Source organism: Channa argus, chromosome 1 (assembly GCF_033026475.1).
Source record: "Channa argus isolate prfri chromosome 1, Channa argus male v1.0, whole genome shotgun sequence".
In the NCBI taxonomy this organism is placed as follows: domain Eukaryota; kingdom Metazoa; phylum Chordata; class Actinopteri; order Anabantiformes; family Channidae; genus Channa; species Channa argus.
Window position 1 is genome coordinate 38,459,836 of NC_090197.1, and position 134,016 is coordinate 38,593,851.

The following is a 134,016-nucleotide window of genomic DNA, read 5'->3' on the forward strand; positions in this document are numbered from 1 at the left end:
ACAGAATCCATACCAACGTATATGAGGGTTTAAATCTGAGTAGAGACCAAATCTTCTCCGGTATTGTGACTTCGTGAATGTATCCATACACGCCAGCATTCAATCACACACTCATGGCTACTGTGTCTATTCCAGCAGGTGTTTTTCTGCATGGCAGCAACTTTCTGCATATTGCTGTCTAAATCTGCTTTCTCTAACATGGCTGCAGGTTGGAGGTGCCTCTAAATCTCACTATGCATCCTCCTTCTGGCTGCGAATGTGATTGGGAATGTAATTTGTAAACTAAACATTTCTCTATCAAATGTTAAAGGTGGCTGTCAAAGATGTTCTTTCCTCAAATGTTAGTTTTTTGTACATGTAGTAGGTGAAAGCAGATAGGTGTGGGTAAATCTTTAATAAAATAACTAAATGAGAAAGAAAAGCATGCATTTATTGCTCATATTTTTAGCATTACATCAACTCCCTTATGTCCATTATTGTTTTGTTGTTTGGTAGCTTCACTTTTGCAGCTCATCTATCACAGTTACCTATAGCCTGTGGGCTTTTCTAGGGCTAGACCACACTGAAATGCTGATGTAAAGTCATTTGACATGTTTTCATTCAGCTGTTTTACAGACAGCTTGCTGGATTTGTCCAGAGGGACATTTTGTCTGATGTTTGGTACTACAGCATGAAGAGAACCAGCCAAATCAGTGGCACCTCTGTCTCATCCTGTTTCTTCTATCAGTCTCTCTCATCCGAGTTAGAGTTGCATTTTTCAATTATGAGAGAAGGAGTGGAAATACGGTACAAATGAGGAAAATAATAAATTGTGAGTCAGTCTTTAGAGTACCGCGATGAAAACAACTAAACTATTCCTTTCCTGTTATTTAAACGTATTTAGAGATGTTTCAGCTTCAAAGTCATTGTCAAACATGATCATGTATCTTAATAACTGGACCTGCCTGCATACTGCTTCACCATATACAGTATGAATATTCTTCTGTAATTCATGCTGCTTTGCGTAATGCTTTTGATTATATGCATCAAAATACAACCACCCATCTGTATGAACAAACAACTATGGGAAACAAAAAAATCTATATTTTTAGTACAGTGTGTAACCCAGCCAAATTTGGAAGGGAATGGGTCTCCACTCCACACAAACTGCACTGCACAAAATTTCCCCTCTGTCCTATTGTGGTCAACCATCCAATATGTTGTGTCAAACAGGGATCTAGAAAGCAGCTGACTAAGAACCAAAATAATGGTGTATGTCATCCCAGTGCTTTCACAGGCCAGCCAGTTGTTTGTTTTTCTGTTTCTGCTTTGTCATCAACAGGGCTTTCCTAATCTTTCCCACAAAGGCAACAACACAATCTAGAAGGCCCCAGGCCCACAGCATGCATGCCCATAGCCAGAGGGAGGTTTGGGGGGTATTTTGCTGCCAGTCAGGCTGTACAGTGTTTAGTCTAGTATGAGACAACCAAGGGTGAGCACCCGACTTTTCACACAATAAAGGTGCTGTAGGGGACAAAGCTCTCCAGGTATACCACCAGCTCAAGGGGATCGAAGCATACCATCATGTTCAAGACCACCTACCTGCATGAGGTGCGCAAGGAAAAGTATGAACGCTCAGACATCTTTGATGATCCCGAAGAGTCTGAATCCTCTGCAAGCCTCTCAGCCATCCAGGGATGGGAGAGCCTTCAGGAGCTCAACAGTCGCTTTGCCAAGTACATCAACAGAGCAAGAGTCTTGGAGCAGCGCAATGCAGTGTTCCGCAAGCAGCTGGAGACCCTGCAGCGGATGGAAGAGGCAAGCAGCCTCGAGGAGACCTTTAGAGAGCAGATTGAAGTCAACAGGCAGCGCATCCGAGAGCTGTCATCCGACAATGCCAAGCTGGAGCGAGAGCTGAGGGATGCTTGCCGCATGCTGGATGACTTTACCAGCAAGTAAGAGAGTGGACAGGGTCTGGTTTTATCTGTGTGTCAAAGATCCAACTTCCTACTAAGTCATGGAAGTTCATGACATTTGTAGGAATTGGCCTGATTTGAGAGAAAGTGAAACATTTAAGGTCAAGTTGCTGGTTCTGAAAAGGTGACAATTACTTCTCAATGATTATAGGAAGATAAACAGATAATCAATGTCAAAATGCATTTAACTATTGTATGGTTTCGCTCTTGTAAGTTACTGTTGTACTGTTTTATAGATATACTCAGGTGAACACTGCTGGAATCCGAGTTCTTTTTTCAATACTGTAACTCATTTGTATTACTCCATCATTAGGCTTCATAAAGTGGTTTGTCAGGTAATAAATGATAATAGTAAATTAAAGATTTTGTGAAAAACAAAAAATCACTTTGGCTTAAATTAGGATGGCGGTGGAGGGCCGTCCCTGCTGAAAAGTTCAAAATTCAAATTTCGAGAGGTGCTACTGTAAGTATGTTACACTCAAATCAAATATGAAAGGAAGCTTTAGCAGATGGCCAACTCTGCTTTATGCTGATTGTGTCTGTAATGATTTATATATGTGCTAAAGCTACTGTAAGCTATCTACCTCCAGCTAAAAAAAAAACACACCTAAAAAGTACAAACTTTATAATAACTGAGACACCAAAATAACATATATTGTCATATAGACTCATTTATATTGACAGCAGCTCTATTAATCAGCGTCGGACTGTCTTTAGACATTTTTAGAAGCAACATTGATCTCCATAAATATGTGATGTTTTACAACAGATATTTTTTTGGTATAAAAGTGGTTTAAGTGAACACAATGATGTCTGTAAACTGTCTAGTGTAAAGAATTTAAATACCAAATCCACTACTTACAAAAGTCCATTTTTATTCATATTTATTTAATTAGGACAAATCAATCTCAGAGGCAAGCATCTCACAACTTGTCCATTAAAATCTAGATTGTCTGTTTCTGTTTTTTTTGGAAAGCAATAAACAGATATAAACAATGTTTATTGTAATTAAGATGATCAACTCTTTATTAGAAACTGGAACCACAATCGAATCTCCTCCATACAAGCTGCAGAGCCTCATTAAAGTATTGATGAATTGAGAAGAAAATTAATCGACTGGTTGAATCAGCTGGTGAAGAGTGCTGAATTACAGCTTGTGTCCTTTTTGATTTACAGCTCTATCACAACAAACACAGGTGTTGTGCTTTACGAACCAGCTTAATCTGTCCTATTTTATTGTGAACACAACACACAAATGTGTTTAGACTCAAATGATGTACAAGTTGTGTCAGCTACGTATTACTGGACCAATACTATAGCCTGATGATGTCATTTTATAATAACACCTAACCCAAATGTTTTATGTTGCAGATATAGAAATGAATGTGATTATCAAGAACAGCTACGTGGCACATTGGAACACTTAAACAAGGTACTGTAATTATTCACACAGTCTTACAAAGAGAAATAGGTATTTTACTACACTTTAACATTTTTGTTTTTCTGTCCTGGCTATATTAAGTGAAAATGTACAGCAGCCATAGCTAAATAATAGCCATTTGCAATTTAATGATGAAAATGACTGGACACATGGTCAGGTTGGAATTTTCCACATTATTGTGTTATTGTTTGCTTTTGCTGAACTCATTACATACTGTACTGTGCTTTTCACTTTGTTTTTCTTTCCTTTCTTTTCCTCTTTAAGGAGGCTGATAGCGCACTGCTCAGAAACCTGGAGTATCAGATCCAATCACAGTTCCTGCGGGATGACATCAACTCCACCAGAGACAGATATAAGAAGGTCAGTGAGACTCAACTAAAAAAAGGAAGTTAATTTATTAATTTATTATTATTACAAAATTGCCCTTAGTGACACAAGTGAGGAAAGGTTTGCAGAGAGAAAATGCAACATGCTCCTCACAGCCACTGGCATACGACAGAAAAGCAAAAGGAAAAGACAAAAACTGAAACATTACCCACAGTAAGAAAATAGAGAAATGGTTTGAAGAAAATGCTGAGATAAAAGAAATTTAGACTGTTACATAATGCATCAGACACACTTTCCATATACTTTCTTGCCTGTGCAATTCTTTTACTTTCACCTAATGCTGCTTTGATAATAACTGAATGTGTGACTCTGCAATATTGAGAGAGCATATCAAAGGGCACTGCTTTTACTATATTATGTGTGAAAGAATAGGGAGGCTCCTCACATGAAAATTGGGCTTGTGGTCCCAAACGTATCCCCCAAGAGAGATGAATTATATATGCTTTATAATAATTATATTTAATAAGAGACGCTTCTTGCCACAGCAAAATTCCATTTTTATTTATAAATAAAAAATTATTAATGCATTTTAATGGATACTTTACTGTGACACTATGATGGGTTTGAGATAGTGTCAGTCAAAATGCAACAGTTTAGAGATTTGTGCTCTGCAGTGATGAATATTTAATGTGTTCTTTTTTAAATTATTATCATTTTCTTCCAGAACCTTGCAGAGATCCAGACCTATGTAAACATTTTGCAGCAGATCAAACAGACACTTCCCCTTGTTCCCACTGTATCAGTGAGCATCTCTGAGGTGAGATCACTTAGGTTGTGTGTGTGTGTGTGTGTGTGTGTGTATACACTGCAGTCCCTGGGGGAGAAGAAGGTCCTTGCATGTGTGTCAGCACTGGCTATGTGACTGAGGTTGATGAGGTTAGTTGCGTTTCTGTCCAATTCATTGCCTGTGCCTGCATTTGTCTGTTTTTTTTTTTTTTGGTTTGTTTGTTTGTTTGTAAGTCTGTTTTTGAGTGTGCTTGAATGTGCAAAAAGCTCAGACGATTGTCTGTTGAAGACTGTTTGATTAAACAGTCTGATTAAACAGTCTTCTTAGCAACAATAGGTAGGTGTCCGAAATGTCACCCGACTGCTCACTATCATGTGAACTACTCGTGTGTATAGGGAGTAGGGAATGAGAGAACGGGGGGTAATTTCGGATACAGCTAATGTTTTCTTAAAATGTCATATTACTCTATGCTTCCAAAAATGCTTAAATAATATGACACAAAATATTTGAAATGCTGAGAACTATTCACAATGATCAACAATGACCAGCTCATTACTATTTATTCACTTCCTGGATAGGGACACCGCAAACACTTTACACAGAGGTTTATTTTTAAGTAGATGAGCAGAAAACTCACTGCTGTGAACAACACAGTTGCTGTAATGTCCTTAAATTCAAGACTCAATCAGTGAGCTTTTCATATAGTGAGACTTCAGAGAAAGACTTGGCAGCCAGCTGTGTGAATTTGCAGTGAAACTGTCATGCTATAAAGACACACTGCGTTTCTCTGCATGTTTTCATTGATTTGTGTTCAATCTGTGAAGGAGCAGGAGAAGCTGCTGGCCCAGAGGAAAGTGCCGGCGCTGCAAAGTCAGCTGGAAGAACATAAGAGCGCCCTCTACCAGCTGCAGGCCCAGAAACAACGCCTACAGACAGAGGTGGGTCACACAGTCACCATGACAACAACAGGTTTCATATTGATCCGATGGATTTTTAAATCACCAAACCAGTATTAATAAGAAAGGCATATTAAATATTATACCTCAAAGGAACTTTTCTTTAGCAGACAGCTGAGACCAGGGCGAACTCTCTCTTTTGTGACCATAGTCACATAGTAAATATTGTATATTTTATAGGGCTATAACAAATATTGTACTGTTTACTCTGTACGTTACGGTTTACTCTGTACATTACCATATTTACAGATTCTGTGAATACACACTATGTCTAAAATCTTGAGAAAAGTCCATTTGGTGTGCAGTATTTTTACTATAGATAAAATTACTAAAAAGTTAAAAGCAAAAAGTACAGTCACAAGTAAATACAACAACTGTATATGTATTTTTACCACATATTGAATTTTCTGTTGCAGCCCGTATAATACCGTGTCAATAGTATATCAGATGCTGCAAATGCACCACTGGGTGTCAGTCATGGCCACCTTATGAAAGCAGGGTGGTACAGAAGAATCTTTTTGCCGACAAACATGGCAGATTAACAACCTTAGCAGGAAGCAGAAATTGTCGATTTTAGCAGAGAAGGGATCTTGAGGTGTAGGAGTAGAGTTAGGCAATAAGGCTGAGTGATTAGGGGAGCAGCGAGAGCCACGGGTCCACAATAAGCTCACAAAACAATCGATAATAACAAACTTCTAGAAAAAGTTTTTAACATGTGGCTAAGGTTAAAAGGGCACCATCATGGTGGCCCCCTCTAATCTTTGTCTGCAGACAGGTCCTGTACCTTTGGGATAGTCACTGGTTTAATGAAGGCATTGTTTCATAGTACTAAATGAGCAACACAGGATTGCTTTCATTTACTGAAGCACCACGTAATCTAATTTAGTACCTGCATTAATTTCTAAACTTCTGCTTTGTGCTAACAGGTTTTGACTAAAGACATATCCCTGCTATCTGTGCAGTTGACTTACTTACTTACTTGCTTTAAAATCGCATTATGAACTAATTTTATTATCATCGCTAACTGTCACACTTTTGTAGCTTGTTGAGGCTTTGTAATTGCATAATTAGAATTTTTCGATGAAACCTTGCATCTGTCTTTTCTTTCAGACTTCCATGTTGGAGCAAGCCATCAAAAACACACAGGAAAGTTACGACGATGAAATCCAGGTATACAATGAGAAAATTGAATCTCTGCGGAAAGAGATAGAGGAAGCTGAGAGGTCCCTGGAGAAGTTTACCAGTGAATGTCGCCACTTGGCCATGTATCAGACGTCTCTCCAGAATGAGCTGGAGAGGTACAAGAGGATCATAGAGAATGAAGATAACAGGTATTCTGCCTCCACCTGGTTGCATATACCAGCAGGGCCACACTTACACAAACATTCAAGGCCCGACTCAAGATGTTAAGTGTTCCCTTCATTTACGTTAAGTGTAAAGACAAAGCCATGTCAATAAATGGAGCACCTTACTGAGGGCTGACATAATGTAGACTACCAGTAAATATAATATTATCTTTAAGTAAATCTTTAAGTAATACTTTAATTCTATAATAAATATGAATATACAACCACAATTCAAAAAAGTTGGGACGATGTGTAAAACATGAATAAAAACAGAATGCAATTATTTGCAAATCTTATCTACCCATATTTAACCCATACATTTTAACATGAGTGGTTTCACACAAATCCACACAAATTGTTTATTCCTTAAAAGATTTTCCTTAAAAGCATAGCAGGACCGTTTAGTCTATGGATGTTGTATGGGTGATATTTAATCTGTCTCTTTCCTGCAGGTTGAATTCAGCGATAATTGGCACTCCCATTACCCTGTTCACCACCACTTACCGCTACACTCACACACCCACTGCACCACACAGGGGGAGAGGTAAGGGCAACATAAACACATCACAGCTGGTTTACATTGTGAATCACTATTGAGTGCAATCAGCTGCCATTGTTAGAGGCATCTATATTTTATCTTAAAGGTTCAGTCTTACAAAGATAAAAAGCTAATGATCATGCAGAATGATCCATTTTTTATCTTTAGAGTACATGATGTTTAGGTCTGTTCCAAAATTTTTGTCTTCTTTTTCTTCATAGTTCTAGCAAGTTAACTTGTGACTTAATTGCTGTCCAGATATCACCCAGGCTATCCAAGACATCACTAGTTTCAAGACCCGCCAGAAGAACCAGGCCAAGAAGATCCAGAAGAAGAAAGAGCTGACTCCCAAAGATGTGATGGACAGTGGCCAGGAGGAAAGACATGGGGGGGCTACTGGTGAGCAAGAAACCAAAGGGATCCCACCTGAGGAAGTTGAGGACAAGAAGGTGAAGAGAAATGAAGAGAGACCTGTTGTTTCTGGAGTATCTCCACAGGATGTCCCAGATGGAGCTCAGATCAGCAAAGCCTTCGACACTCTTTGTAACATTGTCAGAGACAGAATGAGGAAGTACAAGAAGCCTGACCAAATTACACACTACCCTGAGTTCTACACCAAGGGTCGGTATGTTCTTGTCACCGGTGAAAGCAGTTACCTAGATCCCTGCTTCTACACCTCGACACCATCAGCTGGCCACATCTTTGTCACAATCAGAGATGAAATGATTTCTCCCTATCAGCCTTACGGGCCCAGGCCCTCTCCTCCACCTTCTCAGCCCAAGGTGGACCCCAGGCCTCTCAGTCCAACCCTGCCCCCTAAGCCAGGAGAAGGAAAGGAAGATGATAAGGGTGAAAGAGGTGACAAAATTGGAGACAAAGGTCAACGTAAAAAAGAAGAGCCCCACCCTCAGCCTACAGACCCAAGCCCAGTCCCCTCACCACCTTGTCCAATCTCTGACCCTAAAGGTCCCACCCCACCTGCGGATCAGAGCAAGAAAAAGAGGGATGATAATGACCCAAGTGGGCCTGCTCCCAAGCCTGCACCTCGTGCTGCTAGCACCAGCTCCAGCTCCAGTTCCAGCACCAGCTCTAGCAGCTTCACCCCAGAAGCAATGAGCTATGAAAAGCTAGAGGTGGTGGAGTCTGTGGAGAAGTTTTCCAATGGGCGCAAAGTTAAAGGTTATGAAGAGACTTCTGTGGTGGTGGAGACCCTGATTGAGAAGTCCAGGAAGAAAAAACATTGAAACCATGTCACCAGTTTCCTAGATGGACCAGGTCTTCTAACCAAAAGAAAATATTGACCTTGCTATCTGATGAGATGAATAGCACTGTTCTTCAAGCTGCAGTAATGAGACCAATGTTTTTCTCTCTGAGAGAACAACCATGGTTAAAAGACCAACTACACATTCCTGCTTTGATATTCAGCGCTCTTACATTTGCTTGCAGTCTCTGGTCTTGAGTCCAGATTACTTTTTGCTGGTTTCATGAGAACTGCTGTTGTTGTTCAACCTATAACCAATACTCATGGAATGAGTCCTTTACTTTGTGAAAACTTGGGACAAAGCCAAAGCCCCATGGGACAAAGCCCCATGCCACCAATAAAAACATCCTAAGAAGAATCCTAAGAAAGTTGTGCCACCCTTCTTTCCCCTTTGAAGTCATTTGTTTAATTGGATGCCACTGCCTGCCCTCAGCATAATTTTGCTGTGTATTAATTTGCTTTGATATACGGAAAAATAAAATAAGATTCAAACATTAATTAATACCTTGTTCTGTTTGCTTTAGATATGTGCCAATGCACAAAAATACACAAGTATTTCAAAAGCCTTGTATGCATGTGCATGTGTGTAGATACATTTTATTTGGATTATACAACCCAAATTCAAAAACTGTTGGGATGATGTGTAAAATGTCAATAAAAACGCAATGCAATCATTTCCATATCTCATCAACCCATATTCTATTCACAATAGAACATAAACAACATATCAGATACTGAAAATGAGATATTTTACCTTTTCATGGAAAATATTAGCTTATTTTGAATTTGATGGCTGCAACACATGTCAAAAAAGTTGAAACAGAAGGAACAAAATGCTGGAAAAGTAATTGCTGAAAAAAAATGAAGGAGCATTTGAAAACTAATTAGGTTAATTGGCAACAGGTCAGTAACATGACTGGGTATAAAAGTAGAATTTCAGAGAGGCACAGCCTCTCCAATGTAAAGATCATCAATCTGAGACAAACTGCATCTAAAAATTGTGTGACAATCTCAGAACAATGTTCCTCAATGTAAAACTGCCAAGACTTTGAAGATGCCACCATCTAAAGTAAAAAATATCATCAAAAGATTCACAGAATCAGGACTATCTCTGTTCACAAGGGACTAGGCTGAAGGTCAAAAATGTGTGTGACCTTCTGACCCTCAGGCAGCACTACATTAGAAACAGGCATCACTATCTACTGGACATCACTGCATGGGCTGAGGAACACTTTCAGAAATTACAGTCTTTGAACACTGTGCAATCCACAAATGTAAATTAAAGCTGTATCATGCAAAGAGGAAGCCATGTGTGAACACAATCCAGAAACACTGTCCTGTTCTCTGGGCCAAAGCTCATTTAAAAAGGTCTTAGGCAAAATGGAAAACTGTTCTGTGGTCAGATGAATCAAATTAGAAATTCTTTGTAGATGCTGTGTTCTGAGGACTAAAGAGGAGAGGGACCACCAGTATTTTTAGCAGGACAGTTCTAGAGCCTGCATCTCTGATGGTGTGGGGCTGCATTAGTGCCTATGGCGTGGCCAGCTTACACATCTGGAAAGGCTCCATCAATGCTGAAAAGTACAAAGAGGCAATACAGGTGCTGGTCAAATAATTACAATATCTTTACAAAGTTGATGTATTTCACTAATTCCATTCAAGAAGTGAAACTTGTATATTGTATACATTCATTCCACACAGACTGATATATTTTAAGTGTTTATTTCTTTTAATTTTGACCGAATAAAAAACCCTGAATAAAAAAGATGACCATTGACACCTTGCACAAGGAGGGCAACACACAAAAGGTCATTGCAAAAGAGCCTGGCTGTTCACAGAACTCTGTGTCCAAGCACATTAATAAAGAGGCGAAGGGAAGGAAAAGATGTGGTAATAAAAAGTGTACATGCAATAGGGATAACCGCACCCTGTAGAGAATTGTGAAATGAAACCCATTCAAAAATGGGGGGGGGGGGGGGATTCACCAAGAGTGGACTGCAGCTGAAGTCAGTGCTTCAAGAACCAATACACACAGACATGGGTTTCAGCTGTCGCATTCCTTGTGTCAAGCCACTCTTGAACAACAGACAGTGTCTGAAGCGTCTCGCCTGGGCTTAAGAAAAAAAAAAGGACTTGACTACTGCTGAGTGCTCCAAAGTTATGTTCTCTGATGAAAGTATGCTCCCATCCAGATGTCTCTTTCAGGGATATTTCGGCAAGACAATGCTAAACCACATACTGCATCCATCACAACAGAATGGCTTTGTAGGAGAAGAGTCGGGTGCTTAACTGGCCTGTCTGCAGTCCAGACCGTTCACCAATAGAAAACTTTTGGAACATCAAAAAACAAAAAAATCCGGCAAGCAAGGCCCAGGACTGCTGAGCAGCTAGAATCCTGCATCAGACAGGAATGGGACATCATTCCTCTCCTAAAACTCCAGCAACTCTCCTCGTTTCTCAGACGTTTACAGACAGAAGGGATGCTACACAATGGTCAACCCTGTGCCAACTTTTGTGAGATTTGTTGCTGCCATGAAATTCAGAATAAGCTAATGTTTTCCATGAAATGGTAAAATATATCAGTTTCAGCATCTGTTTATGTTCTATTGTGAATAAAAAATGGATCGATGATATTTGCAAATCATTCCATTCTGTTTTTATTGACATTTTACACATGGTCCAAACTTTTTTGAATTAGGGTTTTACAGGAGTAGCCATGAATTATTACCTGATTTGTTTAATTAATACCCAGTTAAGCTAGAGAAAGTATTTTAAGTCTAATGGGAAGAAAATGATGAATGAAAAGAATAGACTAAGAGAGAGAGAGCGATTAGAAGTCTACTCAAAAATGTAGAATGAGATTTTGTTTGTAGTTATTTGCCCATTCAGCAAAGTCTAAGATTCTATTTCAGTGTCACTTTTAACTCAACTTGAAGCAGAAGGTGTCTGATAGCTATAAAATATGTGGCAAAATGGTTAATTTCTCTTCAGCAGGTGCTCTGTAATTATTTTAATTTTTCAATCTTTTTTATTCTGGGAAGATTCATTGAACACTGGCCACCCCTTTTTTTCAGGAACATCCCGACCACGTTCACACCCAGATTGGAGCCAGTAAAAATACAGTCTTACCTTTGGCCATATAGCAGGTCCAGTGGAGTGGTCGGGGTTAAGGGCCTTGCTCAGGGACACTACAGTGGTGTTGTGAGGTAGAACAAGCACTTTTTCAGTTGTCCCAATTAATCCTGCTACTTCAGTGGATAGGAACTGGTGACTGGTGGTCACCAGTTCATTTCTGTAACCATTAGACCACTACTGCCTCTGTCTTATATTTGCTCCATGGAGTGGGGAGTATACGGTATGAAAGTAGTGACAGTGTACTGGGTAGTAAATTAGTTAGCTTGACAACCAAATCAGTTAGCTGGAAAATACTTATGTTCTCTAAGGGAACTGTAGATTTGCATGTTCATTTTACATACGTGATCAAGATAATTCTCCAGTGGGTATGATTTTGCAAGGCAGATTTTCTCGTTTGTTTCTCAAAGAATACATTTTGCCATAAAGTCCTTGTGCCTTTCTTCTTTAAAGAATTGTGCTAAATCCAAGCAGCAAGCAACAGACAATCTTAATATGCAGTGAGATCTCTTTGTATATTTTGAAGCATGTTTGTCAATGCATCAGTGAAGATAATATGAAATTGATTCTCAGTACCTTGGCTTATGTATCTCATGCTTCAATTTTCAGGGGGCATTTTTCTTTTATTCAGACAGCACATTACACAGTGAAAGAAACATGGGAAAATTAAATGTAGAAATGTTAACAGGTAGATTGCTCAGTCACCTAGATGCTGCTTATCCTTCGCTTTCAGAATAAATATCAGACAGAAATTTTAAGACACTGCCTGTCCGCTGTCTTAATCAAGGTTTTTGTTTGTTCATTGAAATGAGAATTGCACATTGCTTTTACCCAGTGTGTTTGGTAATATTTTGCAAATCACTCAAGTGCTTTAATAAACAGCTGAATAGATTTATTTAATATACATCAAAGATTATGAAATATGAACTTAGGACCACAGGCTGCAAAATGAATCACACATTCCTTTTCTTGTTTATATATAAACAATGCATGTCACAAAAATATAAACAAAAAGAAGTATCACTGCTCTGTTTGCAAGATATTAAACTTTAAGTAGAATGACACAGAAAATCCTTTACAGTCACAAACTGTACAACAGTTGGCAGAAGAGGTGCAGGGCAGTTAAAGCAAGAGCATGAAAGAGTCGATTATATTTGGTTTATGTACAGTTCTGTAAAAATGTATGTGGTATTGTTTGCTTTCTCTATGTGGAACAGATTATTGAAGGTTATAGTTTTATCATGATGGATTACATGAAACATTCATTGTAGGTTGAGGGACAAATTGAAACACTTAGAACAAAAAGCAGAATAAATATGGGAGAGGTAGGAAAGGGGGGATGATGAAAGAATTAGAACTTAGGAGATGCTTTGGGATTTAGAAGATAGCGCAAGATTGCAGATAGGGAGGAAGATAAGAGAAAGTGAAAGACGTGGAAACATGCAGAGGGAATTTTAGTTGGTTTTACTCATCAAGCTCTTCAGACTTCTGTCTATAGCCTCATCTAGCTCCTCCTCCAGCTCCTCCTTTTTGGACATGGCAAGTTTGGACTGATAATCACGCACTATCTGGTCTATATAGGGGGCACTTTGTGTTCCATGCAGCATGAGAGTCCATTCCTTCAGGACCCCGCGCTGTGGCTCTTCACCTTGAAAGCCCACCTCCAGAATCCAGGTCCCACGAGGGTCCTCACCCCAGGTATGGGTGGTCATAAAGGGCCACTTGTCAAAGCCCACTTTCGAGTCATCGTCACGGGGCCTTCGGCTGAGCAGGATCGACTTTGTGCCCATGGGCGAGGTCATGTTGATGTTGAGGTCACCGCGGCGGCTGGCGTTGACAGTGACTACTGCTTGTACATGCTCCAGGTAGCGGACAAAGTTGTCTTTCCCCTGGCAGGCGTCAGTGGTAATAGCCAGGACCAACTTGTTGCCAGATTGGATTTTACTACAAAAGGAGAAAGACATTGAACAAGCTTAGACTGTGAGGCAGAAACACAGAGAATAGTCAAATAATATTATAATAATAATAATTATATTATATTATTATTATAAAAATTACGAAAAACAAATAAAAAAACTAAGATTCAATAAAATAATTAATAGAAAATGTTACAATAAACAGGTGTATTTGGCTATTGCTGTAAAAAGCAGTCTTTTTTTTTACACTACATACAATCCTCCTCCTGTTCTTGCAGTGACTACAGTAGTTGACCCATTTTCTACGATAGAACGATTCAAGCCAGACAAGGCATCACGTTTCTTTTCAACCTGACACCTCAGCACACAACAGCAATGATGACTGTCATGTCTGCTTGCTTTACAGTGTAATTTATTTCTAGTGAAGTGAATAAAATGCTCTACTATTTAGTCTACAATACATGACTGGCTTGTGTCCTAGTTTCCAGCAGTTTGAAGCTGACAAACAACAGTTGAATTTGTGTCACCTAAATCTAAAGACATGAAAGACATTTCACTATAAGGTTTGTGCACTTTAACTGAATCTTGTGTTGGCAATGATGCAAATACGATGCTCAAGCAAAATAAGAGAAAAAGCTGGAAACACTGGAAACTCACTGGAAAACTCTATTGAAGAAGATCATGGGATATGATCAAAGGCCTGAGTGCAGTAATCAAATAGACCTTAAGGTGAGATGATTTTTTAGCTACAATTGCCAGTAATTACACATTACCTCTTTACTGCCATACTGCTCTGGTGAGAGCTACACAGTAACTAATTTCCAAAATGATTAAAATTTATAAAGCAGAACCGGGCGTTTGCATATTATTATAAATCTTTGTGCATGTTTCAGTCTCTGTGCGTACACACCATTTAATTCATGGATCAACAGTTTTATGCATCTGGACTGAGGCCTTTCCAGTAAACTATGTATAACATGCCAAATACTGAACCCCTGAATTCTAAAGGTTCACAAGTGCATGGAGACACACTGCTGTTCTCATCTCTTTTAGGTGATGGAAAGAAAGTGTGAGAAAACAGCAGGGCAGGTGTGGTGACCAAAGGCTATGAGGAGGATTACAGTAATATCAGTATTAGAGGCCAAGGCTGCATCAGAGGTAGTGGAAAATGGGGTGTGGGGGGTGGGGTGTAGAGAAGACTACAGAGACAAGACACAGAAACTGAGCGAGAGGGACGTGCGGAGCAGCACTCAGTTTGAGAAATGATTAATAGAGCACTATGCTGAGCACAGAGAGGTGAGTGCAGCGATGAGTGGCTAAGGGCTAATTAAGCGAATTACTATTCCCAGAAAAACAGAACAATTCACAGTGGGGTATTTCACAATAAGTTACACCCTACATGCATGAAATCTAACAAAACCAACTATGAGAGAGCTCCTTACTGTTTAAAAACATGACCGAAACAGACAACTTTAAAGTCATGTTGGAAAACTTGCATTTTTTGTCTCCATCCTTATTGTCATTATCTGTGTCAATGCTGTTCGTATATGATAATTTAATTAGATCATTGTGTAGATGTGTAGATTTCACTTTTGACACCAAAACAATTTTGTGCACAGCAGGTGCTCAGTTCCCATCAGATAACATGCAAGAATAATTACAGCAATCGGTCATCGAGCGGGGAGAGGGATGCCTCTGAAGGGCAGGGCCAGTGGAGATTAAAAACACCCCACTGCACTGTGGGGCACTGTGTGCCAGCTCCACTGACAATAATAAGTTCTCCTCCAGCTAAGCAAGCTGCAGCCAGGCAGAGCCGCTATCAGATCAGTTCTGAGCAGTGTTTTTGTGAGCATAGCTATGTTGGTGTTTATTGCTTTTCTCTGGCAATACATTATCATCAGAGGTGGGCTTGTTGTAATTATGTCTCCACCACAATAGGCACTGGAGAAGCCCTGCAGAGCTGCTGTGGAAACCGTGACCTGATGAAAAATCTCACACAGCTAGTGACATATAATTTACACACATCCTACAAATAGAGACCATATTTCTAACTCATAAACACTACTTCAGCAAGTACTTATTCATCATGATATTTAAGGTTTCTCCATGTCTGAGCAAAAAGCTGACACCACTTTATGCAATCAAACCCTGCATAATCAGGTGAAGTCTAAAGTCACATCCACTGCTGAGTTTTTTATCTGGCACCTCATTCAACAAAAGAAAAACACACAAAACACAAAACACTTTCACATCCTGTTGTCGTGACTGCATCATCTCTGGAGCACTGATTAATACGGACTAAAATAAGTAATTGGAGGTGTTGGTGGTGCGATAAGAAAATAATACACAGAAGCACCACATTAAGCCAATGTTTTTTTACCTTCACTTACAGTACTTAAGCTTGTGAAAATGTGTAGTTCAGGCACACATATCTACACATGTGTACACCTCAACTTAGAATTCTCTCCTGGTTGTCAGTCAGTCTAATTGACAGTGTTTCCAGGGCATTACATGCTGGGCCATTTGTGGTGCTCTTCTTAGAGTAAAAAAGAGGGCCAGCCACAGGAAACCACCAGGCATCACACAATGGAGGTCAAAGCCTCAAGATAAGATAGATGGATGGATAACAGGGTTAGGGTCAGGGCAAGGCAAAGAGAATGGAAAGGAAAGGATGACAGCGAGGGAGGTGGAGGCACAGTGGAGAAAGTATCACAAGTAGAGATTGGGTGGATATGGGAAGAATACTGTAAGACAGAGATGTAACTTAATTAGAATGTTGTTTTTCACCTGCAAAATGTGAGTAGTTCAAACCTTTATGTGATTTGTTCAGTGACTTTTATTTTTATTACTTCCTGTAAAACGGAAGTTTTACAGGAAATGACAGTGAAATGACAGACAACATACAGGAAAACACAGAACTTAACGGTAGAAGACCGTGGGCTGTTAGGGGTTCAGCTCTTGCCCAGAGACACTTCAACATATAGCTAACAAGGTTGGTTTAATAATTTGTAAAATTTTGTAATTTAAACTTCTGTGTTGACTAAGTTTACTAATTTATCTTGATGTTAGCTTAGCGTAAGTCTGCTATACGACGCATTTACGGTCCGATATGATGTTAATTTATAGTTTTGCCTAGGTTTCCTTTTGTAGCTCTTACGTTAGTTTGTGGACACGACAAGAAACATACCCTCAGACCCTCTGTGAAGGTTTAACATTTTTGGCTGGACGCTTTAAGCCGTATGCCTTAAATACTGAAGATCTTTTCAGGAGCAGAGGCCATAAGGCTGGATTGTTATCAACATGTCATTCCACCCAAAGCGCTGATAGATACAGCCAGTGTTACACCATGAGAGAAAAATCCGATCCCCCGTGTCACTGGGCAGGAGCCAGTGTACACTTGGTACAAGTTGCCAGTCTATCTGAGGGCTACACAGGCAGGCAACCATTTAAAGTCACATTCACACCAGTTAACACCACATTGCCAGTTAATCCAACTGCATGTCTGTGGACTGTGGGAGGAAACTACAGCACTAAACCACTGTGCTGCCCCATAGGTACAAAGAATAAATTCACATCTAATAGACAAGATGTAGATTGTTCTTACATCCACTCCTTCTCTATCAAGAAATGAAACATCTATATTAAAAATGTAACAATAAACTGAAGATGCTTCTAACTGTTTTTCTTTGTGACATTAACAAAAGAAAGACGACACTGGATTTTTTTCAATACACAGTATTTCCAACTGTTTGCATTCATACAGAAATCCAATTCAGATGGCAAACCTACAACCTACAAACAAGCATATCAGGCTCTGTCGTTACAAATCTATCTGAAGAGACTGTAAGACAATCTTTGTATTATAGGATTTTATAGTGGACACTCCCATCACTGATGATTGATGTTTGAATGATTAAATCATTCAATTAGAGTGTATTAGTATTACAAACAATGATATGGGTGTGTCTCATGTTTTCCTTTTGATATCTTTGTAGGGATTGTTCATTTTGTGCACAATATAAAGTAGGTATCTAAAAAAATTAATAAAAATGACCATTAACAGAGATATGACTCACTGGTTCTCCTGAATGGAACCAGCTACACAGTGGAATCGTTCAGGAACCATTTTCCATTCCTTGGCCATTTTCACCATGCCGCCAGCGTCCAGCACACCATAGCCAAACAGGTGGTTGAACTCGAGGCCCACACCGTTCCTCCTCCACTGATGGACCTCATCATGGAGCTGATTCCTCTTGGAGGTCAGGACTGACAGGTGCTGCATGTCTCTCCATGTCAGGTTAGGGCTGAGGTGCACAATTAACCAAAATACATAAAAGACAGACAGATACAGGTAGGGTAGAGTGATTGGGGAGAGACAATATAATATTAGAAAAAGAAAGGCAAAATCTGAAAGTAACACAGCAACATAACAAACAGGCAGTTCATGGCCTCAAAAGTAGCAACAGAAAATAATTAGCTAAAATAGCAATACGGCAATGTGACAGAAAGACAAAAAAGGACCAGGCTGCTAAGATAACACAGCATAGCATTAAATAGCAGGTTAGCTATTAACAACATACTTGTGCAGCAAAGCAGAATGTTATATATGGCAGCTACTACAAACACACATGCAGACCACAGGGGTTAGAAACCACACGGACCTGTGATCATTGATACTTTACAATAGATGTTGTAAAATTCGTGCAGGTTGGACTAAATTAATGTGTGTAGCTCTGCAATTCAGCCTGTAACGGGAACTTTGTACTCCCTGGCGGAGGATAAAAGCTGAAGCTCACTGTGTAGGATGTGAGTGGCGTCAGACACTAATTCTTGTGCTTGCTTGGTCAAGGATTGTGCTTACATGAGCTGAAGGGAAGGATGGTTCATGACACCAGTAATTTTCATGGCAGCTTTAATTAACTGACCAATTTCAGCCTGACTGCCAGCTTCTCATACCAAGCAGGAATCATGTACCATATCACTCTCAAAGACTGCCGTGTAGAGGAGTAGCATAGGCCTCTATTCCGTGCCATAAAACCAAGGAATATAGTCTTTATTTCACTTTTAAGGACAGTGCGTGTCAGTGTAGTCAGCTGACTATGCATAGTTACAGGCATGTTTTCTCCCAGAGAAGGTAAAGGTTCAAAGACCATCTCCTTTTTCTCTTTCACATTGATCAAACGGTTTGGCATCACACTGGTGCACAGGTTTGTCAGCCTCAGAGTGATAAGCTGATGGGCTGCAATAGAGCAAGGATAGCTGTATCAACTGAAGCTTTAATTGCATGGTTTCCAGGATACCTGCATGTGCATCATTAGCACATACTGTGAAGAGGACACGGGAGGAAACACATTCATGTGGGGCCCTTGTGATGCTCAATTTGGACACAGAGACTTTTTGTCTCTAACCTGTTGTGTGTTGTTTGAATAAATAATTCAAACAACACACAACAGAAACAATAATAGAAACTATTAATGGAAGGGTTAACCTGCATCTCCACCAGGTTCTTGATTAATATGTGGGGCTGCGTGGTGTTAAAAGCTAGCCAATAATCAATTAAAAAAATAGGTGTACAGTATGTAAACTTCCAGAATACCATTGTAATTCTTTTTGTTTAGCACTTTAAAGTGTTAACGTGGTTAAAGCAACAGTTTCGTGATCAGTATTGAGTCTGGGGCAAGGAGATTTAGGGAAAGGAATAATGACCCACGTTTTCCAGAGGACAGTAATGGAATGGGAGTTTGCTTATCTTTTAAAGACTCTGGACAATGAAGGTGGTAATTCCTCTGCACGTCTGGAGTAAGAAGGCAGATTTTCGATCATGTGAACCTCGTGGGGAACAGCTGTCAGATTACTGACCTAAAGCCTGAGTTTTAAACCAAAGGTTTGATTCTTTAGTGCACTGGGTTTATCCTGATCATTGAAAGTGTGTAGGCTTTTTCTTGCAGGGATCATGTTAGGTATGGCTTTTAAAATACCCCATAGTTGTTTATGGTTGTTTGTGGAGAGGGAGTTTCATAACTGCCTTTATTTATTTAATCTAAGCAGACACTTAATAGTTCCTTAAATGCAATTTCCTGTATCCTGTCTTGTTTATCCAGTTAATGCATTCATTGATTCCCTTCATTAGCTATAGATTTTTGTTAGGCTATATTGTTATTTCTATTTGGGGAATAACATTATCCACACAAAATGTAATATATCTAAAAAAAACTGTGTCTGTACCTCAAGGCAGATGGTTGTCTTTGTGTCTCCCTCCATTATCTTGGCTGTGTGTAGTGACAGCTTTGTTCTGGCTGACTCACTGACTCCACATGGTTCAAGTGTGTTTGGGCAGTAAAAAGGCCGTGCACTCGTCTTAACAGCCTCGTGGGTTATTTGCTGCTGGACAGGGTGAGTATCCGCTCCTCCCAAATGCAACATCATTACTGTGTGTGCGAAGCAAACAGTGTTTCTTTACTCAGCTCGACTAGCTTGTGTTAGGTAATGGAAGCTGAATCTTGTCATGCTTTAATGTGAGAAATGGAGCATCTGAGAGAAAGGAAAGCCTCTCCTCTGGGGTTTGAGAAGCACTTATTCTCCAGGTTTTATACTTGTAATACTCATCTAATTACGTGTGGGAGGGTTAACTTAAGTGGCATTTATTTTCAATTATTTTCTGATCCACGAAGAACAATGTGAAGGGAAAAATTAACTGCAACATCTATGACAGTGTTAATGTAACACGACTGATGTTGACTGAAGCGCTCTCCATTAGCCTATAGCTGTTTTCTTTATACATATAGGAAGGGTTAGGGACTATAAATAAAATAGGTGCAAAGCCCATCTTAATGGTACGGCATATAAAACTGAAGCTTTTTTTAGCCCTGCGCTGAGATTTAAAAATCACTGATGCAAGGCTGTGACAAACAGAAACATGTGCTTGTGCCAGATGTGTGTCTGTGGCACAAGCACATAGTGTACTGTATGTACTGTACTTTGTGGGCAAGCAATTTTTTAAAATGTACTTTTATGTGATAAATAAGCAATTCTGTAATTCATAGATATCAATGTGGTATGAAAGCTCAAGGTTGTACTTGAGCTTGGGGTTGTACCATCTTATTCAATAATCAGAATTATAACAGGTGTGTGGAAGGGTCAGTAGAGCACGCACTTTGCCTCAAGGGCCAGAGCAAAGACGCCAGCTGCCTCTGGAGCTGCTGCTGACGTTCCGGAGTGACGCAGTGTGCAGTTCCCATACAGGTCTGTGGTGGCCTGAAATAACAAAACCACAAGAAAGAAAAACTCTTATTAGCTAATATTATTTTGGGCCCTATGTCAATAATAGTTATAATTTATATGACAGTATAATTTACTCAACACACAACTCACACAACAGCAGTGGAAACACTTTGTAAAAGCAAAATAATGCACATTGACTGAACTGTTACATAAACATGTCAGCAGACAACTTGTGTTTATATTTATTCAGTAAGCATTTATTTATTTAATATGGTGCTTAATTAGAAGTGATAACAGATTGACGGCAATTAGACGGGAAACCCTAGGGAAGACCTCTGTCAACAGCCAAAGGTGATTTGCATAAACACAAACACTGCTGTCTTTGTACATGGGAAGTTCTTTTTCCACGCACAAGAATGATCAATTTTCTATATATATGAGCATACGTTGTCCTAATATTACCCATCAAGGTCAGGCATTTATCATCAGTAAAAGGAAGCAAGCATCATCTTTCATGCTTCAGTTCCCCTCTTTTCAAAGATGGAATACGTTCTCCGTCCTGATTGATTCTGGTGACTCAGCCTGTAGGCCCAGGTATAGCCCATTTGTGTATGCTAGCGTCACTCTCTAGATTCACTTTCATGTCTCACTTCTTTGCTTTGTTACTTTGCTTTCCACTCATGTAGAAAAACATATAGAGTGAAGCATAAATTCTTTTCAAATTTGTCATTAAAAAACCTAATAATAATAAAGAGAGACCATGGCCAATGAAAATGTTTTCCCATGTCTCATAATAACATATTCATAGGTTGTATCTGTGATTGAATGAGAAAACATATTTAGATATGAAGCAGAGAAACAAAAAATATGAAATGTCCACACCTGATAAACTTTACTACAACATTTTAGATTTATATATTTATTCTTTCAGTTTTGTCACTGCAAGTATTTTAATGAAAACACACTCACTACGCCAGCCTCTGGGTTCCTTTTGCGTCCATTGCTGAACGTGGATGCCAGGGTGGAGGAGCAGCTTTCATCGTACAAGGCAGTGCGTCCATCATTGATAGCTGAGTTGATGGAGATAGTCCACATGCTCGAGGCATAACCATCGCAGTTGCAGTCGTCATAGCTACCACCATCTCCTGATGCCCACACATAAATGCTGCCTTTGCCTCCACGACCCTACAACAACATCATCATGATCATCAAATATATATGACCGTTCTACTGGGACTTAAATTAGTGATATGCAAATTAAGAATCTGGTGATCTGACTTGTAACTATACAGTTAGTGCAATTTTAGTAAACTGACACAAAATCTCTAAAAGGCATAGTCTTATTGTGCTAGAGCTAAACAAAGAATGTCTGCTTTTAAAAAGCACTATGCTATGCATGTTTTTGTTATGCAAACCAGCCCGTTTTTTTGCTATAAGTAAAAATACATTGCTTCCATTTGTCTTCTCCAACAAAGTGTAGTCCCATTGATTTAGCAAGCGCAGCCATAAAATTCAAAATAACCCATCCTAATAATGATACTGCTAACATTAATAATTGCAACACCTACTGTAAGCAATCAGGACAAACAAATGAATGTGAAGGCCTGTCAGGCTGTGGTATCAGAACATTTTCAAAAGATTTGGTGATAGTGATTCTATTACGTCTTTTTAGTTACAGCACTTTTGTTACAGCGCTTTTTAGTTTCAGGGTTATCGTAATCAAGGCACACAATATTAAAAGCATCCTTTGTCCTTCCTGGTCTATTTTTTTGCAATGAAGCATAATACTGTCGGTAAATTCAAACAGAGTAAAATGTCATCTTTGTTTCTGATTCACAAAACAGCTGACTGCAGCTCCATGCAGAGAGCGTCCTCTTCACCAAATGCTGCACCTGTTACCACAAAAGACAGACCATTTTCCCACGGAACAAAGGATCAAGTGAGGGAGGAGTAGCACGTCCTTCCCTCCATGATGCTTATTTAGGTTTAAATATTTGAGCTGAACAGAAGAGAATTGACCATCGTTGAGCTCCAGGCCTTCCACCTTCTGTCTACTGCATAATCTAAGTGTGTTTTATTTATATTGTGATTTGCACAGCACACTGTGTCATTTATTGTCATTAAAGGTGGCAAAACCACACCGTTATGTTTAAGATGCAGACTTAAAGCTACTCTGCTTTTGATATGACTTAATTTTTACATCTCAAATATCCTACACATTAGCTTATATATACGTCCTAATTAATATCTGCGGTGCAGATGGCAGAGTGGCTGCCTGCATGGATGTATTTGCACAATGAGCTACAGTCAGCTTTGCTCCTACTTGGCTAGCTTTCCTGTGAAAGGGTCATTAACGAAAAAATCACACCTGCCAGCATGTGGTGCATGACGATTAATCAAGCAAGTAATTGGCAGCGGTGCTATTAGCATGGCAACTGTATGTGTGTGTCCAACAGGACTGCCCTTCAACCAGAGGGACTATGTTTGAGCCCCTGCTGGCAGGTCTTAGAGAACTTTCTGAAGTGTCCTTGAGCAGGACACCAAACAGAATTCATAATCAGCTCCAGAAGCCCTGAAACTTCAGTTTGACCTTTAGATGTACGCTTAATTAATAGATTTTGGGGATGTTATAATCATTGCTTCTGAGACGGCATTTTGCAAGTACCTTGTCATAAACCAAAGTATTGGAAATTAAAATTTAGATGTAACCTAATAGGGGCGAGAGATGAAACCAAAAAGATGAACTTCGTAGTGGCACTAGAATCAGGCTGACACCAAAGCCTTTTAAATTGTTGTTCTTGGTCCCACGAATACAATTCTGTGCAATGCATCTAATAACTGTGGAGATATTGTGGTCTGCACTAACATGGTGGAAAACCGTTCAAATTCAACATATTGCCATACAAAAATGTGAGGAAATGCTTTGTTAGGTCTCTCAACATGTCAGGAATTGTAATTAGACCACTGACCATGGGTGAGAGTATAAAGCAAATTGCTGCACAATGCCAGATCTTAAAACAAAGAGAAAAATATGAAAACACACCTGGATAAGCTAACAAAAAGGAGTTTGTACATTATTAGACATGCTGTCAAATATTGTGACATAGTTTTACAAAAGGAAAGATTTTAGCAGTGTGAACTAAGTGGTTAGCCTCCAAATTTGAGACAGTTGTGGGTCAGGGGAAATTATAGTCTCTACAGAGAAAAGAGATGTTATGGAACAAGTGAATTCACTAACAACAGATGGGTGGACTTTCCGTGCTAACCAGCCCAGTGTGAAGTGAAGGAAAACTGGAGATGGTAAACTAATATTGCACTGTGCTAAATCACCCTGTTTGATATAGAAGCATTTCTAAACTTTGCCCTAGTGTCACTGGGTGCTTTTTGAGGTCTCAGTCCGAGGGCACTGCAAACCCAGGCCTCAATAATGAGTAACAATATATGAGCTGCTGGCCCGACATTTTGAATGCATATTTGTTAACGTGGCTTTGTGAAAAAGTAGCTGGACTGGATCAATTTGGATGTAACAATGTGTCTGTAACTGACAAGTTCTTTACAGCGTTGTATTTTTTATAAAGATTTTTTTTCTTTAACCTAATTATTTTGCTATTTTTTTTTAAATAAATTATATATATTTATTATTTGTCCTTTGCTGCTCAGATGCTTGTTAGTTTAATATTAAATGAGAAAAGGAAAAAAGAGCAAAACGTATACACAAAAGTGTATAGAGAGAAAAGCAAATAGTCTCATGCCTTGGGGACCATGCCATTCATTGTTTCCAGCAGGCCTGGTTATTTATTTTTAACTTGAAACAAATGGCATGTATCATTTAAATTTAGACCACTGTCTATTTTCACATATTTTTTCTTGTTGCCGTCTTACCTTGTTGACGCCATCAGCCATAGCCTGCAGGGTGAGCTCTCGGGGTCCATCCACCGTCTTGCCATCATCGGTTGGTCCCCAGCTGGCGCTGTATATGTCAATGATCTGGGGCATGTGGCTGATGGATGATGCTTCAATGATGTCAGTCATGAAGGGCTGGTCGAGCATCCTGATCCCTGAAAGAGTAGCATCTCTTCATAAATCAGAGGCTGATGCTCCTGATTCTGCTGCTATAACCCTGTATTTTAGGCTGCTATAAAATGGGTGATTTGGTTGTGCTAGTGTCAAGGTAAATTTATAGCATCTGAACCCTTAACAATAGCACAAAGTAATTTCATCTTTGTAGCAGCACATAAATCATCTAGTCAATACTCATTTTCTTATTCCTACATTGTCACTCCTAAAGCAAATTTCAAGAAAAATCAATAAACAACAAAAACACTGAGGTGTCTGGATTAATGGTGTTGTCCTTTTGCTACGTAGACTGAATTGCAGTAATTCTCTCAGTAGAGGTTATACAATTTAAATATGCTTCAAAACCAAACAGTGTAACACTGTTCTTCCACAATTACTATTTTCTATATAAGGCATTTCAGTTTTGTCCAGTCCTTTTGCATTACACGCTGACACTAAAGGTACCCTTTTCTGTTGATAATACAATATTTGAGACCTAAAGCAATGACATATAATATTCATATTACTGTAAGGTGAAAGTCCTTATATGAAGGTGGTCAGGGGGCAGTACAACAAGACACAGCACTTTCTCATAAGAGACCTAGGTTTTACTTCCGTGCGAGATGCTGTGTGCTTCAATAATAAGCCTTGCAAAACATAACAACAACACATGGTTCTTATAGTAGGGAAGTGTATGTGTGTGTAACGCTATCACCATTATAGGCACAGTGTGTCATTTTTCTTTTTGTGCCTAACCCTAACCCAGTTGTGTGTCAGAAAGTCTTGTCCTATGTTTAAAATTGTGGACCAGCGCCGTCCATAAGAGACGCCAAAAGACCTAAAAAGAAGCAATGTTTGACGCCTTGGGCAGCGTCATTATGTAATGCTGTGGGATGAAAACTTGTTGCACCCCATCTTTTTAATCTTTCACAATACCATTATCCACACTGCTGTTTGCCAATATTGCCGTCTGCTCATTGTTATTCTTCTCACTGTCGAAACTGCAGCTTTAATATGACACACACCTGCCACCTTGGAGTTGTAGGCGACTCCCACACCGCAGATGTTGTTGTTGGCTGCCGCAGACACCTCTCCCGCACATCGTGTGCCATGACTGATGATGGCAAAAAGGAGAGGTTATATTTTAAAGGGTTTTGCATTTATTTACACTAGAAGATAGGATTCTCAGATTCTGTGTTTAAATGCAACTCTTGTTGTGTGTCTCTATTAAAAAAAATGCTTTTTCTGTAGCCATAAATCAATTAGAATTAGCATCAATAATCTGTAATTCTGTGACCTGGAGACAATTAGCACATGGAAAGGCAACCAGTTGTGTCTACCCACTTGTTCATCCTTCATCTGGGTCCAGCTGAATTTCTTTGCACATATTAGTGTTTTGTGTGCACCATGTGATGTGTGTCTATCTCTTTGCTCCCTACAGGGACACTGCAGAGAGTCAACCCCTCTCTCCCAGCATGCTTTGCTACAGACAGGCAGCTATTTATAACATCCAGCTGATTAGCTAGCAAGTTGTCCCCGACAGTCAGCAACTGCTACTCTGGCAACCCCCCCATCCCACACACACGTACACACAAGGAACAGGAGAGCCAGAGGAAGAATACATTTTTTTTTGTTCTTCTTCATGACATGTGTTCCAGTGGCAGTGGATCACCCAGTGGGACGAGGAGATTAGGAGGCAGATATGCCTTATCAGACAGCAGGTCATCACTGTGAACACTGTGGCCCTGAGAGGAGACTAGACTTGTGCTAGGCCCCCTTTTTCTACCTTATCTCCTCCGAGTGAGCCAGTAAAAATAGACATTATGTTTTCTATTTGTTGGGTTGGACAACAGCTCTGTTTATACTCCACCATTATGTCTTAATGGAACTATGTGGAGAGAAAATCAATAGAGGAGCATTGCCTGACTCCAGGGAGAGAACACACATGTGCACACAAAGGCACATAGAGTATCTGTATATATAAACAGGAGTTGGCTGGGTGAGCTTTACCTGTTGAACCAGTCGTCTGTGTAGCGTGGAAATGGGAAGGGGTCATTGCTGCTGAAGTCATAGCTGGCATCAGCATTCTGAAAGGACCAAATGGATGCATTAACAACAACAAAAAACAAAAGCAGCACTGAGGCTGAAAACAAAAGGAGAAAGGCCAGAGAGGATCACTTCATAGTGAACTGTGATGTGAGGAGAGCCATTGCTGTCATGTGGATGCACCAGGTGGAGTAGATTTTTTTTTTTTACTACACGTCTTGCTAGTGTAAAATATATATTGTTTATTAGCTGAATGAAGCTACACATACCACAATTAAATGAATTTTTATTACACTGGGGGAAATGGGCTTACTCACATCTCAATGAAGGCGTTACAGACTGAGCGTCCTCATTAAGAGAAGGAGGTATATGGTGTGTGCACCTGTGTTGTGAGGAGTGAATGTGGCGTGTGGAGAAGCATGTCAGCAGCTCTCAATGGCAGTCAGTGAAGTGCATGCTTCTAATGGTAAAAGTTACGGGAGTCAAGCCATGAAGTGTTTACTTAGCTCAGGGCAGAGCATATTGATAATAGGCTGTGTGTGGTGTCTAATGACAAAGGAGGAATAAAGCTCCTATTAGTGCAACTATCTTTCGAAGTGACAGATAAGTGACCAGATTAAAGCCTCTCGTATATCTGTACTGTAAAAGATGTAACAGCAGCTGATTGTAGTTTACCACAAAGACAAGATACAGGGAAACGCTTAGCCTAGCTCTGTCAAAGAAATCTGAATCTTCCTATAGCATGTGAATTTCATTTGTTAACTTCATACTACATCAATGCAAAAACATACATCCCCTTTCAAAATGAGCTAATATTTTCCATGAAATGGTAAAATGTCTCACTTTCAACATCTGATATGTTGTTATTGTAATGTTTTAATGTAAATCATTGCATTCTGTTTTTATTTACATTTTCACATCATCTCAACCTTTTTTGAATTGGGGTTGTAAAAAAAAAAAAATGTAGAGTTACAGTTAACTGCCAGATCAATTCTGGGATATTTCTGTTAAAACAACTGTTTAGATGTCAGTCTGCAAATTTTAGAGAGTCTTTTATAATCCCCTCTTTAAAAGATGCTTACCACCAGCTGGAGAAACAGCTGGGGAGGTGCCCCTGTTTCAAGTATTTCTGTTAAGCTAAGCTAACCAGCTGCTAGCTGTAGCTTCATATTTACCGCACAGACAAAAGAGTAATATCAACCCTCGTATGACTCAGTGAGACTGTACAGTGCATCCAGACAGTATAACCAGCGCTTAACTTTTTCCACATTTTTTTATGTTACAACCTTATTTCAAAATGGATTAAATTCATTATTTTCCTCAAACTTCTACAAACAATATCCCATAATGGCAATGTGAAAGAAGTTTCAATTAATAATAATCAAGTCTTCAAGTCTTTTTGAGTATGATGCTACAAGCTTGGCTCACTTATTTTTGGGGCAGTTTCTCCCATTCTTCTTTGCAGTACCTCTCAAGCTCCATTAGGTTGGATGGGGAGAGTCAGTGCACAGCCATTTTCAGATCTCTCCAGAGATGTTAAATACTCAAGGACTCAACTCAGGGACATTCACCCATAGCCACTCCTTTGTCATCTTGGTTGTGTGTGCTTTGGGTCATTGTCCTGTTGAAAGATGAACCTTCGCCACAGTCTGAGGTCCAGAGTGCTCTGGAACAGATTTTCATCAGGGAGGTCTCTGTACATAGCTGCATTCATCTTCCCCTCAGTCCTGACTAGTCTCCCAGTTCCTGTCGCTAAAAAGTTGGTGAGCAGTGCCTGGTTTCCTCCAGATATGACACTTGGCATTCTGGGCCAAAGAATTCAATCTTTGTTTCATCAAACCAGAGAGTTTTGTTTCTCTTCTTAAGAGCAGGTTCTTGATCATCTCCCTGACTAAGGCCCTTCTCCCTCGAATGCTCAGTTTGGCCGGCTGGTCCATTCTAGGAAGGTTCCTGGTGGATTCAAACTTCTTCCATTTATGGTTGATGCAGGCCACTGTGCTCATTGGGACCTTCAATGGTGCAGAAATGGTTCTGTACCCTTCCCCAGATCTGTGCCTCGATACAATCCTGTCTCAGAGGTCTACAGACAATTCCTTGGACTTCATGGCGTGGTTTGTGCTTTGATGTGGACTGTTAACTGTAGCACCTTATATAGACAGATGCATGCTTTTCCAAACAGGTGGACACAGTTGGACCCCAATTCAGTTGTAAAAACATCTCAAGGATCATCAGTCGAAACAGGATGCACCAGAGCTCAATTTTGAGTGTCATGGCAAAGGTCGAAAATACATGTTATTTTTTTCACGTGTCATTTTTTTTATTTTTAATAAATTTGAGATTTCAACCAAACGTCTTTCACATTGTCATAAGGGGTATTGCTTACAGAATTTTGAGGAAAATAATGAATTTGTTCCATTCATTAAAACAATTTCACTACAAGCTCCACTCAGTAACTTTTCAGTGGTCTTACCCATTTTTACTAGGAATCTGCTGGGGTACGATGATATGATGTTTGAGAGTCTCCCAGAATAACAAGATTCAGTTCAATGGCACTCTAATATAACCATTAACATTAAAACATCTCTACCACTGTTTCAACAATAACTAAAAAGCATTCATAATGGTTGTATTTCATGATTGTATTAGTTTTAGTTGTATATTTAATAAACTGGCAACTGAGTTTATGCACACTGATTTAAACACCTTAATACAAACCTTAACTACAAATCTTCTCTCCTTGGGGATACTGGCATAATGTGTGCTCACAGTGGGGATTTCAAGCTGGGAAAATAATGGCCAAATTGCTGCCATCATTTAATTCCACATGGCCAAAAGTAATAGAGTCAGAATGAACAGCAGTGGAAAGGCAGGAGAAATAAGGTGCAGAAACACATCTGCTAGGAAGGCATTTAGAGAGTCAACATAATTATCACAATGTCTGCACTACACTAAGATATACCAGACATCCTTGGGAGATCCTCAAGTATGCTATAAGCTCTCCTCTATCGTCACTCATTTCTTTAGGAGCGTCATCTATTTTATTCGGTGTAGCCCGTGGCAGGTGTTGTGTGGGGTCATGAGTATGGAGAAGCCACACCGGCGTTCATTAGTCATATACCCGAACACATCAGATCAATCTTGTGCGCTGGTTCCACGCTGGGGCCTAACAGCTCTGCTGGCTGGCATTTAGATAAGATGATTCAGAGATGACAGAGAAAAAGCAAAATGGCAAAAGTTTACTGACCCAATGGAGAAACACTGTAATTAGTACAGTTAACATAGGTAACCGGAGGTAAGTAGCAACTAGGGGGCAATGATGAGGTTGCCGTGTAGAGAGACCTCTGCGACTGTCATTTGTGATAATTAGATGTCATAATAAAAACAATAAATGCCATGTGTTTACTACCTCTCTCCTTCTTCTATTTGAGAGACATAGATGTCAAAGAAACAACTGTATGAAAAACTATTTTAACAGGCAGCCACTGAAGTTGGTTCGTCTAATTGTAAGAAATGGCTTAAAATCATTCAAAGCTGAGCATTTGTGAAGACAGATAACAATGTTCAGAGTTTTTTTTTTCATTAAATGAAGTAAAAAGGGCCCGGTAACAAATGACATACAGTAGGGGCATGTCCGTGAATCACTTGCTGCTTCTTCTTAAACTTGGTCTTCTTGTATCAATCAAATTCTGCTCTTTCTCTGGTGTCCTGTGAGCAACCAGGGTCATAATAATGAATTCTGCCCAACCTCAGTCACCTCACCTTTTCCTGGCAACCCCCATCTGTTCACCGTTCCTCAGAGCAAATTGTACTTGAAAGAACAATGACTCAATGCTGTTACAGTGAAAGCCAGTAGGCACTTTTCCTAGATTCAGATATAGCAAAATTAGACCATAGAAGGTTGAGGTTGATGTGATCGACTTGACAGTAGATGATAAAGTATAATTAAAACCAAAGAAGAAATATTTAGGTACATTAAAGTACAGTTGTTAAGTACACTTTTTCAGATTTATACTTGTATGTCTATTTATTTCTATTTTATAGTTCTCCTCTACAACACTTCAGAGGTAACTGTACTCCACTAGATATATTTGTCAGCTGGAAAGATTTATTTTTCACATTAAAGTAAAATGTAGCAAACGTAAGCAAAACAAAATTAAGCTGTATTTGTATTTTTTTTAGTACTGGTAGTTTTACATATCTGTATCTGTATGCGCCTTCCACCACTGAAAAGGCAAATGTTTTTTAAGTCCATTGTGAATCTGGTCACTGCCCTAAATGTGTTAGTTGTGTTCTATTGTTACTGAAGATGAAGATGAAGCACAGACAAAAGATCCTTATGTATCGCTCTCAGTGTCATTCATCATCCTAGCATGGCTGATTTTATTAGCCCATTGGGTGCTGATAACCTAATCTATAATCTTGGAGAGCTGATGTAGAATTTCTATGTAATGTGACCTTGCTTGAAAGTTCTTCGCGAGATGCTTTAAAGTATGGTAAAAGACATTATAACAAAAGTTCCTAGCCAAATCTGAAGATATAGTCATAGAGTGTCATGAGCCCCCAATTATATACATCACCTAAAATCTCTTTAGGGTAATTTTACAGACATTCTTGTGTTTTCTCACTTTAACTTCCTTTCTCCATCTCTCATACAAATTTAAACAAAGCAACATATTAGATGAATTTCATGGTAATATGACATCATAACACGTTGTCATGGTAACTTCCCTAGGTGTACAGTGGGAGAGTAACACTTGCAACAGGCATATTTCTCAAAAGGGACATAAAACTCAATAACACACCTCCACAATTCTCTTTGAGAAAGAAAAGAAAAAGGTCATCCAGTGATCGATTCCGCCATTACTCAGAAAACCTTCAAATACTGTGAGTAGCCAAACACAATACAAGGCATTGATTAGGTGCTGGCAAGCAAGCAACGAAGACAAAAAGGGTAACTGCCCGCACGCACACACACACACACACACACACAGACACTTCAGGAATTAGGTCAAACTCAACATCATAATTGCCTTTTTTTATATGTGGCATTCCCGCTGCCATCATCTGATATGAAATACTGTGATAAGGGCAGGAAATAAGCAAAACAGTACATCTACATTGATACTACTTATAAGTATACTAATAGATTGTATGTCTATCTATCTATGTATGTATTTATGTATTTATTTATTCAAGTCTCATTTAAAGTGCTATATCTACTGGCATTTGCAGGTAAATATCCTGTAAAATGTACCTGCTGAATTAGAAATTCTACATCTCAGGATACAAACAATCATACAAATTAATTCACCGTGTTAAAATGTATCTTATGAGCTGTTACAGCGTGATTATCGGACCAAATGGGAAATCTTGAAAAATAAGAGCCACATAATAGAACGGCATTTAGTTGTCCACAGCGGAAACACATAAACCTTCACAACCAAAATTTCAATTCAAATCTAAATGAGAAGTGTGATGATCCCAAATGCTACATCTTGTTCTGTTTTTGATATTTTTAATTTAAAATTTTATTTAGCTTATAGTGGTAGATTTTTGTTGGTCTGTGAAACACCATGGCAGCATTACTTATACCCAGTGTTTCACCCCCTCTCACGTGCACTCTAACTCACACAAATCCACACTTTAGATCTATGCACAGCGTGATCCATCAGTCCAGTGGAGCATGCTCCTGCATCACCCCAGCCGAGGCTGACTGTTATTTTTGGGCCAAGGCTCATCTCTGTTCACAGGCAGGAATCATACAAACGCAGGAAAACATGGCGGTAAAAACAGATTTGTGTACACAGAAAACACACACACACACACACACTTACATGAGACACTTTTAAGAGAAACACAACGTGTGCACATGGTTTTAGGATAAAGAGCCAGACAGAGAGAGCACTGTTGCAATATCCCCTTTATAACCTCCCCACTACTAAATGTTAAAAATAAAGTGAGATAATAGAGATACACAGATGTTCTTTCTAAATAATTCTTGTTGGGGCCAACAAAGTATCTTGACTCACTCTCACTACACCTCAGTATCTCTGAAAAAAGGTTTGTATCGTGTATCCTTGGATGCATCAACAGCACAATGCAGTCACACTGATGCCACTACAAACTTTATAGTCAATTCAAGCTAAAGCTTCTGCGTTTCCTTGTTCCATTTAGCAATCCCTCTTGTCCTTTAAGGTTTTATCAGTATTCTGGAGATAGAGCATCACATTATGCAGCGCCAACTACCCTGGCATTATCTCTGCTTGTGACAGATCGGCCTGCCATTGTGCCTGCCACAGTGCAGTGTGCATTAACATTAAACAGCTTGGCTGGCCGTCTGCCTGTCTCTGCGTCCTCCAGGAATACAAGGAGACTCGGCAGCCATGAAGGCAGCACCGAAAGCACCTGTCACTGCCAATGGCACACCACACGAAGCCTGTGAAATCCACCACCTGAACCCCTGCTTCACTTATTAACAACACTTCAAAGAAATGAAGGGAAGTATGAAATTAAATAACACTGAGGTACTCACATAATTTGATGCCAGATCTGGATGTAGATAGTCAATGCCTGAAATGGGATTTCGACATTAATCAGTGATGATCTTTGCTCATGACCTCAAGTGTCTTAATGCTATTCCACCACAGTTTTATATTTATTCACTTTTGTCCTAATAACACTGTGTTATCTATAAATGAACAAATTCTCTGAGAAACAATTAAAAAAGCGCAGAAAAAATCAATTGATAAATAAATTGATAGAAGAGGAATCAATGCCACATCAGGCTTTGTGTGGTTTGGCTACAGTTTATCATCAAGTGGCATTAAGATAAAGTGAAACATGCTGTATTGTGCTGTTATTTATTTTACATATACTTTACTATACTTAAACTTTCTATTGCAATATTTAGTTAGTGCATTCTCATCTACAATCTCATTTAATGTTCAACTACATTGCCAGTAACTTGGCACCAGTCACTGCTGTGAACATTGTATAATTTTGAAATAAAAATATCAAATATAAATATAATATATGTTATATTTTCAATATGTTTTTAGTGAGCATCCCTAAACAGAGAATAAATCAATGTGAATCAGCACACTTTCAACATAGCATTGGTCACCATACAGATGCTGGAAAGCAAACATTTTTGTTAGTTTTTATTGTGTAGGTAATTGAAACATGGCTATATACAGATGTAACTGACTGCATTCAGAGAGCGCTCTATAACACTTTATACTCACCATCGTCCATAATTGCAATGGTAACTCCTTTGCCTGTGTAGCCAAGTTGCCAAGCTTCAGCCACATTAAGATCCAGCCCAGGGGTCCCATCTGCCTGGCCTGTGTTTATCTAATCATTCAGACAATATGGAGAACATCCATGACTCATGGCACCCAGGTGAGCCACGCTTAATAAGCTAGTCAACATGGGGGATGTGCGTACATGCAAAGGGGAGGCTATGGATAAGAACTACTGGGAACGGGAGAGGAAGAGAGGAAGGGGAAGGAAATGTCAATGATACGCCACATTCATCTGACATTTATCAGATGAATGACGGCGAGCTAGCTGTGGCACAGTAAAAGTCACACTTGCCAGTTTGGGTGAACAAAACGGGAGGAAACTAAGCGGCATGAATGCAGTGATGAGATGGCATGGACAGAACTGGCCAGGCTAATTGAAGAATGAATAACAACGTGGATTCTGAAGGTAGTGGGGAATATGCTTGGCCTCCGAGTAATTAAGGTGGAAGAATGTGGGTTGGTGCTAAAGGTCAGGCGTCATGCAGACAGCTGCTTGGCTGATTACTCACCAGATACCACTGTTTGGTGAACAGCGGGTCACTCATGTTGACTTCTATATCATTTATATTTCTGTATCCTCGTTTCTGACGACTAAAGCCCTCTTGCGCAAAGATCTTCTTCACCTGAGGAGGAGGGCAAGATAAATACCAGGTCATGGTCAGCTTAAACTCAAAAATAATCTTACAAAACCCTTTTTTAAAAAAAGATCATAATAAAACAAAGGTGCACATCTGTATCTGTGAAGAAACATAATAACATAATGACACCAAGACAGGATTTTAGATTTATGACGGGTGCTGCTGTTGTGCAGAGCAAATCAGCAAATTCAGCTGTGCTCTACTGTAACATGAAGGTAGAACCTTGTGTAAATCAAAGGGGCTATTCTTTTCCTCCTAATCAGAGGGACTGCAGCTGCAGCCAAAGCTTCCAAACTCACGTGCCACAGAAGAAACTGAGCTTATTTTCACCCTCTCGGTACATTTTCAACAAAGACCCACACCAGTTACACTCACAAATGCGCTTGTGTTTCTTTGAATCATCACAGACACTTGGTGGACGAACAGCTGTGTTTTAGATTGCAGATGATTACTGAAAGCAGTAACAATACCTTTACCAAGGATGAGAAGATAGCAGAGGACAGAGCACATACAGTAAATAATAGGGAGAAATGCTTAAAATAAAACTAGGGGCCTGATTAGTCCAGAGATGTCATCATAATGTATATGTATTATCACTTCTGCTACATTTAGAAATCACACAGTATTTCACTTCCTTCATCTCTGTGAGCAGTTTTGATGACAACAGTCCACAATCATCAGTTCAGCCTTTCTAGTGTGAAAATACATCAACTTCTCTGTGGGTTTGAGTAATTTCATTAAATAACCACTTTTATACATTCAGAAAAGCAGAAGAGTTTAAGCAGCGGTAAAGGAAAGACAAGTCATTTAATCTGAGAGAGCCTGGCAATAGCTAAAGCAAGGCTGAAATGAAACTCTCAATTTGAAATGTATTAGCAGCAATCTGCTTATCACTAAAGTCTCAAAGTTCAGTCCTTTTTCTGTCTCTTTAAGTGTGCGTTGGTGTACTAGAAAGCCTGAAAAGAGGACATTCCTTGCAAAATAGTTGACACTACAAATAAAGTGTCTAATTGAATAAAATCCCTTAGATTATATTTTTATACCTAAATCACTGATGATTAAAAAAACCCTGAAATGTCTTTTTTACAGTTTCAAAGCTACATTTTTAAAATGGATTCCTGTAGCTAAATGTCTCATGCGTGTTTACCCAGCCATTGTCCAATGTGTTTACCACTACTGATAAGAGAGCAGAGCAGCACTTAAGATAGCCTTTTAAAATCGCCAAAGCCTATTCATCCAGCTCCTTCTTTTATGGCATACTCTAAGCAATCAGGGAGCCAACACATGCTGTAAATCCACCCGAGAGTAAGTCCTTTAAATCACAATTCAGCCCTAAAAGCAATCGCTATACATATTTGCATGTGTATATCTTGGGAGATTTTAAAATGGTTTGGAATTGGCCTCATGTTGCATTTGTTGTCAAAATTTAATTTCCATTCAGAGGAAAACTGCCAGCACTTTCTACATTATCTCTGCATTTTCCTCCCTTCTCTCCATCCATCATCAATTTATTCCATCACTTGGTAGGAGAGCTGGTATTTCCCTTGAGACAGCATGTCATACTGCCCACTCACAACATCAAACAGTGCCCATGCACCGCCATCACTCTCCGCCTTTGCCCACTGCTTGCTCACAATTCACAACGCTTCAGTTCTCTTCAAATCAAAGAGCTGTGCTGCCTCATTCCTTTCTCCTCGTCCTCATTTCTCCCCTGGCTTTCCCAGGTGTGTGTCTTCCAGGGTTAAGATGCTGCTCATTCACAAAGATTTATTCACTTTACTATTTCCATCTCTGTTTGTTCAATCCCACATCCTATAGTATGTTATAGTGTTTATTTCATGTAAAAACTATGGGAGGAAGCAACCCTGGCTGGACAGACGGACAGGATAGAGACACAAATATGCGGATGAATAGATATCTCATTTAAAATTGTTGTGGAACCAATTACAAGAGAGAACAAAGACAAGTAAACATGGAGAATTAAGCAGAGGAAATAGACAAGAAGAGAGTGAGCAAGTCAAAAGTGGGTCAATATGTTCCACTAGTGAATCCAACAAAAAACAAGGCTCTTGGGATCTGAGAAATCCATCCAGTACACACTACAGTACATTCAGTGCAGATTTCCCATTGGGCACAATTTTATGTATGTTAAAATAGTGTGGAACGACTTTTTTGACTTCATTTAACAGACGGAACACAGCACCAAACTCTATTTAGGGTTTACGCACAGATTTTTCTTGTTAAATCCTCCAATGCAACAAATTAGTTGTTTTTCCTTTATTTTTCTTCTTTTTGTAGAACTACAGAAGAACAAATAGGCAAGTCCATCATACTACCTTGAAAGATGGAAGGAAAATGCATTAGGCTGACAACTAGGCATTAATAAATCAGACTAGCTGTCTTCATCCATCCTAGAGATGCTCTGAAATCAATAACTGCAGCGTTGCATATGAGCATGTCAAGCATCTGATTCAAACCCAGTATCTGGAACGTAGACCTGCCCGTGTCCATGCTGTCTCATGCACATTTGCTGTATTAGCTCGGTGGACTGGTTTGCATTTATTTTCATTAGCACCTCTCACAACTGCAATTAGAGATGATGGTTGATTGTCTGCTGCTGGACCTCCACTTTCACCGCCAACAGTGGACAGAGCTTAGCACACACGGCTCAGCATGCAGCGAGCCTGTTTTACCTGGATTTGATGCTGCAGAGTTTTGCATTTTATAGGAAGAACTTAAATAATATGACAATTTGTCAGTTAATAGAACATACATCTATTTTCATAGTCAGTTAATGATTGAAGCCATTTTTTTCAATAAATGTCTCGCTTCCAGATCCCAGATGTTTTCAGAGTTTGTTGCTTTTTCCTGTATTACACTAAATGTTATGGGGTTTTTGACTCATGACCAAATTTAGACAAAAACATTTTTAATTTATTGAGAAAATACGGATTATCTGATGAGAAAACAAAACCATAGTTGCCTTATAATGAAGATAAATACAGATGAAGAAACAAAAATTGTTGTTCACGCATCGGGTGAAGCATTGGGGTAATGCCCGATTAGAAAAATGTTTGAGCTTGTGATTAATGTTCTGGTATGTGTCATGTTCATTTAAATGTTGTAACATGTGCCTTTCAGAAGAATATTCAGAGAAACCAAATCTCATTGTAAAATCTAATTTATTACCTAAAGGAGCAATTTAGTAAGTGATTTAGACTCGGATAATAAATTAGTAGCATTCCACTGAGTTTTCTCTAGCATGTCTGCATTGTGGTATAGAACCTAAATCTATCTTAGTAACGATGATCAACAACCACTGATGGTTAGTCATTTCTTCTTTCTTGCATTTCGCTACAACTCACATCGAGATTCACATGCAATAATAATGTTTCAGACATTTTTCTTACAAGGAAGCTCCAAACATTACATTTTGAATTGCTCAGTTAGGGGAAGTAAAGCATCATTTTATGACAACAAATACAGTATTGTTACTTAAAGCCCAGACACTAAGGAACGGTGCTCCTGACAACACACATATGCTAGAAACTGCTCACAATACAGAAAGTGCTCACACTGTTTCCATTCTATATCCTGAATAGAGTGTGCATCATCAGCCTGATAAAGCAATAGTCAGTGTTCTTTAAAGCATACTGGTAGATAGTTGCCTATAGTCCCAGATCATTTTGGTGACCTCGGAACAAAATAACACAAAATTATTAAGACTATCAAAGCCTCATCTAGGTGTGGAGCCCACAGTCCAAATAGATTTCCATCTTGCCTGGAGCTTTAGTGTGGACTAAATAAGGAACATAGTGTACCAGTTTCTTTCTGCAGGATGCATCCAACTTTCCAACTGAAAAGCCCCGATTTCCCACTGCACTTTTCCTGGACACTATCTTCAAAACAACCATGACCATGCAAAGTAAAGGGTAAGTCATGCTACTGTAGGCACAAACTGTACATGGGGGAAAAACACAGTGTGCATCTCTGTGGGTATGCTTACCCTGTGGTCTTTCTGGAGCTGCTGTCTGCTGTGGGCGCTGCGTTTGCTCCGCCTTTTTGAAGTTTCCTGAGGATACAAGTGAAAGAGTCCCTCTCCAAAGGAAAGCTGGGTGACAAAGAAAAATGCAACAGAAGAAGATTGATCGGGACCAGAAATAGAAGGATCTGAGATGAAAAGAAACAGGGGGGCTTCAATAAGTGTTTGAATGGCAAATCAAAACACAATAGATAAATGGAGGAGAAGAACAGCGGGTCATCCTCCAGGTGGGAACAAGGGCACTGATTCCCTGGCTTTCACGGAGTGTCTATTTTAAGGTACTGGAAAAGAGCCCTGGAATCAACCATAATAAATCACAAGGGCAGGAAAATGAGATGCATCATCCAGAGCTTTTCCTATGACACTGTGCACAGATTAAAGAGCCCCTTATGCTTTACTAACTACCAGGGCATAGGTCAATCCTCAAAATAAATGCTTTTAGATGTGCCCGTCAGATCTAATGTGAAAATGAAATGAGGATAATTCTTATCGTCCACTAGTCATTAATTATACGGTTGTTGCTAAAAAAATAAATGAAAGTCCATGTCTATGATACATTATTACATTTTAACTGAATGGACTGGAGACTGATTTGATCTGTCTCCCTCTCTGTCTTACCTTACTTGCTGGTGTTCACATTTGTATGTGTGACCAGGTTCTGTGTCCCAAGCTAGTTAATTAGGCAACAATAGAAGATAATTCAGACACAGACATTGTTTAATGATGCATATCCCATCAAGACAAATATAGCTGCTGATTACATAACCTGGGAGGCAGCGGATGGGGGGGTGATCTAGTGCCTACAAGAAAAGGAACTAGCAATCACTGAACTGCTGATGTTGAACGACCACTACATTACATCATGATATATATATATATATATTGTGCGTGTGGTATGTGTGTGTGTGTGGGGGGGGGTTCCTTTTGGCTTATCATGTGAGCTCAGGGTTACCACAACGCATGTTAATTTTGGCACAGTTTTTATGCTGGATGCCCTTCCTGACGCAACCCTCCCCAATTTCTACTAGGCTTGGGACCAGCTCTGTGCGGCTGGGGATGGGCTGTTGGGGGTTCTCAGTGTCTTGCGTATGTGTGTGTAGGTTAAAAAAAGAAAGAGAGCAAATCCTGATTCAGAGCAGCGCAGACTCCCTGATGTTCACTGCTACGCCTCACTGGCTAAGGCTCCAGCCAATTTCACCTACACGTTTATTTTTGACATGTGACAAGGTGCACACACTGTCAGGAAATTATAACCAGTGGTCTGCCATAAATGGCCTGTTACATCTCTAGACACGTTGTTGTGCCTGCTCTGCATTTGTCAGGTTTTTAATAACACGTTTGCGGGGAAGACCATGCATGTCACGATGTGTGTGGGATATATGTAAATGCAAATGTCATGTAGCAATGGATCACATGATATCCTTCATTATATGAAGGATTTTATTAAACAAGGTACAAAAAAGTAAGTTTACCAAAAATAAACATCAGCCTCCTTCTCCTCTAATGGAATTTAGAAGAGAAACATAAAATAATGAGATCCATCAAATTCCCTAGATTGCATCACACTGCAACTTGATGTTGTGAGTGAAAGCCTTGCTGATGTAATAGTTTGTTTGTTTGTTTGGTCTTGCGTCCTACCCCTAAGCTTTGAGTATTTTTGCCTTGTTGAACATTAAAATTAGATGTGTTTCATAAATAATTATGAATTTGTCTTGTGCACAGGTGAATCCCAAAGGGGCCATAAGCCAATGGGCAACCTGCTAAGCCCGTATTTTAGTGGAAATGACATCATTACATCAATTAAGAGAAAGTGTAATGAACTTAAAGAAGAAAACCTTGAGAAGCCTCTCAGTATTTCTTTTCTAGGGAGATTTATGTTGCTACATTTAGCAACGTTGGACAGAAAGGTTGCCAAACATGTTTATGTGGTTTACAACTGAAAGTGAATATTTTTGATATGCAATCATAAACCAGTTGGTAATGTTTGGTCTCCTCCAGACAGGCAAAAAAAAAAAAAAAAAAAGATTATATTGACAGTAATGCATGAGAATTTTATCCGAGCATCCCTACCTTTCGGGCACTCTGGAACCCATGTTGTGCTGCAAGTTGGTGCGCTTCATCCTGTGCGTCCTCTTGCAACTGAACCAGAAGATGGTCCGTTAAGACTCCTTCTGCAGCCCGCGTCGTAAGCAGCAGCGCGTTCAGCAGCACTATAAATCCCACGGCTATCCCATGTCGGGGAGATCCACACATCGTGTCTGGTTTGTGTCAATCCGCCTGTCTGCCCGTCGGAGTGAGATCAGTGTGCGGGATGCTCCTCGCTAGTGATGGGAAGAGGAGGAGGAGGAGGAAGAGGAGGAAGAGTAGGAGGATGTAAAGGGGTCGAGTCAAAGCTTTTGCGGACGCATCTCCTCGTTAGCAGCTGATGAGACCACTGGAAGTTGTATTTCACCGAGGGGTAGTCGCTCCTATTGTGTGGTTCGATAGTGGAGGTTGTGTGCTGTGGACCAAACCTGCATCCTCAGCTTTCTATCTCTCCTCCTCCTCCTCTCATCTGTAATTTATTTACCTTCCTCGCTCGGGTACTTTCTGCGCGTGACGTTGTACCAATGGGCTCCGGCGGGTGTGTCCCGTTGCTTCTTCCCCCGGATGAGCCCGGGGACCCTTATCAGCACCTTCGGGTAGGATTCTTATTGATTAGTATCTAAATCCAAACAGTGTCCCAAACACGTGCCACTTAGAGTTTATGGAAATCAATTTTATATTTAGATTTGTATATGTTTCATTTTCAATAGGCCTTTATTAGTCAGCCTACAGCTTTTTCTTAACATTTGACATACAGGCATATGGACTGTGACCACCATGACCCCTTTTGTGTAGTGGAATGTAAGAACAGGCTCATTGAAGTATAATTGGTCATTTGGATGTGAACAGCAGGGTTTTTACAAAGAACCCTGCCAAAGTGCTGCTCTTATGAAAGCTGCTCATTAAAGAACTCCAGCTTCCCTGCTGCTGTACGGTGCACGAAGGAGACAGGGGACAGATGTAGAAGTGATATCTATGTATGAGGAAGAAGTGAGCAAGAGGGAGAAATGTGTTCCTATGAGTGTGATGCTACTAATTTTCTTTATAGAGACAGGGAGCAGTGAAAAGGACCATGTGTGCTACAGCTGCACAGCTAGCAGTCATTACTACTGGGGTCTTTCATTTCACCTATAAGAGCTTGATAGCGGTCACTTAATGTGACAGGTTATTGCCCTGGCTTAAGTAAAGATAAAGTTGCCTCCTGAGCCCCCTTTTTTTTAGTGGCTCATTTAGGAAACAGTCGGTTTTCCAATTAACAGGACTCTGTAGGTGTTGTTGGGTATAAATATGTGAAGTGAGTGCCACAGGAGTTTCTGATTTTAAATAACACTGCTCTTTGTGTTAAAATAAAATTCACTTTGTCTATAAAATAGTTGGACCGTGTCATTGTGTATTGGTGTAGAACAAGAAGTAAATAAAGAAAAAGGAATTAATGGTCCTATAGTCTCATAGTCTGATTATTTTGGTATTGCATAGATCGATAGATTGCATAGACAGCTTCAAGCTGTCCGGTTTATTATTGTACTTGTTAATAAATAATATTAATAAGTGATTGGAAAAAAATACGAAAAGCGTTATAACATATCTATATATACATTTTGTGAGCCATGTTTTGAATTTAAATTCTTTGTTTTTGTAAAGTTAGTATTCACCTTTTTTTTAAAAAGGAATCTATACTGTCACATCCAAGGGTTACTATTGCATCATATTATCAGCAAGGTGTGGAGTTCAATAATGAATCAAATATAGGTGAATTTTCTACAAGTGGATCCACTTTACTAATCACTGTTTCCATGCTATCTGCAGAACTCCTGCCACACTGTTGTCATTATGCAGGCCAGAGATTTACGGTTTTGCCTGGGCATGCCAGCATCCTTCCCTTCTCCGTTACTTTACATTCAGCTAGTCTTCACTGCTGGGCCCTATAGTCTCGTACTGCATCCTTTTCTACAGTATACATCTGAAAAAAAAAAAAAAACTGTAAAGAAAAACTACAGCATCGTGTGGTTTTTACACACAGTGAGTGGTTTTCTGACAAATCACTTACAAGGTATGCCTATAATTTTATTACAAAAGCAGGTTCACCTAATAAGACAAGGTGGAAATCATGTCACTCAACTGTGGAGTACACAATCAAGTGAGTACTGTATATTATTGCATGCTTACAATAATAATATGGTGGATAAGTTATAACTGAAGTATATCCACTTGGGGCTAATTCAGGATTCCGGTGATAATGGACCCTCTTTTACAGCTTAAAAAAAGAATTTAACATCGTTTTAATATGTTAATAGTCCAGAAAATTTCATAATTTTGTTGAAATTGCTTTATTTCGAACTTTTTTATGAATCTGCTACATTCAGTGTCTCACTTACACAATTTATCACCAATAAACAACCAATTTATAGCTTCATATTAGCCAGGTTGGAATGAAATGTTTTCTTTGTAAATGTTTTGGTGTACAATTGTCACAGTTAAGTTATTACAGCTGATGTTTTTATTCAACACATCTGTCACATGCTAAGGTGTACAAAGACCCTACTTGATTTTTGAATAAATTGACTATATAAATTGACACATCACTCTTTTTTCAGGTTGTAGAGATTATAGCTGTTGAACGTAGTTCTAGAGCAAATGCAAAAATAACTTTAATATAATTTATTTACAACCTTTTGGTGTTAGCAGTCGTTTTCACTATACTGCCCAAATCCACAATTGTCTTTTCTTGAGTTTTAGGATAACTGTGGAGTACACAATCAAGTGAGTACTGTATATTATTGCATGCTTACAATAATAATATGGTGGATAAGTTATAACTGAAGTATATCCACTTGGGGCTAATTCAGGATTCCGGTGATAATGGACCCTCTTTTACAGCTTAAAAAAAGAATTTAACATCGTTTTAATATGTTAATAGTCCAGAAAATTTCATAATTTTGTTGAAATTGCTTTATTTCGAACTTTTTTATGAATCTGCTACATTCAGTGTCTCACTTACACAATTTATCACCAATAAACAACCAATTTATAGCTTCATATTAGCCAGGTTGGAATGAAATGTTTTCTTTGTAAATGTTTTGGTGTACAATTGTCACAGTTAAGTTATTACAGCTGATGTTTTTATTCAACACATCTGTCACATGCTAAGGTGTACAAAGACCCTACTTGATTTTTGAATAAATTGACTATATAAATTGACACATCACTCTTTTTTCAGGTTGTAGAGATTATAGCTGTTGAACGTAGTTCTAGAGCAAATGCAAAAATAACTTTAATATAATTTATTTACAACCTTTTGGTGTTAGCAGTCGTTTTCACTATACTGCCCAAATCCACAATTGTCTTTTCTTGAGTTTTAGGATAACTGTTAATGGAATAACTCTCCTTTTTATAAAGGACACTTGCTCAGGCTTTTCCAGTAAGTGTTTGATAAACATGATTATATTTTATTTGCTATGCATAACTCCATTAATACAGTATACACTGCATGTTTTTTTGTGTTAGCGCTACTTTATAATTTACATTTACATATACATTTAGTCATTTACCAGATGCTTTTATCCAAAGCGACTTACAAGTGAGGTACAAGGCAAGCAAAAATCTACGTCAAGGAGAAAACATCAAAGCAAACCTATCAGAAGTGTTTCGGTTTCATGAGATGCAAGTGCAAGAAAAAGCAGAAAGGATTTTTTTTTTTTTAAATAATAGATTTAAGTGCATAGGAAGGTGCGAAAGAGGTCTGTTTTCGGCAGTTTTTTGAATATAAGGAGTGACATTGCTGGGCCTGCAGTATTTGGTAGCTCATTCCACCATCGTGGGATCACTGAGGTGAAGAGTTTTGCTTGGTGTCATTTGTGCAGTGCTGGGACCACCAGATGTTGTTTGTTGGCAGAGCACAGTGGACGGGAGGGATTGTAGACATGTATGAGCAAGTTGAGCTAAGCAGGAACTGTTGAGGTGATCCCCCTGTAGGGAAGAGACAGAGTTGTGAACCTGATGGCAGCTACAGGAAGGTAGTGTAGAGATCTGAAGAGTGGTGTGACATGAGTCCTTTTTGGGTGATTAAAAATGAGGCATGCTGCCACATTTTGGATCATCTGCAAGGGTTTGATACCGGGAACCCCATTAACAGGGCATTGCGGTAATCAAGATGACATATGAACAGCACCTGCACAAAAGAGTTGGGTTGTGTATTCCGTAAGGTAGGGTCTTATCTTTTTAATGTTGTAGAGGGCAAATCTGCATGTCCTAGAGACTGAAGACATGTGGTCAGTAAATCCTAGTTGCTTAGTAAAGCTTCCGATAATTAAGACTGAAGCCAGGCTAGAGCTGATACAGAGATGCCCTAGCCAGTGAGGATCTGATAGTTTGCACTGTCAAAGACTGCAGATGTGTCCAGTAGGATGAAGACAGAAGACTGACTTGCGGTGTTTGGAGCCTGAAGACATTCCATGACCATCAGCAGTGCCGTTTTCATGGAGTGACCACCTTTGAAGCCAGACTAGTCGACATCAAGAAGGTTGTTATGGGAAACAAAGTTGGAGAGTTGATTGAAGGCCAGAAATGGAAGAAAAGAGACGGCTCTGTAAATCTCCACAAGGGAGAGGTCAAAAGAAGGCTTCTTAAGCAGTGGGGTATTCTGGGCCTGTTTAAAAGATGTCAGAAAAGTGCCTTTTGTGAGAGATGTGTTGATTTGTCTAATAGTTGTCATTAGTGTGGATACAACTGCTTGAAGGAGATCGGAAGGGATCAGATCCAGAGAGCAGCTTGTCGGATTGTTAGAGGGGAGGAGGGTGGATACGTCTTCCTCAGTCAGAGCTGAAAATGAGGAGAGCGATGCAGTGTTGGAAGAAGTTAGCAGGATGTCATAAACCGGAGGATACAACTGTAAGCTGATGGCTGCCTCTTTATTAGTAAAGAAGCAGACAAAGTCGTTGGCAATGAGAGAGGTATATGGAGGAGGTTGAGGTGAGCAGATGAGTCGTTTGAAAGTGGACAACAGCTTTCTGGTGTCCGTGGTGTTAGTGAGGTTGTCCTGGTAGTATTCAGTCTTTGCAATAGCGACACTGTGAGAAAAAGGCACAACTAGACCCTGATACTCAGCAAGAGCAGATGGAGTCTTGGATTTGCTCCAATTACTCTCGGCACTCCTGAGCATAGTGACTTGCTCACTTGCAGAAACATTCACTTTTATTTGATTATCAGACGATATTTGATCATACCAAGCTGCATTTGGAGTTTTTTCAGTGTCTGCAGTGATATTACAGCACATGTTCACTCGAACACAAAATGTGTAGTTTGGATTTTATATGGGAGAGTATTATACATTTGAAGAAAGACTGGAACATGATGTACCCTTTCAACTGTCTACGTAAGAAGGAAAAAAAGAAGAAATTAGCAAAAGGCACAGTAAATGTGTGTTCTGCTAATTTTTCCTAATGATGTGGAGAACTATTTTCTATCATTACGATTATCTTTGGAAGGTTCCACAGCACTATTCTCTGTAATAGTGTGTTGTGCTTTGGTGACTTCATCTGAAACAGAACAGTCTAAAAGGCTTTTAGCTTGTCCCTTCAGGGGTCGCCACAGTGGAATGTGTTCCACACGTACATTTGGCATGAGTTTTTTACTCCGGATTCTCTTCCTACCTCAACCCTTCCATTTCATCTAGGCTCAGGACTAGCACCAAGGCAGCCCTTGGTAGCTGGGCAGGGTCACATCTGGTGGGGGGTGGAATTCAATCCTGCGGCCTCCTAGGCCCCCTCTGAAACTGTCTAATGGTCATTATATTTTCTTATGGCTATAGTGTACTTACTGTTGTGGGAAATGATTTGTTTGTGTGTGACTTTAATAAATTGAGTACAGTAAATGTTATTTCATACTGTATAAGCAGGCGACCTCTACACAATGTTGATGCAACAACATAAATGGAGTTGTTAATATGCATGAATGTGTATCTGCAGCATTTTTGGAGGAGGAGCTGAAAAACATGGATCTTTAATTTTTCATACTGGCCTGAGGCTGGAGTGGATTCAGGCTGCCTTTCAATGTGTTTCTGCTATGAGTTTCAACGAGAGCAGCAGGAGAGATTAGACCAACAGCTACAAGCTGGTACTCAGCAGATAATCAAGCATGGACACACACATACTAAAACACACTGATCGCCAAACCATGACAAAGCCTCTGCAGCCCCCTGCCACCAACCTTTCAGCCACACTGCAATTTTTGTTAGCTCTCACAGGCAACAGTGGTGATATTTCACCCTTGCACTTTGTGTGTGTGTGTGTGTATATATATATATATATATATATATAGGTCTTATAGGTGTTCTCATTTAGATGCTGATGCATGTAGATGCATTTACATTGAGTGAGTGAGAAAAAAAGTGTCAACTTTCTTGGGAAACCTTAGATAAAGCAAACCGTGAGCCTGTTAACATATTGCAGTTTCCTTCTCTATTAGTGTCACGGGAATTAAGAGCAGTACAGAATGAGACTGATAAAAAGACAATAGCAAGTGACCTTTTTTATCCCTCCCTGTAGTTAAGCTGTCATTTCAGAGGCAGCTCTGTACTCTACTGCTCCGTCACTGCCAGCCAGAGTTGTAGGGCAGCATGTCTTTGAGTCAGTGGGGGGACTGTGGGTACTAGCCACACTGATTGCAGTGCGGATAGTGTCAGGAGCCACATTTCTGACGCTTTATGTCGCTCTCTCACTCTGTCTCTTCCTCTATGACTCTCTGCTCCACTGTCTCTATATCGTACAAAGCTACTGCCTGCCTCTGCCTGTTCTCTGAGATAAGATGCCGGCCTCGACAAGTCGACGGATATCAAACCCACAGACAACAGTGGTCTTCGTAATAGCAGAGAATGAAAAGTGATGGCACATTATTACTCCACTGTCTCTTTTTTTTAGACTATTCAGTTTAGCTTTAACTGTGCTTTTCTAGACATAAGCGCTGGTAGTAAAATCATCATTGGTTAATTCATAGATTTCAGGTCAGAAAAACCAATATATGATCAATATAGACTCCAAAAGTGACATATATCAAATGTAAGGTTTCTTCCGTGCGCACAGGACATCTTGAACTTGATATTCAATAATGTACCTATGAAGCTGCCATAATGGGCCATTTTGTAGGTAGACTTGAATTGCAGCTGCTCTGCAAGTAGATTGGACTGTGTTGCACAGATCTATCACATCCATCAGGCCAGCTGGAGAGGCAGATAGTAGAGAGCAAAGGGACAACATAAGGTCATGTTAGACTTGATGTGCTGTGAGGCGTGGCAGACAGCAAAGACGGCTCAGGTGGAAACAGCAACTCAATTTGTCACGGACCACACAATTCAGCAAGGAAGAAAATTAAACTGAACACACTACTCTCCTCCCTCATTCATTCCTATCTTTTATATGAGTCTGTACAATTTCCCTTTCTTAAATCAGTATAATTTAACGCTTCCTCTCCCCTCCATCTCCTAAAAGTGTGGCTATGTTGCCACGTAACTGCTGTTTACATTCCCCCTGCAGGTCTGATTCTGACATTTGACATTACCTTGACTAGCAGCTTTTATTTGTGAGGTCCAGCACTATGCTGCTGCAATGTTTTGATTTTTTTCTCTGTAGGGTGCTAACTAACCTGGATGCTACTGATATTTCTGCCTGTGAACCTGCTTAGCCTTGAGCTAGCCTTGAGCAAAATATAATTTGAAAAGTACTGTAATATGTCATAGCCACATGGTCTATTCATGAAGTAAACATGCACTGCAGGGTTTGGTGCAGTGAGTCATATACTTGACATGCTGGTACACCTTGACATAAAATGTTTGTAAATGGGGTAAAAAGCTGTTTTCTATAATGTATCATAAAATAAACATGTTTACTAGAGGTAAAATCTTCACACATGTCACAATTTAGTTGCAGTGGCAGTGTTACCTTTTAAATTGATAAGTTGCTTTTGCATAGAGTTGTCTATTCTGCAGCAAATACAGAGCTAAAGTTATATTTATTCAGTCTTTCTATACCCAGTGAATGTAAGGCTAATGTTTTTTTTGTGTGTGTGTCTGTGTGTGTGTGTCCAATAACTCCTGAAGGAGTAGCTGCTACATGCTGTAATGTCTAGTCACAAGCTGTTTAGTAAATGTTCAGTGGCCAGTTACAAACTATACCTGACTGAATGTCTGTGTCTGCAGAGTTTATGGATTTTTCTGGTGGAAACTGCTATAGGATCAGAGAATGGAAACAAAAGTTCAATGCAGAAAAAAGAAATTATGGGTTAAAAGATTCTAGATAAGCTCCTCTCGGGATGGTTTAATATCACCGATTGCTAATCAAAAAAACATTTATATGAACCATATAAGAATCTTATGGGGCCTATAGTGTATTTGAAAGTTAACACTTCTTTCAGCCTTAAACATTTTTAAATGAAATTTTCTGCATTTGCCAAGTATTGTGCTATCAGTATGTATGTCTGTATGTTTTTTTTTACCATATTTGTAACAATTTTGTATTATTTGCAATATTCAGTAGCATGGATGATCTATGGATTATTAACTTTTATACCGAGACGGGGTAACCACAAGGCAAAAAGTGCATTACTCTGGTAAAATTTACATGTAAGTATGATTTATGGCTATGATTTATTGGTTTATCTTCATATGCTCTGAAAAACTGTAAACAAACATTTCACCAATGACAATGTTTCACCAGCTGCGTTTTGTTTTATTCACCAACTGAAGATAAACTACACAATTGTTTTTCTTTTTATAATTTTAAAACATTTCTCCTCTCTACCCAGTTCCTTCTATAAATCCCCATACAAATGAAAGTCGCTGGGCTCATGCCAGAGCTCAAGCTCAATATGGAGAAAAAATGTGTTATATTATTAATGGTCTCTGGAGCAACAGTCTGCCATCACAGCCTTTAGCAGTGCAGTTGTTGCACAATTTCCCTCACAAACAGGAATGGAGGTGCAGCAAGAGCAATGGTACCACCTGCTTTGTTATTCAGAGCATATTTCGAATTTAAATTTAGTTTAATTGGAAAAGAAAAACAACTGTGCAGGCAAAGATTATGCATAATCACAATAATTATTTCCCTCTGTGTATTACTTGTTTTGAGGTGAATATTCTGTGCTGCAAATAAATGCACCACCTAGGAGGGAATAAAAGAACATGCAAATTAACATCAGAGATGAATCATGTTCATAGAAAGAAAGGGAGCATGAAAAATACAGTCTGGTTTGATTAATTAGAAAACTCATTTGACTTCTTTCATAATCCAGCAGAGACATTTTTGTGTTCAGATGATGTACTTTGTGCTCTGTGACACTGCAATTACTGGGACATCTAAACCTCATCCGCATTATTTCTCTGTCTGGACATACAGTAACAATATCATCTTTCAAGTTTTGGGCTGCTTTGCTGTTGTCCAAACAGTGATAGCACCGCCCTGCATTATTTTTGGTTGCTCTAACTGTAGGATTGTGGATACAAAAAGTGTTCTATATAGTGGAATGGGGGCCTGCTGGAATCATGTTTAGCACAGAGTTCTAAATAGATTTTGCCAGCAGCTAAAGCACAATAGGAAGATTTGTCAAAAGCACACATTCACAGTAAGTTTGTGAATAAGCAATTCTCATCTCTGGAGCAAGCATCCATACCCAGCATGTTTTCCAAAATTACTTTGACTTCAATGGTTTAATAGCTATTACAAGTGTATCATGCAGAGCACTCCTCAACATGCCAGAATCACACCTCAGACAAATTTACTGCCGATAATTTTCATTGGACACAATGAAAAACATTACCTCAAAGGTAATTTTTTTGGACCTAGGCCTCAGCCATTCGCTGCCAACTTTTCCATTTCCTTTCATACACTCAAAGTCATTAGTGAAGTCAGCCACCTTCAATCTGATGTCTGAGCAATTATCAGCTTCACTCAGGCTGTGATGTTTGCTGATGCAGTGTTTAAAATTGCATGCCAGTTTAGAGAGTCTGATGAGACAACCTGACCTTTGAGGCACAACAACAGGAAAAAGAAAACATAATGTAACGAAGGTCACTGTCACAAATCCAGTTCAACTCCGTGTCCTCACTGTGGACAAACATTTGCAAAGGAAAAAAACTGCTTAACTGACAAATTGTACTTTTAACAAGAGACTAATGTGCATTAACATTAGAAAACATCTGGTTAAACTAATATATGCATCCATAAAATTTAAAATCTCAATTTTTATTTATTTATTTAGTCAAAATTTAAATTTCAACATAGTAAATTGCATCATGACTGAACAACTTAAATGGCAAAATAAACAAGTTGGAAAAGGATGGTAAAACATTCAGCATCAGCTCATCAGCTTCAGAAATGTGCTTGTTTTGCTAAGGGGCTAATTGCTAATGTGTCTGTGACTATAGAGAAAGGGAACAGGCCAAGTGACCTTGGCAGGACATGATGACAATGGAACTGTATCATGCAAACAGAATAAACAGCACATACAGCAGTCTCTGTGTGTGGGCTCTGATGCTCTTTCCATTTTAAAAGGACATTAGGACTAATGGTAATGGTATCTCAGAGGTTTCCAAGCCTCTTTCCAGTACTGCCCTATATGCTGGCAGTCAAAGAACATAGTCCATTAAGAAAGCAAACAATGATTATTTTTCATAGGAAACAAAAGGCACTGGGTAAACAAGGCTGCATAGTATTTACTAGTACTCAAAGTTAATTACACTATGTTATTCTTAAACACAACCAGATAGGCAGGAAGGAATGAATGAAAGATGTGACTTCTAAAGAAAGGGGTGATAAGGTGTACACATTTCCAGGAATCTAGACACCAAGTCATTAACACAACCACTTGACATTTAGACATCAGTTACCATATGTTAGGAGTGATGCAGAGGAAACAAAAAAAAAAAGCATCTATGTGCAGGTGCATGTGGATGAGCATATTTTTCCATGTCGTTTAACTCATTATTTTCTTTTGTGCGTGTGAACGGTGCACAAATAAGCTATGGGAGGAAATCTCATGGAAACACACGAGTTTGACACCTTTTATCAGACTCTTAACACAGATGTGCGAACCTGCAACGTTTGATCTAGACTGGGATTACTGATGGCCACAGTTTCTTCATGGTTCAGTAACTGCACCTAGTTAAGCAATAAGCCTGCCATTCTGCCTACTGGCTGTGAAGTCAGCACTGTTAATTAGCTGTTCTGTCCTGTTCTGATTAATTTATTCAGTGTAGCCTCATTTATTTAATAGAGCCAAAGTAATTCATTTGCATTTAGTTTAATTGTTTTCACTCCACAACTTTACCAACTGTGGCCATGTTAGATATTATAAAAGCCTTTCACTTCATTATAACCTGTCAACTGTGCAGTAGATGAGGTGCAATGCTTCCTTCAACGCCTTTTTTACAGATCCATCATGCCATTGTAAAAACAGGCTGCGAGCAAAGAGTGTAAATAAACTCTGCACTGGACGCTCCAGGAGGGTCAATAAAACTACAAGATGAAATGCGTTTAGAGATCCTCAATGAGAATCTTATTGTTCATTCTACCCCTGTGATTTGCGAGGATACCCCAGCCAATCAATACAAGGACCATTAGGCTTAACAAACCTGGTTAGTCTATAAACTGCCCACAGGCTCTGAAAAGCAACATGTACTCTAGGACTGTCTACCTGTGATGGCTCAGAGTCAGGTGGTTTGTACAGAGCAGGATCTAATTTTATTCTGACTCATTTATCATTTAATACCAAGGACATTTGCAGTTGCAACTTAATATACAAGCAATGATGCAGATAACCCCAAACCACATGCAGTAACACGTCCAATGCATATGTGTGCATGTCCTATACCATGCTGTGATTTGACATTTAGCAAATGTGGCAAAACGCGCACGTTGAAACAATTGTCAGTCTTGACAATGTCTGGCAACAAGCTTTTGGTGGCTGCAAGTCTGAGATGCAGAACTTTAAGCAAACAGGAGGACATCCAACATTAACAATGAGAACTGTAATGTAAATTATAACTTCTGATCTAAACTTATTCAAGTACTAATTATTAAAAAATATTTATTCAACTATGAATTATTCTATTAAAATTTCTGTATAAATATTGTATAAATAGTATAAGAATTACATAAAAGTAATGAGTCAGTTAAGGCTAATGCTCCACTTGTTGTGCCTTACAACACCTATACTGTACATAGTTTCTTTTTAATTAAGCCACACTGCTGTATGATTGTGCTACCAAAAAAGTATTTAAAAAAAAGATAAAAACATACTACAGAAAGAAATCTGCACCTGCAATAAGCAGTATGGTTTTGAAAGATCAGGAAAGGTGACAAATATAGCACAACACAAATGCTCCTACTGCAAAACTCCACACCAGAACATTCTAGTATGTTCACACACGCATACCGTGTGAGCAGAAACACACTGAGAACTCGTGAACTGCACAATTTTGTTTCACCACTTAATTGCCTTATTTAGCCCAACTCCTTTTGTAATGGGTAATTGGTTGTCATGACAAACACTCGGTCTATTCATAGCTCAGAGGCTTGTGCAGCCCCCCCACCACCCGCAAAAACATTTGAAGACAGGCAGTACAAGATTTCTGATGGAAGCTTTGCACAACTCTAATAGATAGGAACAGATAAAATGATAGCCTGTTATTTTTCTTCTCGGCAAACAATCTGTCACGGAGACTCCTTGTGACAAAATGGACCCCACCTTTTGATTAGATACAAGGAAACCCTCATTCAGTATGACAAATAGCATATTTTCATGTTGATAGGAGTCTAAAGGATCGTGTCTCTGCTGAGAGACACGAGAGGGAAACGAGAGGGAAATAAAGACAAAAAAAGAAATACAGTGACTCTGATGTTTTCATAAGTGGGATGCTGATATAATGCAAACACAGTGACAAGCATGCCCCTACAGGGATTTGAAGTGTTTTCCTTTCTGGGGTGTAGATGATGTCATGACATGTACGCGTCAAGCGCAGCAGACCTCCAGCCATGTGTTACCTAAACACATGCATTATTTATATTCCAAGCAAGTGCACAGACAGGACTGTGTCACAGTCCTATAACTAAAGGGCTGAATAAAAGATGTCTTTTGTTGAATGGCCTCAGACAGCTTGTTCAACACGGTTGGTGAATATGTTTTGAAAAAGTTTCTTTCAAGGCTCTGAGAGACATTAACGTGATATCAAAATAATGCATTCATACTGTAAAACTCACGAGACTTCTTCCAAAAGCTCAGAATAACAGCTCTCTGTTGCAGCAGATTTTCATTGCTTTAAAGTTGCAAAATTGTAAAGCGCTTTGGATAAAAGTACTATATAAACAGGGCCTTCGAAGGTAAAGGCAGGGTTATTTGCAATTCTTCTTCATTTCTGAGGACTTCTGAAGCCAATCCCAGTAGACACTGGTGGAAAGGCTGGTTGCAAACAGAAATGTACAACTGTTTATGCTCTGTTTACATTCACGCACAGGTTAGAGTGGCTAACTAACCTATCCTGCATGTCTTTGTGGTTTGTGCACGTTGGGATAACATGCAAAATCTATGCGGAAAGGCTTCAGTTTGGTAACAGGTCCCCCCCAGCTTTGACATAACAGTGCTAACCACTGCAGCACCATGCTGCTCCACAACATAAGCACTAAGTAGCCATGTTTCTAGCCACCCATTGATTACAAGTCTCAGGCCTGTGCAAATAACCTTAAAACTTTTATGTGTCCTTGAAATTGCAAAAACTTTGGTACTCACTGAGATTTATAAAACAGGGTTTGATAAAATGACAACAGTTTGGATTTCTTTCTTTTTTTTTTTATCTCCCATTATTTATAGTATGTCCACAGATGGCGTTCAAAATGGGGTCCTGGTGGCTCAATGGGTAGAGACTCGGCTTGGGATGCAGAAAGCCGCAGGATGGAATCCCAGTCCCCCCGGTATGGCCCCGCCCAGCCATCAAGGGCTACCTTGGTGCTGGGTTGCAGCAAGAAGGGCATCTAGTGTAAAAAAAAGAAAGAACAAATAGCCAAAAAAATGTGAGGAACACATTCCGCTGTGGGACCCCTGAAAGGACAAACGGAAAGCTGTTTATCTTTAACACATACGTATGTTGTTGATTAACACCTAGACTTGAGGTTTTACATAATTCAGCATCATCATGGTCATGTCATCACAACTTTTAAGGATACTATTTGGTTACAACCTAAATAGTAAATGTAGTATTTGTTTCAATGTGAGTACATTGCACAAAGGCAAAAAAGTGGAATGAGTCTGATGGACAAGAACAATGTTAATCTCCTCACGTTTGGATTATTTCTTTCCACCTTGTGATGGCAATTTGTTGTTAGAACTTTAATAATGTACTTATTGTCTAATACATAGGTGACTAATTTGTCTGAAAGAATGAGGTTTCTTTATTTCTATAACTGACTATAATAACTATGTTGTAAATTTCATTTCCTTCCGATTCTCTTTCAGCTTTATGACCTTTGACCTATCTTCATTAGCTACTTAAAAAAAAAACTTTTTTTCTTGACAATTGAAACTGCTTAGCCACCCGCCCTAAAATACCCACTGTCACACACACATACACACACACACACTCACACACACACCCACACACACAGTAACCATTGTCTGATCTTTTTGGTAACCTTGGTGATGGGCAAAACAAAGGTAGATTGAAGGAAGTTTTCCTGGACGTGGGGAAGGTGAGGAAAAGGTTGTTTCAGACAAAGGGTTTATTCATGTGTGCCAGAAATCTAGGTGACAGTTGAAAGGAAGTGGACTGTAACAACCTGATAATCATCAATAACTCACACTCAATTATAGTCCAGAAAAAAATACTATTGTATAAGTCTTTCCATTTTCCCCTTTACCCCCACTGAGCTGATTCTATTTGTGCTTATACTTTTTAGAAGACATAAAAACTGATAAGACCATCAATTAAGTGAAAATCTGACTGTACAGTGAAGAACCATGTACTTAAAAGGCCTTTTTTCCCCCTACTAGAATAGAGCAGTAACCCTCAAGTGGTAGTTACAATACAGTCCAGCATGGTTAGGAGAGATGAAATAAAATCAATGGTTTCTTTGTGTGGTTGTGTGACAGAGAAAAAGGGTGGAATTACACTAGCCTGAGCAATTATATGAATCACAGATATAAAACAGACACACAGAGAAAGAGAGAGAGAACAATAGAGTAAGACAGTGATCAGTCAACACAGCATGGGCTCTCGATGTGGTCTGCACCTACACAGCATCATATGCAGCAAGCTGCAATGCATCGCATGTTTTGACATGCAAGATTTTTCCCAAGTTGAACCCAGTCGACCACAACATTTAAAACTGAGGTGGTATTAGCATTGTGGCTTTCCTTGGTTATTCTTAAAAGTCAGTTTATTCTCAAAACATTGCAGCCAGACACATGACAGTGCCTGTGGGAGTAGCTGACACATCACACAAAACTAGACTGACAAATACATTTGTAAATGAAGAGGATATTAATCAAGTAAGAAGGACACTGCTGATCCTTGGGCTTAATCAGTGATTGATTTATTCTGACTGATTGATTAAGTTCAAACAAGCACTGAGTTGGCATTTTCTGACACTGCTGATGAAAACTGGCACCGAAAGCCCCTGTCATTCAAGCACCTTTAAGACACTTCCGATTAAGTCAGTCAGGACAATGAAAAACAAAAGCTCTTGCCTCCAGTCATGGATGCATCAGGCCTTTTCACCTTAGAGGAGACCACATAAAGTAGTCTGTACCTACTTTCTGACCCATGTTTGGCCATCACAAACATTCACATTGAGTCATCCCATTTCTGGGTGCCAATATGTTAGCTCTTCAAATGTTCTTCGAACTTCAATATTCTTTTTTCTTTCTTTCTCCCAGCAGCTGAATTTTGATCTAGGATGAGTCTAGGGTTGAAAGAGAGAGAAGGCATTTTTTCTTCAAGTGTAGCATTGGAGTGTTTTGTTTAGTGAAATTGTCTTTTGCTGATCATATTTTCAGGAAGCTTGTGATGGAGTGGTTAGGGCAGCTGCCTAATAACTAGAAGGCCACAGGTTTACATCCCTGGCCAGCTGTGTTTTTTCTCCCCGTGCTTGCATACGGTAGGTTTCCTCCACGTACTCCAGTTTCTCCGACAGGCCAAATGCGAATATGTTAGATTAACTGGTGACTCTAAATTGCCCATAGGTGTAAATGTGAGACTCCATGGTTGTATGTCTGTGTTGTCCTTGAGATAGACTGCTGACCTGTCCCGGGTGTACATCGCATGACAGCTGGGACAGACTGCACCCCTACGACTCTAAACAGGATAAGTGATTAGAATGAATGATTGTATTATATTTTCTCTCCCTATTTTCATAATTGTGTTATCATTGAAAACGTAGAACTCACTACTACAGTTATTAGAATCAAGAAGTAATTTGACTGTTCTGATTAACAGTTGTTACACAACATTTTTCCACAAACCATTTTTCACAACACCTGAGACATGGATGCTGTGAACAATAAATACAAGAATCTTGTTTCCCCAGTCTAAAATGTCACGCTCAGATGCTATCCAGACCTGAAGCTGTTGATTTCTCAGATCTACAGGGTGCTGTGATTCCAGGTGTAGAGGGTGACAATGGATGAGAAAACAAATGCATCTACTGCGGCCTACTGTGGCAGCTGCTCCTTTACATAGGAAACACATACACACAAAACTACACAGAGAATCAATGTTTGTCATAGTAACCTTGTTTGTGTGACAAACATTGACTTAACAAGTGTAACTTGCTGCAATTTGTATATTTTGTGAACTTGTGCACATAAACAGTTAACATGAGTATTTTAACCCATTGACTTGTTGCACAGTTTATTGTGTTGTCAGTCTATTCTAAATGCACAGGCCTGTCATTTTCACATTCAGTACACCCATGATGACACACTAAAATGTTAAAACAACTGAGATCTCTCATTTACAAAAGCATTCATATCTTTTTCTGTAGCACTCCAAATTGTCCTCAGGTGCTTTTTTTCTATAATTATTTTGCAGATGCGTCTAGAAGCACCTGTGGCAAAGAGAACTCAACATGATTGAGTAAGACACGTGTAAAAAAATGTCCCACAATTCACAGGATATGTCAGGACAGAAGCTCACAAAGTCCAAGAAACTTTCTGTAGAAACACTCATAATAGTAAAACTTTAAGCTTTGGCTATTCCCAGGAGCATCGTGGGCTTAGTACTTGTGAAATGATAGAAGTTCCCTCAGTTGGTTGTTTGGCCAAACTTAAACCACTATCGTTGAGTGGAGCAACTAAAGCTCAACACTAAACCCCAGGTAACATTTGGGTAGAGATTGAAACATGGCATTTTCTGTCCAGTCTAAAAGAGGTTCAGAGGATCTGTCAGGAACAACTACAAGCTGGCTGGTGCAAAGCTTTTAGAAACTTACCCAGGAAAACTCAACGGTACAATTTCTGCGAAAGGGGAATTAGGGGTTAATAGTCTGTGAGATTTCAGTTTGTGATTTTTAATAAATTAGCAAAAATAGCAATTTAATCTATTTAAATATTAAATGTAAAGGAGAATAAAATGTTTTTAAAAAGTGAAAGGGTCTGAATACTTTGAAGCCAATGTACAAATGCAATCAGCTGAAAAGATGCAGATCCTTTTACCTCTTTAGGGCAATTTTTAGAAATTTCCATTGCATTCAGCTTTTAGTTTGAGTCATGTCCAGTATGACCTTGTACTGGGAGAAATGCTTTTTTTTCGCTGAACCGAAATAAGCAAAAGTACCCTTCTCTCGGCTTTAACAGACCCCTCAGGCATGCCCCAGGTATGTTTTTGCTAAATGTCATTTTGTAGTGGATGTCTAGATTTTAAACAGATTTGTATTGATCTGAGCTGAGAAGGGAAAGAAGATTGATCCAAACATGTAACACCCCTATTTCCTTTAACATGTAAGACTTCCTTTCTACGAATGCCTCCAGTCAGGAACACATAAAACAAAACCAAAATTACCTATTTGTGGTGGTTTAATAAATACATGCACACAAAAAAAAGAACATTACCTAAAGCACCGAGTCGTAACAAAATATAAAATAAAACAAAATAAAATAAAAATAATAAAGCTTCAGGTTTGATAATCCACCACTCTAAATGGGGAATATTTGATTAAGATATATTCAGCACTGGTGCTGTGACACATAAAGAGATTGTGTTGATGAGATTGTGGGCTCACATCCAGTCAAAAAGATCATCCTCTGGAAAGATTCTTAACTATGACAATTTGTCAGGTCTTGTTTAATCATGATAGGTTTTTGGAAGCTGCATGCGAACCTAAATTGGATGCACGAAGATGGAGACAGACTGGTAGACATATATATATGCCTTGCAAAAAACAAAAAGCAAACAAAATTATGAAGTACAACTTTATGGAAAATAACTTATGTATCTTCATCATAAAATTTTTTAGCCTCCAGGGTCACTCACTAAGTGGCAATAAGACATTGTGAGCATTCAAGCTCTGGCAAAAGTGCAGGTGCACTGGTCTAAATAAAAGCTGCATTAATTGTCATTTATCTTCTCAAACTGTACAGGACAAATATGCATCATTAGTGAATAAAAACACTAAACAGTATATAAGCCAGTTGTTTTATGGATTTTAAATTTATAGAATGGGTAGCAATAACTTATTGGTTTCTTTTAAAGTTCACATTTCTCTTGAACATTAGGGGGAAAAACACAGGACTTATTTTCCTATATTGCTTTAGATCGAGTATTGATTTGTTGTGTGCAATGTAAAATGCAGATTCAAGTTAGCGAACAGGAAAGCTAATTTTATCTTTTCAAATAAAAAACACCTTGGATTGACATGAAAATGTTTTATTAAGCAAAGTCTCCTGGTAATACAAAGAAAGACATAACATTCGCTAATTTAAGAGCAGGAGTGTCATACTATATGGATTATGAAGGGCTGAGGGGGGAAATCTTTTATTCCAACCCAACAACACACACTAGCTAATAAAAGCCTATGTTACTAAAAGCCGGACTTTCAGAGAAAAAGGCCTCGTGTCGTGCTTTAGTCACAGTAGAAATCCATGTCCTAAATGAAATAAATCACACAAGATAACACTTACAACCACATATTTATTTTTAAAAATAAAGTGTATCCACCTTAGATTTTTATTTATTTTATTTTTTTTGCATAGAGAGAAACATACTCACTGTTGTGGGAATTACAACTCTCTCTTCTCTAAACTTGTGTGTCTCCTTCACAACAGTTGCTGGGAAGTATCCAATGATGCCCATCTGGTCCACATTCCAATCACTGTAAACCTGCAATTAAAATAACCTCTGTAACAAATAAACACACTTCACAGCATTTACGCATTATGAATTTAATGTTAATTATACTTAACATAATTTAAATGCTTGCTCATTTCTTAATCAGTTACCAAAATGCCTTTCTTCACATTTTGATGTTATGAGATTGGCCAGAAAGTTTGCATGTGTTTGTCACAGCTGCTGCTTCTCCTCTGTGCATAACCGATTGCAGGTGTCCAATGCTGCACTGCTAAATGTTACAAAAATGCACATACACTTCCAGACCAGAAGACTCCGGCGCCCTCTTCTGGTACCAGTTTAGAATACACATAAACCATATGGTTCTTCTTTATGTTGATGAATCTGCAGTCAGGAGCTACAAAGTCATCCAAGGCAGTGGCCACGGAGAGAACATCTAATAAAGCACATGAATAAGAAAGGGGAATTTTATGAATTAATTAAGCACATGCATTTTCTTGCACAATTTTAACGTAACATGATTTTACACACTGCGTCATGCTTCTCCTAAACGGTCTTACTTACATGAGCATTCTGCATCTCCACAAAGCTTCTTGTCTGCTAGTTTGTCCATATGAAAGCCCCATGACGTCTGGTGCAGTAGTCCCACACAGAGCAGAATCACCAGTGGATACCACATGCTGACCAAAAGGGCAGAATCAAGCAAGAGTTGATATGACTGTGAATGTTTCAAGGAGGTCAAGACTATAAAAATCTCAAAACACTTTTCCCAGCCAGGGCTGACTGGGCTGGGCCCCTACCTCCCCGGCCAATCAGTGTTAAGTTTTAGAAATGCCATTCTCTGGAACTATTTATTTTCCACAGGGGAGTTGGCTGACCTGTTATTCTCACCAAATCCCAGGGTCTTTGCAGTAAAAATAATTCACGGTTTGTGTATATGCCTTATTGGGCAGACTAAATTTCAAAGACGTATATTTAAGATAATGTAATTGGATAATGGATCATATCTTGTAAAATTTCAACTGATCTGAAAAATCCTGAATTTAATAACTAAGTTTAACCAGTTATCAGTCTACAGTCAACTTACATTAATTTATGACCTCTTGTGTGACTCCTCAGATATAAACTCAAACAACAATATGTCAACAATTGTGACTGGCTTTACCTGTTATCCGTTTTTAACTTGCTGTGACTTAGTAAAATTCTGCTATAACTCTAAGTCCTATAAGTCCTCCAAAGTACCCATGAAGTATGGAGAAACAGAGAAGTCATTTTTTTCAACACTTGGTGGCACTCTTTTCTATAGCTGTGGTCAAGTACTCCACCCACTTCAAAGTGTCTGTTTATTTTAGTTTTTTTTTTTTTGCTTTACTTTGAAAAAAATTACAACGAATTGTAGCAATAGCAATAAGTATCTGACTTTAGTAGGAATTTGATGAGGTAATTTCCTTCTACCTTCCAATGTTGTATGATAATGCATAAAGTGGTTATATCTGTTTTTTGGTTATTTGTGAGTGTTGTGGAGTATTTGTGCTTCTAAATTGTTTATTATGTTTGAGTAGTTCCTAAATTCTTTCAAAAAAGCTTAATGAACCACAGGCTTTGGACCAATGGGCCCTTTGACCTCTCGAACCTCTGAGCCTTTTGCCCAATAGGACAGAAATCATATGTTAAAAATTTGCCTTCAGCCTTTAGCTGTGTAATGCTGAACAGAAAGTGAAAGAACTACAAAGAAAGTGACAAAATATGTGTGATCACAGTATAAAGAAACCCTGTGTACAGGAAATAATAAGTACGTCGTTGTCTTTGTTATGAGTTTGTCAGTCGTTAATATAAATTTAAAAACCCACATGAAGAGGAATATCCGTTAAAACATCGACCTAGTTCAAAATGTATTTAAGTATCAAAATTTCTGTTAGTGACACAGCTTTCGATCTTATTGCATCAGCTTCGTAAACAATAAGCTTTTAAAGTCTTTGTAGAGAGTGTAATTATTTCCTATTTTGGCTGACGCAAAGCGCTGCAAAGCTGTCTTTGTGTGTTCGCTGTTATAACCTCAGTAGCTAGACGGGCGGACTTTGACCTACACTTTGTAGTGCCAACCAGACAACAAAAAACAAACCGCTCGCTTGCGCGCTCCACTTGAAAATATCAAGCATACCCTTGACATTTTAGGGGCGTGACGCAGGCAATGTAAAGTCACAACGATAGCCGCGGAAGGTGCTGTTATTGTTCGGTTTGAAGGGTCAGGGGGTGGTCGGCGCTTTGTTTTTATTTTGGGAGACGTAAGCTTCCTCTAGCAGGATAATTACGCAATTACAAACATATGTATGCCTGATAAAAGCTATATTTCTTAATATAGCACGGCATATTCTTTTATCCTGGTAGTGGGAAGCTAACCAGTTAGGTGCCAAAGCAGCTGATGGATACGCGGGTATCGGAGTTATTTGGCACAGGAAATGGACACGGCTCTGAGTCTCAAGGTGTTGTGTCTAGCGTCAAGTCAGGAAATGGCTATGGGACAGCCCCCCAAAAAACTTGTAAGAACAAGAAGGCAAAGAGTCGATTCTCTCGCAACTACAAACCAAGCAATAACACCCCGTATCTACCTCCAGAGGTAAGGCTAAAGTGCCGTGGTGTGGACTGTTTAACGCTGGATATTCGGGGTTCGTCTTCTAGAAATTTGAAGGGCAAATAATCTCCCCCAGATTTATTGTGTATTACGGACAAAACTGTTTCTGATCATGCACAAGTGTTTTCTTTGCCCCACGATGAGAAAAAAATCATCTGGTAGTCTTCCGTTAAAATGTATCCAGGACAAACGTCGGCATGTCCAACGTTAAACTTACTATAACGTATAGTGGTTAAAATCATGCGCCCAGCTAACGTAACGCTAACATAGTCAACCTATTATTTAAGGGTTATGGATATTTATATTACAACATTGTTAATTTCATGCAAACTCGGTGTTAGTGCATCATGTTATGATGTGGAGCTCAACTGAAGGTAGAGGCTTCGGTTCACTTCCTGTTGTTTTCTTTAAATTTGCAGTGACACGTGGCTACTGTAGCTTTTCGGCAGCGTAACGGGTAATGAATGAGAGTGGGTGACATTCCCTCCAGTTTTTTAGTATTTATTTATTCATGTTATTGTTTATTTTATTTACTTTTTCATTTTAATCACCCAACTTAGAGTTCTCTTTCTTCCTGGTAGCAGAAGGGGGCAGCTGTATTTGTAAATATCTGGCAGGGGGCGGGAACACCTACTTACTCTTTTTACTCTTATTGTCACAGCCTCTGAACGTCCCTCAGCCAAGGACTGTGTTAATACCCAGTAACTAAAGAGTTACTTAGCTATTGTGTTTATAACGTTTACTAGTGAACTACAAAACTCAGTAGGGTCATAATTTTCTCAGACATTTGAAAGAAATTATTGTTGTTGGCCTCACAGTTACCTACAGCTCAATCTGACCTAACTTGGAGCCAAATGTTAGTTTAAGCTCAAGATTGGACTAGAAAAGGCATTTCCAAAAAGAAACTGTACTGTGAATAGTTAGAAGTTCTGAACGGATTTTCCAAGCAAAGCTAAAAAAAAAAAATTTTTTTGCTGAAATAGGTGAAACAAAATGTTGCTTCCTTATATACTGGTTAGGCCAGTAAACCTTAATAACTTCAAAGACAAAAACCTTCAGAGGCATATTGTGTGATATGTCATCGATGACATCACCGTTTTTGTATAAAAGAAGTCAAAAAGCCATATACAAGTCATAATGTCCTTTACAAGCTGAATGTTTTGAAGTTTGAACAGTGCTTCTAGCTGATAGTATGCCAAAATAGTTAGGCTTCAAATACTTACAAAAGACGAAAGTCTGAATAATAATACATAATAAAGTTTAGGAATGCTCCAGCAGATTAGATTTTGATATTAATATTTGTTATTGTTTCATTCATCCTATAATTGAATTTAAAGAGTAGCAGTTTTCTCTTAGTATCATAGTAATAAATGCTAAATGTCCTTTTATTTTATTGATTCCCCAGTATTTAGTCCCATCCAGTGCAGTGATCATAACTGTTAAAATGTAAATAAAATAAAATATAACACTCACCTCCTTTGTCTAATAATGCAGCAAGTAATGTGTATTAAGGCCTAGCTAAGCAGTTGCTTTAAATAGCTCCCAAACATTACCTATTCAGACTAGGGCGCTGACTGGTCATTCAGTCAGATTGCATCGCTTTGTGTCTTTTAACAAATCACCAGCATGATTGTCTCACTTCTCTCCATACAGCAGGTGTTCATGCTCTGTCTCATGTTGGTATCTCTGTTTTCTTCCCTGTCTCTCAGGCTGAAGAGGGAAATATAGAGTACAAGGTAAACAAATTAGTTATTTACAATCCCAATTCAACAGAGTTGGGACAATATGTAAAACGTAAATAAAACACAATGCAATGATTTCCATATGTCATCAACACATATTTTATTCACAATAGAACATAAACAACATATCAGATGTTGAAACTGAGATAGTTTACCATTTCATGGAAAATATTGGCTCATTTTGAATATGATGGCAGCAATATAATGACTCAAATCTTTCCCTTGTCCAAGCTGAAGCTGGTGAACCCCACACAATACCGCTTTGAGCACCTGGCGACACAAATGAAATGGCGACTGCAGGAGGGTCGAGGTGAAGCTGTCTATCAAATAGGTGTTGAGGACAATGGCATGCTGGTGGGATTATCAGAGGAAGATATGAGGGCGTCCCTGAAGACCCTCCATAGGCTGGCAGAGAAGTAAGTCCAGAAAGTGTTGTTTATTTTGTAGCCTTCTCCAGACAACTGTGGCTCAGGAGGTAGAGCAGTTGTCCAAGGATCCCAACAACCTGTTGTTGGTTTGTTTCCCGGCTCCTTTGGTCATATATCAAAAGGTCCTTGAGCAAGACATTGAACCCTCACTTAGTTGTTCCCGGTGTGTGATTTTGAGTGTGAATAGGTGAATGAGAAGGACTTCTAAAGTGTTTTGGCTACCAGTAAGGTAGAAAACCGCTATATAAGTGCAGACCATTTACCATTTATTTTTTCACACCTGTAAATTATCCTGACATTACTGTACTATTTGCCCATTGCTTATATCATGCCCTTACAGTAATGGAAATAATTGTAAATAGAAAGTTGCCAAAAAAAATTGTCCCAAATAATATGTTAAAAATGGAAATTTAGTCATTTTTAATTGAATTCCCAAAGGAAACATAAGTAAGTGGGATATGGCAAATCCAAGTGGATGGTTAACCGATAAATATGGCTAACAGAATAGAAATACTCGTTTGCAAATTGGCACACTAGCCTTCTTCAGGGTGTTTTGCCACATTTTAATCTTGTTGTTTTAATTTTAGAATTGGAGCTGACATCACTGTTCTCAGAGAGCAAAAGGTGGACTATGATTCTGACATACCTCGTAAGATAGCTGAAGTTCTCATTCGCAAAGTGCCAGATGACCAGCAGGTTAGTGAGGCTACTGGGAGGGTGTATTGTGTTTGTTGCGTGTCAAATATTCTCTGATGATCATTTCATTAACAAATTGTCTGGTTTCCAGTTATTTAATGTTTTTTGCTTCTGTGTTTTTCCTGCAGTTTTTAGACCTGCGAGTAGCCGTACTGGGTAATGTGGATTCAGGGAAGTCCACTCTGCTGGGTGTTTTGACACAGGGTGAGCTAGACAATGGACGGGGAAGAGCGAGGCTCAACCTCTTTAGACATCTTCATGAGATCCAGACTGGACGTACTTCAAGTATCAGCTTCGAGATCCTTGGCTTCAACAGTAAAGGGGAGGTATGACATAGATATAGACGTACATAGATAGAATAAATGAACTGCACAATAAAAGAATGTAAAATGGTTTGAAATTGTTACATTTAATAATAACTGTATTATTTTCAAATTGAAGTTTAGGGTATTTAATAATTTATACACTAAACTCTTACTGGTAAGATAAACTACAGTGAAAACAGACATTCAAACACAAACTCATGCACCAAAAGCAAGTACACCTGTAAGTACAGACTTTAAAGGGTGACTCTAGCAATTTGCTGAATAAATCATAGTGTCCACATTCGCTATACAGATGTTGAGGCCAACACTGAATCTTCTTTACTCTTCTTTACCTGTTTGGTTATTTGTCAGCCATAGACCTCTGTTGTCCAAAAACAACACATCAGCCAGACACACAGCTTCACTCGGTGATGTGTTATTTCATTCCAAAAACCAAGAACCTTCCAAATATTGTCCACACGCTTCAGAATCTCAGGGAATTCACCTTAAATATTGTCCATGCACTGGCCGCAGTACAAGGAAGTGGCAAATTGAAGCATCTGGTGTAACATTTGTTATAAACAAAAAGTTTTACAATTGAGCAATATGTCATCCATTGGAACTGGTGTGTCTGGCTGGCTGGTTTTTAATAGTTTTTGGAAAACAAGGATGGCTAATAACTAATATAATAATAACATATTTAGCCTGACCTGAATTTTTATATTAAGAACTAGGGACTATGATGGTGCCATTGTGTTTTATGGGATATAGATCATGACACATGATTACCTCTTCTTCCAGGTTGTAAATTACAGCGAGTCTCGAACAGCAGAGGAGATTTGTGAGAGTGCCTCTAAAATGATCACATTCATTGATCTAGCAGGTCACCACAAGTACCTGAAGACCACCATCTTTGGCCTCACCAGCTACTGTCCAGATTTCGCTATGCTGGTCGTCAGCGCAAATACTGGCATTGGTTAGTATCAATTTTTTTTTTATTAAAGCCATTTTTTGTAACAAGTAGTATGTCAGTTGTGTTCTTGCGTTTGTCTACGTGGACTTTACCCATGCATTTGACTATATAGATAAGCCGAGATGAAACTGGATCTGCCAGTGATGCAGGCTAGTAATAGATACTTGTGGGGCCGGTCTGACAGCAAGTCTATGTTTATGTCCAAGAGATCTCCACATACTGTAGCTGTGGACATTACCAGGTCTTTGCAAACATTTGATATCTAAGCTTATGTAACAGACCAACTTTTCCACCACTGCAACTACCCCCGCTCTTTTTTGTCCCTACTTGCCACTACTCATTCCAAAATACCTCAAATACTATCTGTTCATGCCCACATCCTCTGACACACCCAAAGTAGCTTTGTGCTTTATCTCTTTCGTTTTATGGCTTTACGAAACCTGACATCCACAAATGGAACAGAAAGCTACTGTGTGTCAGCATGGCTGACATTGCAGAAATTACTTTATGCTTGACAGTGACCAGATGTTATGGCCTAGATATAAATGCATGTGTTATTCTGTTATGTAGGAATATGCTTATCAGTATTTGTGATGACTTTCTTCCAATGTAGTGTATCATTTTAGATTTAATTACTTTTACTTTTATTATTTAATTTGAGGTATCAAAGATCCAGGAGTTGTTTTTATTTAAACCTAATAAATTTGCTTTAGTATAGTAAAGCATTTTCTCATAATAATGTCCTTCTATTTAAACAGCTTGCTCTCTTGGCAGATTCTGTATAAGTGGGTTAAGTGGCTTCACCATCCCAGACTTTTTATTGATAGCAGCAAGAGAGATTGAGTGCAGGAAGCACGTATGATACCCAGGTCCTGGAGGACCTTTGAAACATGATATGTTGAAATGCTGGGGAAGGCTAGGCTGTTCTTTAATTTATTTGTGAAGACACAACTGTTTTTTTTTTTTTAAATTTCATTATATTTTTCAAGTTGTCAAGTTGACAACTGGTCTAGGCAAATGCCAGTTGACAAGTGGACAACTGGCAATAGAAGACAAAAAATATATACATATATTGTCAGAAGTGGGATTCGAACCCACGCCTCCAGGGGAGACTGCGACCTGAACGCAGCGCCTTAGACCGCTCGGCCATCCTGACATATTGCCGTTGTCACTGTAAAGTCTGCATCAGGACTCGGGGGGTGGGGGACGGCCAGTGAGCGCAGATAAGAACCCACCATTGGAAACATGTGACACTCTATTAAGTTTATCTGTTTTTGTTGTGCTTTTGCAAGAAGTAGCAGTAAATAAAGCTTCGTCTTTCTCAACAAATATTTAGTTTTGCCTGGGGCATAGAGAATAATAATATAATGGAACCAGTACTTCAATACAAAGGAGTCAACTATGTATTTTATTTAGATAACTGAGAAAAGCACAACCTGCATTGCTACACATTTTTTAAACAATGAATTCAAATGTATTTATGCTTCCATGCTTGTACTGTATGTGTTGCTGTGCTTGTCTGAGTATCTGTTCTAAAATAGAGCATGCTATAGGGGGAAATGGGGTCAAGAATGAGGACCACTGTAGCTACCCAACAGACAGAAAGGGGATCTACTGTCTGCAACTAAAGAGCTACAGCTTGGATTATGAAACAGAGTAATGGATCTTTATAAGGCACATAGTTCAGTACGTTTTATCTGTGGCTAGGCAAAAAGGAAAATTGCTGGCGACCATTTTTGATCATTTTCTGATGCATTAGTAAACATTTCACTCTGCTTTCTTCATTTCTTTACATAGCATAAGGATAATTTTCTTATTTGCTGTTTGATGCTCTGAATATTGCACAAAACTATAAAAAAAATTGCTTAGATGAGAAAAGGGTAAGCATAGCACTGTGAACTCCTTCTATGAGGTTTCCTTGTTTAGATAAAAACAGGCATAACTCCAAACTGTGCTGCCTTTGCAAGGAATCAATTGCTTTAGTAAAGGTATTAATTGGCCTTAAAAGGCATTGTCGACAGTGATGCATTAGTAGAATACTTAGTTTATTAGGTTGAATATTCCTGTAATTGCATCATAATCATATGTCATGCTAAATACTATCTAGTCTCATCAACTTGTATAACAAATAGTCTCCTGACCCTTGAACTCTAACCGAGTTATCTATAAGCAACTTTATCTAGGTCAGAGCAGTCTTTAATTGCATGGGTTAATGTTTTAAACATTTCTAAAAGTCAGTTTTCTATCCAGAGCCAGGAGTATCATATGAAGCACTGTGAATTATGTTATTTCTGACATTGGAAACACATACGTTTGATTCAAGGCAGTATAAATGCAAGGGACTGACAACCTTTGTGCTTGTTCGTTGCAGATTGCTCTGGGTAAAAGCATCATGTTAAATACATCAAATAAAAATTGTCTTTGTGGGTCTACTTTCTCTCTCGCTTGCTCTTTTCCAGCTGGTACAACACGGGAGCATCTTGGGCTCGCCATGGCCTTGAAAGTGCCGATCTTTATTGTCATAAGTAAAGTGGACCTGTGTATGCGGGCCACAGTGGAGCGCACAGTGCGGCAGTTGGAGCGTGTCTTGAAACAGCCGGGCTGCAACAAGGTGCCCATGGTTGTAGAGAGTACGGACGACGCAGTCACAGCAGCACAACAGTTCGCCCAGTCACCCAGGTACAAAACACTTATTTGTACATTATTAAATCAGTACAAGTGTGGCCCCCTTATTCAGAACATTAGACAGTAGGAACTAATTTGAGACGTCTCTTCATGCTCATCATGTTTGTGCTCTTCCTTGCAGCATCACGCCCATTTTCACCGTGTCCAGTGTGTCTGGAGAGAGTCTAGACTTGCTCAAAGTTTTCTTTAACATCATCCCTCCTCTGAGTAATAGCAAGGAACAGGAGGAGCTTATGCAACAGCTAACTGAGTTTCAGGTAGGTGTGAGATGAACTTTAAAAATCCAGATGGAGTGTTCCAACAATACAGTACATGATCTGGTTTACAGCAGTGGGGCTTCATTACAGGTGGATGAGATCTACACAGTGCCAGAAGTGGGGACGGTGGTGGGAGGTACCCTATACAGGTCAGTGGGTTGAAATGCTTATTTCACATTTTACTATTCCGCTTGCATTTGTGTTTTGTTTAGCATGAACTCTCTCTGACCTGATGTTCTCTGTGATTGTACAGTGGTATTTGTCGTGAGGGAGATCAGCTTGTCGTAGGGCCCACGGACTTGGGCCAGTTCCACAAGCTGACCATCGGAAGCATTCAAAGAAACCGGTCGGCATGCAGGGTACTCAGGGCTGGCCAGGCTGCAACTCTAGCACTGGGCAACTTTGACCGGTCACTACTACGCAAGGTCAGACACCAAACTCTTACTTTTTCTCTTAAATGTCTGGCAGTATTTAGAGAGAGCGTATCATATTTGTGTTTTTTATTAAATTAATTTCTAATTTATTTGGAAAAATAAACAGTGTTATAGCATGAGTAGTTTGTCAGTGTGGCAGACAAAACCTCAAACTCGAAACACTGAAACTGAAACACATCATGTCACATTATCTGGGTGTATGTGTGTATACAATGTCCATGTGTTTTTGTACGTCCAGGGCATGGTAATGGTGAGTCCAGAAATGGATCCTACAATCTGCTGGATGTTTGAGGCTGAGATTGTGCTGCTCTTCCATGCAAAGACCTTCCACAAGGGCTTCCAGGTTACCGTGCACATTGGCAATGTGAGACAGACCGCCACAGTGGAAGCAGTGTATGGCAAGGTTAGTTCATCAAGTGAACTACAACTTCTAAAACCTGGCTTGTTATATCTGAATGCAGTATCTCAAGCAGATTTCTGCTTATTTACATTTGGTTTATTGTTTTTTTCTTCATATTCTTATACTACATCACTATACCACAGGAGGAGCTAAGGACAGGAGAGAAAGCAGTGGTGCTTTTCAAGTTCCTCAAACACCCGGAGTACCTGAAAGTGGGTGCCAAGGTGCTCTTCAGAGAGGGTGTTACTAAAGGTATTGGCCATGTCACCAAGTTGCAGCACATTGCCCAGGACCTGCCATCTCAAAATGAGGATGAAGAGGTCTAAAGTTTTTTGAAATACCAGAACAGACCTACAGACCGTCCTACTCCCCATAAGGATTCTTTATAAACAACCTCCTGCTTTCTCCAAAGGCCTTTCTACCCATTGTCCTACAGAGTAAATCCTTCTCACAAAATGTTTAATCACTATTTTCCAATGCCTTGTGTTCACCAGCTTCTTTATTTGCCCTCTTTAGCCTTTCAAATAACTGCTGGTGTTTTTGTCTACTTCTTAGTGTTTATTTAGAGTGTTGCTTTTCATGGCATAGACAGACAGAAGCTCCTCCGCAACCTCTATAACACATTTGCAGAACGACAAAGACACGAGGTGACACACACACACCACATAGTTGCAATGCACAGATCGGTAAATGTCAAATAGGCAAATTGCTTTTTCACCTATATTGTGAAGTGCAGTTTACACGGTTTACACCTAAATGCACTCCTAACAACTACTTTGAAAAATAGAACACACACACTTAACATAAGTGCCAGTGTTGATGTACATTGTGCAGAAAATTGTTTACAAACTCAGCAGTTTGTAAGATGTTTGATTATTAGAGTGACCTGGGTGACGAATGCTCCACAGCAACTTGTCTGTGTTGTCAGCATAGTGCCTAACTGACAAAGGACAAGCCTCTGATCTCACTGCATTTGAATGCATTTAAATCAAATTCTTAGTAAGTGCTAACGAGATATGTGTTATAATAGCACGAACAGCGAGATGCATTTGTAGTTCTCAGACACCGCTTGTCCACTTTGTATAAGCTAAAACATCTAACTTTAAGCTACATTGGCACTTTATTAAGGTAAAGGAGAAGTATGTAAAGTTTGAACTCGAGCCACTTTGTATGTCAGCCTGCCACAATGACTCACCATGGCAATCACCTCTTAACAGTAACATTTGTTTGTTAGAATAGTTTTTATTCACAAGTAATGCCTCACAATAGTGCGGTAAGATGGTAATGATCTTGCTGCCTATCTTTCAAGTGCTTTAGTTACTCAGGTCAAAGTAGATATTGTATTAGTCAGCATTCCACTCAGAACTACTCCAGTCGAGGCTTCTGTTGCAGTCTTGAGGAGAAGAAAGGACTAAGGTGTTTCTCCCAAAGAGATGTTTAATTATGCATTATATTGTATGTGAAGCTGTCCACTGATGCAGCTTTCTTTAAAAGCAATTTTTTTTGAGGTACTTGATGTCGTCTCTACACACAAGTTACTGATGTCACTGACATTAAACGGGGTTAACGCAGTGCCTAATGGAACTATTGTTGGGTCCATTACACCCCAAAGTTTTAAACCTTTGTAAAAAGAAAAAGTTGGTGCTACTAGCAGAAACAATTTTTAATAGAAGACGACTTTGAAAATGAACGTTAAAAGTACTTTTTTCGAGGCTGCTGTTAGCCTCTTCATCTGTCTTGTTACTGCATGTGTGATGTGATTTCCACAGGGATGGTTCTCCCAGTGACATCAGAGATAGAGGGCAGGTGAAATATGTGCCCTGTTTTGTTGCAGCCACATTGTTGTTATGCACAGTTTTTGTGCACATGAGATGCATTTCAACCAAAATGTTTTATAGGCTTTATAAAGAATTCAGATGTCAAGGTTTGTTTTAATGCATCTGAAAATGATTTTATAGTTTTCTAATAGATCCAGATTTTACAATTCACATTTTTCACTCTTCTCTGTCTTCTCAGTGACCTATGTTCACTTTTTTGAGATCATCTTTGGCATATTTTTCTTTTAATTGAAGCCGTTTTGATCATATTTGGGGTGAAATGCAATATTTATGTACAGATCCAATATGTGTATCATTGTGTACATGATTAAAACTTTTATTATGTCCTTAGCAGTTTTTTGTCCGAGATCTTTTAACCTCGTAATCATACACCCAGTGTTTTGTGTACTTGTTCATGTCACAGCCGTGACTTACTACAAAGTGTATTATTTTAAAAGGATTTATCATATCATTTCCTGGTGTAACTCTTCCTTATCTGCTCCCCAGCTGATGCAATACAATGAGACTACACATTACTCATTCTACTGTCTTTGCTCTGCAGCACAATCTGTTCACTGTTGTAAAAAGAGCAAACATAAATAGCACGATGCAGGTTTTAATGGTATAATTGCTCTCACAATCACATTAAAGGTCTACAAACCCTGGCTCCACTTAATGTAGGTCATTAAATTATAATGAACCAGGAATGCTTTACATAATGCTTACATAACATTGCTTTACATAACACTACTGGCCAAACATTCCCCTTTACTAGTAGTTGTCCATATGTTCTTCCCATGTGATTTCTGTGCTGTTTTTGTGATTCCTTTGTGCGTTTGTTTTAGAAGAACCTAAATCTGTACATCTTTTCAGAACTGGCATAGGTGCTCTCTTATAGATCACTAGACATGCTGTCCGACTACCATAAACCTAAACGTTAAAAAAAAACTAAATTAAAAAGTATCTCCAGTATGAACAATATTCCATATTACTACATTTCCTCTTGGCATTTATTTACCACAAGCTAGTTCATTATTCAACTCACTAGTGGCATCTTTTGGCACATCAGAATATTACAACACAACATATACTTTAAATAAAGAGTAAAACAAGTCTTTAATAAATTCTAGTTTACAAAATTGGTAAAATTGCTTTATATATTTACCTTTATGATAAAAATTTTCACAATTTGTACACATACAAAGCTCAATAATATATAAAAAGTGACTCATATCCTGTTTACCTGAGCCTTGCAAGTTTGTAATATACAATACATGTATTATCAGAATTATTTTTATTTGTAAAAAGGCAGTTCTACAGCAAATCTTCAGCTCCTTTTAAAGAAAGAATCTAGGGTGCCTTTACTTCCGCCATGAGTGCGATGCCTTTTAGGTTGGGGTCCTGAATGAACTCTGTTTTTTGTCTTGCCCCGGGAGGACTGGCCCGTATCTGCTGCTCCAACTCTGAGAGGAGATGCAGAGGATGAAGCGGAGGAGGTTGAGACAGCTGCTGATCCTGTTGATGAAGAGAGTGAATTTTGGAGATCCAGGGCAAAGTGATAATCATTGTGTTCAGGCATGTCCCACACTGATACCTCTCGGCCACAGCGTTCACAGTTTAACAGGTCTTCTCTTGCTACTCTGGAAGGATGGTGATTTACCTCTTGATCCATGTCAAGTTCTTCCCTCAACTCTTCACAGGGAGAGTGTTGAGGTGTAAACTTACAGCCAGCTACTGCCTGCAGGTCTGACATGCTGGCAACAGTATCTTCAGTATCTTCTTTACTGTCTAGCCTAATAGTGTGTTCTGTTTCAGTCTTATTAAATGTTGAGGCAAAGACCTGTAAGCTTCTTTCAACGCTCTTCTTGTGGAAGAATGATGAAATGCCAGCATGGGTGCTACATAAACCATTTTTAGAGTGAGAAGAATCTGCAAAGGAAGAAACAGAGCAACTAGTATCTGTCTCTAGCTTACAATCAGTTGCAGACATTTGATGAGAGGAGGAAGATGGGGGAATTCTATCTTTATTCTCTGTCTCCTCCCCTTTATCTTTTGTTGTTGTCACTTTCTGTTTTTGCTTCTCAGCTGCCTTTTGAAAGAAGGACTGAATATTGCCAGGCTGTTGGCTTGTTGTGTCATTTTTCAGTTCAGAAGGGGACCGGGTCGAGGACTGATTGGTGGAGGAAAGCCTCTGGGTTGAAGTGACATCGCTGGAAAGGAAACCAGCTATCCCTCCCACTGATGGAGCATCGCTGAATTTGCTAGCTGAGAGATGTAGCAGGGTAAGGGGTGGAGTCCTGGGGTCACAATGCAAAATATATTATAAATAAATCACATAAGATTTCTTTAGCCAATGACCAGCTATACATTTTTTAAATATTTTGTTATATCCTAATTACCATGTTGCTTGGTTGTTTCCTGCTGTGTTGAGACTCTTGATAATGGCAAAACTGTCACTAGATATTTTGGTTGCTTCGTAGCGCACTAAAGCACAACAGCGAGAGAAGCTGCTTGGCCTCTTATCCCCAAGCTGGCGCACACCAACTGTCAGCAATTTCGCCACGCGACCATTCTACAAGATGGTGAGAAATGGCTTCACTATACTGTATACACATGATCAATATTAGAACCAGAAGAGTAAAAATAACACAGCCACACAAATCATCTTCTCACCACTTCTCTGTCCTTGGTCAGCCTCTCCTCCAGTTCAAGGGCCAGCTGATAAAGCCAATACTGTACCTAAACCACAGTTATTAGTGATTCACATAAAAACAATAAAAAATCTTCTTTGAATGTTTAATCACTTCTAGGTTTATTCATTATGAGAGCAATACTTCTCAAACCCTGATATAATCCATAACAACAAGAAACCAGCAGTTTGTACCTGCTCTTTTGTAGCCAGAGATGTCTTCCCAGGGAAGTTTTTACTGCAGCCGATGGACTTAGGAAGCTGTCTGGGCTTCACTGCTTCAAACTCAATCCCTCGGCATAAGTCATATAGCCACTGGCTGGAAAGCAGAGAGATATAATGATATTGTAGTTGGTAATTGGATATAAACAAAATGCTCAGTCCAGTTTATTTCTAGAGAACTTTTATCAAAATAATTTGGCCTGTATCTTTTGTGTACAATAAATCAAGTAAAAGAATAACTTGAAAAATATAATTTAAGGCTACATAATGATTATGTTAGGAATCAGCAATACCGAAAAAAGCAAGAGTTAAATAAAGGAATCTCTGTCTGGTATTACCCTGTTTTTTCTCCAAAGTGCTGTCCCAGTTGGGCCTGAGAAAAGCGAGTCAGATCTCCCATTGTTTCTATTTCCAGAGTTTCGGTAATGGATGTACCCAGCTTACCCCCCAGGTTACGGCTGCATAGATAAAATATTAAATTCAAGATATCAGCACACTGTTATTTAACTTCTGTTGTTACTGTATCATAATAAGTCAGTAATTTGTGATGAATGAATTCCTCATGATAGATAGCATACTTTGAACTCACATCTTGCTAATAGGGAGAGAGTTAAAAAGTTCTGTTACAGAATCCAAAGGCAGAACAGTTTGCCGGTTAGGTTTGTTCAAACCACACGCTAGTTTGGCCAGTACCTGGAATAGTAGATCGTATATTATGAAGACTACAAAGACAATTAGTGCACTAGCATATTTATAGGATTAAAACAATAAAGGTATCAGGAGTTTGTTGTACCTTATTGTGGGATATGCCTGCTGAACAGCGGAAACCTGTGTGTTTCTCTACAGCTGCTCTCATTTCCTCAACAATGACTGCCCCCACAGTTAGCTGCACTTCTGCAGAGCCCTGCTCCCCCGGCAGGGGAACAGGTAGAGAAGCCAGCCACTCCTGGAGTCCTCTGGACCTCTGCTCCTCTAAGGACAAATAATACACTTTTAGGGCGATACCAGAGTGTCACTTTTTGCAGTGACCCTTTCCATCACCACTTCAGTGCTTTCCTGTTAATTAGATAATAGCCAAAGTATATAGTTTACTGTCTACCTTTTTTCAAGACAGCATCCTCTGCAGACATTTGCTCTTCATGTGAACCCTGTGGATACCCCTGGATATAGGTCGCCCTCAGGATGTCAGCTTCTATTTGTTTATCAGTCATGGTTTTCAGCCGCTGCTGGACTCCAGCAGTGAGATCCATGTAGGCCTCATCAATGCTGGCTCTCTCAATCACCGCAAACCGAGACATCACCTCAATCACCTCCACACTAGCCTCTCTGTAACTACACAGAGGTGAATAAGTTATTTACCATACAGTGGACACAGTGACATAACATACATTTACAATTCATCCCATCAATAAGAGCTGAGGATGTAGAGTTTGCAATAGCACTGCTGGAACTTACTGCGTCAGATCTGCCTTGCCATGAGACTCACGCACTCGTGCTACCTGGAGATCTGGGCACAGCTTTTTCGCATCGTCCACCCACATGTTCCTGGTGACACCATGGGCCCTGGCCTCATAGCTCACTGCTATGATGCTGACAGAAGAGCAGATTTAGTTAATAGCCATGTTTTCCAAGTCATCTTTACAAATTTTAAAAACACACCTGTGTTGGTATAACTTTCAAATAAGGGGGACTGAGGTGTTTTTGAGATACATTTTCCTGTTATGCTTTGATCCTAGTTCTATACCTAAGCTATTTAAGGACAAGTAAGACACTTCAATCTACCAAGAAAGACTTTGAGACATTTTAATATTGCGTAAAAGACGAGTAAGTGGACGTTTACTTAAAACGTTTCTGACAAACTCTGCAAACTGGACACAGGCACCAGGAAAAACCAGAATTCTTTCAGCTTTTGGGGAATTATCAGAAATCCTGACTCGACAGTCAACTGTCGCACTGTTAATAATAAACATACCCGCCTCCTTTCCACGTCTTGTACTGGGCCACTACACAAGGAGTGTTTCTTAGAGCTGGATTCAGCCTCTGTTCCACCTGGACGTAAAAACAGTCCATGTCGACTAATGCTACCACTCTTTCCTTTCCGTACTCCATCGGTGAGACGGAGAGCAGGTTAGCCAGCTAGCGAAACGCTTACGGAAGTTAAACCGAGCAGAATGCTTCTGTTCCTGTCACTTTGTATTGGCGCCATCCACGCGAAGCGGTACACAGAAAAACGTCATCAACAATCGACAAAGACAACAACTGGGCACGGCCATAGTGGTGAGGTCGCTGTGTTAATGAACAGCAACACGTAATAAAAACTCCCTAGTGAGTGGGAAAAATAGATCTGACGTTAATCACATTATTTTCCAAAAGTTGGTTAACCCATAATGACACATCAGCATTTATCAGTTCACTTCATAATTTTTAATATCTTGATTTTATATTAAAAATACCAAGCGACATTGGGACTCATTTCAGTTTAACAGTACAGTGAAACTCTTGAACTATTATTTCATTGTAAAGTTAGTAAATAACGCATGCTTCTGGAGCATCATCAATAGCCTACACAGTTTTAAAGCCATACAATCTCTGTGTTAAAATGAGGAACCAACCAAGCTGTAATTACTCACTGTGATATTTTCAGTATCTTATCAGAGTGAACACTAAAGTGTTCCCTCAGTCCCAACATTGATGCCAGAATGGCTTTTTCATATATTCTTCTTCTGATACTGACTGGGATCATGGGTAAGTCAGCCAAGCCTTTACAGGAAATGCTTAAATGAAAGGTTAAAATAAAACAATATTGTTCAACCTTGTTTATTTAAACAAAATAATATTTAAGTCTAATTTAAAGTGGCAAAAAGGCACTAGCCTTAATCATTAATATTGGGTTAAATACAGTAAGATGAAGTCATGAATAATAATAACTTGTATTGGATTTTTGAGCTGTTCACTGACTACCATAGTGATAAGCATGATGTATTTGAAGGTATCACTGTAAAATAAATATCCGGTAAATATCTTGTTTTGTCAGGAGTACACAATGTAATTGTTGTGAGCGATGTGTCAGTCAAGGCTGGAGGCTCCATTACCATCCCCTGTCTCTATCCTCTGCAATACAGAAACCATGTGAAATACTTATGTGAAGGAAAGTATTTTTTACCCTGCAAAATAGTAGTTAAGACAAATCAAGAAAAAAGTAGTTCAGAAAAGTTTTCAATCTACGATGATATGGACCAAAGTACCTTCACTGTAACTATTAAGGACCTGACAGATAAGGACACGCATTACTGGTGTGCTGTGGAGATTAAAAATAAACTGGATGTTCGACAATATTTTCAGCTGTCGGTGACCACAGGTATAGCCTTTTAAAGCATTTGAAATCTTTTTTGTAAACTATTTACTTGAAAGTACATATATCCAATATTCCATTACAAGTCTTAGATAATTAGGCAAAATGAAACTGTTTCATTTTATTGTTTCCTTGTTTTTAAGGTATGCCAAGTCTGTATGTGAACCAACAGGAAATGATGGCAATGGAAGGAGGAAGTGTGACTGTCTTATGCCACCAAAAATATCCAAAAGTAACAAAATGGTGCCGACTGGGGACTAGCTGTGTGGCAGATGAGAGTGGATCATTAGATGGAACACCTGTGTCTATCAATGCAAGTGTCCCCGATGTTTTCAGTGTCACAATGAGTGAATTGAGGCCAGAGAGCAGCGGTTGGTATTTGTGCTCCACGAAAGACTTTCAGATGCCAGTACATATAACTGTTCATGAATTTATCTCAGCTACTACACCTACAGTAAGCCCTGATACATTAGGTAAGACCGTAACCATTTTCTATTTTGAAATTAAAACAGAGAACGCTGCAAAGTTTACACCATAGTTTACACCAAAGTTTACTCATATTAATAAACCTACTAGGGACATTGTCGACAACGCTTCAACATTCCGACTTGGTCACGAGTAATGAGCAACATACAGCCAAACCAGTAAACTCCACTATAGTCAGCACAGGAGAAGACATCCTGCAAAATGAAGCAGGTTTGAACAGGTTTGTATCTTTACTTTACTGGTTTCAGGTCTAATGTCTGCATATACTCTCTGTCCTATTTTTGACTCTACAGTAGTAATATGTTCTTAGCACAGTCGCTTTAAAACCTTGAGCGTAAATAACTTTGTTGACTATATTGACGCTCATCATTTTCTTTCAAACTCTTTTTTTTAGTTTTGAAAAACACACAGAAACTAAAGACAATTGCAGATGCCAATGCAGATGCCAATGTCAGACATCATCATAAGATTATGTGAAATAACTTAATTTGCCTTCACATTTGTCTTTTAGTTCCCTTAAGGTGATAGGTCTTATTACAACCCTGCTCCTACTTTTGTTTGTTGGCCCTACTGCCTTTTATGGATGGAAGATAATAAGACGCAGTAAGTATTTTGTAAAACTTGCTGAAACAAACTTAAAATATTGATTGATTAAAACTATCTCCTTTAAAATGTGTGTGTTTTAGACCAAACAAAACACGAGGAGCCTGACATCACTGCGGTAAGAAATATGTAGCATGTATGTATATGGCCATCTATTAAGATTCTCAGTCTTTCAGGTTATGGTTACCCCAGAAGTGTTAATAGTTCTTATCTAAAAGGCTTCGTTCATCCTGACCAGCTGGCCAGCGAGGCAGGCCTTTAAGTTCTGTGGAGTTGTTAAGTTGTTGTCACCTCAAAAGGAAAAACCTACAGCTACCCAGCACATGCAAAACAGACGAGGAGACACATTTACATGGATTTAAGGGACCAGGTTACATTTGGCTTTCTCTGGAAAGCTGATGTCTACACTGTCATGTAAATAGGAAATCATGATGAGGGAAGGTATACGCAAACCAGGTTTCCACTCGGCTTTCTCTAACGGATTTCTCTGAGTATCCTGGTTATATAAGTGCATGTAAACACAGTCTGAACAACATTGTCATTCCATAGGTTGCTGGAGTATCAGAGAAATTCAGGAGAATCAAAAAACCTCATCCCTGTACATTTCAAACCCAGTATCACACTGAGACAGAAAGTGGTCCACCTCAAGGACAAAACACCCAGACATATGCAGTCCAAAGCAGCGAGGAATGTACTGTACAAATTTGTACATGGGTGAAATTGAACAACCACTTCACAAACACATGCCACAACACAGTAGAACCAGCAACTTAGGACAAGACTGACCGAGAAAAGACCAGACTGACCAGAAAAGATTGTCAAAGTGACAACAACCTTACATCTTTTATGCTGCTTTTAGGAAGATTGACATTCAGCTTTTGTTTTGAAATGTCATCAGATCAGAGTGTAAACATTCAGTTATTGTAAATTATTATGAATGTAAGACAATGTCCAAACGTCTTTACTATGATTTCAAAGTGTCCATTATAATTCATAAATACACTTACAAAATTACAAATGGCTTCAGGTAATTCAATTCAGTGAGAAAGTGCAAATAATTGTACCATAACTGAAACTTTTATCCATAACAGGGCTCACAAACTGGCAGTGCTTCTGAAGTGCCTTATGCCACTATTATCCATAATCAGCATGTAGCAGCTCAGAAGAAGGTAAACCAGACAAAAGTAAATCAAATTTGAACACAATACAAATGAAAACACACACATTTACATTAGTTCTTTCATTTTCAAGATAATTGTTTCACTTATAGTGTTAATCTCATCCAGCAGAATTTACCAGAAGAGAGTGTGACATACAGTACCATTGTAATGAAGGATCGTGTGCAACAAATAGTATGTGATCACGTTTAACTTTATATAGGGATCTTAGTACGTCAGCTATCTAATAACTCAAATTATTTACTTTTTTGTATTATAATTCATTCAAGAATATTTAGCATCTGTTCTTTTGATGTGTAACACAGCAGTAAAGGTTGAAGGAAGAGCCACATGGGTGCATGCCAGCCACTGTAAGAAAGCCCCAGAACCACACAAAAGATGGTGTGAGCCAAGCACAGCCTTCACTTGCAACAGTGAAATTCACATACCAGAGTGACTTCAGGTCACCAGCGTTGGGCCCCGATGTAACGCAGATCTTTCACATACCCAGGGATTTGTGGGTTGAGGGGAATGTTGTGTTTTTTCATATTGTTTGCTGTGATGCTGTGAGGCCTTGCCTCTGTGACCTGTGGTGTTAAATGCACCATGATTTCACAGGCATTCTAATTTTTGTAGAGATAAAATTGATAACATTGATAAACATGATTCGGCTGAGTGGATTTCTCCCTTTGATGACGAGCATATTGTGTAATTAAATATTTATATTTGCCCTTATGTTAGGATGTCTATGTACAGAGAAACAGCAACTGCTTTCCACCATATGACTGCTGAACATTTGTTTTATATTTAACAAATTGGATGTTTAATACGTGTTGTATATAATATGTTGTATTTGTATTTGTTTTATCATAATATGATCTTTGTTCATTATGCTGAACCCCTCACATTACCCAATTTTCTTGCAGAAAACAGGCAAATCCAGGAACACTCTAAAGTTTTATCTGTAGAGAACAGTACGAATGATAAATGTTTGACATATTTTATAAGCACTCTTCTACTTCTAGGGCCATATTCTTTTAAACATAAATGATGTTGGACTTTTTTAAATGACTAAATTAAATAGTTTCACAAGTTTCATGAAACAGTCATGTGATCAGCCAGCTAATGTAATACCATGATCATGCAAGAGGAAGAAAGATTGCAATTTCAAGTTAAGAACAATTTGTAAGAAGAAGTTGAAAATCTATATTTGGTTCATTTTGTTTGGACTACGTTTACTCAACGACATGGCTGTACATTTCAGCTTTCTTCTCATCTTCACGGGGCTAACAGGTCAGTCAGGGCTCATATTTAAATTGTTCTTGTGCTCCTTATATAGGATGGTGTTATATGCAGTTTTATAATCCTATCTTATAATCAGTGTATATATCATTACTTGTTATAATATGCAAACCTAGTATTAATATCTACAAAGGAATAACTCTGTTTGTGAAATAGACCATTGAAATGCTGCATTTGTTATTTTTATTTCTCAGTTAACAGAAGTAAGACCACATAAAGCACCTTCTAGGACATTTCAAATTATTTGTAAAATTATAAATAACAATTAAATATGTTGCTATGAAAACTGATAGTTATTAGAATTTGCCTTCTTTTAATGTACCATAACCATAATCTCATTGTCCCACAATATCAGTCACTGAATTGGTTTTTAGAGACAAAGAACTTAGAGCAGTTTAGTGTGAACAACCCATGTCAGTATTTTATTAGAATACAGTATTAGGAAACCGCCTTAAAGGAGAAAGGGAAGGAGAAACATTTTAAATGCTGCAAATTAATTTGTAGGAAAATTAAGGGAAATAGGACACTATTCTGTGCATCAGGTCATATTCATTTCATCTGTTCACTCATCTCAAGTTGCTTCTCTCTTCACTCGACTCTCGGGTCAGTCATAAGTGTCAAATTATGTAATCTACTCTTCAGTCTGGAGCTGCAATGCATAAGTAAAGAAATAAACACTGTAGTAATACACCAGCATTTTAAAATGAATAAAACCTGCAGACAGTTCCAGGTAATTTAACCCATGAATTATCCGTGAATAATGAATTTACACCAGAAAGATAAAATGAATAAACGTTATGGTATATATTATTTGTGCATTAAAACATATATATTTCTTGTTGTTGCAGGAGTTCACTGCATCACTACAGTCAAAAAAGTTTCAGTGGCAGTTGGAGATTCAATCACTATCCCATGTCTCTATCACTCCAAATACATAAATCATGTGAAATACTTGTGTAAAGGATATAATTGGCTTTCCTGTACATGTGTAACGACAACAAACCAGCCAAATTATTCAGAAAAGTTTTCTATCTCTGATGACAAAGCCAACAGCATCTTTACTGTGACTATAAAGAATATTACAGATGAAGACACTGATTATTGGTGTGTTGTGGAGATTAACCGTGCGGCAGATGATGGACAGTATTTTCACCTGTCAGTCAACACAGGTAGGAGCTCTTAAATTACTTTAAAACACATCAAATGTTTTGTGAAATTTGAACAATTTGAAGTAAAAGTGAGCTTGTTTTTTTTTACTATATTGTCATAAACATTATCACAATTTTCTACTGAAATATTCGTTTTCTATTAAGGTAAATCAAGTCTGTATGTGGATCATCAGGAGATTACAGCTTTTAATGGAGACAATAAAACCATCAATTTTCACAGTCATAACTTAGGAGAAATGAAATGGTGCAGACTGGGTGGGTCCTGTGGGTCACCACGATCAACAGTGACGATCGATGTGAAGGCCAACATGGTTTTTACTGTCACAATGAGCGGACTGACGACAGAGAGCAGCGGCTGGTATTTGTGTGTTCAAGGAGACTTAGAGATGCCAGTGCATCTGACTGTTACTGAGATAGCCAGAACTGGTAAGTACTACATTAAAAAATATGAACATATATAAATATTTCATAAGCCATATGCTGCAGCTCAGTTGGTAAGGCAGTCGTCCATAGACCACATTGTCCGGCTATGTGTCGAAGTGTCTCAGCGCAAGACACTGAACCCCTAACAGCCCATTCCCATCTTCAGCTGTGCAGTGCCGGTCCAAGCCCGGTAGAAATTAGAGAGGGTTGTGTCAGGAAGGGCATCAGGCATAAAAACTGTGCCAAATCAACATGCTGACAATGATCCGTTGTGGCGACCCTGAACTCACGGGATAAGCCAAAAGGATAAAAAATAAATTCAAAATATGCAATGTTGTTTTCAAATGGCAAATAAATATGTGATTCATTAGTATCATAGTATTGATTGGCATGCAGAGTCATTTGTAGATTTTCTGTGGTGTTGTAACATATATTAGTCATTGTCATATAATCTACTCTAAGTATTGTCCTTTTTGCAAATTATAGCCATATTTGCCAGTTTACCGCCTAACCCTGACAACACATCTATTAGCGGAGAGGTCATGTCAAAGAGGTCAGTCTTTTCTTTTTACATGCAGCTTTTAGGGAACTGTGGACATATGTTTTCCAAATCATACAGTCACTGTAAAATAATCTCTCCATACATGAGGTCTAAATATAAGATTAATAGACTTCTCAATGGACTTTGCTTAAACATTTTTTTATCTTAACAAATGTGCATTGTTCCTTAAAATCTTCTCTGCAGAGTTGGCCTCCTCCTACTCCCTTTGGGTTTGCTGATTTTCATTGTCATCGTGACCTTGTTCATCTGGTTTAGGTTCAAAACCCCCAGTGAGTCTATTCTAAATTCTATTAAACCCAGTTAATTCAAAATATGATTCTATTTCTTAGATATTTTTTCTTCAATGTTGGATTACTGTGCATTATCATTGAATGAGTAAGTAACTTGTTTAATTTGGTTTCTAATTGTTTAATTTTAGAACAAAGCAGAGACGAATCATCAGTCACAATGCAGGTAAGATGAGCCACACTGATGATCCTTCAACCTTTCACTGTGTAATATGGCCACGTGAAGCATTTGATGTAAAAAAAAAAAGGAATTTCCCAGAAGTGTTAGTACATGTGAATTGTACTGAATATTGTAGCACACAAAAACACAAACTGCAAAAAGATAAAATCATTACAGCATAACTATTAATGATATTATTATTAAGAGTTATGAACAACAGTAAAAATAACATAAAAAGCCTTAGTTTAAAAGACAATACATTTAAAATGCACTAAATACTACTTTTAGAGCCACTGGTATTTTTGTCTTATTTAAATTAAAATACAGTAACATTCTAAAACTAAAAACAATCAGTTTTTAGAGATAATTAATATGCAGTTGTGTTCATGATGACTAGATCAGCTCTGAAGTTGCTTGTTCTCTTCTGACATTTGCATTCCTCTTTCTGCAAAAGGCTCAATCAATGTGTTGACAGTGTTTTAACATATATTGTTATGAATTTTCATTAACTGTAGTTGTAACTGAAGTATTTTGTGTGTGTAAATGTGTATTTAGAGTTCAAAGTTCTTTCCTTCAACACAGGCTGAAGGGGAAGTAACATACTGTGATGTTAAATACAAGAAAGAAAACAAAGAACAGGTAACTCATGACTACAGTATCAATTGAAAATTGAAAATTTCAGGCGACTATAATTTTTTCTATTGGATAATTCACATTTTTGTATGCTTCTGTTGTTGTGGATTTTATATCAATAGAACGCAGTAACCATTATAAAGTCCATTTAGCATATACAGTATGTATGTACAAATTATGCACCATTATGCTTGTGGTTATTTTGCACATCGTGTCATGTTCACCTTAAAAGGAAGTTTGTTCCACCAATACAGGATGTAATATACTCCAATGCTGGGAACATGAGAGGAACCTTAGGCCAGGTGACCATAACACACTGAAATTAAAATGTTTTATTGTATATTACAAATACAGTACATGTTCAGTTTCCGCATTTTATCTCTGTCCTTCTTCACCCAGATGCCATATACTGAATCAGACGTGGACGTTACATATAGTTCTGTGGCCATCACAAAAAAAACAGTAAAAAGGGTAAATATTAAAATAGTTCAAATCAATTCTTGCTAATGTTTTGTGATTCTGCTCTTTAACATAATTATGTTGATAGGCTCCCCTTTATGGGGGCCACTTAATTAGTTTATCTTAGCTCTACCTGCCTAAGTATCACATTTGTCACTTTTCTCTAACAGGAACACAAAACACAACACATCAGCAACAACATTCAGCACAGTGACTCAGCACTGCCACCGAACTGAAATGTTTATCTCCTACTTTCTTTATCTGTCTGCATATTTTGATTGTTGCTTTTACACATTTGCCGGCTGTTTTTGGACATTTTGTCATCTATTCAACTTAAAGCTACTGTTGATGATTTCTATCTAATCTAATATATAATTTATAAATCATCAGAGTACAACTGCAGTATATGTAGTTAGGATGGTGAATAGTAATGATGACAATAACTGGACTTTTGGAAAAGGCTGATTTGTTTATCTAGATTTATTTTCATTGTTTGTTTTACACATTTTAAGAGTTTCGGCATCACTCTGAAGTTGCTGATTTTTATTTCACAAGCATTTGTAAATAAGATGCTGACTAGACTTTAGACACTTCAATGACTCAAACTCTGAGTTTGTTCATTGGGCGTATGTTTAAAAGACACAGTAATAGTAATAGTTCAATAAATCTAATGAATGTAAGTTTCTTTTTACTGTTTCACATTGAGAACACAAGCACAGCAACTTCAGCAGAGATGTGCTAAGCCATTTCTCTCTTTGATTGTTGGCTGTATAATAAAAAAAAAACTTATTGTCATACATGAAATGCATCATGTTCCTTTTTTAAATTTTAATTAAAAAAGGTTTGTCTTTTTGGTGTATCCTGTGAGTTCAGGGTCACCACAGAGGATTATTTGCATGTTCACACATCATGTTCACCCATGATCACATTTGCATGTGATTTGGCACAGTTTTTTTTTTTTTTTTTGGACATATGATGCAACCATCCCCAGAAATGCATCATGTTCATAATAGTACTGTATTCTAAATAATGTTCTTTCAGGACAGGACCTCACACAGAGAACAACATTAACACTGGTGATCTTAATAATGTGATGGTGGTCAAGGGTTAGCATAGCCACTCTGAGCAGTCTGCAGCTAAACCGCCCCATAGACAGCAAAATGCGATACACTGTGTGCACAGGTGGCAGAAGTAAACAAACCCAATACTTAATTCAAAGTGCAGGTACTGCCTTAAAAAAATCTCCACTGCAAGTACTACTTTGAGTCTTTTACTTAAATACAAGTAGAGGGCAAAGTATCTACATTTTACTTACCGAAAAAAAGGGAAAGTACTGCACTAAGCAGGAGCAGATTTTAACGGCTTTACGTGGTGACACAATGATACATCAGCATTTATTTGTTCCTATTTTTTTATTTTTATATTGGAACTGTCAACTATGACATGTTGCTCATTCATATTTGATATCTTTATCACAGTCCCTTGATTTATTGTTTAGTATCAAATTATAGCCTAACAAAGATTTTCCCAGTTTGCAAAATGTCTTTGTGTTTTCATTTTTGTTCAAATAAGGCTGGCAAGGCTGGTTCTACTGCAGGAGATAGTGTTGCAGATACACCTAAGCCTCCACTTTATAACTTTTTATTTTACTAAACATCTACCTGGCAGAGGATCCTGAAACTTTCACACAGGCATACATAGCTTAGAGCTGTTTCCATTGTTTGTTCTGCATGTTGTCACCCAACATATGCCCAATTGAGTTATATGTATAGGGGGTTTATGGTTTGAAAAATATCCTACTGGTTTCTATTTCTGTTTATAAACACAATCAATACTACCTGGCCTAAAAGTTAAATCCCTAGTTAAATAAATACTTCATATTATGGTATGTGATGAAACAGTGGAAGATACTTTAAAACTGTGTTTGATAAAGGGGATTCAAATAATTGCTAGTTTAAAGCTAAATTTGTCAGGCGGCCCAAAATGACAAATTTTGCAATAAAAAAACTTTATTATGATATGTAACAAAAAATGTGGAACTGAACAATCATGTACAGTGTACAACTGAGAATGTAATTGGCGGTATATTAACATATACCGGAGAATAACATGTATTGATTGAAGAGGAAAAGGGTAAAATACAAATACAATAAAATAAAAAAATATAAAAAATAAAATGGGGTGGGGTGCCAGAGGTTATGTGTCATTTAAAATGTTAACGTTTTAAACATCTTCATACCGTTTTCCTTATCCATATAACTCAAAGAGGGAAGGAAGTAATTTTCTAGGTCCCTTAGGAAAACTGCGAAGAGCTTATGGATTTCGCGAAATCTTTTCTTTAAAAATGTTATGTATGTTGCCATATTTTCCTAATGTTTTGAATTGCGAAGCTGCACAGAATTAAAGGGTGATCGTTTTAATTGAATGTCGCGACTTCCTGGAGGGACTGTCTGAGACCTAAAATTACTTCTGCTCAGGCACTAACGGGGCACTTCCCGGGTCCTGAGCTGGATGTGATAGGTCTGGATTTCAGTGCGGAGCAGTCTCCTTCAGTTCGCCCTCCAACCAGTGACGCCTTCCCTGGTCGTGTGGTGTGAGAAACATCTTAAATTAAGTAACTTTAGTTTACTGCTAGATCACTCTTCCACTGGTAAGAGACCCCTTTGTTCTGTGCGACACACTTACTTTACATTAAAGCCAACAGGACCCAGTGTTCAGACATGCATGACACACGCCGGCACTCTGCAGGCTAGCAGCTCTAGCTAAGCTAGCAGCTAGCTCCATGTACCGCGTCTGGCACATGTCAAGTAAAAACCAGGCAGCTTTGCTTTTATGACTAGATTAATTTACCACGATGCAATAGCGTGTATTTTATAAGAAAGTTGAAATAATATATTTACAACTTACGTCGTTATGTAATCACTATTTTGTTAAACTCCCTTTGGCCTAGTTGGCTAAAGGGTAACTTGCTTGTGAGCTGGATGATTAACACGCTCCGCTAATTGGTACCGACATGCGCCTTACCACGCCCAGCTGTACCTGCCAGTTCATACTGAGGACTAGTTTAATAAGAGCCATGACTAACCGGTCACACCAGTGGGGCAAAATGGCACCTGTTTCTCTCAGTAACGTTGTCCATCCAGTGTCCGATACTTTCACTCCTGCGACAGCCACAGCTTACTGAGTTAAATGCAAAGAGAAACTAGCGTAGTGATTGCTGTAGTTAAGGTTTTAAAGTGTGTGTGTGTCTGTGTGTTAGTCGCCACATAAACCGTCAATTTAACAAAAAAATATGCTAGAGAAATGTAGCAAGCTATTGTTGAACAGTGCTGCAACTGTCCTCATTGTTATATGGCTCGTTTGCTTTTTTAATGAGAATTTTGAATAATCCTGAGGTAAGTCTTGTTTGCAACTTAACAGATTGACCTGAGAGTTCTTGTTTTTGCAGCTACATCACTGTTCACGATGTAGCCGAAATAGAAGATTAGGAAGTTTAAGTCCACGACATTTGTACAGCGTTTCAATATAAGCGGGGACACACTAGTGAAAATCAAGTAGAGCTCTGATGACTATTTTGAGAATGAAAAGTTGTTTCTTTCAACAGATACAATGGCTGTGCCTCCTTCATATGCTGACCTGGGCAAGTCTGCCAAAGACATCTTTAACAAAGGCTATGGTATGATTAGTCAAAACAGTGCTGGGATATTTTCTGCTGCCATGTCAAGGAGATACTGTGGACAGACTTTAAAATAACTTTCAACAATTCTTGGTTTTTAGGATTCGGCTTGGTGAAGCTTGATGTTAAGACAAAGTCAGCCAGTGGAGTGGTAAGGTCAATCCTTTGTTTGAAGAATGGAATACTAGAGCCTAGTTATACTCTAACATGAACTATTAAGTTGATATAGATAAAAGTTAAGTTCACAGCAGTTTATGCCACTCCTTGCTGTGCAAGGCTTTATCAGACACAGCTATCCACCACCCAGAGCAGTGAAGTCCAGAGTCTAAATATTGCAGTCTTATTCTCAAAACGACTTACTAAGATGATGTAACTTAGAGCAGTTAGAAACATTTTATTTTAAACCTTTTATTTATTCCAGCCCATGAATTGACAATTGCAAGACCTCAGACAAAACTAAAACCAAAGGTGCAGTGTCAAAACCGACATTATTTTAATTGTGCCAGAAATATTGTCTACAGAAATTATCAACCTGGAAAGAAACATGGGGTGAAAGTGATGTTGATATGTTTAAAGTATTTTATAGTTTAATCCAGAGTTACTTGCCTTTAACATTTTCCTGTGGTTGCTATTTCTCTAAACTTGTCTCTTGCAGGAATTCAAAACATCTGGTTCCTCCAACACTGATACCAGCAAAGTTGCAGGCAGCCTGGAAACTAAATACAAGAGGTCAGAATATGGTCTGACCTTCACCGAGAAGTGGAACACTGACAACACATTGGGAACAGAAATTACGATTGAAGATCAGGTTAGTAAAGGTTAAAAAATAATAAAAATGTAATTGTCTCTGAAACTGTTATATTTGTCTATGCATAAAACAGGACAAAACAACCTTACTTTTTTTTTGTTGTTGTTAAATGAGAATTGTTTTTTCACAGATTGCCAAGGGGCTGAAGTTGACGTTTGATACAACTTTCTCACCAAACACTGGGTAAGATTAATGTTTTAACAAGTAATTCAAAAATATAAAATTACCCTAGTGGCTTATGGGGGGGCTGGGTTGGGGTTGAGGGACAGCTCTGATTGTTGCCTCTTCACATGAGTAAGTTTGGCAACCTGATATGTACAAGTTTCAATATGGGACTTTTGCCGTGTGTTAAAACTAATGCTCACCCTGACTATTTCCTTCACTGTCACTGATTAATGTTATTCCAATGATTAAAATTAATGCAAGGCCAAAATTAAATGTGCTGGATCTCTGGCATTGCAGTGGAAGCAGTTTGACACTAGTATGTATCTGAAATTCTTTTAGAGGTACCAGGCATCAGTAAAACTAAGTATACTGTTAATGTGCTTATGTGTACACAAGAAAATCTTTAACACAAACATGTCTTTGAGAGTGAAATAAAGTTGATCAGGCTGCACATTGTGATCAGGCTGTCACTCAGAACTCTCAACTTACAGATTTTGAGTGTTGATCATGATTTAACTGGTAAAAGTCAACCTAAGACTAAAATAACTCTGGTTTAATACACACGTAAAATAATTATTCAGGTTGGGTTAATAATTTCATGTCTAATTTTGTCATTTACAGACATTGGTACCCTAAAAAAATCTCTCCTTCGAGCAATGCTCTTGTTTTACCAACTTCTTCTCTCAATAACTTGCTTTGTCTTTGGCTATGCTAGAATTTTGTTCTATTTTAAAAGGCGCATTGCAGTTGCACATAGCTTCTTTTAATTTTTGGGCAAGATACATTGGTGTCACCTTTTTTGGAATCTCTCCAGTTTTTACCTCTGCATAGTTTAAATAGTTTTAGAGCATTGACCATGCTATATAAGCCATCTCGCACTGACGATTGCATTGAGGCCATTTAACTGTATTATCCTAAAAATGTTTAAATGACAAGATTTAATTGGGATTTCAGTTTTAGGCTGACCAAAAATGTTTTGTTTATTTGAAACAGAAAGAAGAGCGGCAAAGTTAAGACTGCCTACAAGCGTGAGTATGTTAACTTGGGCTGTGATGTGGACTTTGACTTTGCTGGTCCCACCATCCATGGAGCTGCGGTTGTCGGCTACGAGGGGTGGCTTGCTGGCTACCAGATGAGCTTTGACACTGCCAAATCCAAGATGACCCAGAACAACTTTGCCATTGGTTATAAGACAGGAGACTTCCAGCTGCATACCAATGTGTAAGTAGAAGAAATGTTGGATTTTAATAATGCTTTTTGTCTTTACTAACAGGATAAAAACTTAGGTATTACACCACTGAATAACAGAAGATTGCAAGTCTGTATTTCTAATCTACCAGCATGACTATGGATTTTAGTTTTTATTTTTATTTTTAAAGTGTATGCTAATGAAGCAGAAAGGCATGTAAAGAATCTTAACATCTCTTAAACCCAAATCCACATACTATCTGTTGCTGTTGTGACACGAAAAGCCCCTAACCATAATGTTTTTGGGGTTTTGACAGCCTGAAGAATATTTGCAACAGAGGAACATCTCATAGTAACCCAGCAAGTAACCAAGTAAAATTTTCTTTCACTGTGATACAAGTGAGAAAAGACAACAGTTTTATACACCTTGATAAAAGAAACTATTTTATCCCCTCACCAAACCCATGGAGGTGGTGTGGCAATGAAAATGTGACGTCAGTTTGATCCCTCTAAGTAAGACACAGTGGACACATTTCTTTAGCAGTTATACATGAATTTACCTGCAGTCACAATAAAGTTGTCTATGGATGATAGAATAAAATTTTTTAAGCCTTCCTGTCTAATGTAACTGATAATAATTTGGAATAGGAAAATGAAAAGCAAGACAAGAGTTTAACTATTATTAAACCATTAGCAGCCCTTTTAGTCTGAAATTCCAAATTGTGTTTCCTCTAGCATGAGATCATTCTTCTGCTTATGATCTTTAAAGCAATGATGGAGCTGAGTTTGGAGGCTCCATCTACCAGAAGGTGAGCGACAAACTGGAGACTGCAGTCAACCTGGCCTGGACCGCTGGCAGCAACAGCACACGCTTCGGTATTGCAGCCAAATACCAGCTGGACAAGGATGCTTCCATCAGTGTAAGTAGTTCAGCAGAGGATGGTGGACTTGTGTTGATAATCCAAAAGAAAAATGTGACTAAAACCTGTAGCATTATTTGCCAGCGACTAATTTTGTTACTAATATAATATTTTATTTTATTTTTTTGCTCCCCACACACCATCCCACAGGCTAAAGTGAACAACAATAGCCTCGTTGGTGTTGGGTACACCCAGACCCTCAGACCAGGTAAGTTAGTTTTTTGCAGGCAACAACAAACACCAAATGCCTTTCATTTCTAATGGTGCTTCCTCTTGCCCCTGCAGGTGTTAAACTCACCCTGTCTGGCCTGGTCGATGGAAAGAGCATCAATGCAGGAGGCCACAAGTTGGGTCTGGGCTTGGAACTTGAAGCTTAAGTTTTCCTCATGCTGCAAGGGACTAGGGATTATCAGAAGAATCTGGCCTTAAATGTATGTCCAACTCAAACCAGCAGTGGGATAAGTTTGGAGAGATTGGTTCATAGGCAAAGAAGACAAACTCTCGTTGAGCACCACTTCAAGTTGGTGCTTCTGTCATTGGTATATTTTACCTTTGTTGCTTTTTATTTTGATGGCGTATTATTTATGAATTATGTCATTGTTCCTGTCCAGCACTGCCATAATTGTGAAAATCAATACAATCCCTTTGTCTAACATCAACTCTGTGTGGCTTCATTGTAAAAATCCCAGACAGTCCATTTTTTGTGAGGAAGATTTTCACACTTTAGTGTGGTGTCATACCTTCTCTCTGATTTTAGTCATGGCCATCTGATATTCCTTTGTCACTGAAACTGTCCTTTTAAAAGTAAGTACACTAGGCTTTTTCTGCAATTATTTAATCACTTTTTCACCCATCCTTTTAATGCACACAATGGACAAACTAAGTTCTGTAATGTTTTATTTTATGTCAGCCACTAGGTTTCGTGATGTTGTCAAAGCTGCACTTGTGATCTTCCCTTAAACTGGACAGTCTTTGGGTTGCTTAAAGTTGAGTTTGAGAGAAACCTGTACACATTGCTGACCATGCAGATTTAGTTTTTGTTCATTGTGTGCTAACAGACAACTAAGGGAAACTATGTTCACTTGCCAGACCCGTTCTTGAAAAGAGAGAAAACAGTGGAAGATGCTCATGTGCACCCTTGAAAAGTGCTTTTCTGTTTTGGCCTGAAATGAAGCTCACAGGAAGTATTTTAAGTCATTATGTGTATGTATACATTTTAAATAAAGTCTTTGAACCCTACCAATATGTCACATTGGCCCTGGTTTATACTAATACATACTTAAACTACAGGGAAGGGCTGATTTCTGTATCACCAGACTTAAAGTGGGACATTAAAACAATTATTTTCCAGCACTGTAAATGTGGCTCAAGGTAGTTTGCCACTTGTGTTTGAGTTTGAATGGCGATATTTTGCATAATTTCACTGCTTGGTGCACTTTGCTTTTGTTGTTTGACAGGTATGGTGACTTCTCAGGCTTATTTCCAGAAAGAAAACTAATGAAACGGAAACAAATGGGATACCTCCTGAAATCTTTTCCTAAAAACAAATTGTAAATACTGTATTTTATAATACAGCTGAAAAACAAAACAAAACTGTAAATTAAAATGGACTTTCAGGAGTCAAGACAATGAACATCCCTTCAGGAGACAATGGTGCAAAGAAAACGGAAAAAGATTGTTATAATTCACAGCACCCCTTTCTTTACATTTATACACTTTGAGGACCCCTTTTTTATACAATGACATGGGGGAACTGTAGACAATTTCTGGGGAATATTGTTTAAAGCCACCTAACAGGTGTAGTTTTTTACTAACAACAAATGTAATGTTTAGAGGAGATGTAATAAAGATGTTTGTTGTTAGTGTTACTATCTGCATGTGCAAACAAATTTTAAGCGTTTTCTATGAGTCTTGCACTATGCAGAGAAAAAATATCTGTAGCCTTATTCCACAGTATATTAAGTTATCACTCATGTTTTTTGATTGGTTGTGTTTGATCCATGTGTGAAGTCAACTTTACTGTGTTCAATTCAGTGTTGTAGTGTAGGACCAGACTCTAAGATTTTGTTTTGACACAGTGACCAGAGTAGAGACTACATGTCACATTGAGGTAAATCAAAATGACAGTAAGTCTGGCCTATTTCAAGCGAATTGACTGCAACCATTCAGGAGGAGTACGGGCAAGTTATCAGCAAACGGAGATAAAGAGTAAGATAGTCGCAGTGAACGCCAGAGTCATGGGATTATTTTTGTATATTGTATTTATTTATCAGCACATACCAAAGCAGATAAAGATGAATGCAAATTCATAGTTCATGTTGCATCATGTACATTCATAATTGTATTAGTTGTGTGGTGACTTAAAGATTTGATACATAAGTTGATTTTAAGTTCCAAGGCAAAGCTGCTGCAGACAGGAGATTCATGCTTTCTGCCGGTAAAGTGGTCATTCAGAAGAGAAATTATATCTTTGAAGTCTCATTGCTTTGTTTGGCTCGGTTTTATTCCTTGGATTTTTATATGTAAAAGTTAAAGCTGTTCTCACTTTTCTGCTTCACCATACCTGATATTTGCCTTGCTTCATTTAAGGTGGAAATGCCTGGCATCCTTGCGTCTCCAGCATCTTAACTTATTTCTCTGCCTCACTACTCTCTACCTTTAAAGCGTTATCCTGAGGCTCATTTATTTTCTCGGAGCCTTCGGTTGGCTCTGTCTGATGTGCCTGGCTGTTTTCTGGTGTCTCCTGCAACTGTGTGACGTCTGCGCTGCCCCCTGTCTTTTCCTTTGGCGCCACAGTTGGGGCTGTTTCAGTTTTATCCCCACCGTCTGGTGTCGGATCCACCACTTCAGAAAGTCTTTTCTCATTGGATGTCAGAGATTCTTGTTCTGGGCTTTTACTGTTGTCCTGTTCGGTGCATATTGCTACTTTCTCCTCACCTTTTGCAGCTTGTGATTTACTAATTACCTCTGCATCACTCTGTTCCTGTTTCTCAATCTCGCTTACTGTAGTTGATGTCACTTTAGCCTTTTCTGCCTCTACAGGCAAAATGCTCTTTGTCTCTGCCGTACATTCTGACGGTTTTTCGGCTGCTACTGCACCTGACATATCAAGCTCACCTTCAGCTTGCACAGTACTGCTTGGCCTCTGAGTTTTGCCTGATTCTTGGGCTGAAACCTCGTGAACTGCGTTCTTCTCTTCAGCAGAGATAAAACTAATGTCTACTCCTTTTTTGTCATTCACAGATATTTTTGGACATTCAACTTCTGCAAGGACTTGTGTTTTGAAGTCATGTGGTTTTGAAGCGATATCTTTCTCAGTTGTTACATCCGTCCCCACAGCTTCTTTGTCTTCTTTTGTGTTTTCAGCTATTGTTTGATCCTTTTCTTTGTCATCAGTGCTCTCACTTAAAAAAATATTGTTTTGAGTATTTTTATCTATACCACTGTCCCCTTCACTGTGAACTGCTTCAGTCGTTTCCAACTCGTCTTTACTTTTTTGCCCTTCATCACTGTTATCCACCTCACCAGGTCCCTCTCCGTCTTTCCCAGCAGCTTCATTTACTGCATTTTCCGCGGACTCTACTTGATTCTGCTGACTATCAGATATCTGCTCACCTTGTTCCTCTTGACCATCTTTATTATCCTTCTCTTCCTCACTGCCCCCTCTAAAGCTTTTGGCACCCTCCTGCTCATCCTTTCCTGTTTCTGTCTCCTCTGATCCTGTCTCCTCAATTTCACACATCTCAATTTCTCTGGTGGTTTCTGTTATAATCTCCTCTACAAACTTGTACTGGGGCTCTACTCGTCTGTTTGGACCACCTGGCCGGCTGAGGGAGGGGAGGGTGTAAACAGGGGACTGGTGGTAGATGTAGGGCAAGGAGATGTGGGTGTCTGACACTGTGGACAGCCGAGCCTCCTCGCCACAGAGAAGTTTCCTGCAAGGAAACGGAGACAGATTTCTATATGCAATACAGAAAAAAACTACTACCATGAGTAATTACCTCAAATATAATTAAATATGCATTGTGTCTCTGTATTCCAGTCTTATAAACTGTGATAATAATAATATGAATGATCCATTACTTTATGCAGCAGATGTTAAAAGCAGAAGATAAAACTGGTTTAAACTAAGCTTCCCAATAAATTTGCAGTCCAAAAATATTCACCTACAGTAGGTGATAACAACTTTTTGAACTTTTTTATGTGACATGATTTGGATGTAGCACGTTGTACCTGTAAGACAGTATCTCCACATCTAAAGCCATCTTTACGTTTAACAGGTCCTGGTACTCCCGCAGGTATCCAGACATGTCAAATTTGCAATTGATGAGCTCATTTTCAAGTTCTTTGATTGCGTTCTGGAGAAAGACAGGAGAAAACATCTGAGCACGTGAACAATTGCTTAACAAGCTTTTATCCATCTACTGTAACTACTGTCTTACCTGGTAATGGATAACTTCTTCCTTGTGTCGATCCTCGATGTCGTGGAGTTGTTTCTCCAGAGCTTCCCTGGTGCCTTTGGCACAGTCCAGTTCGACGGTTTTAGCCTGCAGGCGCTTCCTGTACTCTTGGATCTCCTGCTGGGTCGCTTTCAAAGCCTCTCGCTTGGTTTCAGCACTCTCTGTTAATCTGGCGAACTGAGATCGGAAAGTTTCTCCCAACTGCTGGATATCGGTCGCGGTGTGACCTTCCAGCTGTGCCCTGATGTCCCGGAGTGCCGCAGTGATGCCAGGGTTGCCAAATTCGTGCGCCTTGGCAGTTATCTGCGCTTTCTGGATTTGGTCAAACATCTCTGACACCTCAGCCTCGTGGTTTCTGTTCAGGAAGTGGATTTCATCAACAAGCGCCTGCGCTTTTTTCTCTAGCTGTAGTTTAGCCTGATATGCGTCATCGATGTCCTTCTTGAGAATCTTGATATCGCTCTCGGCGTCTGATCTGGTGCGAGCCTCCTGCTCGTGTTGTTTCTTTAACTTTGACAGATCATCCTCTAAATTCTGATGCTCGATTTCAATCTGATGCTTCTGGTGAGTGATATCCTGAACCAGCTGCCTCAGATTCCTCAGCTCGGGTCCATACTCCTCCTCAAAACAAGATGCGGGCTTCGCTTTCCCTCTGATCTCCTCGATTTCTTTCTCCAGCAGATGATTCTGGTGCTCCAGCCAATGCACCTTCTCTATGAATCCTGCAAGACGATCGTTCAGGCCACGCATCTGTTCCCTCTCGTTAAACTTCGCAGAATTCATACCCGTGAACGTCACACTGCCATCTAATCCCGAAGGTCTTGCTTTGCGTTGTAAATACTTGGTATCCATGCTGTGACTCGTGTTGTGGCTGTGTATCTCCGGTGCAGACACGCTCCATGCGGGCTTTTACATCCGCCTCCATCTGCTCCGTCTGCAGAATGGAGCTGTCCGCGGTGCTGAAAAGGTGTAGAATCAGCTGATGCTTTAATGAGAGGCTGCACTGCGTTTTATCGCTGACAGCAGTGACGTGATGAATTGACTGGCATTACCCAAACAACTGTTATTATTGTTGTTGTTGTTAAACCCCTTTATTGATACCGGGCCAAAGTGTTTCACTATTAACATGCTGCTCTAAGAATAAATACCATTTCATCTACACCCAAATGAAAAGTCTGAAAATAAAAAGCTGGGTCGCTTCCAACAGTGCAGGGTTCACTTGTTCATATTTCACCCTTCCTGCTTTACTCTAAGCTACTTAGTTACAATCCTTATATATATTTAGGCTTATATAACACGTTAGACTACTTTTTAGCAGTAGCTGAATAATTATTTACTGAAGATTTACTTAAGATATTGAACTTAAGTAAAAGTCCTGCATTCCGAATTTTGCTTGATAAAACAAATACTTGAATGTTTGTAAGCATCATTTGCATAAAACATGGAATATGTATACAGACAAATGCTAAAACCTCACTAATACATAACATAAATACAATCCAGTCAGAATCTCCTCCTCCACATGAAAAGATCACTGGATGAAATCAATCAACGGCTGAGTCAAAAAGAGCATCTATGCCATGATAACATAAAGGATAAAATAAATCTTTGTGTATTCTTGAAGTTTTAATTATTCCTAACTAATTTCGGTGACTCCTCAGGGTCAATAAAATCCTTACTTATTTTTACTCGTAACAAAACATGTTTAATTCATTTGTATTTGTTTATCAGTTAGTAACTAAAGTTATCAAATAAATGCAGTGTAAATGTAGTGATGTAAAAGAACTTCAATATTTGTATTCTAGTGGAGCTGAAGAGATTGACAGAAATATTCAGAAAGCAGTGTACATCACATAGTATGTTCTATACTTAGATTCAATAATTAAATAATGTACCATCATAAACATTGTGTAACTGTTTAAATAATCATTTTAGCGTTTAATGGCAAGTGTCAGCCCATCGCCCACAGTGAGCATGCTCAGATCGATTCTCTCGTCCTTTTGCAGCTTCTTGTTGAGAGCATCCAGACCCCGGGAGACGGGGTCATTGGGAGCAGGATTCACCACTTTTCCGCTCCACAGCACCTGTAAAAAAGTGAACAGCAGAAGCTGCCTCATTGTGTTCACACTGTAAGCGTGCTGGTTCCCCTTGCATAAGTGTACTTACATTGTCAATTGCAATAATTCCCCCTTTTCTTATGAGCTGGAGGGACTTCTCATAGTATCTGTCATAGTTCAATTTATCAGCATCAATGAACACAAAATCATATGTTCCAGTTTCTCCTGCTGCTGTTAGGTTATCTGTTGAAACAGAGATGAAAATTTAAATGCAATATGTTTATATTGCACTCAAATTATGACTGAGGGTTATAAAACACTTACTCAGTGTCCTCATGGCTATTTCGTGTTTTACATCTATCTTATTTTCCACTCCAGCCTATGGAAAAGGTTGAATACTATGAGAGATGTGCAGGCATTTTTTTCCTCCTGTAATTGTTTCATGAACACGTTGCTAAGACAGCTTGAACAGGAATCGATTTGACTGCTTGACTTTGCAACTTTCCGTGACGCTGTTCCCTGAGCAGACACCTTTTTGCTCTGTAGCGTGCAGCATTTTGTGAAGACATACTGACAGAAGGTAGATATACAGTACAGTGAGCTGTTCGCTGCACAATTCTTCTCTGAGTGAAGCAATGTTTCCAAATGTGCAAAATGCCAAATTTAAATCCTGTACAAGTGCGAGGAACTGGACCTTATGCGTTGCTGTAGTAGTATGAGATTAAGATTTAAGGATTTGTGAAAAAATCTTCATTTTAATATTATTATATTTAATTTTAATTTTCTTACCTCTTTAAAAAATGGCCTGGCAATGTCCACATATGTGTCATTTTTTTCACAAGCTACCACACGTCCACTTTCTGGCATGGCCAGAGCCATGCTCAGTGCATTGTATCCTGTGTACATCCCTGCAGGATAAGTAAAGTTTTACCTGAGTCACATTGGAACTGAATACATTATAGTGAAATTTAATCAGAGTTAAAATTGAATACTTGATGTTGAGATTTCAATGCCATGAAGTTACAGCACTGAATCATTTAATTTGTGTGACATTTGCAGTAGGCAGCATTATATTTATGCTGCTCATATCAAACTTGTTACTTTTGAATCTAAAATTTCAATTTAAATCAAAAGAACAAGTCACTCGATAATGATCCATAACATTTGCCACTAAATTTCAAGATGAAAATTTCCAATTTAAAAGGCTCCTGGTATGGTGAGTGCAATCAGTGAGATGCCTGTGCTATCAGGTTATTGTCAAACATATCAGCTTCAGCAGTACTGTGCAAAAATATTCGAGTATTGTATAGTATTTGCTTCCACATATTTCAGAGTTTCATTCTCACCAATTTCAATGGCTTTAGTTCCATTGATCAGTTTAATGAGATTTGCCATAAACTGAGCTTGTTCACTGGCAACCATCATGGTACTCAATGGATCCTCAAGGGTTCTCTGAAATAAAAAACGTAAATCCATTATATATGTATCATTATATTATGTGAGTCATTACACTAGAAAACAAATGGAGACGTCTTCATAGTGGACAGCAGGTACTGCTGTCTGGTGTTCTCTTTAGTGGTCACAATTTGTACTGCTTACATCCTGCAGTCTCGTATTCTTGGCAAGTTTTCGGTACTTCTACAAACTTCGTTCCCAGAAAAGTTGGGAAAATGTGTAAAATCTAAACAAAATGTAATGACATAAAATTTGTTTGAAAGCAATAATAATTAATGAAAAGATACCAAATGTGTAAAAACAGATGATTTTGGTATAATCGTTGCTTGTTCGATCCTCGAGATAATGTTACTCAACACACACTATTCACAAAATGTTAGCGATATTCAAATTTAGGGTAAAATTTCAGAGTGGATCTAAAATGCACAATAACCTTTTCAAGTGAACTTAAGTTGACCTCTAAACATTTGAGTGCACATGTCTAACTGTACAAGGTTTCAGAATTTATTGCATAACATGCTGTTCTGTAACAAGACGATTAACCGCAAAAAGCAGAACGTGATCCACAAATTGACCACTACATTGTCTGGTTCTATGACAATTTGTTCGAAACAGTCGTCTCCCATCATGCTGTTCACATTTTGACATTGTGAGACCAAACGACACCTAACAATTGACAAGTCATTGAGACGTTGCCTTTTTTTATTGTGCTATACCCAACACTGTTGTTAGCTTTTGTTTTAATAAATAGTTTGAGAAGAAGAAATTACCATTGCATGCTTCTACTTAAATGCCCTACTTTCATGATATATCAATGTAACATAAACTTTTTACAATTTCCATAAATTTCACCCGAAAGTCGAATATCCCTAACTTTTTGTGAGTAGTGTAAATATTTTTTTGTTTTTTTGGTTTCATGTTGTCATCACATGAAGTCGTTAAATGATTCAGATAATCCGGAGAAAATTCTATATCCAATCAGACGAGTACTGATTGGCTGTGAGCTTCAGATACGATTTTGTAGTGGCATTGACAGCATGGCCTCAAAAACACCTCTGAAAATCATTCTCAGTAAACACACTTCTTCCACAAATGCAAGTTCAAACTCTACCATGCAAAAAAACAACCATATGTAAACACCACTACCTTCTGTGAGCCCCAACTCATTTAAATGTGGACAGTTGGAAACTGTCCTTTGGTCCTACCATTTTGACACCTCTCTTTTATTTTCATTTTACCCAGCATCCAAACTGCTCTGGAAATGAGGTTTGTATATAATGTAAAGAAACTTTTTTGCAGTTGACACCAAAAAAACTAACATAGAACAAAACTGACCAAAGTCTGAGCAGGTATCTCTGAAAAGTATCCAGCATCTAGAAAGAGTTACAAAGTTTAGGCCACAGCCTAATAGGTGAGGTCTTTTTTTAGTTTTAAGCCTGGAGGCCCAAAAGAACAACCAGCCTCAGCCTGACCTAAATAATCTGCTCGTGGCTTCAGCATGTACATTAACGTTAGATGAATGGGTTTGGATGAAGTGAGGTTTAGCAGTATAGCACTGAAATAGTTGACGGGGAGGATTTGCAAAGACATTAACAGTCAGGATCTAAGGTAATGATTCACTTATTTTCCTAATGTCGAGAGAGGAGCCACTGGTTCTCTGGAGTTCTTACCAGTTTGAGTTTGGTGAGGACGGGATGCTCCCTCAGTGAGTTGTTAACTACATACTGCAGCACAGGGTCATACTTTCCTTCACTGTGGCTCTTCCCAACAAAGGCAGACTTTCCTACACCTGAGCAACAAGAAACAGAACCGCAGCCACTGTTATTACTAACAACAACAAAAAAAAAATCTGCATCACTTACCAGATCCTCAGTCACGTCATACCTGTTAGTATGACAGCGAGAAAAGCACAGAAGAGCATTTTAATGTCTGCAGCCATTATACCCTGGGATTTGTTAAGGAGTTAAGTGTTGGGTTGGAATCCACTGCAAAACTTTGCTCCAGTCTCTTTTCTAGCATGCAAGCTCTCAGTGTTTGTTTTGTTTGTCAACCTTTGAAAGGGAGGCCCAGCTTATTGATTTTTGTTTGAATTGGGAAAGTAGAGACATTTTTGTACAGTTTATTCATTTTAGAGGAAACATGCTTAACCAATTTATTAAAACAATCATTATTTTTTAGAAGCAGGGAAGCTAGTTCTAATATACCACTTTTTAAATGATGGTGATGACACAATTACCTTTCATGACTAAAGTCTTATAAAGCTGCTAACACTAACCCAGCATTCGCCTAATGTATCAGTCTTTCAGAGGAGTTTATGTACAATCAATGTGCTGTCAGTTTTTCCTAACTGTTAAAGAGAATATAAAAAAAGGCTTTTTTTAGGCAGACAACTTTTTTCTTTCTCCATCTTGTGAACTCTAACTGTTGTTAGTAGGTCCGCCCTCTTTATTTGCTGAAACAGTGACAGCAGTTGTGTTGCAATCCCAAAAAAAGCAAATGAAAAAAAAAAACACTTTAAACTGTTGTATCTGTTGTGATGGGAAATATAGATAGCTTCATGAAATTATGAACAGTTCCACGACAAACTCTTGCTTTTAGCAACTGTCCAAGTGTTTCCCATATTCTCCAAAAGAAAGAAGCAAAGGAAATATTTCACATATTTCCAATGTGTTTATTTATTTAAAATCAATGGACATGGTCATTTTTCCCCTTTTCTAGAAAATGTAAAAAAAAATCTGTTTTCTAACCCTGGGCATTTGGACTATTTCTATTGCAGAAGTGCTCCTATTCCCTCCTGTAAACTCTCACAACTGTTGGTAAATCTACCACCTTTATTTGCAGAAACCCCAGATTTCAAAATATTACAGAGCCTGGGAGGGATGTTGCAATCTAAAGAAAAAAAAAAAAAAAAACCCACTTTGAACTGTTTTATCTGTGTACTTTCTAAATTTAAGGTTTTTTTTTTTATATTTCAAAAGACAACTATGTCCTAATTGTGTGAATTACATCACATTAGGCAAATAACGAGTGTATCAAGCTGCAGTTTGTTTCAAAGAGGTTTCAACAATTTACCCTGCACATGTTACAGGTTCATTAAGCTTTAAAGAGTATCCAAAAAGTATTTGTGACTACGTACATAATGATAAAATCCATTACAAATGTGTATGGGACCAAAACAGAATTGCAAATAAAGACATAAATAAAATAAAATAAAACTTGGTACAATTACAATTTTTTTTTAATTTTACAGAATGCACTTTACAACACTGCCTCCTTGTGTTGGAATGAAGGATTGATTTTATTTTGAGTGCATTCCACTGAATGGCTCTAAAGAATAATTATTGCATGTAAAACATTACATTTCTATAGCAGAGCAGAGAGGCATTTAACAGTATGGAAATAAAAATGACTTCAGTCTAGAAATCTGTGATTCCTGTGCTGACAGACATGATTGTTATTGTTTGTGAACATGCAAATTCAGTGAGAAACAACAGAAACTTTTATTTTGCTCAGATGTAAACTCCAGGGTTGCTCCATAAACAATACCAAGCATTGACGCAATACAGAGCTGAGTACTCTTTTAACACTAAGGTAATGCTCTCAGTCAGTACCTCAGCTGATGCCATATGGACTAGAAGCAGCATCATTATAAGAGCAACAAACTAAAGATAATGCAGGCTGAGGACTCACATGAATTGGACTGAAGTACTTTTAAATGCAAAATTAGCATTTAACTTTAATCAGAGATTATGTGAAAGCAGTTTTAAAAATGAAATGTTGCTCCCAAGTGTTAATTCACACCCTCATTCAACTCAGTGCATGCAAGTTTGTGCATAGACATGGTTAAATGAGTTGACTGGGCCAAACAACCCATGTCTCTGACAGGAACACAGGGCCTGCATGTAAATCCTACACAATTTAAATGCACTTTAAACTTACAGAAACAACAGCTAGAGAGAAGAGGTTAATGTGGAAGTGTTATGTCAGAGCCTGAGACGTGCTGTATTGTATCATGAGCTCAGACCAGTTCTCATTTAACTCAGCATGTGATCGTGCAGATTGCAAATCTTACAAACAGGGAGATGACAACAATAGCGGTGATGACTGAAGCAAATAATGTTTTTACCCTGTGGGAAATCAACCCTTAGGGCTGATAATGGTCCCCAGTCTTCAGCAAGCACAGCTTGTGCAGTTGTAAAGTTTCTCAGAACTTTGGTTGTGGACCAAAAACTCCAACAGGCAGCAGGGAGAGTTCAATATTCACTTTTAATAGTAGCCTTTGGCAACCATTATAAAAGCAGTGAGGCAGGATCAGGGTCTCAAGCAGGCAAAGGTTGGCAACAGAAAGGCAATAAGGCTGAGCAAAGCTAACAGAAACCGCTGACAAAAACTCCACCGGACAAACGCGGTCAAGAAACCCAGTTTGGCAAACACAAGAGAAAACTAGAAAGTGAAGCCAGTAGAGCACATTAGACAATATGGCAAAAATGGCAGAGGTGAGTGAGGACACAAAGTATATACACAGGAAAATCCACACTTGGCAAGAAACAGAAATGGGTGACAATTGTTATAGAACTGTACACGAGAAGCCTTCTGCAAAAATGTTGCGATTATTTGCATATTTATGTTAATGGTGACTGACGCCTGACATCACAGACAGGCCACATTACAATGCAGCAATTGTGATAATTTAGCATTGGTTCCAACATTCCCTTATAACGTATACCAGCTTATCTGGATTGTCCAGATGCTCAACAACCACCAAAGTAGAGTCCAATTTTTAGAACAAAATTTCATGTAGATGTGTGAGCAGTTGTGAGGTGTTTTGGGATGAATCTAGTCTGCACGATCCACCTATGCTTTGTTTCCATTTAACATTGAAATCCTCATCAGCAGATGCTCCAAAGTTTCTTTTCTCTTTTTAACACACTCAATTTTCATTTCATCTCCTGCATCTGTTTGCTCTTAGTTAGTTTTTTCTAGTATTACTCTACACGGTAAAGGACTTGAAAAAGTATTTTCTAGGTTGATTCAGTACAATTGTCCTACGGCCCAAAAACTCAGTGAGTGTCAAATCCTATTGATTCAAGACTGAGAGTTTTATATAATTTCAAACTTAATTTTTGCCTATTTAGTCAAAAATTGGTGATTTTATAAAGCGCATCTAGACAAGGTACTTATTCCAGGGCCTAAAACTGTCCCTGCACCCTCTGCTGATTACCTGGATTGTGCTTGTTAAGTATATCGGGCTGGAGACTCCACTCCCCCCTCATTTATGATGGCATCTTACAGTTTATGACTGACTGAACACACCTGATCCTGGTAATCCCTGGTGGGTACAAGCAGGACAGTGGCTCTCGAGGACCTGGAACGAGCCCTGGTTATGATGAAATATTTTTTAATTTTTTTATTATGTTCCTGTTTCAAAGTTGTGGTTTTATGTTTCCGGGCTGAGCTGTAGAGAAGGAAAAGTAAGATAAATACCACAAAAAATATCACTTCCCAACCAAAAGTAAAAGTGAGCAATAACTTCCAGCTGCAAATACAAATGTTTCATAAGTGGTTTGTTACATTTTTTAGCTTTTTTTTTTTTTTGAGCTTCTGCTTTTGTACAACAGGTAAAGTTTAATTAGCAAAGTGTGTATTCGTGATCCACAATTCAGATCATTTCATCTTTCCGCTTGCAAATGGGAACAGGGAAGATGGTAGCCAGGAATGTTCAAAAAGGAAATTTGTGGATGAGTGGGATGTGAGGTCTCTCCAAGGACACGGAGCTTCCTCTGTCTTTTCCCTAATTAAGAATTCATAGATATAAACAAAAACACGGCACTGACAAAGCACATCAGTGAAATTAGCCATGACATGAACTGTCTCTAAAAAATGTTTGATTTGTGACGAGGAAAGGAGGGGAATGTCTCAGAGTGTGCACACAGCTCTGCAAAGGTCCTCTCTGTGAAAATGAGATACCGTGTTTTTCCACCATCCGCTCCGTCTCTCTCCCACTGCTTCGGGCCTCTGCTTATGTGACGCTAATTGTTTCTGCTACTCGTGCCAAGTACCTACTCTTCCCCAGCACATTCTACAGACAGGCCCGAGTCCCTCAGCTGCTTTTTGTGTCTGTTTAAGGAATGAAAAAATGTGTGCTGCCATCTGCAGCGAGCACACCACTGTTCCTCCTCCCGGCCGTGACTGTCAGAGTGCCACAATGATACACATTCACACACTCTCTGAGAGGTAGAAAAAACTATGTGGTAGAGAAACAAGGAAGCAAAACTGACACATACAACTGCTAATATGAAACAAAATAATTCAAGAGGTTCCTGTTTTGATGCATTTAGCACGTGGGAGGGAAGACGCTGCACATTTGAAAAAGCTTTTAAATTTTGCAAACTAGGCAGAGAAGAAATGTAAGGATGTAGTAGACTTAAAACCAAGCCAGTCTCAATTTATGTGCTGGTGTCTGCCTGATTTTCAGGCATTAACTGGAAAAACAAATCTCCTGAAATAGGTTTGCAAAAGATATATGTGTGTTTGTGTTTAGGCCTTTCAGCACATGCGACTTCAATGTAGCTGAATTTGCCTGTTATTTTCCTGTTTAGTACCTGAATGTGACCAGTAAGTGGCAGTGTTGTTTAGCTAATCCAGTCTTTTTTTTTTTAATGCAAACCCAAGCTCACAGCACAAAGAGAGCCAGGCCTTCACTCACCAGTCTGGGAAGTAATATCACTTTCCTCTTGTTGAATTGACCTGTAACAGTTTCGCAGAGTACACAGGGCAGCAGATATTGACATGCTTGTAATGCCACATGGCTGTTACATCATCTGTGTGTTTATCACAGGGAGGTTGCGTGTGATGCGCTCTAATAACAGCAGTCAGTTTGGCACCATCTCAGCAGTCGGATAAGCACGCATGAATATTAAGTGATGCTAATCACAATGGAGAGAGGGACATCAAGACAACTGACAGACATTTCTTGGCATTCAATTGACATCCTCAGATTCGTCCTCTGTTTGACAGCAGCGTCTCCCATTATGACAAGTCTGTTTAAAGCTCCTAGAAGATGCTCGCACACGTGCGCGTGCACCAGTGCACATTATTACAGATGCACTGACACTGATTTTACTCAAACTGGGCCACTGTGTTGCTGTGCAAGACCAAACAGTGTGTTGCTCAGCACGTGCACATGCACACAAAGGGCACTGGTTTATGTAGGCCACTCGTAGGGTTTCAGAATGTAGATGAGGCTGCAACAAAATATGCATTAAAACTGCTTTTCAGTCGTGGAAATCTGGATTTATTGCTGCAGTATTAAATTGTATTTTGATGCATGGATGTCGAGGATAAGCCATTCAATTCATTATCATCCTCTCTTTGTGTACTCAAGCCATACAGAACAAAAAGCGGATCGGCTTTAGTGGGAAGAAAACTAAAATGAATGGCAGGTGTGGTTGTTTGACTTTCAAATCACCTAGGCATCTATTCTATTAACCTGCAGTGTAAATAAATACAGAATTCAATTTCCATAGAGTCACGCAAGAAGTTGACAGTCCTCAAAAAGATCAAACAGGCTGCTCCAGGGCATGTGAGCCATAGTAAAAAAAAAAAGGAAAACCCTCACTATGAGAGGTGTTGACACCTTGAGCAAGCCACAGAAAAGAGACAAATGTCATATGCTCAGAAACAATTAATGGGTGAGCCACTGGTTTATAAGCCACTAGTCTCCAAGCCAGATTATTCCATACACTGTACGATGTACAGGCTCCCACTACGCCTCAGTCAGTAGACTTTGTAGCTTTACTGAATATCCTGACTGCCCATTTCCCCTCTGCAGTACAATCCTTTCCTGTAACGTTCTGTGCACAATAAGTCACACTTGTATTTGCCCATCCCCACAAAGACACAATCAGCCTTTCCTTCCTGTCCAGAGTCACCATGTGTCTTGTCTTCCTATTTGTCTCACCCTTTGCTGTGTCCCATTGTGACTGCACTGGAGGCACTAATGATAATGTTATTACACAGACCAATTTGCTATGGTGATCAGACTCACTTAATCGAGTTGATTATAAGCCCTCTGTTTGAGATGACCCCTCTGGACTCAGAAAACAGAACAGAGGGAAGGAAGGTTTCTTCAGGCATTCCATCACTGTGCAGGAGACACATGGGATATGACTGTTTGGAGGCATGAGCAGAGGCATGTGTGTGTGTGTTTGTGTGTGCGTGTATCTGTGGCACTTCTTGGTTGTGTGTGGGGTGTTGGGAGAGCAGGCCTTCGGGGAGGTGTAAAGGAGGAGATGGGTGGGACAGTGGCGAGGGGAAGAAGGCACTGGGGGAGCATAGGCTCAGGGTCCAAAATCACAACACAGCCTCTGTAATAGACCCAGACACTCACCACATCTGAAGTTAATCCAATCAGGGAGAAGTACGGCGCTCCCATCCGCTCAAGACCCACAAACATAAGGTCAAGAGCAGCTTGTATTAGTGTGATGATGTCAGAGAGAAGTGGTGTTGATAATTAACTTTCAGCATGTTTTAGTGAGAGATGGGGAAACTGAGCAAGAGTTTGCAGCACGTCCAGCCAAGCAGATGTAAAATGAAGACTGAATGAGTCAGTATTTTATAGCAGGTTAAAATCAGTATTATAAATTATTTTTGACTATTTCGCTATTTGGCACATTGCATGTTTCCTCTCATCAGGGCCACAAGTCTCACTTTTCTAGTTTTGGCGGAAATGTACCAAAAGCTTCCATCTTGTTCACTTGAAAACTTCACTTCTTTGTTCCTCCAGTACTTGGTTTAAATGTAAATGTTGCCTGTTTCACACTGTGTATGTTCTTAAATGTTCGACTTTGCTTAGAGAAAATTGTTTTTAATAATTTATTTTAACAATTCATGCAATGACCCTCATATTGTTAAGGCAGAAAGGTTTTTATGGTCAGTCATCTACTTCATTGTAAAAACAAAAAATACTTTGACACTAACAGCGAGAGTTTTGTGAAATATTCATCCAATGTCCTTATGTTGAGGATGTTTCATACATTCCTTCTGTTGTGCGATTTACATGAATAATCCTCATACACACCACCATCTAACTCTGTCAGAATACATACAGGATGCCCAAAGTACATGAACCACGCTACACATTTGAATGTCTATAGGCTTTTCTGGGACACAGCAATGGAGGACAGCCATGGTAGGGTTCTCTGTGAATTGTACTGTTTTATTTACGGTAAAACAGGACACACTAATAAGGGACACAGAGCACAGTGCCATGATATCATCTGGGGATGGAAAGCAAATGTGCTTTTTAGAGCCAAATATACTGGTCCCTTTCATAGGCGACTTGGTTCCACCCATGATCAAATGCAACGTTTTAAAAAGGACTATTTACTCTTTTCATTTCCTCTTGTGTATTACAGACGAAGGAGCGTGTGGCTTGCTGTATGAAAACAGGGCCTGGCCTAATGTTGCATGAAGACCATGGTGAATTCATATTGATGGGAAAGCAGCCTCTGAAGCCCAACAGCCATGATTTTTTCATAAGCCACCGGGAACAAGAAGTCAGTCAGCTGACAGGTGCTAACGCCGCCAATTGTGCCGTGGATAAGAGATGTGACATGGAGAAAAGAGGGAAAGAGAGAGAGAAAGCAAAAGCAACAACTGGCTCCTCTTTTCTAAGCGCTTCTGTGTGCTGAATGTGTATGTGCTGCGTTGTGTGTGCTCCCTGCGCCCTGTTCCCCTCTATAGCTGGAGAGGATTTTACGGAGGAGACTGTGTAAACACCAGAATGCATGTCAAATATGATGAGTCTTGATAGCTGTAAAACATACCCAAGGACTGCTCCTCACTTATTATCTACAACCAGAGCCCTGGAGCTATGTCTGCATCCTTCTGCCTCCCCTCCACGCATGTCACGCCACAAGTCCCTCTCTGGAAAGCATTGATTATTTTGGCATGAGCCAGGGAGAAAGAAAGGTGTGATTTCTTTTGTGTTTCCGCAAGAAAAAAAATCAGCAAATATAAATATTTTTGTGAGCATGGTGCAGCCACAAGAAAAAATATGAGCACATTGGGGAAGAAATAAAGATGATGGATTTGCTAGCTGACGTGAGCGTATGCTTGCGTGCCTTGTATAAGAGTGTTTGTGTATGTTTGTGTGTGTGTGTGTGTGTGTGTGTGTGTTTAAGCGCTGCTACATTTGGTGAAATGTTTTTGTTCATGTGCATGTCATTTTCTGAACTGTACAACTAGAATAGTATTATCTGTATGTAATTGTACTCCTCCGTTTGCTGTGTCTCTGCGTGTGTGGTGCGCATGTGAATAAAGCCGAAAGAGCGCGTGTTACAGGGAGCGACCGAAGCTGCAGGCGGTGTGAGGCTCCGGGGAACCACTTGAGATTGCAGGCAGAAGGACTGATAAGGCAGCCAGCCATTCATCAGGCCAAATGAAAGCAGTAAAGTTGACTGGAGGAACCCAGGCATTGCTCCAGGATGGCAGTCGGCCTCTCAGTGGAGACCTGTGACTAACACATGCGAGCGGGCATGCATGCATGTACATACACACACAAATAGCCACAGAATTGGGAAAGACGGATGAATGAATGGACTGGGAGGAGATATAGGATTCAGGAGTCTGGCGCAGGAGAGGAGGGGGATAGAAGTATAATGGACCTCCAGGAGCAGAGGTCCCATCTCCCCAGAACTACAACTAGTGACTGAGGCTCCTGTCTGGGATACACGCAGCCTACTCTACTCAGAAAACATCCATCAGACAGATATTACTGTAATCCAAAGGTGATACATTAGCTTGGGTGCCAGGGGAACAGTGTAAGCTGGTGATGGATACCTTTAGAGCTCCCTGCTAGTGTCACAGGGGCCTCTCAGAGAGAGGGAACTACTGCTCCTGCTGCTCAACGTGGTTCTTTCCTGCTTTATGTCACAGTGTGACAATTTATTCCATTGTATTGCTCTTTGTATTTTATTCTTAATCACACTACCCAGAGGATAGAGACATACGAAGTTGCACACTTATGAAAGCAATACATTACTTAAGCACTTAGGCCAGCCAAAGTGGAGAGATGCAGCTACTTAAGAGTGTTGCTGGTGTGTTTATAAGACTATATTAGTGTCTCACTGGTGCTTTGATCGAGCTTGTACCATCAATTTCCACAAAGACTCTATCTTTACTTACATAAATCCCACCTCAGGGTTATTATGAATTTGATTTATTTGCCCCGCTTATGTTTATTATTGTGTTTTATGGTTTATATTCTGTGTTAAATGCCATCAATAGGACTGCAGAGCATGTGTGTCTCATCCTGCAAGGGATGAAAATGGTTTATGGAGCTGTGAGTGCCAATAAACAGGCAGCCACGGCCTTTTGGATGTACATCTTTAATGTTTTATGCATGATGAACTCGATAGTTTAGCACAGGTTCAAGGCCAAATGGTAAGCGCTGGCAGGACTTCCCAGAGGCTGCTACACACCACAGGCACAGGACAGAGACTGAGGCGGGTGCTTGAGTAGGAATGCAGCTGAACCTACCAAACAGTGTGTACGTGTTTGTAAGAAGAGGCCAACGTCTCCTCCTCTGCCCCTGTGTCCGCTGGTCATCCTAATGTTGTCTTGGACCAGCGAAGGGGTCTGGTGTGGGAACCATAGGCCATTTAAGTGATCTGTCTCAGGCAAGATGAAAAGCAGAGAGTCCACCAAGGACATAAGGAAAGATTGATGTTATCACCAAAGCAGTGTGCAGTGACGTGCACTCTTCAAAATGTTCTGTAGCAGCCAATAATAAGAAAATAAAGGCAACCAATGTGGGTTTTTCTTTTAATATGTCACTGGCCAGTCCATCATGATATCGACCACTGGAAATATATGGTTGCACTGCTTTCTATGTTTCCTCAGCTGAAATGCGTTGGATATATGACTAACTGGTCAAACAAGTACTGCAGAACCTTTTGTCACAAGTAGATTATTAGAACCATTAGAATATGTTTTATTCCTTTTTTAAACATCTTGTGTTACATGTTTATACTGCAACCGCAGACATCCTGTCTGATTAGCAAGTGATTATAAAGAAATGTCTCATAATTGTTGAGCTACAAAATGGGGACAACGATTGATGTACCATGGACAGGGGACCAAGATGTCAGGCTACCATGTGCAAATTTTAAGTTACAACAGATCATTAGTTGATTAGTTGTAATGTATAAACCATTCATTTAGAAAAATGTATTGGTAGGTGACATTATACTGTATAACCAAAAGTACTAAAATCAACAATATAAAATGATATGTTTATCCAAACATATACCAATACTCATGTGCACTGCACAATCCGAGCTGCGTTATCACTTCTACGTGTTTATCGCTTCAAGGCCAGGTGAGAATGATTGGCTTTCTCGTAATTCACAGACCCGGCTTTACAAAGTTTATATGCCAGGTGTAAATGAGGGAATGTGTGGATTTACTCGTGTTTCCACCCTAGCACCTGTCTCTGCTGTGAGTGAGTCTTTGATAGCTGCTACATTGCGAGATAGACAGGCCTGTGTCAAGACGATGGCATCAAGAAGCTGACGATTGACAGCTACTGACAGCCATCTTCCTCCTAAACACACTTCAGGTCCCCTGCGCCCCCTGCCTCTTTCTCTCTCTCTTTCTGTCTTTTCCCCCTCTGTCGGGGGAAATTGAGGAGACTCAAAGATAAAGAGAGGGATGTCGTAAACTGGCACCTGTCATCATGTTTTGTTTTGGTCAGGGCACAGAGAACATTCGTAAAGTTTTAAAAGACATTTTGAAGGATTTAGTACTTTCAGTTCTAAAATTTGAATCTCGGGTGATGTGCACAGTCCCTCACACTGGTTTATATTATTTCTGGGCATCAGCCTAAACATAAGGTGATGGTTGAAAAGAAGTGTACGTGTGTTAGAATTCCCATGAGCTCGCAGGACTATAATCTTCCATGGAAGCAATTAAACAGCATTTTTTTTTTAATGATAATTTTGCCTAATATGCTACAACAACCTATTTACCTGAGGTATTAAACACTCTCAGTTGTTTTCTCCTAAATGTGAAATGCTGTCACCAAGACTGAGATGCCTGCCAAGAAACACAAAAAGGGTGAGATCTTTGGCAGGTGGATGTACCTTCAAGCACTTTCAAGCACATGCGCAAATGCACCTTTAAATCAATCCTTGCATCTGCGCCTGGATTTCTCAGGTTGTTGCTGTGTTTCATCAGCTTCAGTCAGAACCAGTGTTTTGTCGCCATCTTCAACCTGTGGAGCCATTATCTGCTGACACACTTATCCTCTTCTAAATGGTTTCTCTTCAGCTTCTGCGAGTCACCTAATCAAAGTTGAAAGCTTAATGCCATTTAAAAATCCCAGTGCTTTCAGCTGCTTTCACTGTCATTATGAAAATGAATGGCGGCAGCTGAGAACTCAGATGTTCTTTCACATCGTGACGGAGTGTCTCTTAATGTGTCTTATGATCTTTAGCATTGCTGCCTTAGACTGAAGGCCTTGGGTGGGGATTTAACTAATCACGTTACACATCTTACACATTGCATTTGGTTTCTATATCCGATCTGTGCCTCCCTTTCTCACCTGCTCTCCATCTCTGCGGCATATGTGTTGGTCATCAAGATCATTAGTACGTGCTGAAAAGAGCACAGCCAGATGAGAAATATAAAGTTTCACTCAACTTGCTGCGGATCTCTTGGTGTAGTGACAGAACATTGGCTCCAAGGAGTCTAATAAGACAGGAATTGTTGAGTTCCTCCTTCGGCAGAGGAGCAGGAGGAGGGAGAGGACTCGAGGTAAATGTCTTTCTACTGTGGAAACCTGGCGTGGATGTTCTCAAATGTTACTGAAGTGTTACATGTCAGCACTGCAAAAACAAAACCAAAAAATGAAGTGTCTGAGTTATTTCAAGTTATTTACAAGGATTATCTTCAAGGTTTGTCCTCGTTTCTAGAGTGTTCCATAAATAAGATGACATTATACTCAAGCAAGTAAAATGATCCCAATATAAGCTCAGTGTGACACGTAATTAGTTTTCGAGGTCATCGTGTTTTTGTTGAGTGGAGGTGTTGACGTTCCACAGCAAAGCTCTGCGAGTTTGTCTTTGGGTTGTCACTGCTCTAGTATCTTCTGCACAGTGAAATTTATTTAGGGGCTTTTTTTTATTGAAAGAATCTATCGCCAGCTGTATTTTTCAGAGTTATCTTCCAGATGTGCCATGTGAGGAAAGGATGACATCTCCATCTCACCCCTAATCCGCAGCCGTCTGCTGGGCGTGTTTGCTTAGGTTTTATATGTGTTTACACAGACTGTAATTACCTCTTTTAGACATGCAGCTGTTAGAAAAACTGATTTTATGGATCATGGCCATTGCCAAAAAATGTAAGCTCCCTGGGCTTAATTTGTCAATTATTAAATCATAATTGCATTTTCTTCAAAGCCATTAGCTATGGGGGGTTTCTGTAACTTTTTTCTGTGCTTTTCACAATGAAAAATAATAATCTAAATCTCAATGACGTGTCTGGATTCTTTCCCCCAATTTAGCTAACAAAGCGCAGAGATGATTCATGACAGATGAAGGCATACTTCATAATTAGATTACAGCTTGATGGACTAGAATTTATTAATGATGAAGACACATACACTCAGCCTTTAATCACACACACTATTTCTCCACACTTCCTCTTTTGTCTCTGACTTCACTGGCACATTGCTCACCCATCTGTAGTCATCTGCTAGGTCGACTTACCAAGTTGTGGTAACACATTGTTACAACAAATTATGCACGAGCATGGACAGGCCAGCCTCTAAGTGATGGCCACAATATGCATTTGCCTTTAAAACTTAAAGGAGTAGTTTAATTTATTGAGGGTGTCACATGGCAGGAGTGAGTAATTATTCCCCACACCCCTGTGGACCACAGTGGTTAATGTATTCCAGAGCCCTAGGGGGAGCTGTCAGGAGGAGGACACCCGCTCTGCTCTCTGCTCACTGACCATGTTGGATGGTTCAGGACAAGATTCTCAACACACAACCACAATTCACTCTATGGGGGTATGTAATTGGGCCTTTTATTCCCCCAGAGACCACTTCCCTGATTCTAAATTTTTGCAGCTCCCACTAACTAATCTATGGACTTTTTTTGTTTGCAATGTGCTCGCTAATATTCCTTAAATACACTCCAGCTGAGGAGAAAAACATGGCATTTTTAGTGAGTTTGTTTTTGTTCAAATGTTTTGTCAGAAAGGGGAAGCTATTATAGATTTGCTGTTGGTATTGAAGTCTGAGCCATCAAACATCGTGTGTTTATCACTTGAGAAATCCATTGTTTTGTTGACTTCCTGTCTACTGTTGAGTGTGGGGTTCTGGCAGCTGGTCATTTGTCGTCTGAGCAGCTGTTGACAATAACTTATCACAAAGAAGAATACAAACTCTCCCTTTGATCACTGTTTGGGGAGACAATAACTAACTGGGTCAAACTATGTTTACAAATGGCTCCTTTTTCTTTTTTCCCATTTATTGTGCCAAATGGGTGGGGTTCAATGCTCAGTGGGGAGGTTGTGCAATGACTTTTAGTTGTTTTTGTTATCTCTAGATGTTAGTTTGGCCCCCTAATTTATGTTAGCTATTCATTTGTTAAGGTAAATGACATTTCAGTCATTTCAGTAAACAGCTGACATGATCAACATTTGTGGATTATCAGTGGATCAAAAGACAAGCCTACAGATAACTTCATCAACCATCTGAGCTCCCATCAATTCATTTTGTACATTTGCCTAACTTCCATTGCAGCATGCAGCTGTTTGAGCAAATTAGCTGAACATAGTATATACACAGTAGGTAAAGAGCAGGAAATTTCCCTCAGGAGTCTGTAGAGGAAAATAAAATAAACAGGTAAAAGAGAGTGTGTATTGGACTTAAGTTATGTGATGAGAAGTAAACCTCTAAAAACCTGCTGTTGCTGCTGGATGTGTGAATGTTGGCTAAGGAGACTGTCATGGCCAAGAAAATCAATGCAGAGATGGCAATGTTGCACAATTCATAAAATGCATTAGTTTAATGATTTTCAAACTTACTGAAATTCTTCCAGAGGTACTGGCGCTGGATCGTTAACTGACAAACACAGAACTGGAAACCAAACGTTGCTTCCAGACACACTGAGAGGACGACTAATATTTGCAAAAAGACAGATTTTCTGAGAAACGACATACAAGTCAAGGCACACGATGAGCTATGGCCCTACTGGACCTAAGCATTTTTGATTTAGGCACTATCAAGTCACTCACGAACTCGTGTCAGTTGTCATGAGTTGACACAGTTAAGAACATGGTGTCGTGGGCATTTGTCTTGAAGCACTGTGAAATTGCTTTCACTGGGTTCAAGCAAAGTGTAGCTTTTATTTCTAGCCTCCTCCTTACCCATGAATATAGCTTCAAGACAAATAAGAGGCCTTGCTCTTTTAAACGCCACTGATAATAACCGTGCCTTTTGCATCCATGAGAAATCTCCCATTATCTATTGATTCAGTCTCGCCCTGTGTCTCAGTGACTTACGCCTCCCTCTAATTCCCATTACCGGGAACACTGTACCCTTATCAAGGGAAACAATAAGCCACTTGTCAGTGCAGCAAGAAAATATGAGGAAGCATCTGCCCGGTCCAGAGGAACTCATGACTCTGCGGTGAAAAAGACGCCCCACCTCCCTCCTTTTGCGTTCCCCCTCCCCTTGCCAGTCCTCCTTGTGACCTCTACGAAGGCATGGTGGCAAGGTGGCAGCCATGGTGTGCAAGTTACTGATCAGTGGAGCAAATTTGTTCATCAGGGGTTAGAAACTGAAATTTGCTCCCTCCCCGGCGGAGAGGGTTTTTATGGGTTGCAGTGTGCAGATCTATAGAAGATGCAGAGGGTGGGAGTAAATGGAGTGGTAACTGGGTAGAGATGGACCCCCATGAATTGTCATCTTCAACCCCCGAATAGAAGCCCTGCTCCCCGGCTGTAAACCTGTCACAGAGATATGTCTCTGTCAATGATGGCATCCAACTTTTTTTTTTTTTTCCCAGCTGCCCCTGCGCCGGGCTGTTATCTCCTACCTCCCTGCTATGTCTCCCTGCTCTTTAAGACAAAGGGTAATAAAGCTATAAATTGTGTGGTCTGCCGAAGGTATGGACATTCTGTCTAGGAGACGCTGTAAGAACTGCCATAAAGCACCCTCAAAGTCATAGTTAAAGATTTACAGTTATTTAACATCCTCCTCTTCCCTTAAATTACAGTGATAAGAGAATTAAGTGATGGCTATAGGTTCTTTGTCCTTAGTCTATTGATTTTCTTCGCCCCCCAGAAGGATCCTGAACATTATAATTATTGAGCCTTGCAGTTTGATGCAGGTTTACAGAGTGGGAGAGGTGCCCTCAGTTCAATTCTAACACAGTTAAAACAAAAGGCACCCGTTTTTCAATTTGGTAATGGGCTTCCAATTATGCTTCATTTACCTTGTTTGGCCAGAAAATGGTTTATCTGAGGCCTCTGTGCTATAAACAGCTTCTTTGTGTGGTGACAAAACCTGAGTAACAGCTCTATCTATCTTGAATCCAGGGCCCTGCTTCTGCAGCAATTATTCAGCCAAGCGGATAGAAGGATTTTTTTGCAGCACAGTTTTTTGATTAAGTACATGTCTCCCGCTGTTAAGCCATTTTCTGGAGACAGTTATCTGGAAGGCAACTAGGTTAGATAAAAATCAAGCCTAAATGATGGGTGTCACTGTTTATCCTCACATTATGAAAGCTTTACCCTCACCATTAAAACCAACCTGAGCCTCCTGAAGTGTTTACCGTGGTTGTGAAGGTGCTACTTCTTCTCCCTTTAGAAAAGCTCTCATGTCCCATCTGAAACAGTACAACATCAATACTGTATTTATGAACCACTGCAAACTTCTACATTGATCTAGAAGAGAATTCAGCTGCTGAATAGTTTCTCCTGTAGTAATAAACACGCAAAGCACTTGTGCGTGTGATAGCTTATGCAATGTGTCCATTTGAGGACAGGTTTAATTTGTGCACTGGGTGAGTAGGTGTGTGTGCAGATGTATATTTAAACATAAATAATTTTGGGAGGTTGGCTCTGCTCATTATTAAGTGACATTTTACTTTGATTTTTACAAATAATGATATAACTGTACACTTAGCAGATGTACAGGGGAACAAATCTTCCCAATTAAGAAGTTGTGTCAACTATGGCCTAACAAGACAATAAAGGAGATGTGTATTGTGAAGTACTATAAACCGTGCACAGTTTTTTGAGGAAGAATAAAAGGGAAAACAAAAGGCTGCGTCAAAAGGAAAGAAAATGTGTTTGCTGAGTGGGTGCATACTGCTAAAAATACATACGGAAGGGCAAACTACAGAAGATACTGTAACTATCATGTTCTTCCAATATGAGTTTGGTTATAAATCTGCAGTCTCCTATTTATTATTGATTGGTTCTTTGAAGAGCATACATTTACAAATGTGAGTCATTGTGGTGATTTCTCAAAATGACCAGCAACACCCTATTAAAAAACAAAATATCATACAGTTATTCTGCTTTTGGGGTTGGAATAAGCTGCACACCACTTAGCAAACTGCTGGTGAACATAGCAGAGCATTTAGCAGCAAAAAGGGTCGGGAGTTTTTTTTTCCCAAGGAGTTGGTGGAAGAACGAAGCTAAAAGTAAAGTGTGTTGGTGCCATAGTTGTGTCAAAGATGATTGATGTGATTTAATGAATCATGTACCAATTATCCTGTGCATGTGCTGCCACCTTGGTTATTAAATACCATGCGTCTCCAGAGACAGAATTATCAGCGAGACGATATTTGACTTTGACTACGAATGAATCTATCGTATCTAATGTATCTGGTGGATGTGCACTAACATATTTTCCATATTACCTTTGTAAAATGATAGCATACACATGTTTACATTTGGCTCCAGTGACTCCAGATTTAACTACTTAACAGATAACAGCTAATGGATTTTAAGGTTAAGGAAAAAGTGTGGTCATGCTTACAGTGTTGACTGGAAAACACGAGCAGTGTAGAGTCTGGTGTTGTAGCGACACCAAGCTACTTCCACATTTTCAGTCTGACAATCATGACTACAGCGGTCACTTCTCTAGAAACCATAGACACAGGTCCTTTTTGGTGTTTTTTGAACTTATGTATTTTAGTTGAGAACAGCCTCAAACTAATATGCTGCCACAAGTATGTATACAGATATGCTCCCACCCCCCCTTTTTTTTCTCGCCTGTCTTTCTTTTTCACATAAAAGGACACACAAAGGAACACAAACATACACACGCTCACCCACACATACGCCTCAGGCGCCGTAGAAGACCACAGCCCCGACAGTTGGCTTCTTAACAAAGATGCTGGGAATATAATTAAATCATTTACCTTTGATACCCAGCCAACTTTGTATTTAATTAATTCACCCAGGGTGTGCAGGAATTATATTCACCCAGAGACGATAGAGGAAGTATTTCTCCTGCTTACTTCACGGACAAAACCCAACGCTGTGCCCTCCCTTTTTGTCTCCCTCGTCTACCCTGCTTCATCAATGTCCTCAGAGACGGGGAGTAAAGAAGTTAAGTGCTTCTCTAGTTGAAATAATAACCCTGTGCTGATGTTTAGCTCTCATCAGCCAGAGTGCCTGAGGCCAGATCAGGCTGTGGCAGGAGGACAGGCGTTGCTTACACATCCCTCTCATTTGGTCTGACCTTTGCAGCGGCTGTGATGTGGGAAGGCGATTGCTGTCAACATCATCAGTGTCACACGGTACCAGAAATAGCCTCTGTGGAGATCAGCAGTACCTTTGGAAGAGCTATAGGCATAATGAACATTTACACTTACAGGTTATGATGTAAAATCCAAGTATCGAATTGAATTTTGCCTCATGGAGAGCAAGTGACTGCTCTACAATCAATAAAACATATTGGTCTCCTTCAATTAGAATTTATAGTATGAAAATTCTTGTGTCCACTGGTCTTCTGTGTGGTTTGTTTGCAGGAATATTACTCAGAGAGAACTTTGGTGGAATGAATAAGTGAAGGTTTTTGGAGTGTTCTTTGTGCTGTCTGTTAGTTGCTTGCCTTGGGTGAGTTTTTACTGAAATGATTATCACATGTTTGCATTAAGTCAGCGTCACAGAACCTCTCTATAGCACTCTGTAAGATCAGAAGGCAGCCTGAAGCTAATTCTTTAGTGTCATCCCTCTGCTTTTCCACGAACATCTAGCATTTGAATCAATGAGCTTTTTTGAGCTATCTAATTTTTTACTCTTCCATATTGCTGAGCTGCTGCACTGCCAGTTTAGTGAAGAAAGTACAGCAGTGTTTTTTTGTCTTTCTTTCTTTCTTCTTTTTCTCTCAGTTTGTAAATTACTGTGACGGCAAAGTTAAAAGCCTCTGAAATCCACTTCTGTAAATTATTGTCGATAAATTGTAATAAATCATATTGGCGTGTGAGAAGTTTGATTTATAATTTGCGTCTAACTGCGTGAGGATATATTGCTTTGAGAGCTTCTTAGAGGATTTTGTGGGCCCCATAGGTGCATTCATCATTCATCACTGAAGCCATTTTTTAATGTGTACTGCTATTAGGAGTTGTACTGTTCTACCTATAATGGGACTGTACACTGCATCCTGACTGTCAACCTTTTAGTCAACTGTAGTTTTGTAGTGTGTGTTCGTGCGTGCGTGTGTGTGTGTGTGTGTTTTTACATGCTTTCTGTTAGTGAAAAACTGTCTAAATGGCTTGGTTTTTTTTTTTTTCTACAGTATTACACATGACTGTCATGGAAGATCAGTAAAGAACCAGTTTTAGGTTCCCACCTGTACTTTATACACCAACAGGAAGACTTTGGCAAGCAGCCAAACTTTTTTTTAATTGTACAACCTTGTTTAGTAAAGCCCCTGAACAATAAACCCCCTAATTTATGAATAATATGACCTCTTTAAGCACGGTACTCAGTAAGTACACAAAATATTCTTCCATCAGCCGACATGTAAGTAGACAGGCCTTTTTTTTTTTTGTGGTTCTTAATAAATCAGTAAAGAACCTGCTTCCTTCCACAGGTCAGTGCTTTCTTCTACTTTAACCCTTGGTTGCTAAGTGCCTAAGGTAAAATGAAATGTTTAAGCGTTAAACGTAACACTTGTCTCATGCCAAAAAGTTCCAGTTTGTTCTCATGTGTCCAGAGAAGATTTCTCCAGGAGCTTTTTTGAGTTATCCAAATCTTGAAAAAACTGCAGACAGGCAACAATGTTCTCTTTGGAATTTAACAGCTTCTTCATGGACAGTATTGTTGTTCACTGTTCTCCTGACAGTGAGCTTGTGAACACTGCAAAAAAAAGGCCACAGGTTTACTAGGTTTACACAGGTTTTACTTGTCACTTCCTGGACTATTAGACACCTAGTTCTCAGTCTGATCTTTGCTGGCTGACACCATCTTAGGGAGGTTAACTAATGCCTTTATTTTGAATTGCATTTGTACACAATCCAACTTCTTTGGAAATTCTGTTGGCAAGCATCAACAACTCATCCTCCAAGGTTTTCCATTTAATTTGTTCAAGCTATGAAACATCTTAAACCAGTGTTTTCAAGATCAAACTTTGGTAATGAAGAGTCATATGTTTCTTTGTCAAATAAGGCAGGTTATCCTACTTGCATCCCATTGAACATCTGACTCTAATTTCCCCTTCAACATACTCACATTCTTTTGTCACACGGATGTTGAGCTTGGATCATTTTCATGTTTTTGTCTCGTTAATTAAATCTGAATCTTTGTCTACTTAAAGACTAGATAAAGGGAAAATCTATCATTATTACAAATCTGCTACCCTCTGCATTTCCTGTAAATGCCAAACTGCAGCTTTCACAAACCTTTACTGGCGGCAGTTTGGCAGACTCCTACTCCTGTGTATATATTGTACATATACATATAAAGTATACATTGGGATGATAATGATGCAATTTATTTCACTTCCACTAGATACCAGTAAATCATGTTAGTGCCCCCTACACTCCTGAACAGTGAGCAATCCCTATACTCAAAATAGGTGATGCATTCACGGTTCCCCACCCTGTAAAAAATCTCTTATATCATATTACTGATAGTAACATGACCAAAAGCCTTGAGAACTCTATTTAAGAAATTTAATTTAAATAATTTAAAAACTCTTTATTGTCTTTGGCATCAGCTGAACAGTAGTTAGAAGCATTTGTAGATTTTTTAATGTTGTTCTTCTCTCAAACCTTCAGGTTAATAAACTGCATGTTTTAAATGGTTAAGAATAAGGTCTTTCATGTCCTATGGCCACAAGTAGACCAGGGATAGTCATTTGTCTGCAGTATTTACATCCCTCTGAGATCTAAAAAGCATTTACCCAAACCATATGCTGCCTTCATAATGGTTAGTGGTATTTGTGTGAATGCACCCAACAATTAGCGAGGGAGAAATGGGGCTGGCGTTAACCTCTGGGTATTCCTTGGATGTTACCACCCTTTTCTCTGAATCCCATCATGCACTCTGCCTGCCCTTCTCCCTGCTCCCATCATCTAACTCTCTCCATCCTCTCATCCCCCAGCCCTATCCCTATCGCCTTCCCTCTGGTTGGGGTCCAGTGGAAGTGATTATCTTAGCGTGAAAAGACTTGTGATGACGCCGAAGTGGAGGCCCCGGGCCCTTGGCATTGAATGCTTCGATGGCGTTTGCATGGAGTTCATGGCCCCGGAGCCACGATAAATGTCAAGTGCAACAAACGTCCTGTAAATAAGATAGAGCACTGCCAAAGCCACAGTCTGCTTATTGACTGCCCATGCAGAAGGCAGTGTCTTCTGCGTGCATGCACGGATATGTGTGTGTTTGCGTGTGTGTGAGTGTGAATGTATAAACCCAATCATATCCCCTCTCAGAATAAAAGGCAACAAATCTTAGATTTCATGGATGGAGGCTATACTCTCAGAGCACTTATGAGTTTTCCTCTGCAGGGACTCTATTCAACTACTATGTAAAAGTGAAGAAATATTGAAAGGGAAGGCGATTATAAATGTGTCATTAGAGAAGTGCATGTTCTGCACATCTACAATATAAAATATGCATATTCTGTATTTTAATATGTATGTAGTGTTTATATTATTAAAGGTTGTACAGAAAACTGCTTTATTTTTTGTCACAAACAGCTGGCAACTTATTTTCATTAATATGTTTCATTGAAATACCAACAAGTTTAGGTCTTGCTCGGTGCTGCCACCAAATGGATCCCAGATGGATTAAACAATAACTCTGTGGATCAGGAAAGTTTTTTTTTTCAATTCAACTCATTCAACTTATTTTCTTTTTCACTGAGGTACTAAACATACTGCAAATTAAAATCAATAAACAACCAAACATTAAGCATGCATAAGAAAACATCAGAACATTAGAGAGAGAGAACAAAGTAAGAAGAATGAGTGAATAAAGGCAAGGGTGTGACATTAAGTATGAATACACAGTAGTATACAGGTACTAAATATACAGCATATCACAAATGTAATGTAAACAATAAGTATATTCAGCTATGTTCCATCCTAGAGACCAAACTATCTAAAATAACCCCCTCGGTTGTTATTAGTTTCGTAATCAAGGGTTTAAAAGAAGGGGTAATTCCACTTATTTGGTCATACCCTGACTTCATCTGACTCCTCCAATAGTGACAACAATCCGTGTAGCTCCAATAACAGCTGTTGGGGGGGGTAGGAGAGACCTGCTTCCTAGTAAACGCAGCTGATTCTGGCAGTGGTTTTTCCAAGCAACCTCCAATACTTGTGATTACTTGCTCCCAAAATGAAAAAACAAAGGGACAATCCCATACTAAATTCAGAATTGTGTCTGCCTATTTTTTACACCAATAACTGCTATATATTAATATCTGGGTATAATCTTGTGGTGTGTTAGATGAGGAAAGTTAAGAAAGATTTTTATTTTATAATGATGACTTACAGGACTGCAGCAAAAAGAAAAAAAACCCTATGAGATATAAATAATAAAGTAATATTTCCAATCCAGAGTAGGAGCCTGATCTGCTTTTGTACTATAGTAGAAAATACACATATTTTGTCCAACTGCTCAGACACACACTTACAGTATAACACACACCAAGATGTGTGTTTTTAATGAGAGGGTGTGTATGTATGTGTGTGTGTGTGTGTGTGTGTGTGTGTCTGTGCTACACCTTCATTTATAAAACTATAGCATGAAGCATTAAAAAAATATTCTTCAAAAGAAGACACCTATCAGAGACACAGACCGCATCCCCACTTTTTTTTTTATTTTACTCAGATGACAGTGTGCCTTTATTTAATTCTGGGATGTCATTTGAGGACTTGGCGAAGTCATAGGGGGACTCAAGCGCATACTTCAAAGTATCATTTTATTTGATCAGCCTCTCCTACTTCAGGAATTTCCCTGTTGGTTGAGAACGACGAACAGAGCAGAAACAGGGCTTCACGCTATTAGAGTTATCTGGGGAAGTACAGTCCTGCATATATCACCTCCGCCTGTGTCATCCCCAGTTGATAAACTGCATTTCCTGTCAGTGGAGGACGCTGAAGGTTACAGTTGAGATTAAAAAGAACAAAACAACCTCCCAAATGGAGTGGTGACACATTCTACCTGCTGGAGCACTCCAAATCATTTTGATATTTCAGATGAGCCCGAGTGAATGAACAGCCCTTGATGAATCCTCCAGTGGTCTCTAAATATGGATGTAATGACAGCTTTTAACATATTTGAGACTTTCCACATAAGTGGGAGCATCCAAGCGTAAAAACATGTGCTCACACACTTACATCTGAGATAAAACACGCAGCAGTATGCAAACATTTGCCTACATGCACTCAGCTGATTAAACACATGCATAAATTATGTTTCCTTGTCATTTTGTGAATTTAAAGGCAGTGGGTCGTTCCTCTGTCTACTGAGTTGACTCACAAACCTCACCAACAGCACTCGTTCTGCCCAGGGAGCACGGCCTGCTGTGTATCCAACCCTCAGTGGTGACCATAAGATGCATTTGTTCACTTGCTCAGACACACTGAAGCAATTTATGAGTCTCTGGCCACAGGCTGATTAGAGCAGTGCTTGTAAAATATATTTTGGCATGTATGCAGGGTTTTACTTGTGCTCCCCCCCGTCACACATCAGCCATATATCAGCACTGGAAGAGAGTGTCATTGTCAAGGCAGGGCATTGTTTAATCCTCAAGAGCCTCCATTTCAGAAATGGTTTCCTTCAAACTGTCAACACCTCATAATTTCTACGGCTATGGATGAACATTATATGAAGTTTTGATAATTATGTATTCCCGCACTGTCCTTCAACTTCACTTTTATATTCTAACAGTAAACATATGCCATGTTTGCGTTTATTTCATCTTTTTAAACATCCCTGATTTTCCTATAACCCTCCACAAAGTAAATGTAAATCCTCCCTTTGAAATCACATCTCTTCTTGTTTCTCGATAAAAACTCTTGATTTTCACCCTGACAACACACTAGTCATTCCTTGGCTTCACTCCAAAAGTTGTCTGAGCTCTTCGGGAAGTGTCCATGAGCTCTGCTACCTGTCACCCAACTTTCAGCATGATTTGTGACAGCACCGTCTGACCAGAACAATTGCATTAACAAGCGCCGGAAGGCTCCTGCCTGTCAGGCTCCGCTGATACCATGTGAGATCTTTATTAAATTACAATTATGAGACGACAAATCCTCTCATTGTTCCACCTTGTAGACTGTTCTTGGACATGTGTCACTGTCACATGAACACAGGGTGAGCTGCTTCTCAAGAACGAGTCTTTACCCTTGTGCCGTCCTCTCCTCCACAGCAACCTGCCTGCCCCAGCCTGCTAGGAGAAATATGAAGTGAGTCCACACTCTGTCAAAGACAATTAGATTTGTAAGAGAATCCAATTCATTTCCCACCACACCCGATTTCCAAACCCAATTTCCTTGGATGGACAGTGCTTGTACAGTATGCTTATTTCAATCAGAGAGCATTTCACTTTCAGCCACCTACAGAGCTTATTAGGTAAATGTGATTGCCACAGGATAGTGTACAGACCCGTTTCACAGCAGATTATTCGACTTGTTATAGCAGGAAAAGCACCAGTTTAATTAAAAACAGGAATGATTGCTGCATTCCATTCAGGTGAATTATTTCCAAAGTAGACAAGAATAAATACTGCAGATAGTAACCGGCATGGGCACCTCTTGAAATTTGGGCCCCATAGAATATAATTGTGGGCCCCTCAACCCTCCTGCCTCATTTTACAAAATCTGCTGCAACAATGTTATCACTACTACAATTTACTACTATTTCACAACAACGTGATATAAATTACTTGTGGATAGAGCAAATACATTCACCCCAGTGCTACACTTAACTACAGTTTTTAAAGTACTTGTACGTTTTCCTTTTTATATATTGTACTTTGTGCACTCACTCCATTTATCTGACAGCTTTAGTTAACTTTTAGATGCAGGTTCTTTCTATAAAATACGGCATAAACTAATAAATGCTGGTGTATTTTTATAGATAAACTGGCTGGCTAATTGTAATATATGTATTTAATATATAGAATATAATAATATGTATTATTCTCAAAAAGACCATTCTGCAATAAAAAGTAATGAGTACTGCTGCCTTTTTTTGTACTTTTACTTTAGTAGAATCCCCAATGCAGGACTTTGATGTGGTAATTATAATTAGTACCACTGGTGTTTTGACAGTTAAAAACGTATTGTTTACTCAAAGCAGCAAATACCCAATAAACAAAACATGAAATGTACACTTTTTAACAGCAGCCTACGTGTTGCTTCACCTTTCCGCACAGCAAAGTGCATTTTTTCTGAAAAGCCAAAGACTTGTTATTGTGTAACATCTCATCATTTCCAGAACCAGCCTAATTTGTGTAACTCCTGGGTTTTAAACACCACAATTCAGGGTAATGTTCTTGTAAATTAAATAACGTTAGCTTATAGCTTCAGTTATTGCTATTTAAGCTGCGGAGTTATCAGTGCTAAAGTGCTCTTAAAGTAGCTGCTAGAACTATTACCTGTCTCCAGCTGAGTGCTCCTGCTGCTTCTGTCGGAGGTTTTCTTCAGACTCATTCAACACGCCATCCTAAAGTACAGTATCTGTCATTAGCACACATAGTTTATATCAGGAATCCCCTTCATTGTTTTTGCAGTATCTGAAATCCAGTCTGCGATATGTTGACCTCTGACATAATTCTGCCCTGTGGGAAAGTTTTGAATGAATGCTGATAGGAGATGACGCAATTCACATACACACTGGAGACACAGACAAAGATAATTACATAACAAATCACAGGTCTAATTTCTTTATTATAATTTGATGCCTTGGTGTGTCTTTCTAACAAACTAGCTCTACATAATCTTGTACATTTATCTCACGGGGCCCTGTTAACACTAAGCCCTTGAAATCATCCTATTTTCTAAGACTGTCCTGTGAAACACGAAAGAGTGCGTTGTTTGTACTTAGGGTACTAATGCAACGCATCTCTCAGGATGCTAGTGGATTTTACCCTAAAAAATAAAAACTGAATCCTTAGCAAAAGAAGAGCAAACAGGCTGAAGGCAGAAGAGGCGTACTGTCAAGTAACTTTTTGAGAGAGGGCGGATGTGGCGTTATGTGAGTAATACAGAGGGCAGCCATTATCTGTGAGTCAAACCTGTTTCCCGTAGATCAGGCACACAGGACACACTCATGGGATACAAACAAAAACAGTTTTTTATCAAGTTTCAAGTGCACAGAACGAGCACAGAACGATGTAGAGTGCACAAAGCAGAAGTTCTCACATGTTCTGCTTGAAACAGAACCACTCCAGTGCATTCCTGAGGTGGACATTCAAGCGTTTCTTAACAATGTTGTCACGACAGTCCGTAAGGAAGCGAATAAACAATCACTGTAACCAAACCGGCATAGTGCATTAGCATTATTTATGACCCTCATAAAATTATAAATTGAGGTGAATAGGAAATGAAGTCCTCTCTGGGGTGTCCTTCGAGTCATGCTGGCAAGCAGTAATTCTCAGAAAACAATACAGTTTGCATATGATAATGCTTCTGGTGGATAAAATATGCCTGATTCTTGGCATGTGTAAGGGCTGAGGCAATCACATATGCGGAGAAGCAGCAAACACTCTGCAAGAATCAATAACCTGCATAGGATTTGGGATTTATGATGACGTCCTATCGATCAATTAGGAGCTGACTGTTTGAGCCACTCAAGGATGCCAATGGGTATTATAAGTAAATCAGAGGTTAGACAGAATTACTGTATGAAAAGAGATAAACTAAGTATGTGTAGAGTAAGACAAAGTGAGCATGACCTAGTACTGTCTTCCAATGGATCAAATCACTTTGTTGTCCATCTACAAGTCATTGTTATTAAGCATGTTAGTAAATGACTTATCAAGCTTGAAAAAAACATGTCCCCTCTTTGTCCACCTCTTGAGTCATGAACATGCTGCATATTACCCATACCATGATTATTTAAGCTCTGTTCTGTGAAGCTTTGTAGATTTTTACTCATAGCATTTGTCTCAGAGAGGGCCAGAGTAAGATAGACATTGATAAAAACCCTCCTCTAGTGACTTCTCCAGGGGAATGGAGTCATTTAGTAGATTTGTCTCCATGTGCCTATCACTCAAACGAAGCTGCCTTCGCCACACAGCTGATAATCATACATATTCAATGCGCAGGAGCACAATAAATCTCTGTCCCTGTTTCATCACTCTGTCATTCATCAATCATGCAGGGAGCAGGATGAAACACCGCCTGTTCGAAAATATATCATATTAGTACCTGGGATGTTTACCAAGATAATGCGAGACAACAGCAGAGAGTGAAATATTGCACCACTGCATTCCTTAAATTAAAACCACTCCTCCTCCCCTTCAGACCACCCTCTACTGAGGGAGTCTGAGCCTCATGGCTACGTGGTTTCCTAAGACTGTGTCCTCACCTCTCACCTTGATACATATTGTAACATACAAAAGCACAGGCTTCTTCTGTAGATTGTGGTTAAACACAGGTGCATAATATGCAAGCGCGATCATTTCAACGCCCTTTGCCTGACACCCATTTCAGAGCAATGCGTCACAATAAACCAAGGGTTGGAAGAAATTGCTTCACTAGGCCAATATGGATCACGAAAGTCAGGGGCTGACAACCTGATTGATTGGATCAGTGGTCATTCCTACTTAATATCTGTGTATCAAATGTGCCATCACTCACCAGCATTTTAATATACCGTTGATTAACACTGCCTTTCTTTCTACTATTGTCTGTACTACTCCTCTAATAATATGTGTTTTTTCATTGTCCATGTTCTAAATTCTCTGTAACGTTCTGTGGGGAATAAAATAATTAGTCATTACTGAAGTGCTGTTGCCTTACCAAGTGCAACCTATGGCAAGACTGTTGGATAACAATACGGGTTAAATCATATGATCCGCTAATTATTTACATTCATTCATGTACATTCACTGTCTCACTCCAATTCTCCACATACGTACTGTATGTGAGAACGAAAATTGCGACTTTTTTCACAGATAAGTGTAAGATGGCTATAGTTGGACTTAGACCACCAAGACATACTAGATGTCCAAATATGTGGGTGTTTTATGTGAGAACCTAGAGGGTAGTTTTTCTGTATACTTTCTGTTTTCTGTATCCTTTTTAATTTTCATTGGCATATACTGGTGGCACGTATCATTCTGAGAATCGTTAATAGCAATTACCTCAGGCAAACATCTCTAATGTATTATTCAGCAATGTGAAAAAAGGTGGGGCCCTGCTGTATCAGCACTGTGCCAGTTATTTACCCAATGTTAAATGTATGCGTAGCAATGAATATGTAATATACATCTTTAAGTAAATACATAGATTACACAGTGACTGCAATTCTTAGATATTTGAGTTTTTGAACAGAATTGTAAGCACTAAAAAATCCAGGACGGTGGGCTTCAGGCTGTGTATAATACTCCACTCACACTGAAGGTCTTTTCCCTCTCTAGCATTTTACATTAGAAATGTAATTTGGGGAGATGAATGCATTCTATTTCAGTTTGCTGTGATCAGGAGTACTGCTGTGCGGAAAACAGCATTGCTTCCCGATTATTGAATTTTTATGGTCAGGTAATTAATTGCAGATTCCCTGTTTTGTTCTATTTCTTCCTCTCTGACATTTTAATTTCGACAAAAAGCCACGGTCCCCACACGGCCCTTCTCTGGAGATCCTAATGGCCTATAAAACATGATGACTTATAGATATGGCAGAGACTTCACTTTGCCAATGATTGTTTGAAACCTTGCTGATCACACAGAATTTAGTCCCCCTCTTGCTTCCTCCCTCCGCCATCTCATCACTGCGTTTGCTTCGCATCCTCCCGAATTCATTTCTTGTCAATTAAACTGCAGCTACAGTGTCCTATCTGAAGAATAGGAATCTATCAATGTGTCATCGACTGGGAATTCATTATTGGATGTGGCCTGGTAACTTTTCAAAACCAGCGTTCGGGCCATTATTCCTTAAAGAAGATTGTCATTACTTGACCAGGCAGGCGAGTGTCCTTGGCTTGCATTGCAAGCACTGCATTTAAGGGCAAGGGGGAATCAATCGTTGCAGAAGGCGACAGACGCCATATCTCAAGGCAGACAGGTTTGAATGCTTATATCAAATCAGAATCCGTCGCTGGAATGGGGAACATTAGTTACCCTGGTGTCATGAGCACATGTAGGCCACATCCAGCCATCCAGGAAGAACGAGGGGGAAGGTGGTTTGTTATTTTATGCGGGTCTGCTAAAATGTCCTTTGATATTGATGAGCTACTATAAAACATCATTCTTCTCTTGCATAAAAAGCATATGTAATGCCCTGGCTTTTGGCATTTGTGTTTTATTTCATTCTTTGATTTCCACAAAGAGATGTCTTTTTTTTATTTTTTTTATTTTTTTGGTATCCTGCATGTGGTAGCTATTAACTACAAATGAAAAATCCCCCATAATATATTAAAAACAAAAAAAATATGCAAGAAGTATGGCCCATTCCCTATTACAGTAAGATATAGACAGAATGTAGAAGGTTGATATGAAGTGCAGTCCTTGGCCCAAACACTAATCATTCTTGTGTTCTCCACTATTTTATATTCACACAATATCTATGCAGGAGTATTTATTTATCATTCCTCCTTTGCTTCTTGCTTTTTTTTTTTTTTTTGCTGTCCCCTCGTCATGGAGCTTTTTTCTGCTGTGTAAGCACAAGTGCACACAACATATCACTCCTGATGCGTACCCCCTCCTAACCTTCAACAGTTCTCCCTGCACAATCTCCACAGCTCAGTAATGGCTGATGCAGTTACCATATTTCAGCCCTAATTGGGTCGAAGCTACACAGCCAATTTGGGAGGGTAGTTTGGAAGAGAGTTCCTCTGCGACATTGTTAGGCATTGGGATGTCTACTGTGTTGCCAGGTGTGGATTGTAATTGCCACTGAATGAAAAGAGCACCTCAGAAGTGAAGGGCCGCTGTGGTTTGTTTTGGGTGTGAGGGTACTTTATTCACAACAATGTTTTCCTCTGTTTCTGCTCAATAAGTCAATACAGACAAGATGAGATTGGATGACTTGTCTTGTTGACATCTTTTAGGTTTGTTTTTAGGGAGTTCTGTTGCCCTGAGAGAACAGCGTTTGTTCTATGCAACCAAGGTGCGCACTCATCAAAATGACATATTACTTACCAAGCACCCTCTGCATTCTATTTTCTTCCTTCATCCCATTTTCTGGTGGGTAGCAAATGTTCTATCTCATCCATGAAGCATGGCTCAGAGATGAAGATGCGTCTCACTGTCTGACCTTACACGCTGCTCCTCAGAGCCAGGATCTATGGCAGCCATTTTCTCTCGAGCCACTCGTGAAGAAGCAAGAGATGTAAATGTCAGTCTGTGTCTCCTTAACACTCAATAAAGGGCTGGGATTGGGCCCACCGCTCCACCAGTCGATTGGCCATCTAATGAGGAGAGGCCTTACCATAACTCTGCAAGATTCACTACTGTTTGTGTTTCACCAGAGGCTCTAGCACAGTAATAATTCTAAGTGGATAAATGTTTTCCCGATAACAAGCTGAAATAACCTGTCGGGCTGAAGTTGATGTAGACAAGAAGAATCACACAATTAGCGATCAGTGGGGATTTATCCTGGAAGCAGGAGACAGAAAGCAGGAGAAGCGCGGTCCTTTTCGCTGTCTGGCAAATATCAAGGCTACCTTGCACAGAAATGTTCTTTCTTCTGTTTTTCCTCAACCTGTGTGTCATCAGTCACAGGATTTAGCTTCGTAGCAGTTCTGTGTTTTTACCTCTAAATGCCCCCCTCACACTCACATTTAGCTCGTTAATGTAATTGAAGTCACTCTGAGGGAAGGTGTTATGGATGGTGCTCCTGCAATGAGACAATGCTCTCTAATCTCAGTTTATCTAGAGGCTACTTCCCACCTTGGGAAAGGGAGGCAGCACAGAAATCCATTTAGATTAGTTTAAAAGATAAAAACAACGGTTTTGAATTAATGACATCAGTTATTTCAAATTACAGTATGTTAATGGCTCAATCTACAACCACTTTTTAACTACATCGATTATGCAAAAGCAGCAGCTAATTGGTACTTTCTCTGCAATAATTTTCAAATAAAGGCCTTATTTAAGTATCCTAAAAAGACAGAGATTACATTGTGTCAGACCATTATGCCTCTCTACACCTTATAATGTTACAAGGCACTCTAAAGTTGATTAATAACAACCAATTTCATCATAAAGAGGTAGGACTACTGTAGCTATTGTAATTAACCTTTAAGTGTGATGGACTTTACCGTATATTGCCCATTTCTATTACTGACCTACATATATCACACTAGAATATCACATCCCTGCATTGAGGCCT

At 39.2% G+C, this 134,016-nt stretch overlaps 10 protein-coding genes and 1 non-coding gene across 15 annotated transcripts; 5 read left to right on the forward strand and 6 right to left on the reverse strand.

Annotated features, from left to right (window-relative positions):
* The first annotated feature begins 1,450 nt into the window (after positions 1 to 1,450).
* LOC137102679 (filensin) lies at positions 1,451 to 9,133 on the forward strand. Its single transcript, XM_067482435.1, has 8 exons — positions 1,451 to 1,934; positions 3,327 to 3,387; positions 3,661 to 3,756; positions 4,448 to 4,540; positions 5,335 to 5,448; positions 6,577 to 6,797; positions 7,265 to 7,356; positions 7,609 to 9,133. Exons 1-8 carry the CDS (start codon positions 1,564 to 1,566, stop codon positions 8,592 to 8,594), a joined length of 2,034 nt encoding a protein of 677 aa, XP_067338536.1. The 5' UTR covers positions 1,451 to 1,563; the 3' UTR covers positions 8,595 to 9,133.
* A 3,192-nt stretch (positions 9,134 to 12,325) lies between these two features.
* Positions 12,326 to 41,536, reverse strand: pcsk2 (proprotein convertase subtilisin/kexin type 2). Its single transcript, XM_067518832.1, has 12 exons — positions 41,037 to 41,536; positions 38,931 to 39,035; positions 34,796 to 34,909; positions 34,227 to 34,335; positions 33,515 to 33,552; positions 26,947 to 27,023; positions 25,962 to 26,050; positions 24,763 to 24,938; positions 21,850 to 22,065; positions 20,813 to 20,913; positions 17,736 to 17,963; positions 12,326 to 13,687 (listed from the first exon to the last, which is right to left on the reverse strand). Exons 1-12 carry the CDS (start codon positions 41,217 to 41,219, stop codon positions 13,198 to 13,200), a joined length of 1,926 nt encoding a protein of 641 aa, XP_067374933.1. The 5' UTR covers positions 41,220 to 41,536; the 3' UTR covers positions 12,326 to 13,197.
* Positions 41,537 to 59,933: 18,397 nt separating this feature from the next.
* On the reverse strand, positions 59,934 to 61,136 carry LOC137134247 (otoraplin-like). Its single transcript, XM_067518869.1, has 4 exons — positions 60,934 to 61,136; positions 60,666 to 60,805; positions 60,292 to 60,402; positions 59,934 to 60,169 (listed from the first exon to the last, which is right to left on the reverse strand). The coding sequence occupies exons 1-4, from the start codon at positions 61,046 to 61,048 to the stop codon at positions 60,146 to 60,148; spliced, it is 390 nt and encodes a 129-aa protein (XP_067374970.1). The 5' UTR covers positions 61,049 to 61,136; the 3' UTR covers positions 59,934 to 60,145.
* A 1,427-nt stretch (positions 61,137 to 62,563) lies between these two features.
* gtpbp2a (GTP binding protein 2a) lies at positions 62,564 to 73,089 on the forward strand. The gene is made up of 12 exons (XM_067518857.1): positions 62,564 to 62,986; positions 64,711 to 64,737; positions 64,975 to 65,159; positions 65,759 to 65,867; positions 65,996 to 66,193; positions 66,974 to 67,148; positions 69,605 to 69,824; positions 69,952 to 70,087; positions 70,178 to 70,236; positions 70,341 to 70,512; positions 70,760 to 70,924; positions 71,065 to 73,089. The coding sequence occupies exons 1-12, from the start codon at positions 62,792 to 62,794 to the stop codon at positions 71,245 to 71,247; spliced, it is 1,824 nt and encodes a 607-aa protein (XP_067374958.1). The 5' UTR covers positions 62,564 to 62,791; the 3' UTR covers positions 71,248 to 73,089.
* trnal-cag (transfer RNA leucine (anticodon CAG)) lies at positions 68,219 to 68,301 on the reverse strand. The gene has a single exon. It is a non-coding gene; the product is annotated as a tRNA-Leu (tRNA).
* A 641-nt stretch (positions 73,090 to 73,730) lies between the features above and the next one.
* polh (polymerase (DNA directed), eta) lies at positions 73,731 to 77,868 on the reverse strand. Its single transcript, XM_067518845.1, has 10 exons — positions 77,622 to 77,868; positions 77,105 to 77,239; positions 76,749 to 76,981; positions 76,443 to 76,621; positions 76,239 to 76,342; positions 75,988 to 76,107; positions 75,623 to 75,746; positions 75,412 to 75,477; positions 75,138 to 75,310; positions 73,731 to 75,035 (listed from the first exon to the last, which is right to left on the reverse strand). Exons 1-10 carry the CDS (start codon positions 77,756 to 77,758, stop codon positions 74,066 to 74,068), a joined length of 2,241 nt encoding a protein of 746 aa, XP_067374946.1. The 5' UTR covers positions 77,759 to 77,868; the 3' UTR covers positions 73,731 to 74,065.
* A 216-nt stretch (positions 77,869 to 78,084) lies between these two features.
* On the forward strand, positions 78,085 to 81,710 carry LOC137134265 (polymeric immunoglobulin receptor-like). 4 transcript variants are annotated; one of them, XM_067518924.1, is made up of 9 exons: positions 78,085 to 78,394; positions 78,684 to 79,007; positions 79,145 to 79,474; positions 79,578 to 79,707; positions 79,999 to 80,090; positions 80,174 to 80,208; positions 81,182 to 81,259; positions 81,377 to 81,442; positions 81,577 to 81,700. In XM_067518924.1, exons 1-9 carry the CDS (start codon positions 78,349 to 78,351, stop codon positions 81,577 to 81,579), a joined length of 1,104 nt encoding a protein of 367 aa, XP_067375025.1. In that variant the 5' UTR covers positions 78,085 to 78,348; the 3' UTR covers positions 81,580 to 81,700. The 4 variants fall into 4 exon arrangements, with proteins under 4 accessions (XP_067375025.1, XP_067375031.1, XP_067375007.1 ...); XM_067518930.1 differs by having other exon boundaries at positions 81,380 to 81,442; XM_067518906.1 differs by having other exon boundaries at positions 78,086 to 78,394; positions 81,574 to 81,710.
* Positions 81,711 to 82,437: 727 nt separating this feature from the next.
* On the forward strand, positions 82,438 to 87,047 carry LOC137134255 (CMRF35-like molecule 8). 2 transcript variants are annotated; one of them, XM_067518883.1, is made up of 10 exons: positions 82,438 to 82,540; positions 83,398 to 83,718; positions 83,863 to 84,144; positions 84,628 to 84,694; positions 84,887 to 84,972; positions 85,122 to 85,156; positions 85,706 to 85,789; positions 86,038 to 86,085; positions 86,183 to 86,254; positions 86,413 to 87,047. In XM_067518883.1, the coding sequence occupies exons 1-10, from the start codon at positions 82,495 to 82,497 to the stop codon at positions 86,476 to 86,478; spliced, it is 1,107 nt and encodes a 368-aa protein (XP_067374984.1). In that variant the 5' UTR covers positions 82,438 to 82,494; the 3' UTR covers positions 86,479 to 87,047. The 2 variants fall into 2 exon arrangements, with proteins under 2 accessions (XP_067374984.1, XP_067374994.1); XM_067518893.1 differs by having other exon boundaries at positions 85,733 to 85,789; positions 86,413 to 87,046.
* Positions 87,048 to 88,732: 1,685 nt separating this feature from the next.
* vdac2 (voltage-dependent anion channel 2) lies at positions 88,733 to 94,238 on the forward strand. The gene is made up of 9 exons (XM_067518956.1): positions 88,733 to 88,892; positions 89,847 to 89,918; positions 90,020 to 90,069; positions 90,574 to 90,726; positions 90,857 to 90,909; positions 91,885 to 92,112; positions 92,849 to 92,999; positions 93,150 to 93,207; positions 93,285 to 94,238. Exons 2-9 carry the CDS (start codon positions 89,852 to 89,854, stop codon positions 93,374 to 93,376), a joined length of 852 nt encoding a protein of 283 aa, XP_067375057.1. The 5' UTR covers positions 88,733 to 88,892; positions 89,847 to 89,851; the 3' UTR covers positions 93,377 to 94,238.
* Positions 94,239 to 95,242: 1,004 nt separating this feature from the next.
* LOC137134281 (novel protein similar to vertebrate neurofilament, medium polypeptide (NEFM)) lies at positions 95,243 to 98,928 on the reverse strand. The gene is given in 4 exon segments (XM_067518943.1): positions 95,243 to 96,934; positions 97,233 to 97,357; positions 97,442 to 98,318; positions 98,320 to 98,928. Coding segments are annotated over 4 exon segments (2,373 nt in total). The 5' UTR covers positions 98,385 to 98,928; the 3' UTR covers positions 95,243 to 95,628.
* A 210-nt stretch (positions 98,929 to 99,138) lies between these two features.
* comtd1 (catechol-O-methyltransferase domain containing 1) lies at positions 99,139 to 103,014 on the reverse strand. Its single transcript, XM_067518969.1, has 7 exons — positions 102,856 to 103,014; positions 102,642 to 102,760; positions 100,863 to 100,968; positions 100,306 to 100,424; positions 99,841 to 99,895; positions 99,626 to 99,759; positions 99,139 to 99,543 (listed from the first exon to the last, which is right to left on the reverse strand). The coding sequence occupies exons 1-7, from the start codon at positions 102,908 to 102,910 to the stop codon at positions 99,391 to 99,393; spliced, it is 741 nt and encodes a 246-aa protein (XP_067375070.1). The 5' UTR covers positions 102,911 to 103,014; the 3' UTR covers positions 99,139 to 99,390.
* Positions 103,015 to 134,016: the final 31,002 nt, after the last annotated feature.

Excerpts from the sequence above, each read along its gene's own strand:
- LOC137102679 (XM_067482435.1), top strand. The coding sequence starts at position 1,564 with ATGTTCAAGACCACCTACCTGCATGAGGTGCGCAAGGAAAAGTATGAA. Across the intron at positions 4,541-5,334 it reads TATCAGTGAGCATCTCTGAG|GAGCAGGAGAAGCTGCTGGC; the intron begins GTGAGATCACTT and ends CAATCTGTGAAG. Across the intron at positions 7,357-7,608 it reads TGCACCACACAGGGGGAGAG|ATATCACCCAGGCTATCCAA; the intron begins GTAAGGGCAACA and ends ATTGCTGTCCAG.
- pcsk2 (XM_067518832.1), bottom strand. The coding sequence starts at position 41,219 with ATGTGTGGATCTCCCCGACATGGGATAGCCGTGGGATTTATAGTGCTG. Across the intron at positions 24,939-25,961 it reads CTACAACTCCAAGGTGGCAG|GGATCAGGATGCTCGACCAG; the intron begins GTGTGTGTCATA and ends CTACTCTTTCAG. Across the intron at positions 13,688-17,735 it reads GGTTCCATTCAGGAGAACCA|TAAAATCCAATCTGGCAACA; the intron begins GTGAGTCATATC and ends CTCCTTTTGTAG.
- LOC137134247 (XM_067518869.1), bottom strand. The coding sequence starts at position 61,048 with ATGTGGTATCCACTGGTGATTCTGCTCTGTGTGGGACTACTGCACCAG. Across the intron at positions 60,403-60,665 it reads GAGTCTTCTGGTCTGGAAGT|GTTTACAGTGATTGGAATGT; the intron begins GTATGTGCATTT and ends TTTTAATTGCAG. Across the intron at positions 60,170-60,291 it reads GAGTTGTAATTCCCACAACA|GACATGGATTTCTACTGTGA; the intron begins GTGAGTATGTTT and ends TATTTCATTTAG.
- gtpbp2a (XM_067518857.1), top strand. The coding sequence starts at position 62,792 with ATGGATACGCGGGTATCGGAGTTATTTGGCACAGGAAATGGACACGGC. Across the intron at positions 62,987-64,710 it reads CCCCGTATCTACCTCCAGAG|GCTGAAGAGGGAAATATAGA; the intron begins GTAAGGCTAAAG and ends CCTGTCTCTCAG. Across the intron at positions 64,738-64,974 it reads AGGGAAATATAGAGTACAAG|CTGAAGCTGGTGAACCCCAC; the intron begins GTAAACAAATTA and ends CCCTTGTCCAAG.
- polh (XM_067518845.1), bottom strand. The coding sequence starts at position 77,758 with ATGGAGTACGGAAAGGAAAGAGTGGTAGCATTAGTCGACATGGACTGT. Across the intron at positions 77,240-77,621 it reads AAGACGTGGAAAGGAGGCGG|CATCATAGCAGTGAGCTATG; the intron begins GTATGTTTATTA and ends CTCTTCTGTCAG. Across the intron at positions 76,622-76,748 it reads GGATGCTGTCTTGAAAAAAG|AGGAGCAGAGGTCCAGAGGA; the intron begins GTAGACAGTAAA and ends ATTTGTCCTTAG.
- LOC137134265 (XM_067518906.1), top strand. The coding sequence starts at position 78,349 with ATGGCTTTTTCATATATTCTTCTTCTGATACTGACTGGGATCATGG. Across the intron at positions 79,008-79,144 it reads TCAGCTGTCGGTGACCACAG|GTATGCCAAGTCTGTATGTG; the intron begins GTATAGCCTTTT and ends CTTGTTTTTAAG. Across the intron at positions 79,475-79,577 it reads AGTAAGCCCTGATACATTAG|GGACATTGTCGACAACGCTT; the intron begins GTAAGACCGTAA and ends TAAACCTACTAG.
- LOC137134255 (XM_067518883.1), top strand. The coding sequence starts at position 82,495 with ATGGCTGTACATTTCAGCTTTCTTCTCATCTTCACGGGGCTAACAG. Across the intron at positions 84,973-85,121 it reads GTTTAGGTTCAAAACCCCCA|AACAAAGCAGAGACGAATCA; the intron begins GTGAGTCTATTC and ends GTTTAATTTTAG. Across the intron at positions 86,086-86,182 it reads TGAGAGGAACCTTAGGCCAG|ATGCCATATACTGAATCAGA; the intron begins GTGACCATAACA and ends TTCTTCACCCAG.
- vdac2 (XM_067518956.1), top strand. The coding sequence starts at position 89,852 with ATGGCTGTGCCTCCTTCATATGCTGACCTGGGCAAGTCTGCCAAAGAC. Across the intron at positions 89,919-90,019 it reads CATCTTTAACAAAGGCTATG|GATTCGGCTTGGTGAAGCTT; the intron begins GTATGATTAGTC and ends CTTGGTTTTTAG. Across the intron at positions 90,910-91,884 it reads ACTTTCTCACCAAACACTGG|AAAGAAGAGCGGCAAAGTTA; the intron begins GTAAGATTAATG and ends TATTTGAAACAG.
- comtd1 (XM_067518969.1), bottom strand. The coding sequence starts at position 102,910 with ATGGCTGCAGACATTAAAATGCTCTTCTGTGCTTTTCTCGCTGTCATA. Across the intron at positions 99,896-100,305 it reads CCAGGCCATTTTTTAAAGAG|GCTGGAGTGGAAAATAAGAT; the intron begins GTAAGAAAATTA and ends CCTTTTCCATAG. Across the intron at positions 99,760-99,840 it reads AATAGCCATGAGGACACTGA|ATAACCTAACAGCAGCAGGA; the intron begins GTAAGTGTTTTA and ends CTGTTTCAACAG.